The 144,179-nt window shown below is 36.0% G+C and overlaps 8 protein-coding genes, 1 long non-coding RNA gene and 4 pseudogenes across 11 annotated transcripts in view; 6 read left to right on the top strand and 7 right to left on the bottom strand.

Moving 5' to 3' along the window:
- The window catches only part of LOC137708407 (delta(7)-sterol-C5(6)-desaturase), a 3,679-nt gene extending 789 nt beyond the window's left edge, over positions 1–2,890 (bottom strand). The window contains exons 1-2 of one of the 2 annotated variants that reach the window (XM_068447475.2): positions 2,427–2,890; positions 1,252–1,557 (exon numbers count right to left, since the gene is read on the bottom strand). In XM_068447475.2, coding sequence (XP_068303576.2) covers positions 1,252–1,557; positions 2,427–2,646 — 526 coding nt within the window. In that variant the 5' untranslated portion in view covers positions 2,647–2,890. Of the gene's footprint in view, positions 1–1,251; positions 1,558–2,408 lie in introns of both variants that reach the window. The other variant, XM_088689898.1, reaches the window with a different exon arrangement.
- Positions 2,891–7,735: 4,845 nt separating this feature from the next.
- Positions 7,736–12,030, bottom strand: LOC137749318 (glycosyltransferase BC10). Its single transcript, XM_068489410.2, has 2 exons — positions 9,296–12,030; positions 7,736–8,435 (listed from the first exon to the last, which is right to left on the bottom strand). Exons 1-2 carry the CDS (start codon positions 9,884–9,886, stop codon positions 7,791–7,793), a joined length of 1,236 nt encoding a protein of 411 aa, XP_068345511.2. The 5' UTR covers positions 9,887–12,030; the 3' UTR covers positions 7,736–7,790.
- Positions 12,031–36,605: 24,575 nt separating this feature from the next.
- On the bottom strand, positions 36,606–37,382 carry LOC148689685 (uncharacterized; annotated as a pseudogene).
- A 16,916-nt stretch (positions 37,383–54,298) lies between these two features.
- On the bottom strand, positions 54,299–60,501 carry LOC137709524 (plastidic glucose transporter 4). The gene is made up of 14 exons (XM_068448610.2): positions 60,290–60,501; positions 59,729–60,005; positions 58,933–59,047; positions 58,636–58,703; positions 58,153–58,285; positions 57,969–58,068; positions 57,764–57,876; positions 56,950–57,043; positions 56,664–56,817; positions 56,440–56,586; positions 56,279–56,352; positions 55,505–55,593; positions 55,293–55,407; positions 54,299–54,720 (listed from the first exon to the last, which is right to left on the bottom strand). Exons 2-14 carry the CDS (start codon positions 59,997–59,999, stop codon positions 54,538–54,540), a joined length of 1,656 nt encoding a protein of 551 aa, XP_068304711.2. The 5' UTR covers positions 60,000–60,005; positions 60,290–60,501; the 3' UTR covers positions 54,299–54,537.
- Positions 60,502–74,995: 14,494 nt separating this feature from the next.
- LOC137709340 (tryptophan synthase alpha chain pseudogene) lies at positions 74,996–76,274 on the top strand (annotated as a pseudogene).
- A 3,398-nt stretch (positions 76,275–79,672) lies between these two features.
- On the top strand, positions 79,673–81,177 carry LOC137708881 (tryptophan synthase alpha chain pseudogene; annotated as a pseudogene).
- Positions 81,178–83,742: 2,565 nt separating this feature from the next.
- On the top strand, positions 83,743–88,039 carry LOC137707942 (chloroplastic group IIB intron splicing facilitator CRS2-B, chloroplastic). Its single transcript, XM_068446886.2, has 9 exons — positions 83,743–83,910; positions 84,210–84,426; positions 84,515–84,599; positions 84,689–84,756; positions 85,534–85,584; positions 85,700–85,773; positions 87,377–87,435; positions 87,544–87,620; positions 87,833–88,039. Exons 2-9 carry the CDS (start codon positions 84,214–84,216, stop codon positions 87,947–87,949), a joined length of 744 nt encoding a protein of 247 aa, XP_068302987.2. The 5' UTR covers positions 83,743–83,910; positions 84,210–84,213; the 3' UTR covers positions 87,950–88,039.
- Positions 88,040–89,192: 1,153 nt separating this feature from the next.
- LOC137749157 (homeobox Hox-B3-like protein) lies at positions 89,193–90,277 on the top strand. The gene has a single exon (XM_068489271.2). It carries the CDS (start codon positions 89,422–89,424, stop codon positions 90,100–90,102), a length of 681 nt encoding a protein of 226 aa, XP_068345372.2. The 5' UTR covers positions 89,193–89,421; the 3' UTR covers positions 90,103–90,277.
- Positions 90,278–90,642: 365 nt separating this feature from the next.
- LOC137708056 (uncharacterized) lies at positions 90,643–96,707 on the bottom strand. The gene is made up of 5 exons (XM_068447036.2): positions 95,675–96,707; positions 95,494–95,558; positions 93,600–95,381; positions 91,684–91,795; positions 90,643–91,505 (listed from the first exon to the last, which is right to left on the bottom strand). Exons 1-5 carry the CDS (start codon positions 95,829–95,831, stop codon positions 90,781–90,783), a joined length of 2,841 nt encoding a protein of 946 aa, XP_068303137.2. The 5' UTR covers positions 95,832–96,707; the 3' UTR covers positions 90,643–90,780.
- A 3,229-nt stretch (positions 96,708–99,936) lies between these two features.
- Positions 99,937–101,637, bottom strand: LOC137708620 (uncharacterized). The gene has a single exon (XM_068447739.2). It carries the CDS (start codon positions 101,216–101,218, stop codon positions 100,421–100,423), a length of 798 nt encoding a protein of 265 aa, XP_068303840.2. The 5' UTR covers positions 101,219–101,637; the 3' UTR covers positions 99,937–100,420.
- Positions 101,638–110,759: 9,122 nt separating this feature from the next.
- On the bottom strand, positions 110,760–119,128 carry LOC148689684 (uncharacterized; annotated as a pseudogene). Its single transcript, XR_015958830.1, has 6 exons — positions 118,774–119,128; positions 118,079–118,195; positions 111,943–112,039; positions 111,751–111,832; positions 111,238–111,443; positions 110,760–110,989 (listed from the first exon to the last, which is right to left on the bottom strand). The product of XR_015958830.1 is annotated as an uncharacterized LOC148689684 (transcript).
- Positions 119,129–122,653: 3,525 nt separating this feature from the next.
- Positions 122,654–126,971, top strand: LOC137707786 (uncharacterized). Its single transcript, XM_088688794.1, has 9 exons — positions 122,654–122,743; positions 124,407–124,491; positions 125,002–125,123; positions 125,591–125,615; positions 125,707–125,790; positions 125,910–125,939; positions 126,050–126,155; positions 126,291–126,355; positions 126,687–126,971. Exons 3-8 carry the CDS (start codon positions 125,025–125,027, stop codon positions 126,352–126,354), a joined length of 408 nt encoding a protein of 135 aa, XP_088544920.1. The 5' UTR covers positions 122,654–122,743; positions 124,407–124,491; positions 125,002–125,024; the 3' UTR covers position 126,355; positions 126,687–126,971.
- A 10,761-nt stretch (positions 126,972–137,732) lies between these two features.
- Positions 137,733–140,070, top strand: LOC148689683 (uncharacterized). Its single transcript, XR_015958732.1, has 2 exons — positions 137,733–138,284; positions 138,885–140,070. It is a non-coding gene; the product is annotated as an uncharacterized LOC148689683 (long non-coding RNA).
- The last annotated feature ends 4,109 nt before the right edge of the window (positions 140,071–144,179 follow it).

Here is a 144,179-nt window from a genome sequence, read left to right as displayed (position 1 = left end):
AAAACAAAATAGGAATTGTTCAAGTGACATTGATTTCCATTAAAAAACAAAAAAAAAAAAAAACTTAAAATGGCCTTTTTACTTATGGAAAACAGATAACATGTCATAAACAAAAGTTGATAAGATGTCAATCTCAAGCAGAATGCAGAACTCTTAAACTAAGCACTACTGATCAACAGAGACCGCCAGACTCAAATCCACATGAAGATAAAAGAAAAAGGTACATAACCAATTTCCGAGGAATGTTTTATTTTTCCGGACAGGGATTCTGATGAACTGAAACACACAATAAGTGGCATGAAACTACCATTCAGTCCATGAACATTACGCACAAAATAATCCTCACTGGGACTCTAAAGCCTATACCATACCAAATCTACTGGGTGATAACAAGGTTGAATTATTAGTCAACCAATGATCCTGGGGAAAAACTTGAGGACATTAAAGTTCTTTTATCAAGTCCTAGGTGGGGAGGGAGAATTTGCAGAACGAATGAAAAATAGTACATCATTAGCTTGTTAAGGTGAAAGTCACAGAAAAACAAGAAAGCTGAAAGTGCATGTGCATTCCATGTATTTTTCGTGCTTCTTACTGATCCAGAAAGCAATTGAGACTTGTAAAGTTGGTTTCCAGATATACACTGAGAGTGGCAACGCGAGTTAGAGCCAAAATCGCCATATGAAAGAGATTAACAGTCTTATGTTACGGAAAAGAAAAGTAAAAAAGAAAAAGAAATATTTTTTTTTAAAAGAGAAACTTTCTTCCAAAATGGCTTCTTGCACTCAACACTCAAAATTTAAGTTACTAAGCAAAAACCAAAACTGTACAGAATATGAATGGAACTTTGATAAACAAGGAAGGATAAACAATCGTGGAATTCCTAGAGTTTATCTATCGCATCAAGTCCTTGAAAGTCACTTTCTACGACAAAATAGACTACAGTGGAACTCAATTGGCAGGATAAAACAAACTTAAAATACAATGATAATAACAAGCAAGATATCTGGTGTTCGAGCAAGAAATACGCTGGGAAGAAAAGGGGGAAGCGTGAGGGCGAGACAGAGGAGAAAGAGTTCAGTAAACAATGTCACAGAAATATGTATCCTCATCAAGTGCACCAAACGCAGATTTTACATACTCTGTAACACTATCAAACATGACAGATATATATGTGCCCATGCATCCAAATCCGATAAGATGTAAAAACATTCAAATGGCCTTAAAGTATGAAAGTTTAGTTTGATAGCTTACCAGCAAACGGAGAGAGGGTGTTCTGCTTATTGTAGATGTGATGGGTTGCATGAAGATATTTATACAGAGGTTTTATGTCATGCAACTCTCTGTGCATCCAGTATATTCCGAACTCCACGAATACAAGATAAATTGCTAAATACAAGAGGTAAGCAGGCCAACCGACATCACTTATTCTTGCAAAGCACTTTGCCCAGCCATTTTCAACCATGTACTCAGAAACAGTTGGAAGAGCACAGTACCAAGGCATGGCCTTCATGGCAACATATATTTGCAAAAGCATGGCTTTATTCGAGGGAACGGCATCTGCAATGAGGGAACAGATAAAGAAAGAAAGTAAATTGTATTCAGCCTAAAGGTAGTTGTCAATACGGACGAAATTTTACGGTCAATTAACAAAACATCATAGGATCCACAACCTACAAGCTACAACCTTGTGACCTTATGTATGCTGAATCTTACCTACAAGCTATAAGCTTGTAACCTTATGTATGCTGAATCTTTGTAAAAAATTTAATCACTAATCAATATGAAAGAGAAAGTTGAGATACAGATCCATCAATGTACATAAAAAAACAACTCGAATAACCACAGTTTATCTTATTTTCCCGAGATTAAAATAAACTACTCATAGAAAACACAATTGAAGAAAGAGAGCAATGAAGAAATTAAATCAAAACCAACAAACAAATAAAGAGACTCAACAGTTTTGAACCAAGCAAAACCAATCTGCTAAATAGAGAAATCACTAAAACTCTCCTCAATCCGTACTTTAAAAATAACAAGAGTAATTAGATAGGAATTCTAAGAAATCACATAACTACTCAAAAACAATGTGATGGTCTTTAATTATGCTTTACTTTTCAGAGGCAATATTCTAATTAATCTAATATGAGATTTGAACTTATGTACAAAGAGCGAGGAAGCACATTCTTCTAGCCAACTATAATACATCTGTTTGTTTTTTTCGGTGTTCCATAATTTCCATTATCCATGAGAGGAGAGATGTTCACAATCAATAACCAACAGTACCTACCAAATCACAGACTCACACATATTTCATCCCACAACCAAACCACCAATTTTATTTTATTTTATTTTATTAAAAAAACATAACGAAAAGTAAAAGTCAAACCACTAAAAAGGAAGAGAGAGACCATTGGACATTGGTGTACCTTTGGGGATGTAAGTGTTGCGTTTCAAGTAATAAATGTAGAGGCACCAGAGGAAGCCGGAGACGAGGTAGAGCAAGGTCCCGCCGACGTAGTTGCGCAGCCACGTCTGGAAGAAGTGGGGGAGTGGGTCCCACACTCTATTGGGCACGAGGCTGCCGAGTACAATGCGGTTATAGAACGTCGTCTCGTCCAGGAACGGGTTCAGGTAGGACTCCTCCATCGGCGCGACACGATTCTTCCGGCGAGGGGCCGCCGCCAGAGATTTGAGCAGCGAATAAAAAGGTAGGAGAGAGAGAGAGAGGGGCAGAGAGACAGAGGCAGGTAGGCTGCGCTGGATGCGAACGACTGATGCTGAGATTCGTTTGTCTGTTTTGTTATGCTGTGCTGTGTTGTGTTTTTTTTTCAAGTTGGGAGTACGTGGACGACGTAATTTAAGCTTTTAGTCGTATGCTATCGATTGATATGCTGAAGGGCCGGACCATCATGCTTCATGTAGCCCTACCTCCACCACCGCTTGGAGAAATTTTTCATTGTGACGTGAATGTGGATGATATACTACATGTTTTTATGTAAGTGGTGAGAAATTTTATTTTTTAAGTTATTAATTTTTTACCACACAAATTTCACCTTTTGTATAGTGACAAGTAATATGCCACCTCGTGTGCCGGTCACATTGAAATTCTCTCCACCTCTTGCAAGTTGGAAATTACAATGCAATCCTTTTAAAAAAATCAATTCAACGATATATTTATGCTAAGGCTTTTTCACAGTGGGCTGAAAGATTAAGTGTGACACCTATAATGTAAGAATCGAACTTTTAAGTGGGGCAAGGAATCTGAGTGTTATGATTATGATTCTTAATTTTGAGTTCAATGCTCATAAGTGTGATTCATATACAACTAATGACAAAAGAGAGAAAAAAGATAACCATTCCCAAAATAGAGAAAAAGAAAAAATAGACAGGTGTAACATTTAATTTACAAAACTCACTCCTATCAAACTTACAATACTTTGGCAACAATAGTGTCATGGTGCTTGATTTTTATATATGGACATCAGATTCACCTAAACCAACGGGGAACACCTATAATGAGCTTGCCACAATAAGTTGGTATCGAACTCTCTATCAACGAGATTTGAACATAAGACCACAATTTACAAGTAAAAAGAAATACAACTAGACTATAGGGTTAAGTGATGATACATTTTCTTAAAAAACTAAAAAGTTCATTTGTTGCAAGTGATGAATTGCCATTGTGAATATGATCTTCCTTTTTAACCCATTGTATTCTCAGTTCAATGATTCTCCTATTCTCCTGATCTAATTTAGGATAGTAATATCATCTGTCACAAGAAATAAATAAAAATCCATTTGTTTGAATATGCCACGAACATGTTTAATTTGAGTTTAAACACCAAATATCTAGAAATTTTTTATCTAATTAATACATATAAATAGCATAAGCTTCAAATTGGGCACACTTAGAGCAATGGGCATTAAGTTAAACAAATATCAAAATTGTAATTTTATTGTGTGAATTAAGACACGTGGCGCTACAAGAATTTGAGGATGCACCAACTAAAAGTTTAGCAATGGTTGTTTTTATTCATAGAATGGGACAATGGGTGCCAACTGATATTTATTTATTTATTTTTGCTCTCTTTTACTTTTGAATTGGTACCTAATGCATTTAGGTATTTAAAACGAAAGAAAATGTGAAATTTTGTGGTGAGTTTTTAAATTTAGTCATTAAATTAGGCACATTACGAGTAAATAAATACATAAACTATACTTGTTGAATTTTCATAATTCTTTGATTCGATGCATATATATGGTGGTTAATTGTTTACAATTACACATAAATAAAGTTTACTTTATACATAGCAATTTTAATGATTCATACAATAATTCAATCCGAATGGCTCAACAATGTATTTACTTAATTGGTCAAATTTTATCACAAACTAATATTACAGTTTAGTAGTATTCTTCTTCAATTATAAGTGAAATGTCTCAAATTTAACACACATGAATAACAATGATGTATTATATTTGTGTTGATTTTGATAGTCCTATCTCTTTTTTCAAAGTACGACACCGTTCTTAATAAACTTTTATCCAAATGCATACATGCATAATTTTAATCATCGGTAGGAGAAAAATTGTTGTCACGATATATATGCCTGCTTAAGCCAGGCACATGCAAGTAGCAAAATCTGTGGGTAAGAGAATCTTGCTCTATAGTGTTAACGTGAAATTTGCAATCCCATAGATTTCACATACCGCTAGTTTTTGCTAGGATTTTTTTAGGAACGTCCAAGTACTTATTGATTAGCAGAAGCAGAATTACGTACGAAGACTGAAGAGGGCACTCCATAACATGCATGGTGCTAATTACAATTAGTATCTAATCATCGTCAATGAGAGTGTCCATTCAAAAGAGATTGCACAAGATATAAGCAAATCTAGCTGATCATCTATGTACCCACAACACTATTTGTCTCACAGCCTGTAATGCTTTGGATGATAACTCTTAAGCATTTGTATCTTGAACATCCATAATCCCCATACCTCCCAACTACTTTTGGTGTAGATTACATGTATACATGTGGACCACCTTGATCAGGTGTACGGTAGTAGTGCTGAGCACTTGTAAACTTTACTATCAAGTCTTGAGCAGTGCTACACTTACCATTAAAATAGAAAATTGAATGAAATCATTTTATAAAATAATGATATAGTTAATTACAAAAAGATCTAGGGCTGATGAGTTGATCTACATAACTTGAAAAGTAAATAGGCTAAAAATGTAAACAGCGCAATAAAGACTAGCAAGATTCAGGTCATGAAGGGGAAAATAATACTATAGGAGTCCACTGAGTTCACTGGTATCAGACTGGACTGAACAAGAAACATATGCCTCAGAGAGAAATTCAAGGATGATTGGAATTGTACGTCAACTAAATCATAGCATAGTGAGACAAAGTTGTAAGAGTTTTAGATCTCAACGATAGTAGGTAGTGTTTGCTTCAAAGGAAAACTAATTTGCAATTGTAGCTGAAGAGCTAGAGGTTTTGCTGAAGAGCAATTTGGGTAGTGTTGAAAAGCAATTGAGTTGATTGAAGAATCACTTGAGGTTTCTATAATACTAGAGATTGAATTTTGACGAAGGTCCTGAGCTTGAAGGCCTTTGGTTCTATTTATAGGTAGTGAAGAAGGAGCAACCTCAAACTTAATGTTGAATTGGAACATGGGTAGATCGGTTATTTGATGCTGATAATAACTACAATTCTTGGTTGTTGGCCTTCAGCAGTGCCGTGTGGCACTTTGCACGGTTGCTTCAGTGACATCAACTTATTGGATGACGTGTTCCTCAATATTTAAGGATGCGAGAAATTTCTGGATCAAGTCGTCTGCGTGGCAAACGCGCTTTGGGTAGGATCGATTCCAAGCCCTCAGATGATTGTGGAGTAGTGAGTTGGTCGTCCGAACCCTAAGATAGGATTCCGGATTGGGTCTTGAAGTTGGTGGACCGATATCATGCGACTTTAAATAAATAAAAATATATATTGGTTCGATAGCAGATCTTGTTTTTATATATAGTCCAAAGAAGATGAAAGTCATATTGAGTATTCTTCGTTGATATACCCAAGTCTTTGTTTTACCACGTACTAAATTCTTGCAGGTTGTAACTATTGTTAAATTAATGCAGGACAAGCTTTTGAATTCACGCATCTTTTGCGAATTACAAAGATATAGACAAGTTGGGATTGTTCGACTTTCTCCATCGACTCTGTTGCACTTGTTAGATTTTACGTAAAGGTATACGACCGAAATGCACGATGACCTCATGGGTTGTCGACCAGTGGATCCCTCCGAAGGACGTCATCCATTACGATTAATTGGACCACAGCACAGCACTCATAACGTACAACAGCATAATTATGCATGTCACACTCGGCCTTAATTTGGTCCCCATTTGAAGACAGGAGATAGACGATATATGCAGTAGCAGAACCCCATTTGCTTCTTTATCAGCAGTAACCTAGCTCGCTCGCTCAGGTGGAATGAGAGCGAGAACCGCCAATCTTATGATTCCTATCGTGCTAGCTAGCATATTACCGTGCATGCTAGTAATCTATTTATACACTTGGGGTCCCGACACGTAGACTCAAATGAATTTAAAATTTCCTCTACGCCAAAATTACTGCATGCTTTGAAACATTGGATGGATCTGAAGGGAAATCTTCTGTGAATCTTGGTTGGAGCAGCCCTAATTCTACTAATAAATAAGTGTAGTGCCGTTCACATACATCTCTTTACTTCTCACATACCTTTATTAATTTTTGTCCATTGATTTTCTTCAATTCATTCGATCTAACGGCCAGAAATTGAGAGGGGTGTGTGATAAGGAAAAATGAGTTTATAGATAAAACCAGCTATAAATAAATGATTAGGGGTATTTATTATAGGTAGATAAAGTATAGATTTTATCACAAAAGATCTCTATACAATCAGGACTGGAAATACTTATTAGAGTAATGTTACATTAACATATATATATGTATCATCTTTCTAATAGAGATAAGACTTACATGTTATGAAGACTCATGCAACTCCTATATTGTAGACATAAACCGATCCATTATTTTCCAACGATCATGATCTGGTCTGCTTCTACGGAAGTTGATACACGAGATGTTAATGGGAGGATCTTGCTGAGTAAACTTCTGGGCAAACATTTGTTTGATAATCACTCTATAGGCAAGTTTGGTCACAGTGTGGTCGATCTCGTGGTTCACAATAATCTTAAAGGTCAACCGATTGGGTTTTTTAATCTACTCGTTTATTTTATTTATATATTTATTTTTATTTATGGCCAAAATTTGACAAGTAAACAAAAATCACTGGATAATATAAACATCAAATTATAGAATAAAAAACCAGCTCAAAGAAGCGCAAGGCCCAACAATAATAGGGCCTAAAAAGGAGCAAGAGTTAACGTTAAAGAAGTGGACCCATGCAATACTTAAAATGGGGAAACAATTAAACTGCAAAATACCCTCCAACATTTAATTAGTAAAAGGCTTCCAATTGCCCCATTGTCATTAAATTTGAAAGAATTTCATTCAAATTTCCATTAAGTGATATCATGTGTGAGGCATAGTGACATACTTTCGAGTAAAAAAACCCCAAACTATCACACGGATGTCAATTACCCTCTCATCCAAACTATTTAGATGAAATTCTCTCGAATCTTATTGTTTCTTGAGTCGAATTCTGGGTTTATTCTTAAAACTGTGTCCACAGGCCTCTCACGTGAACCACTTAACTACACCATACATGAAATATTATACAACAAATTATGGATCAAAACCAAGTAGCAAAGGGGCAACCCGCAACAAGGGCTCCAATGCGTCAGGTAAGAATTTTCTAGCAAACAAGAAACACACTGAAGTTGTATTGCCATTGTACGTGCATTCTGATCCGAACCGAATCCAATTAAGAAACTCATCCGTAATATCCATCCATCCAAATTTTCCAGGATGAGGACCACCCCTTGACCAATCCACCCAGGTGACGCTCCTATTTGAATTCAGCTCAGTGTACATCAAGCTCACAAGTGTTGGAATATAGTGCTCATCAATGTAACAGGGAGGGTTGCAGTACTGTTGAAAGATCGGATAATATTTCCGATCTGAAACGATGTGGACGGCAAGCTCACGGTGCACTTCAAACCACTGAGACCCCTTTCTCCAATCTGTGATGTTTATCATGGGGTACATTTGAGGGTTGTATCGGCCACGGCCTGGCTTCCTCGGGTCATCGAATGAGTTCAGGAAGCTTAGGTTTGAGTTGATGAGGTAGTGATATGCTGTTGTGAAGTTGAATAGAGGAATGCAGGATTCAGAAAGCAACACAAATCTTTGATTGGAGATGTCAAGAAGTGCATTTGCCAGGAGTCGTCTCTCGGCATCTAGCATTGATGATGTCCCCCAATAGACTGGCTGCAACCGAATGAATAGTATTGGTTTCAAATATAGCAAAGATTGTTTAATTGCTTTCTTCTTCATTTTGGTCATACTTAAAAATACAGAAACTCTTATCCATGAGCTTATTATCTCCAACAAATTGGGGTTTAATGTTCACCACAACAGTCTAGAATGTATGAGTTCAGTGGTCCATTACGAATTAGCGTGTTTGGGTTAATTGTAATTTTAACAATAGATATAATACGACTTGAAACTTGCATGAAGTTAGCAGATTTGAGTTGATTTTTGCTTCACATAAAGACAAACATGACACAACCCAGACTCTAACAAATTGGTTATGCTAGGAAAGCTGAAGCTTAGGGCCGGTCTAGTAACGTTTTACAAAACAATTTTTAAAGATCTATTGTATTATGATATGCAAAATATCTAATAATTTAATCCGAGAATATTTTTTTAAAAAGAAAACATTGAAAATGTATTTGAAATGTGGTTGTAATATAAACTACTGTCAAACACGAGCATGACATATTGACAGGAATTACTATCCTAGGACTTTCTTAAGGCTCAGCCTTCAAGCTATTGGATATATGAATGCTAAAGTTGAAACCAATATCAATGTTGGATAAATGATCAGTAGTAAGCCCCACACTAATTGATTTCCTAAGAGATGTGTACATATTAACTTGATCAATCACGTTTAAATACTTCTTATAGAAGTGAACCTCTACCATACGGTCTAATGCTTTTCATCTCCAATTGTAGGTGGAGATTTTTATGTTCGACTTACAGAAATAGTGAATACGATATCAAATTAGTGCTAACCTATTTTGGACTTAGCTCAACTCCCATCCACAAAAATAATGAAAGGAACTAACCTGGCTATGAATTCTTCTACCATGGAACACAGACTCTTCAGGCACCGATTCATTGAAATCGGGGTGTGCGTGCACATAGATGGAGTATAGTCCTTCGTGTCCCTCGAAAAACTTCTCCCACAAGGGAGACAAAGGCAAAGGTCCCTTTGTCAAGAACATGAAAGCCACTTTCGGAACAAGCTTGTAAGGCAAATCTTGAATTCGAGGAACCATCAATGCCCTCGAAAACAACTCCTTGTCACTCATGTTGTGTACAAGGAATTTTTGTTCTGTGAGTGAAACACTGTTAGATGTCCCATTTTTGGAGAAAGATAGTATGAGAAATGGCGGCAGTGTGGGAAGCGGATTTGGTGATGGGGGTGGCGACGATTGAGCTTGAAGTGATGATGGTTGTAAAGGAAAAATATTGTTAATGGAATTTAGGGAGGCTTGAAAAGTAGTGAATGAGAAGCTCTGGAAATATAAGGTAATTATGATACCTAGTGACAAACCTATACCAAAGAAAAAGAAATGAAGGACATGGTTTAGCTGGATTAGGGTTCGAAAGGGCCGGAAAATTGATTGAATTTGGAATTGCTCATGGCTCGTCATTGCCACTGGCCAGATCGGAAAGAAAGATATCGAGGAAGGAGTTTCCTAGCTGGCTAGCTCATCAAACTGCTAATACTAAAGTCAAGCTGAAAGCTCTTGCAAATATAGGCTTCTCTGTGGAGAAGGTATTTAGCATGTTCTTTGTGGACTTTCTCCATCGTGCTTCAAGGTTAAGCAGGAGATTAATGGTAATTTAGCTGTAAGTAATCAGGAAAGGGCCTTTTGGAGTTTGCAATCAGTTGGAGCATTAGTTGTCCAAGAACTTGAAGCAAATTGTTTAAGCTGATGAGGGTTGACAAACCATTCCTTCAATACCACACAAAATAATCAAAAAATAAAAAATAAAAAAGCTAACCCCATTTTTAATTTTTGACAATTACCAAAAATTAAGCGGGTTGTCATAGATTAACAGGGGAAATGAAAACTTAGGCAAATGTTAATCTCTTTGCATGTTGAATGGTCAAACACGTGGATTGGAATTGGCAAATCACAAATGAGTGTGGTCGTAGTCCAACAAGTCACCATAAATATTGACAATCGCCAAACAATGACAAATGCAGCATCCATAAAGCACTGCTAAAATTATGGCAATTAAGTAGCCTCTTTTCTCTCTTTCTTTTGAATGACCAGTTTTTAAGTTCTCGATCTTAATTCTCATTCTACAAAAGTAGGGTTTGGTCATCGTTTAATAGCCCACTATCAAATATTGAATTAGGTACTACCTGTTTACTTTGACTAATATGCATACATGATTAATTATACTAATTTTATCTAAACTATGAAGATGAGAGAGAGTTCGAACCCGATACACAGTAGGTTGTAGAGAAAAGTCTTATCCATTAGGGTAATTCACCAATTATATATGCACAGTTTGCTTGAAGCACAAAGTTACAAGTTATTTCAATTATTAAAACATCTTTTCTAGGGTAGTATACTACTGTACTATCTTCCACATCACTTAATCCCACATGTTTATGATTCTTGTCAAGCTGTTAATGCAAATTTTTGTAAACTAAAGACTAATAGGGTAATTGGCAGCTGCTGAAAGTTTGGTTGATTAAAGTATCTTGGCACAGTTTCTCTAGTCATTTTCAGTGGCATAATTAGTTCTCATTCTTGGAATGATATGCACAAATGTGGAAAGAAACAATGGCAAGGATTGGTATTTAAGAAAGCACGATTTACATATATAATTGTTAAGTTTAAGTATAGCCAGCTCTGATACCATATTAAAATTTAAGCATTTAATCTAAAAACAAATGACAATTAGGAGGAAGAGAGAAGATTATTTAAACAACCTAGGCAGAACTTTCTAAGCCCACTAGAAATTTCCCGCCAAACCACAAATCCTGCTACTCCTTGCTTCTCCAGGGAGGGAATCAACCCCACTGACTCAATCCAAGTACCGTTTCCATATCTACTTCATTAGTATCGGCAGCGGCCGGTGGCAGGGGTCCAACAGGCACATCTTGAGCAGCACCAACATTCACCCCAACAACAATTTGATCAGGTGACTCAGTGAAACTCGGCTCCTTGGCCTCCACCCCTCTTGGGCCTCCTCCTTGTCTTCCTTTCCTCGTCCCTTGTCTTTTCCTCCTCCACCTTATCTTCCTTTACCTCCTCCTCCTTCATTTGAAGCTCGCTTGCCACTCGCCTTGTAAAAATTCCATGGCCACTATGGAGTCCGTCAGTATTCATCATTATCCCTCTTTTTGAGCTTTTTTTTATTTCCTCCTTTGCTTGATGAGCTGACTATCTGCTTCTTCATGTTCTTTGTTTGAGAGAGTGAGTCTGGATGAGCTTGCTGGGTATGTAGTAGCAGCTATAGAGAGAAGAAGATAGCTTAATTTGAGCTTCTTTGAGCACAAAAGGGAGTGAAAGTGATTGCTCTCTTATATACACGACTCGCCTTGTTAAAACTCCATGGCCACTATGGAAACCATCGGCATTCATCATCATCCTTCTTTCTGAGATATTTTTGTTTCCGGCCTTGCTTGAAGCTCTCTTGCCATTCCTCTTCATGAGCTGCCTGATCTTCCTCTTTGCACTTCCTCCTTGCCCAAATGTGTTTCTCTTTGTTGACTGAGCTAACCCGTAATGAATTTGCGACAAAACAATGAAGCACATGCATAATCAAAGTATTTATTCGCAGACCAAAAAAACAAAACACATATAACTTGACGAGATATCTTGGTCATACCGGTAAATCATCGATTCGATAGAAGATGAATGGCCTCTTCCTTAATATGCACATCATATGAAATAAAGCGTCATCTTGATAATCAAAATGTCTTACTGGAATTTTCTGCAACCAAAAAACAAAAAAAGAAAAAAAAACAGATAGATAAACTATATACATATCTATAGTCTAGATACAGTAGCCTAATTAATGTATTTAGAGGTTGAAACATGGCGATCCCTTCCGTTATGGAAACATAATGAATATCCGCTATGAGATATATGTTCCACATCATATTCATAAATTTGATAAAATTAGCTAGGTACGAAATTTATTATGTTGGTCTCGCGTTGAGCTTGGTTTTTTGTTTCATTTTTGGATTCTTGACCTTTTTTCCCAAAACAATAATAATTTAAGGATATTAGTACTATTAAGAAATCTACTTAATTGTAAAAAGAAAAAAAGTTTCATAAAACATTCAACTTACCTACAAATATCATGAGCAACAAACTAAATCCGACCACAGATCAAGGGTGAAAGATTTGAGAGATAAGTGGCTTTCAAAGAGTAAGCTTTTCCAGATGTGAAGGGCATGAGGTGAGACCGTCAGACTAGGACCTAGTTTGGTATTGTTGCGAGAGATAAAATTAGATGCGAGGTAAAGCTGTTGAGGCAAAATAACCACAAGTCAACAGTGAAAGATCTGAGGTGATGAGTGAGAAAAGGAATGAAAAGGAATGGTATTAGGAAGTGGCGAGCTTTGCTAGAAATCTTAAGTGGCGGAAATGAAGAGGATGGAGTTAGACTAAGAGGAATAAGGCCTTTACATATGCATATTGTGTACTCTTCGGTTTTCTAAATGCGTTCTTTTTCATGTGAAGTATCAGTGACGAAACAATTCACGAGAAGATACTTTAGTTTTATTTATCATACCGTATCCAAATCTTCGTGTGATGACTGCGCCCTAAATTTCGTATGGTGATGTCAATATATGTACGTTGCTACTAGCTATGAGATTCTGAATATTATTTATCGCACTCAATGCGACCTATACGACCACTTCCATTTCTAGCAAATTATTGTTAAAGTGGTTAGTGTTAGAGTATAAGGTTGATTAGATTGTGACAAGTGTCAATTGTAAAAGAGTGCCATGTGTCAGTTTGTTATTGAGGTCTTGATGTCAAATGGTAGTTATACTATTAGGTATTTATGTTGTAGAAAAACCAGTATTCATTTAATGAAAAACAGAAATTGACAAGTTGACTACTTTCTCTCTCTATTTTTCTTGTGTATTCTTTCTCTCTCTAAGATCTCTTAGCTGTGTTGATATGGTATCTTCGCTGACTATGGTTCACACCGTCGGTTGATGATCATTTGCCCCCGTTCATTCATCCATTCTTTGATAACTGTTGTCATTGTTGCTGATTCAACTCGGTCGTGGTCGTCTTGAAGGTTTGATTTTTCAGTTGTCGAAGACTCGCAGCTTGTCAATCTATGGTGAAACCCTAGAAATTTGGGGATTTTTGCAGCTAGTTGTTGTGATTGTTGTTCTGGCTGCTCGCGATATTGAGGTGATATCTCTCATTCTTTGATTTTACAGAAGTTGTTGTTTCTTGTTCATCTGCTGTCTAAAATCTTCGTATTTGGAAATCGTTGCTGTATATAATCTTCGTATTTGGAGTGTTTCTTTTTTGTGAATTATTGTCAAGATTCTTCAAGATTTGTGTTCGATTGTTTGGAAATGGTTACTCCTAATCAATTGGCTCTCACTCAGTCACTGATTTCTTCCCTAATTCCTAGTGTAGGAAACACTGTCACTGTGAAACTTGATGATTCTAACTATGTGACTTGGAATTTCCAAATGGAATTACTATTGGATGGAAATGGAATTCTAGGCTTTCTTGATGGTTCAATTCATTGTCCAGCAAGATTTGATGATTTTGATTCGGACCATGAAGCTATTGATGATCCACCTACTTTGTTTGATGCTTATAAAGTGTGGAAGATTCTTGATAAAGCTTTGATGACTCTCATCACTGCTACTCTGTCTACTGCTGCTTTGTCATGTGTGATTGGTTGTAAAAGTTCTAAGGAAATGTGGACTAATCTTCGGGAAACGTTTGCGAATGTCACTAGAACTAGTATTGTACAAATGAAGATTGATCTTTAAAACATTAAGAAGGGTTCTGAATCAATTGATGGCTATCTTCAACGAATTAAGGATGCTAGAGATCAATTAGCTACTGTTGGAGTACTTATTTCTGATGAAGATATTACAATTGTTGCTTTAAGGGGTCTTCTTCCTGAGTTTAATACAATTAAGGCTGTCATTCGTGGACGTGAAAATTTGGTGTCCTTGAAAGAACTACGATCACAATTAAGGGCTGAGGAAGCTACATTGGAGGAAGTTCATAAGTCAGTCCCTGTCATGTTTGCTATGCTTACTCATACTTCTGGAACTGTTTATGAAGCTGGTGGTTCATTTGGAACAAAAACATTCAATTTAGGACAAAATCTTGGTGGGTTTTTCTGGAGATCAAACAGGTTCCATGATGACTCATTTTCAGTCCATTTCTTAGTTTCAACAATTCCCCTTACCCTCTCAGTTTCAACAATTACCATTTCCTGGACACTTTGTTTTTGTGTCTCAAACTAGTTCGGGCACATAAAACAATTTCAGGGGGAACAATTCCAAACCAAAGGGTAAAGGCAAAAAGTTCGTTTCTGGTGGAAATCAATAGTGCCCGCAACCTGCTTTTGGTAATAATTCCTATTCACAACAAAATCAAGCTATGTTTCAACAACCAGGGTAGCAATTGCAGGGAAATCAGGGAAACCAATCACTCCAAATTTGTCAAATCTATGATAGGAAAGGTTATTCAGCAATAAATTGTTTTCAACATGGCTGTCAAATCGGTCATAAAGTGGGACACACTGCTGCCACTTGTTTTGATAGAAACAATTCTTCTTCTCATGGTCAAGTCTACCATCCTTCACAGAACTATCCATCAATCTCTCAGAGTTATAAACAGTATCCTTAACAGTTTTAGGTTCCTCATCCTTCTGTGTATCAGAATGGTCAGAACTCAAGCATGCCTTTCATGTTATATCCATCAGGTCCTATGATGAACTCTAATACATATTATGCACCTGCTATGCCTACTCAATCCCACACACCAATTGCTATGAATGCTCGTACTCATGCCACTCCATCTGCACCTCAATAAGAATATTGGCTTGTTGACTCTGGAGCAACAAATTACATGACATCGGATTTGTCTAATCTTCACATGACAAATCACATGCTGGTGGTGAAGGTTTGAACATTGCTCATATTGGCAACTTTCAACTTTCCACTAAAACTCATAATTTTTTTATTAAATTATGTTCTTCATGTACCTCAATTGTCACAACACTTATTATCTATGCATCAATTGTGCAAAGACAATAATTGCAGATGTATTGTTGATGAGTTCTCTATATGTATACAGGACAAGGTCACCTAGAGAACACTATTCCAAGGACTGAGTAATAATGATGTCTATCCACTTCCTATGATTAAGCAACCAAAAGTCTTTCCAGCAGCATATCTTGGTAAAAAGGTTTCTTCTACCCTGTGGCATTGTCGTTTAGGTCACCCTACCAATCTACTTGTCAAAGCAGCTCTTATAAATCTTCCATTGATTTCAGTTGTAATTCTCATTCTCAGATTCGTAATTCCTATTTACATGGAAAGTTTACCAAACTTCCATTTCCTACATATGCATCAAAGTCTGTCATTCCCTTTAAGGTTATACATACAAATGTATGGGGTCCTGCTGCTTGTTTGTCAATAGAGGGCTATAGGTACTATGTGTCATTTATCGATGAATGTACTAGATATACTTGGATTTTTCCAATCTTTAATAAAGCTGCTGTATTTGGTATCTTTGTTCAGTTTCAAGCCTTTATTTCTAATTCTTTTGCTGCCCAAGTTAAAATTTTGCAAAGTGATGGTGGTGGAGAGTATATCAGCAATTCTTTTCAAACTTTTCTTAGGGACAAAGGCATTTTACATCAGAAATCCTACCTTTATACCCTTAAGCAAAATGGGTTAGCTGAAAGAAAAAATCAACACGTTGTTGAAACAGCTATAACTTTACTCCACCAAGTCTCTTTGCCATCCAAATTTTGGTACCATGCTTGTGCAACTGCCACCTATCTTATCAATAGGATGCCTACCCCTACCTTGAAGATGAAGTCTCCTTTTGAAGCTTTATATCACTCTCCACCTCGACTAGATCACTTAAAGGTTTTTGGCTGTGCATGCTACCCCTCTCTGAAACCCTATAGAACCAATAAGCTTGAACCTAAGACTACTATATGTATTTTCTTGGGCTATGAAGCTCAATACAAGGGATATATTTGTTATTCTGTCAAAGATAACAAATTGATTGTGTCTAGGCATGTATTGTTTGATGAAACACAATTTCCTAATCTACAAATAATCACTCATATTATGTCTTCATTATCCATCTCTTCAACTTCCACACCTACTGTTATTCATCAAAATACTTATATGCATACTCTTATCATACCTATTCTTGTACCACATGCGTGTGTACCCCCTTCCAATGCTTATATCCCTAGTGTTACTTAATCCTTCTCTCTCAGAAATGGTGATCTTGCTGCAGCTTCCAAATTTATCTAGTGGCAAACTGCCATGAAGGAAGAAATGGATGCTTTGTTACAACAGAAAACTTGGAAATGTTCCACTTCCTCCAAGTAAAAATTTGGTTGGCTGTAAATGGATTTATAAAATCAAAAGGAATCCAGATGGTTCAATTGCAAGACACAAGGCTCGGTTAGTGGCAAAGGGATTTTCTCAGGAAGTTGGTTTGGATTATTATGAAACTTTCAGTCTCGTGGTCAAGCTAACCACTGTACGATTAATGTTGTCTTTAACAGCAACTTATGGTTGGGAACTCAAGCAATTAGATGTCAAGAATGCGTTTTTACATGGTTTTCTTGAAGAGGAAGTTTACGTGGCACAACCTCAGGGCTTTATTGATAAGAATCATCCTACCTATGTCTGTAAGCTCAAGAGGTCCTTGTATGGGCTAAAGCAAGCTCCCCGAGCATGGAATGATAGGTTCACCACCTTCTTACTCTCCTTGGGGTTTAAATCATCCTATGCCGATTCGTCCTTACTTGTTAAACATGATGGCAAACATATTGTTGTGCTGTTGTTATATGTGGATGATATCATTCTCACTGGAGATAGTTCAACTTGTGTTTAATCTGTGATAGCTCAGTTGACAACTGAGTTTGCTATGAAGGATTTAGGTGTTCTTCATTATTTCCTTGGTTTACAAATTGACTATCAAGCTTAGGGGCTGTTTGTGCATCAATCTAAGTATTTTCAAGATTTACTGCATAAAACAGACATGATGCAATGTAAGCCATGTATAACTTCATGTCATCCAAATCAAAAGCTACTAAATCATGGCAGTCCGTGTTATTCAGATCCCACCACTTATAGAAGTATTGTAGGGGGCATTACAATACTTAACGTTGACTCGGCCAGACATTGCTTATTCTGTGAATCAGGTGTGTCAATTCATGCATTCACCTTTGGAATCTCACTATGTTGTTGTCAAGAGGATTTTGAGATATCTTCGAAGCACCTTAGGATGGGGTCTGTGTTTTCGACTTGGCTCATTAGGACTGAAAGCATACACAGATGCTGATTGGGCAGGTGATCCCAATGATCGAAGGTCTATTACAGGTTTTGTTGTCTTTCTTGGCTCTAATCCTATCTCTTGGAGCTCTAAAAAACAGCACACTGTTAGTAGATCATCCACAGAGGCCGAGTACAGGGCAATGGCAACGACTACTGCAGAAATTGTGTGGCTGCAACAACTATTAAAAGATATGCACATTGACAATCCTTCTCCTCCTTTACTGCATTGTGATAATCTATCTGCCATGGAATTAGCAACAAACCCTATTTTGCACTCAAAAGCTAAACATATTGAAGTTGATTGTCACTTTGTACGGGAACGTGTTCAACAAGGCACCATTTCTCTCCAATTTGTTGCTTCTGCGGATCAGCATGCAGACATATTCACTAAAGGCTTATGTTTTCCTTTGTTTACATCTCATTGTTCCAATCTTATGCTTGCTTGTTCTCGGCATAAGATTGACGCATAAGATTGAGGGGGAATGTTAGAGTATAAGGTTGATTAGATTGTGACAAGTGTCAATTGTAAAAGAGTGCCATGTGTCAGTTTGTTATTGAGGTCTTGATGTAAGATGGTAGTTATACTGTGAGGTATTTATGTTGTAGAAAAACCAGTATTCATTTAATGAAAAACAAAAATTGACAAGTCGACTACTTTCTTTCTCTATTTTTCTTGTGTATTCTTTCTCTCTCTAATATCTCTTAGCTGTGTTGATAGTTAGGGTTTCTTTAATTCAGTAATGCAAAAAAAGGTAACTAAAAACAAGATATGGCTAGAAATGAGATAGTATAGTATTTGGAGGCATGGATTAAGTGATTTGTGTGCCGATCGGGTTGCCAAAATTACCCGTTTTGCAGCATTGTTATGGGTTTACATGAGCTTGTTGGCCCTCTTGATGGTATCAGTAATCATCTAAAGGAACCACCGGTAGGAGGCGAGAAATATTTTCAATTTTTCAAGTTCATGGAAACCTCATTAAGAAATAAATAAATTTATGTACTTAAACTTGATGTCTAAAATTTAACTAGTTCTGTATAAAGTTTGGTGCTAACAAAAAATATGAGATTTTCTTAAAAATTGAATAATTATTAAGTAATCGTGTGCATTAAATTAAAAATAAAATAAAAACCATTCCATCACACATTATATATTGAAATGGTGTATTTTGGTTTGGTCTACTATGGTGAATCTATGATATCCAATGTCTTTATTCAATGTTATGACCATGTGTAATTAAGTAGATGCAATGAGCATAGCTAACTTATCGTTAATTAACGTAGCTCACTTGCAAATCGTTGTATAGAATTGTAACTTGCAATGCACGTAAGTTTTGGTTTCGTGGTAAGGTTTTTTCAAATTTGAGTGTTGGTGAATACCAGATGTATTCGGGATTACTTAAGGAAAATTGTACAGAAAGAGGATTTACGAAACCTCATCATGTTGATTAATTATGTTTCAAAGCTTTTTTGATTATTCGATGATTTAGGTATCAGTAAATCTACACCTATTGGCCGAGTATTATCATTTTCTTGTTGATAAACACCAGCATATATAGGAGGAGGATGCAAAAATCACAATAAGAAAATTACTGAAACAAGTAATTGACTAATAAAAAGACATTTGCAGCAAGCTAATAACTCTAAAACATTAATAATTAACCATCAGCACAACATATAATAGGCTGTTTAGGGGACGAATTACTACAAATTCCAAAGGCTTCCATCCCATGCATTATTTTGCCCTAGATCATCTCTCCCCCCCCCCCCCCCCCCCCCAACATCACTATTACACACAGAAGGAAAAGATAGATTGTCAAAACAATCACCGCAGGGATTCCCAAGCCCACTAGAAAAGTCCCTGTTAAAACACAAATCCTGCTCCTCCTTGCTTCTCCAGGGGGGGTCCACCCCCACCGACTCAAATTAAGGGCATGGCTGTCCCACATCAATGGGGGAAGTCAACAATGATGACTTATAATTACCCTACTCTAACTAATACTAAAGTTTTTTGTGATAAAACCTCACACCTAACTGATTGGACAGATAGTAATAATAAGTTGAGGATTTTATCGGTGTCGTCTAAAATTTCAATATGGTATCAGAGCCAACAATTACTCCATCACCTCCTAAAAGGACTGAAAACAAGTCTCGACTCCATTAGGGTCGACCTCTAGCTTTCAACTCCCAGGACCAAAAGAATCTGATCCTGGAAGAACAGAAAACAAGTCTCGCCTCCATTAGAGTCGACCTCTGACTTTCAACTCCCAGAAGGATCTGGACTCTATTAGAGCTGACCTCCTCTGACTTTCAACTCCCAGAAGGATATGGTCTCCATTAGAGCCGACCTCTAAATATGGTCCCACATGCACGTCTTGAGCAGTAGCAGCATTCACCCCATCAACATTTTGATCAGGTGACTCTGTGACACTCGGCTCCTTGGCCTCCACCCCTTCCTGGGCATCCTCCACCACTTTATCTTCCCTCACCTCCTCGTCCTTCATTTGAAGCTCTTTTTCCATTTGCCTGGTCAAAACTCCATGCCCACTATGGAGTCCGTCGGCATTCATCATCTTTCTTTCTTTGTTTTTTTTGTTTCCTCCCTTTCTCGATGAGCTGATCACTCTCTGTTTCGTTATTTTCTTTGCTTGAGAGAGAGAGAGAGAGAGAGTCTGGATGAGCTTGCTGGTATGTAGTAGTAGCTATAGAGAAGAAGATAGCTTACTTTGAGCACAGAAAGGATTGAAGTTGATCTCTTATATACACAACTCACTTAGCTATTAGGGTTTTGATGAAATAAGAGAGATTTCTTCCTGGGTTTCTAGAGTCACTCTTTACTCGAGAAAATTATATCTTTACCCAAACATATCGCGATACTTTATATTTTGTATGTAGCAGTTTAATTGCTTAAGTTCTTAAATTCAATTTCCTACGAATCAATACTATTATCTCGAGATATAACGTGATAAAAATGGTGGACATGCAGCCAAGCCACGCGGACTTTCTCCATGCAGAAAATTACAGTTTCTTTTCTGTACATTTCGGTTTCCTTGGATTGTGGTGAGTGCCTTTGATGTTCACGTTTTTACCCCACTTTTTCTTGTCTATTTTTCGCATCTGTGCGCGTTTTGCATGCAGCCACACTGTAATTGCGTTTCAATGGCAGTTTCATTGTGTATTTAATTGCATAGGAGTTAAAGAAAAGTAATGTTCTCATCTACTTCCGCCAATCCATTTGATTTTTAGCTTTTTCTTTTTTACTTGCATATCTGGAGGATGAATTCAAAAGCAGACAGAAATTTCTGTTTCACATTCAATGGAAAACAGGCTCTCAACTAAATAGATTTATAAAGTGACTTTGTTGGCAATATAAATTTTCAATTAGAGTGTTGGATACCTATATTCTAATAAAAGTAAAATTTAACACTTACTGCAAAGAGTAACTTGCATGGAATGAGTTTATTGTCACAATTTCATATAAGTCATTCTTTTGACTATGGTTCCCAAGTCCTAGTCATGGAGGCCTCAAGGCCTAGTCCTGGGGTCAAGGTCGCAAATTTGAACTAGCAAGTCTTGATCCAATTTTATTATTATTATTTTTTTTACTTAATTACTTAGTTTTTTATTGTCTTAGTACGACACAATATATCTGTTTTATGTATAAAAAGATGTAAATTTGATGAAACATTCATAATATAAAAAATATTCCTCTCTTCTTGCTCCTTTTAAAAGAATAAAATAAGCGTAAATTATTAAAAGAATCAAAAGAAAACAACTCCGCATAGGAGTTGCTAACCATTTTTCAAATAAAATTTAAAATCAGAAACTGGAAATTAAGTTTTGTAACAAATAAAATTAAAAATATCTAAAAATAATAAAAAGTAAAGTACAATTCGCTCACATGTGTTAGTGTGTGACAAGATGCTAATTTACTAGATTACAACCTAAAAAAGCTACGAGTGACGAATAATATTAACAAGAATGTAGTGTTAAGTAACTTTATTTCTTCATTTATTTGTTTATTTTTGGGTTGATTTTGCTTATTTAGATTTTTTTTTAAACCCTACATAAAATTATTCTACCCTGCACACGAGAGATATTTTGGTGTACTCTTAACACAAGACGGCAGCCCATAATAAAAGTGGAGAGATAATGAAAAACATACCATAAAAATGGGACATATCAATCATGTTGTCTACTTGTATTACAACATATGATGTACTAACTTATGTTCCAACTACACATAAAAATTTAACCCATCATACATTACCCTAAAGTGGTGATGATGCTCACCACCCTATTAATTACTCTAAAGTGGTGGTAATGCTCACCATCCAATTAATTACCATTTGTTTAGTAATTAAATGAAACTCATTTTATGGTAATCGATAGGGTGGTGAGCATCACCATCACTTTAGGGTGGTGATGAAGTCTGAAGTTGACGTGGATTAGATAGTTTTAGCTACTTCCCCTGAAAACTCGACTTTAAGCTCACGTTGTTCCTTGTTACTCAAAAGTTACCTCTTTACTCCCTGAAACTCATAATTCACTCTACTTTGCCCCTAAAACTCGATTTTGATTCCATTTTTTCCTCTGAAACTTGAAAGTCGTCTCTATAAAACTCTAAATTCGCTCCACATTCCCTTAATTAGATCTTTATATTTCTTATGTGGGTTTGAATTGGGTGCCCCAGGCTAATATCAATTTTTTTTTTCCATCTCTTCAATTTCTTTTAAACTTAATACTCTTTAATTGTTGAATGTTAACACATAATGAAATAATCAAATTTATTGCATGTGACATAGTCTTATTGGGTGTTGGGTCCCACATGTTTCAGGAGATGACCTATAAGTTTTAGGGAGAATAGAGAGTCCACAAGTGAAAGTGGAACGAAAATGGTGACTTTTAAATTATATGAAGCAAAGTGAGATCAAAATGAAATTTCAGATAGCGTAGCTAAAAATAAGCCAATTGAAAATGTTGAATGAAAAAATTGATGCAGACTTGCATACTTGTCCAGTTTAAAGGTGGCAGGAGGTAGAATTATTTGGAAAAAAAAAAACTTATCCCTCATCATCCAATAGTAGAGAGCTTTATATATAGAGACAAAAACTTTCACGATATTTCAAGGAACTCCACTAGTTTTTAAACATGTCATAAAAAGATAAAAAAAAATAAAAACAACTAAAGCCCAGTCCAAAACATGGAACAAATATTTTAAAAGACCAACCATACCCCTAAGGCTTTAGGAACCCAACCCTCACAGCTCCAAAGAAAATTAATATGTGCCATAAACTCTGCTCATCCTTGAATATTTATGCATAATCAATTCTGAAACTATATGTAGAATCGGTTTGTATCATTTATTACTAGAATCAGTTTAACCCATCATCAATCATTTTTGCAAAATTAGTTGAATCCATCTTCGACAATTTATGCAGAATCAATCCAACACATCTTTGATCATTTTTGCAGAATCAGTTCAACCAATGACCACTTTTGCAGAATCAGTTCAACCCGTCGTCGACCATTTTTGTAGAATCAGTTTAACCTGTCATCGACCATTTTTGCATAATTAGTTCAACCCGTCCTCAACTATTTTTGTAGAATCAATTCATCACATTGTTGACCATTTTTGCAAAATCAGTTCATCTCGTCCTCGACCATTTTTACAGAATCAATTCATCCTGTCCTCGACCATTTTGATAATACACAAGAAAAAAAATAACAAAAAATCAATATTATCTTGAAAAGTAGTAAAAACTAAAAAAATATATACATATATCAACCATTTTGATCACAATTGTCAACCACCGAGGAATCAAATTATCAAAAAAGTTTCTTTTAAATTGTGACTATAAAGCCATACCATTTATTGGATCTCTCAACAATGCATATTGGCTGAATAGTGACCCAAACGAAGAGAAATTATTCTAGGTTCCGGGGTCATTAGGTGACATGGGGTCCACCAACATAACTTAACACCTGTTCATTTTTAACACCAGCCCACCGCTTAAAGAAATAGTAATTCAAAATAACATTTTGGGGTTTGCCCTCCACTAGTCTCTCCTTCTTCGGGAAATTGAAAGAACAAAAAAAAATTTTGCATTTACATTATTCAAATCTATTTGATTTCGAAATTATGTTGTCTCTTTCAAGTCATATTTCAGTTGGGCATGACTAGAGAAAAGAAGCACAAGGTACCAAATCCATATTTCAATATGAAGACTAGAGTTTCGGGTGGGTGTTCATGGCAGGAGGCCATGATATGGTTGTTGGGTGGAGGGCATCAATATCAAATGGGTGATCTTGGGAGTAGCAGTGGAGGATGTTTGGATGCAAGTGGTGGTGATTTTTACCCTTTTAGTTTCCTGTATAAGGGAGAGAGGAAGGAGAGATAGTGGGATGAACCCCAATATGTTTTATTTTACAATTTTTTAAACGGTGGGTTGTGTAAAAAATGAACAGTGTCATGTTATAGATGGTGGAATTCCAGGTCAACTAATGAGCCGGGTGAATTGGAACCAATATTTCTTAAAAGAAGAGAGAGAAGGGAGCAATAAATGAAGATATAAAAGTGTGAAAAAGACTTTTCTACTATAAAAGATAATTTGGTAACTTACACTCTAGAGAAGAAAAAAAGGAAATGATGTCATATTTCACATGTATTAAATTTTGTTTCTCCTTATAATGTTTAAAAAGTGTTGTCTCAAGATATAATTAAATATTAAAAATATACTTTATGTCTAATTTTTCATTTCTATATACCAACTTATTTCAATGAGAGTCTTTAAATAGGGAGACATATATATGCACGAGTGGAAAAAGAAAAGGCAACTTTTTTTGTTTCTACTTTTATTTATGTAGTTAATTATATGAATTTAAGAATCCATGAGCATTAAGTTTGAGACTTTTGTCCATGTATATGGAGAGATTTTCCGTTGTAGTGGGTTTACGGTCTGGTATAATAAGTGTAATAATACAATTAGTTGGACATTTGGAAGAAAAAAAAATTCTAACAAATTGTATTATAGACACTTTGTTTATTGGATTGTGTTTCCAGCAAACTGAAAAAATTCTCATATATGAGGTAACCTCAAACCGGATATGGTGTGTAATTAATAGAGAATCCACTTCGACGAGCATTCTTGGTTTTCCATTAAGAGAAAATCCGATGTTGTGTGTTGTATTGAATAGCCAGACTCATACACGTCCATTGAATCCATTATTGTTCCAAAAACACTGACATAAGGCAATGCAACGTCTTTACCCTTTTGCAAAAGAAGAAATTAAAGCTCTAGATATTGAAATAAAAATTGTATCCAGAAATGTTTATTCTGTTTAATTGAATAATTAATTAAAAAAAAAAAACCTTTGGATTCTGTTTAATTGAATTACTCGAACAATTCAGATTTGAAAATGTGATCTGGTATGCTAAACTAGCTCTTAAATTAGCAGTATATTTTAAAAGGTGATAAGTTCAAAACCTTCAATCATTGACGAAGAAAAACTTTTATAAAAAATTTTATTTTAACCCATATAATCGTACTCTTCACCAAATCTAAACTTTAAATGTCAATTACCTTGTTTGTTTTAATTACAATCAAGTTTAATATGAAATTAACTCTAAAGACTGAAATTTATTAACAAACCCACATATAATAGTCAAACCCTTAACATTATCCAATCTTTCTCGGTAGCTAATGTCAAACCATAGTCGAGCTTTGTAATTCAAATTCAACTATGCAGCAGTTGTTGTATAGGTTGTATAGTTTATTCTTTGTATTTCAAATGTTCACGTGTAAAATGAGATTTGATCCCTCAAACTTATGTAATATGGTTGTAGAGTGAGATTGTAATTTTTTTAAAGAAAACATAATATTTAAACATTTCAAGGAAGAAAGGAGAACAGACTACTTTTCTATTAATATGTTATGCAATTTTTCTATTAAATAATCAAAATCATAATTTTCTACCAACAAAAGAAAGATTTCTCATACACAATACTGCCGAATGACACATATATAATACCAGTAGTTTATGCTCTGCACAAGAGTAGATGCTCCGTAACACGAGGATTTTCGGCACTCCGCTTTCTCCCATGCCACCTATTTTGCTGAGAAATAAACTTCTTTGTGCAATTTTTTAGGAAGCATTGTCGAAAATTTTGAGTAGAATTATCATTCTACATTGTCCCATATCGGTCACTATCAAAAAGTTTTTTCATTTTATAAGGTTTTGTCGGTCACTATCAAAAAGTTTTTTCATTTTATAAGGTTTTGTCTGTATTAGAAAATTATTGAAGTGATGACTTTGAAGAATAAAATTGGATTCTTGAGTTTTAGGCTTTGGAGTGTGCTAATTAATTGATAATTAATATCAAAAGATGGGTCTTGGGCTCGGGCTCTATAAATTAAATTCATTAAATAATTATTTTTAATTAATTTTGGATTTAATTAATTAATTTTTAATTTAACAGACTCATCTTTTCAGATAAAGTCTAAAACGATGAAAGAATGCCAAAGAGCAAAGTACCCCTCTGAGAAGATGTCTCCCAAAAGACGCATCCCGTATTCATACATGTTGCAAACAAGCATAAATCAATTATATATACATCCATCTGTATGGCAACACAGAAAAAATAAATTCTCCTTTTATAATCCAAAACCTTTTTACTAAGAGAACCACAAAGATATTCGCCAGAAGTCTAGTTTTCCAGTGCTGGAATCTCAATTTATATCATTGAATCTTGGTGAAGTAGATGTCCATCGAACTACAAGCACAGAGTAGGGAGGAAAGTCTATTTCAAGGACATTGCAATACACTAGCCTCGATCTTCTATTTATCTGTTTAATATTATTTCGTTTTGTTCATACTCTGTCAAAATATTTATTCGCATATATAAATTTATCATAAATTGTTGATAATTCTCCAACAAGCACTATATCCATATCCATATTTGCTCTAGAGCATGACTGTGATTAGAGTCTCAAAATTTAATGTAAGAGCCTAATAGATCGAGCAAATAGTGATTCTGTTCGGGCAAAGATTTCTCTAGAGAAGGTCTCTGGGCATTAGAACAGCTCCCAAGGGATTGGCACTTTGACGTTCGGTAGTTGGGCTCTTGCTTGTTGCTGCAATAAGAGCTTGAAGTTAGTTTTGAAAGGTGCCTTTGTGGGGCCTTAGGTATAGGCCTTGAGGCTCACAATCAAAACTAACTAAATGCTTAGGCGTGCCACTGCTATTTCAGTATAGCAGATGTAGAACGAGTGTGTTTTGAGTGGTTACTTGCGCCCCAAGTTACTTAAACTTCTTGTTATCAAAGGATTGTCGCAGATGGGTTAAGTCTGCATTAATAGCACGTTTACTAACCCATAATCAGAATGAGAATAAGGAATTCGATTCCGATTACGGATTATAACTGTGTTTACTAAAATTGGGAGGAATCAAAAGTGTGTGGGGCCCACACAAAAAATGGAATCCAATTCCTAAAATTGGAGGATTTGGATTCCCAACATATACAAGGTATTTGGATTTCGGATTGCCCAAGCAATCGGAATGTTAAATTTTTTTTCCCTTTATGCCCTCACTTACTTTCATTATTTCCAAGATTATCCTTTTAACCCTAGACTTATTTTTCTGAAAATGCTTCTAACAATTTCTTTCCATGTCCTTCTAGCTCATTAAGCATAATTCTATGCTCATTCACATTATGCACAACTCCATACATATGCCGAAGAGAAAAAACTACAACTTGAGCGAGAAAATTTAGATATTAAAGTCAATACTTAAATTTATAAAAAAATAAACAAAATCATTTTAGTATGCCTATGAAATAAAAAAGCAATTTAATTTTTTCTTACTATTATAAACTATATCAAATTTTATTAAAAAAAAAGTACATAAAATGTTTGATTTGAGACAAGGACATTTTAGTAATCATACTGGTTTATATTCCGATTTTGCTGAATTAGTAAACAACTTTATGAAATTGTATTCCGATTTCGACCAGTTTTAGTAAACAACTTCAACAAGAATCTAATTATGATTCCACCTCATTTCAATTCCTCCTCAATCCAATTCCTCCTCAATTCAATTCCTTTCAATTTGATTACGGATTAGTAAACGTGCTATAAGTTCTTTTTCTTGCCTTGTGACCAAAGACTTTTAATTCATGATCTTGTATGTTCGAATGGAGGGAGTCTAGAGCCTTTTAAATCATTTGCTTGATTCCGAGTTGCTCTTTAATTAAACAGATCTATTAGGTTAACCATATCTAGATGTAAATGGGACTCTTAAATAGGAAACAAATGGGAATAACCTGAAATACATGCTGAAAAGTACATTTAGACGATAGATCTATTAAGCTAAAGTACAAACAAAGAGACTCGGGTAAGATTTCACCTTGGCGGGTAAGGTTGAACCTCTTGCAGCCACTTCTCTTTGAGTTTACAGGGGTTGTATGCAGAAAGGGATGGATGGTAAACAGGTTTTACACGAGGGAATCAATACTACAAACACTAGGGAAGGTAGCAAAACTTTTACACTGGACAAAAGATAGCTTTTCTAAGGAAACTATTACTAAAAGGACTGAATTAGGGTTGATTTCAGCTTTTTGGAAGCAAAATCTAACTAGAGAGCAGACTTTGTATGTTTGTTTGTTTGATTGATTGAGCGCCCTTATTTTAGATGCTTGCCTCCCCTTTTATATGCAGTTTGGCCTGACTGCCTTTAGCTCTGCTTTTGCCTAAAAGCTCTTTGAGGGTAGTGAGTCATCATCTTTTTACTTGTAGTGCCACTAGGGAGTGCTTTTTAGCTGATAGTAGGTTGGCCTCCATCACTTGTCACTTTTTTTTGTTATAGACACATGGCTTGTGTCTTGGCTGAGAAGGCTTTAGTTTTTTTTGGACTCAATGCTGAGCTTCGGGCAAGTGTTCATTTAATTTGGCATCTTTGGGCCTTCCTTCATTCAAGCCCAATATTCAAATATTAACCTAAACAAATTCTGACTAGTCTTCCTTTGAATTTCTAACATGTAACCTAATCGAAGAAATAACATACAAAATATATATCACCTTAGTTTTTGTGTGCTTATGTAGGAGGTGTGGATGGTAATTTACAAAAAAAAATTGACATAAAATCCAATGAGGAGGTAAGGTTTGTTGAGCGAAACATAACTTTTCATTAATTTCAGAGAAAATGGATGTATTAGAGAAAATGTATGCTTCATATGAGTATGCGAAAATTGAAAGGGTGTATGAGAGATAAAAAAAATGGGCGTGTGAATACAGTGGTGAAGCTAGGATTTACCCCGAGGGGAGGGACGAAATTCAAAAGAGTGCAAGGTTCAATCGAAGTGGTTTTATATTTTAGAGTGCAAAGTTTTGAGTCAATATTCATAGTAGAAAATAGCCTCTCCACCAATGCGGTTGTAAGTGGTAATATCAAAGCCAATGTAATAAGCTTAATTTGGCTAGTCAGGCAGCGGACTGGGGCCTAGTAGCTAGGCACCTAGGCGAGATCTAGGCAAGAGCCTAGATGGATTTAAATATCGTAAAATAAGCATTAAACAATATTTACATTATTTTTTAAAAAAGTACTACAAAATTTATAAATAATGTGAGAGTTTAAGATAAATACAGTAGAGGTCTTAAAAGGAAAAAAAAAAAAAAAAGACAATACTTGAGTACTCACCATTTAGTACCAATTTTACTCACTAGACTTTGTGGCCCAATAAAATTACGATAGTTGTCATTCTTAACTCTCTAACCAAACAACAACAGATCTACTATTCTAGCAACCAAACACTTTAGATATCACCCTCAATACCTCTTCTCTGTCGCCCACCCCCCCCCCCCCCCCCCGACTACACCCCGCCCAATCCATTCCTTTTCCGGTGATCCCAATGCCAATAACCTCCACCATCTCCACTAGAATCAGAATCAGGAGATCGAGAATGTCGTCGCTGGAAACAGAGGCATCCAACAATCATCATCGAAGTAAGCCACCACCAATGAGCTCTTCATTCTGCTGCTCAACTTGTCCATGGTCAATAATTTGGGATTTTTTTTATTTTATAGTTTTAATCATTCTTATCCTATGTCAATTGATGTTATTGCCTATCAAGTTTCGCACATGAATCAAACTGTGTGTTTGTATAAGATATGAACTATGATGAACATCAAATTTATGGCGGAGATGAATCTGTGTAGCGAGTTTTTTGTTGGCTTTAATTTTCTTCAGTTGTCACCGTTTGGTATAGGGAATATTAAAACTGAAAAGCCTTCATCTTCTTCACAAGTTCCGCCGCTGGTCAAAGTTCAAAAAACACTTGTTTGCAATTATCTTAGAATGAGCCAATATCCTAAATCGACTAGAAGCAAAAGAGGAATGAAACTCTCAGATACCATAAGTACCTAATGATAGTTCAGCTACAACTAAATTTATTAGGGTTAAAAGTTTTTCTTTCTCTTTACCTCTATGAGTAAAGTTTTGACTTAGGCATCATAAAGTGGTTTTGCACGCCCTTCACATAGGCATGGTTTGGTATAGAAACCAATATCTTCTTAAGTAAGAAACAAAGTTTAGAGAGAAAAGGAGAAGTGTAGAGAGAGATTGAATTGTCAGAAAAATTTTTCTCATTACTTGATAATGTTATTACAATATAGAGTATATATACCCCTTGGCTTTGTACAACAATGCCTTTACTAACCATTACTAATTACATGTTATACCACAACTATTCTCAACTAACAATTTACTGTTATAACAAACCAACAGCTTTTAATGATGAGGCATTACCTCAATACACCCCCTTAAGCTAATATTGAACTCAACAAGAGCTCCAATTGGAAGCTTGGACTTCAAGTAACAAAACCTGTTTTTGGAAAGAGACTTAGTGTAAATATCAACCAACTGATCTTCACTACAAACAAACTGAATATTGATGAGATTTGCAAGAACCAACTATCAGATATAGTGATAATCTATTTCAATATGTTTAGTTCATGCATGAAAAATAGGATTTGAAGCTAGAAAGATAGCTGATATATTATCACACCATAAATTGGGAATAGAACAAAGAGAGAAACCAATATCAACAACTGTGTGTTCCAAGGACTGATACTCAGCTTCTGTGGATGATTGAGCTACAGTAGCTTATTTCTTTGCACTCCAGCTAATTAAGTTTGAACCAAGAAAAACACTATAACCACTAGTGGATCTACGATCGAACGTGCAACCTACCCAATTTGCATCCGAGTATACAGTGAGATGAAGATGACCTTTCTTAAACCAAATTCCTTGAGAAATTGAACCTTTCAAATATTGAATAACTCTTTTAGCAGCTTGCATATGTTGTTTTCTAGGAGCATGCATAAATTGGAAAATTCAATTCACTACAAAATAAAGATCAGGTCTTGTCCAAGTTAAATATTGGAGATCACCAACAATGGATGTGCAATCAGTGGGATTAGATAGACAATGACCACTGTGATTAAGCTTGGTGGAACTGAGAGGAGTGCAACAAGGCTAAGAACCTTCCATATTTGTCTTTTTAAGAAGATCAAGAAGATACTTGCTTTGGTGAAGAAAGAACCCTTAGGTGTTCTTTGAACTTCTAGCCCCAAAAAATAATGTAAAGGCCCCAAATCTTTAACTGGAAAGATAACACTTAATTTTTTAATAGAAGATTGACATAACGCAGTATTGGGCCTTGTAACAAGAATATCATCTACATATACCATCACTATTACCAAGGTAGGTCATTTGAAGACAAATAAAGAGGCATCTGAAAAGGATTGAACAAAACCAAAAGTATATAAGAACTAAAAAAAACTTGTCAAACCAAGCCCTTGGTGCCTATTTTAGGCCATAAAGGGACTTTCTCAATTTGCAAACATGATGAGGCATTAAGGGATCAATAAAACATGCAGGTTGTTCCATATACACATCTTCTTTTAAATCACCATGAAGAAAAGCATTGGTTATATCCAACTGATTTAAGAGACAATTGAATTGGACTGCAAGAGATAGAAGAACTCTTATGGTTACTGATTTAGCTACATGACTAAATGTATCTTGATAGTCAATACTAGTCAATTGATCAAATCCCTTTGCCACAAGAGGGCTTTATATATGTCTATAGTGCCATCAGGTTTCTTTTTAATTCGAAACACTCACTTACATCCAACAACATTCTAAGAATTTAAGGCAGGGACTAAGGGCCATGTACCAGTGGATTGCAATGCATTAAATTCTTCTTGCATTGCAAATCTCCAGTAAGCATATTTGGATACCTACAAGTATGTATTGGGAACATACTCAAGATCAATGGGAATAAGATGTTTGGCTGCTGAATATGCCTTAGGCTTGAATATTCCAGCTTTTGATCTAGTGACCATAGGGTGAGTATTGACAGCATTAACAATTAGAGTAGAGACAGATGAACTAGTAATAGAGTCACTTTGAACATTGTGATTATCTGCGGTAGATGTAGGAGATACACCGTGAGATCCAATGTGAGAATTGGATAATAGATCAAATGCAGGACCATCTTGAGTAGCTGAATGATTAGTAGATGTAGGCAAAGAGAATTGCAAATCAACCAATGGTGAGCTAGCAAAATATTGGGAACTAATGATAGCTTGGTGGACTTGTGAAATTGATAGGTGCCTTCATCATAGATGACATGTCGAGATATATAAATCCTACCAGTAGTTGGATTAAGACATATGTAGCCTTTATGTTGTAAACTGTAACCAAGAAGCACACAAGGTTCACTTTTTGGACCCAATTTGGAATGAACATAAGGCTTAAGCCAGGGAGATCAGCTGCAACAAAAAACTTTAAGTCTTAAATAATTACAAGGCTTGTTAAAAAGTAACTCTTATAGAGACTTTGATAACCCATAAATCTACAATCTGTTGATCAAATATAAACTATGGAGAATGCTTCCACCCGATAGAGATGAGGAACCTTGTAAGCAACAAGTAGAGTTCTTGCAGTTTCGACAAGAGTCTATGCTTTCTCTTAGCACATCCATTTTTTTCAGGCGTATGGGGACAACTTAACTGATAAAGAATGCAATGAGTACTGAGCAAAAAGTTAAAAGCATTGGAAGTTAATTCACCCCCTGAATCTGTATGCAAAATCTTTATTTTATTACCAAGAGAGTTTTCTACATAAGACTTGAATACAACAAAAGTATGAAAAGCTTCATACTTAGCTTTTAAAGGAAATAGCCAATTATACTTGATGTGGTCATCAACAAGTAACATGTAATACTAAAAACCACTAAGTGAAATACTTGAGGCAAAACCCCACAAGTCACAATGAAGCAACTCTAAACATTGAGTTGATGAAGAACTAGTAACATGAAAAGGGAGTTTGATAATTGCCACGAGAGTAATTGCCTCGATTGTTGTCTTGATAGTTATTACGAGTAAAATTCCCTCGATTGTTCCCTTTGTTGGTGTTGTAACTGCGATTGTTGTTATAACCTCGATTAGAATTATGCCGGAATGAATTTTGTAGGGGCTGCTGTTGAACAAAAAATACATGTAGATAAATGGGGAGAAGAGGTGCCTGAGACTGCACAAAGAAAGCCCGAAAGGACTCAATGATGGTGGATGACATAGGTTGCTTTCTGCAAGCCATAAAGATCTCCTTTGTAAGTAATAGGCCATGAAGTTCATCAAGAGAGTTAGATGAGAGATGAAGCCTAATCAAGTCAATGAAAGACTCAAATTCATTAGGTAATCCATGAAGAGACACTGCAATTAAATCACAATCATGAACTGCAGAGCCAATAGTTATAAGAGAATCGGAAATTTTTTTGATTTATTGTAGATACTCCTAGATCAATTGAGAGCTTTTTTGGACTAATTGAAGATGAGATCGTAATTGATGAATATGAGCATTAGATACACCACCAAATCATTGCTCAAGTTTGATCCAGAAATCGCATGATGATGAAACACCAACAATGAAAGGAATAATTTCCTCAGATAGCATAGAATTCAACCAAATGAGAAGGTTTTGATCCTTTTCGTACCACAATTTGAAGACAGGGTTGAGAGAACAATCATGCAAGAGCGATAACAAACATGATTCAATGCCGTTAATGATGCTGATGAGCTTGTACCAGTGGAGGATCGATGTAAACAAGGCACGCCATGGAAGGTAGTTCGATCGGGACCATGCTACCTATATTCTGAATCGTCAAAGAGGAATACGAATTCGATGCTGAAGAAATTCCAGAAATTCCAAAGAAATTAGGGTTTGGCAATGTCGGTTCGATCGGAGAAGGCGACTCCGAGGGTGATGCCATGATCGATAGAGATCAAATCAGAACACAAACCAGAGACTGAATTTACAAATCAGAAGAGAAAATCAACGAACATTCATCGATTGAACAACGAAAGAGGATAAATCGCCGTGAGGCAGAGAGGCGTGATACCATATAGAAACCAATATCTTCTTGAGTAAGAAATAGAGTATAGAGAGAGAATGAGAAATGTAGAGAGAGATTGAATTGTCAGAAAAATGTTCTCAATACTTGATAATGTTTTACAATAGAGAGTACATATAGCCCTTGGCTTTGTACAACAATGCCCTTAACTAACTATGACTAATCACATGTTATACCACAAATAATCTCAACTAATAATTTACTGTTATAACAAACTAACAACTTTTGATGATGAGGCATTACCTCAAATTTGGCACAAAAATAAAGCATCAGTTAACTGAAAGTAACATAACCTCTTGAAAATAATTGGTTGGATGGGAACTTTAACTCCTCATACAATTCTACTATGTACGTGAAGAAAGTTGAGGTTCCATCATATAACTAATTGATAATATAAAAAGTATTCATTTTACTTATAAGCACGTGCAAGGTCTCCGATGCAGGATTCATACTCTCAACAATACAGAGGTTGCAGAGAAAGTAACATATACCTTTAATACTAAATTAAGTTAATTAAGAGAAACATATTCATTATTTGTGGATGACTCTAAGATAAAGTGACTTTCATCATCTCTAATATATGTGTGTGCGTGCTTGCATCTGTTGGTTTATTTCCCGGAGGTAAATTAACCAATTCCCATGTATTATTTTGCATTATGGATTCCATTTCACTTTGAATAACTTCTTTCCAATAAGGTGCTTCAGAGGATTCTAATGCAGTGTTATAAGTTTCAGGCTCATCTTTGGTTAAATAAGTGAGGAAACTAGGACCAAAATCTTTTGCAAATTTTGCTCTTTTACTCTTTTGTGGTTCCAAATCTTGAATTTGGACTCTAGAAGTTGAAGCATGATTATCGTCATTATTTTTCGTAGTATCATCATGTACTCTTTTATTCAAAACATATGACCTATCTTTATAAGGAAAATTTTCCTCAAAGAACTCGACTTCCGCAGATTCAAGTATTGTATTTACATGAATGCCTGCAATTTCAAATTTATGAACCAAAAATATGTATGCTGAACTATTATTAGCATGACCAATAAATATGCAATCCACCGTTTTTGGTCCAAGTTTTTGTCTCTTCGGAAGAGGCACGTGAACTTTTGCAAGACAACCCCACACTTTCAAAGTTTTATATGTAGGTCCTACCTTTCCAGATTTCATAAGGAGATTGATTAGTCTTCTTAAGTGGAATTCGGTTCAATATCGTGTTGGCAGCAAGGAGTGCCTCACCCCATAAATTATGTGGTGCACCAGAACTGTTTAACATGGAATTAATCATATCTTTCAATGTTCGATTTTTTCATTTAGCTATTCCGTTTTGTTGAGGAGTATATGGTGCTGTTGTTTGATGTATTATTCCATGTTTTGAACAAAATTCTACAGTCATTAGATTCATATTCACCACCTCTATCCGACCTTAAGACTTTTATTCTTTTGTCTAGTTGATTTTCGACTTCAGCTTTAAATGTTTTAAACATGTTTTAAGATTCATCTTTGTTATGAATCAAATAGACATAACAATACTTGCTGCAATCATCAATGAAAGAAATATAGTAGTTCTTTCCTCCACGAGTTGATGTGGACTTGAAATCACAAAGATCACTATGGATTAAACCAAGTACTTCATTGGATTTTTCCACTAATTTATATGAATGTCTTGCATATTTGGATTTTGTGCATATCTCACATTTAGATACTTTGTTCATGGAACATTTCGGCAATAGGCCTAAGTTAACCATTCTTTGAAGAGAACAAAAATTAACATGTCGTAAACTTGTATGCCATAATGTAGAGGACTCAATCAAGTAAGTAGAAGAAACACTAGGTTTGTTATTATTATTAATAGCATCAGCAGAAAGTACATTCAATTTAAAAAGCCCCTCAACCAGGTAGCCCTCTTCCACATACACCCTACCCTTGGTGATCACAAACTTATTAGATTCAAAGACTAATTTGAAACCTTTGTTACTCAGAAGCAATTTAGAAATCAAATTCTTGCGAATATCAGGAACATGTAGAACATTGGTGAGTGAAAGCTCTTTTCCAGAAGTGAGTTTAAGCGTCAATTTTCCCTTCCCTACAATGGCAGATGCAGTTGCATTTCCCATGTACAAATTTTCTCCACCATCAATTGATTAGTAAGAAACAAATAAATTCCAATTAGCACAAACATGTCGTGTTGCTTTTGTATCAACCCACCAGTCATTGGAATTAGTCAATAAATTGACCTCAAGATGCAACAGCGACAAACTTGTCTTCTGCAATGTTTGCTTGATTGGAATTCTCAGTATTCTAATCCTTCTTGTGGCAACAATCATTTGCCCTATGACCTATCTTTCCACAAACTCAACAACCTCCTTTGATTTTCTTGAAGGTTTTCCCTTTTGCAACAGTTAGTGATTTATTTGCAGCATCATTGCCTTTGTTTTTCTGATGGTGTTTTACCTTGTGTGAGTCTCCTCTTTCCATAATATTGGCTTTTGCTTCTAGCGATGAGGCATCATACTTCTCATTTTTGCGATGATCATCTTCCACACGCAGTTTAAGAGTCAATTGATCCATGATTTTGTCTTCATTTAGATGCTTCAGATAAATCTTAAAGTCTTTCCAATTCAAAAGCTGTTTCTCTATAATAGAGTCAACCACAAAGCCTTCTTTCAGACCAAGATTCTTTTTATCTAACTCATGAACAATCACTTAGAGTTTTTCAACTTGCTTTACAACAGACTTGGTGTCACTCATCTTGTAATTCAAAAGTTTTCCGATCACAAACTTCTTGGAACTACCCACTTCAGACTTATATTTTTTGTCCAAAGACTCCCACAGATCTTTAGCCATCTTATTTGATGAATAAACATCATACAAAGAGTCATCTAAAACATTCAAAATGTAGTTCCTGCATATAAATTCATTGTGAGTCCAGGCTTTTATAACATGCATAATTTCAACAGGAATATCTCCCTCTTCTGGTGCTTCAAGAGCCTCAGAAGTAATGACGTGACTCAAGTTCAAAGTTGTCAAGCAGAACAACATCTTCTATTGTCAACGTTTAAAATCAACTCCCTTGAATTTCTCAAGTTTCTCAACGTGTGGCTTGATGACACCAACATTTGATTGATCCATGGAATAAAATTTCTCTCTTAGATTATTAAAACCAATCAAATGTTAATTATACAATATATAATAATTTGCACATTTTATGTCGAGTTACAATTTCACTATAGATACAATATACCAGAATATGAACAATTAATAAAATTGCATATAAAATCACTGACTTGTTTATGGAAAATAGAGGCTTGTAGTAGCAATCTTGTAAGACAGAACTTCGTCCCTACATAGGTGCAGTAGTTCAACGAACATCTATCTTTCAGGATACAACTATCTAACCCAAGTTCTCGCACTCAAACTTGGATTCTCGGCGAATTTACTATGTGTTTCTCTATGAAGGATTAAAGAGCAATGGAATTGCATATACTTTTCTGATATCACAGCCATATATATAATGGCGTTTTTTAACAGTTATGGCTGTTCATTCTTATCCTTTCAAAAAAGATGTAACTTTTTTTGTAAATAGTCTTACCCTTTCGGAAAAACTGAATCTTGAAATCAAAAACGTAAAAATTGTACTGCTGTTTTTCATCCATCCAAGCCTTCCAAGTCCAAGGCCTACGGTCTATTACTTTGGCCCAATTCATTTCAAACAATAAGTGAGTTAACTCACTTATAAAGGGGAAATAGAAAAGGTGTATGGGCGATGTGGGACAAAGTCCCTCACAAGTTCCAACACTAAGAAGATGGGAGAGAGTTTGAACCCGATAAGCAATGGGTTGTCTCTCAAGTCTTATCCATCAACGTAATTCACCAATTGCATATGCATTGTTTGCTTGAAGCACAAGGTTACAAGTTTTTTCAATTAATAAAACATATCTTCTAGGGTAGTATACTACTGTATTGTCTTCCGTATTACTTAATCCCACATGGTTATGGTTCTTGTCAAGCTGTTAATGCAAATTTTTGTAAACTAAAGACTAATAGGGTAATGGGCTGCTCAAAGTTTGGTTGATTAAAGTATCTTGGCACAGTTTCTCTAGTCATTTTCAGTGGCATAATTAGTTCTCATTCTTGGAACACAAATGTGGAAAGAAACAATGGTAAGGATTGGTATTTACGAAAGCACGATTTACATATATAATTGTTAAACTTAAGTATAGCCTGCTCTGATACCATATTAAAATTTAAGCATTTAATCTAAAAACAAATGACAATTAGGAGGAAGAGAGAAGATTATTTAAACCACCTAGGCAGAACTTTCTAAGCCCACTAGAAATTTCCCGCCAAACCACAAATCCTGCTCCTCCTTTCTTCTCCAGGGAATCAACCCCACTGACTCAATCCAAGTACTGTTTCCATATCTACTTCATTAGTATCGGCAGCGGCCGGTGGCAGGGGTCCAACAGGCACATCTTGAGCAGCACCAACATTCACCCCAACAACAATTAATTTGATCAGGTGACTCAGTGAAACTCGGCTCCTTGGCCTCCACCCCCTCTTGGGCCTCCTCCTTGTCTTCTTTTCCTCTTCCCTTGTCTTTTCCTCCTCCACCTTATCTTCCTTTACCTCCTCCTCCTTCATTTGAAGCTCTCTTGCCACTCGCCTTGTAAAATTTCCATGGCCACAATGGAGTCCGTCAGTATTCATCATCATCCCTCTTTTTGAGCTTTTTTTTGTTTCCTCCTTTGCTTGATGAGCTGACTATCTGCTTCTTCATTTTCTTTGTTTGAGAGAGTGAGTCTGGATGAGCTTGCTGGGTATGTAGTAGCAGCTATAGAGAGAAGAAGATAGCTTAATTTGAGCTTCTTTGAGCACAAAAGGGAGTGAAAGTGATTGCTCTCTTATATACACTACTCGCCTTGTCAAAACTCCATGGCCACTATGGAAACCATCAGCATTCATCATCATCCTTCTTTCTGAGCTATTTTTGTTTCCGGCCTTGCTTGAAGCTCTCTTGCCATTCGTCTTCATGAGATGCCTGATCATGCATAATCAAAGTATTTATTCGCAGACCAATAAAAAACACGTATAACTTAAAGAGATATCTTGGTTATACCATACAATTAAGTAATCTGGTAAATCATCGATTCGATAGAAATGAATGCCATCATTCTTAATATGCATATCATTTGAAATAAAGCTTCATCCCGATAATCAAAAGGTCTTACTGGAATTTTCTGCAACAAAAACAAAAATAAATAGATAAATAAACTATAAGTAGATACAGTAGCCCAATTAATGTATTTAGAGGGTGAAACATGACCATCCTTTCCGTTATGGACACATAATGAATATCCTCTATGAGATATATGTTCCACATCATATTCATAAATTTGATAAAATTAGCTGGGTACGAAATTTATTATGTTGGTCTCGCGTTGAGCTTGGTTCTTTGTTTCACTTTTGGATTCTTGACCTTTTTTGCCAAAAACAATAATAATTTGAGGACGTCAGTACTATTAAGAAACTCTACTTAATTGTAATAAGAAAAAAAGTTTCATAAAACATTCATCTTACCTACAAATATCACGAGCAACAAACTAAATCCGACCACAGATCAAGGGTGATTTGAGAGATAAGTGACTTTCAAAGAGTAAGCTTTTCAAGATGTGAAGGCTCAAGATGTGAAGGGCTTGAGGTGAGACCGGCCGTCAGACTAAGACACAGTTTGTATTGTTGCAAGAGATAATTTTAGATGCGAGGTAAAGCTGTTGTGAGGCAAAATAACCACAAGTCAACAGTGAAAGATCTGAGGTGATGAGTGAGAAAAGGAATGAAAAAGATTGGTATTAGGAAGTGGCGAGCTTTGCTAGAAATATTCAGTGGCGGAAATGAAGAGGATGGTGCTAGACTAAGAGGAATGAGGCCTTTATATATGCATATTATGCACTCTTTGGTTTTGTAAAGACGTTCTTTTTCACGTGAAGTATCAGTGACGAAACAATTCACGATAAGATATTTAGTTTTATTTATCATACCGTGCTCAAATCTTCGCGTGGTGACCATACCCTAAATTTCACGCAGTGATGTCAATATATGTATGTAGCTACTAGCTATGAGATTGTGAATATTATTTATCACACTCAATGCGACCTATATGACAACTTCCATTTCTAGCAAATTATTGTTAAAGTGGTCAAGGCTTCTTTAATTCAATAATGCAAAAAAAGGTAACTAAAAGCAAGATAAGGCTAGAAATGAGATAGTACAGTATTTGGAGGCATGGATTAAGTGATCTGTGTGCTGATCGTGTTGCCAAAATTACCTGTTTTGAAGCATTGTTATGGGTTTACTTGAGCTTGTTGGCCTTCTTGATGGTATCAGTAATCAAGATATGGCTAGAAATTAGAAAGTACAGTATCTGGAGGCATGGATGAAGTGATTTGTGTGCTGATTAGGTTGCCAAAATTACCTGTTTTGCAGTGATAGGATTTTTAGTACTTGTGTAAATAGGGTTAAAATCACTGGAAATACTTGCAAGAATACAAGGTAATTGTAATATAAATGATCATGCAAGGTCGTTGTCCCCAAGGATTGTTTGACTAATTTGTAATTAAATCAACTCTTAATTAACTATTAAAACAGATTTTTATCAAAGATTTGAGATTTATGAATTTGAAAAGATTAAATTAACAATAAAAGAAATATAACAATTTGAAAATAATGGCAGCAAGTAAGAAAAACGTCTTTAAAATTAACAATTTAGAGAAATCTAGGGTTTAGCCGTCACCGTCATAATCCTATGCAAAGCTATCAATTACGTATGAATTTCCATATATATGCTTTGATGGTTAGGTTTTCCTAATGCATATTTACCTTGTGATGTTCAAGCAAAAACGTATATCTAACATGCAATCTGTCTGTGATGTTCAGATCAAATATAAACATGCAAAACTCATTAAGTTTCGTGAAAACCCTCTGAAAAACCATGCAACCCTTAAGAGCGTGATGTTCGCCTTAAGTGAACTTACAATTACTAATCACAAGAAACCCTCCTCAATTTCAGAGTGATGTTCCAACAGAAATTGCATCAAATTACTTGTCTAAATACCTTAATAGTGATCAATCATTAAAATATATAGATAGTTTTAATCGCAATGATTAATAATTCAAAGCAAGTGTGCATCCATTCATAAGCAAATTAATAAAATCACATATTCATGCTAAGGCTTATGGCCTAACCCTAGCAAAGAAATTAGTTACGCATATTCATAATAAAAATCAAAGAAAATATTATTAAGAAGAAAAAGAATGAAAACACCTTAAATTAGAAAATCTCCAAGAACCCTAACAAAGTGTGAAGTTGAATAATAATCAACCCCTCTTTTAACTAGAACTGGTCAAACCCTTTTGATCTCCCCCTAAAGCTAGCGCACAAACCCTAACAACAAAGTGTTTCATTCCCACTAAGAAACTAAATAATAATAAAATAAAATAGAAAATAAAGTCCTAATTAAACTAGGAAAATCTGCCAAATACTTGTCCAGCCACGTTTTAGCCTCAGATACCCTCCAAATCCGGCCCATAATAGCTTGTTTTGAAGATTGAACACATCTCCAGAAAGCTATGAACTGTGACATCCCACATCGCCCATGGGGTGATCCTTAAATGTATATTCTCATCCTTACCTAGCACGAGGCCTTTTGGGAGCTCACTGGCTTCGGGTTCCGTAGGAACTCCGAAGTTAAGCGAGAAGGGGGCTAAAGCAATCTCATGATGGGTGACCCACTGGGAAGTTGCTCGTGAGTTCCCAAAAACAAAACCGTGAGGGAATGGTAAGCCCAAAGCGGACAATATCGTGCTACGGTGGTGGAGCGGGCCCGGGAAGTGATCCGCCCCGGGCCGGGATGTGACAATTTGGTATCAAAGCCTAACCCTGGCCGTGGTGTGCCGACGAGGACGTCGGGCCCCTAAGGGGGGTGGATTGTGACATCCCACATCGCCCAGGGGGTGATCCTTAAATGTATATTCTCATCCTTACCTAGCACGAGGCCTTTTGGGAGCTCACTGGCTTCGGGTTCCGTAGGAACTCCGAAGTTAAGCGAGAAGGGGGCTAGAGCAATCCCATGATGGGTGACCCACTGGGAAGTTGCTCGTGAGTTCCCAAAAACAAAACCGTGAGGGAATGGTAAGCCCAAAGCGGACAATATCGTGCTACGATGGTGGAGCGGGTCCGGAAAGTGATCCGCTCCGGGCCGGGATGTGACAATGAACCGAGGTCACCTTGGGCTCCAAAAACACAATTCAAGCCCAAAACGTCACTATTCCAACACCGCGCACTACTCCTTTATTTTATTGCCAGAAAATCGCCGCTTGGTGGAAAAATCTGATATCTTGATACGACCAAGCCAAGTGACTCACGAACATCCTCTAACTGGAATTACTCCAAAATTCGTCCATTTGGTCTTGTTTTGCTCCAGAGGAAGTCGAAAAATACAATTCAAAGTATCAAAATTCTTCCAAAATATTAACCAAAATATACTAAGAATAGAGTTAAATATATAATATAAAATCTACTCATCATGCAACATTGTTATGGGTTTACATGAGCTTGTTGGCCCATAATCATCTAAAGGAACCACCGGTAGGAGACGAGAAATATTTTCAATTGCCAAGTTCATGGAAACCTCATTCAAAAATAATAAATTTCTATACTTAAACTTGATGTCTAAAATGTAACTAGTTCTGTATAAAGTCTGGAGCTAACAAAATTATGAGAAATTCTTAAAAATTGAATAATTATTAAGTAATAGTGTACATTAAAATTAAAAAGAAAAATAAAAACCATTCCATCACACATTATAAATATTAAAATGGCGTATTTTGGTTTGGTCTACTATGGTGAATCTATGATATCCAAAGTCTTTATTAAATGTTGTGACCATGTGTAATTAAGTAGATGCAATGAGCATAGCTAACTTAGCGTTAATTAACGTAGCTCACTTGCAAATCGTTGTATAGAAATGTAACTTGCAACGTACGTAAGTTTTGGTTTCGTGGTAAGGTTTTTTCAAATTTGAGTGTTGGCGAATACCAGATGTATTCGGGAATACTTAAGGAAAATTGTACAGAAAGAGGATTTAAGAAGCCTCATCTTGTTGATTAATTATGTTTCAAAGCTTTTTTTTATTATCCGATGATTTAGTATCAGTAAATCTACACCTATTGGCCGAGTATTATCATTTTCTTGTTGATAAACACCAGCATATATAGGAGGAGGATGCAAAAATCACAATAAGAAAATTACTGAAACAAGTAATTGACTAATAAAAAGACATTTGCAGCAAGCTAATAACTCTAAAACATTAATAATTAACCATCAGCACAACATATAATAGACTGTTTAGTAGACGAATTATCTCCAAATTCCAAAGGCTTCCGTCCCATGCATTATTTTGTCCTAGATCATCCCCTGCAACATCACTATTTTATACAGAAGTAAAAGATAGATCGTCAAAACAATCACCGTAGGGATTCCCAAGCCCACTAGAAAAGTCCCCGTAAACCCAAATCCTGCTCCTCCTTGCTTCTCCAGGGAGTCCACCCCCACTGACTCAAATTAAGTGTTAGCTATCCCACATCGGTGGGGGAAGTCAACAATGACTTTCAATATAATTACTCTACTTTAACTAATAATGAAATTTTTTGTGGTAAAATCTCACACATGACGGATTAGACAGATAGTAATTACCAAGTTGAGGAATGTATCAGTGTTGTCTAAAATTCCAACATGATATCAGAGCGCACGATTACTCCATCACCTCTTGAAAGGACTAAAAACAAGTCTTGACTCCATTAGAGTCGACCACTGACTTTCAACACCATCACCTCCTGGAAGGACTGAAAACAAGTCTCGACTCCATTAGAGTCGACCTCTGACTTTCAACTCCGAGAAGGATCTAGACTCCATTAGAGTCGACCTTTGACTTTCAACTCCATCACCTCCTGGAAGGACTGAAAACAAGTCTCGATTCCATTAGAGTCGATCTCTGAGTTTCAACTCCCAAAAGAATTTGGACTCTGTTTGAGCTGACCTTTAAATGAGGTTCCACATGAGAGGGCCTCCGGGCCCATCGATTTAAAATGGGTTTTTGAATTTTAATCCTTCAAAAAGATTAAAATTAAAAAATAAAAAATAAATAAAAAAAACCTAGTGTTAGATTGATTATTGATTTTAGACCCTTAATATGTACTTAATTCAAATACATATTATATTTTTGTTTTTATATTTAATAGAATTTTTGTTGTGAAAGTTTTTATATTTAATAGATAACTTATTTAATGTTATTACATTAAATTTTAAATTTATTATTATACAATTTTATTTAACTTTCTCCAATTAATGTACCTAAACATCCATATCATAATATATTTTACTAAATTAGTGTACCGAAATACCCGTACCTAAATATATTATAGTGAATTAGTGGCAGATAAGAAAATATGTAAAAACATAAGTGTACCAAAATTCCATACCTAACTATATGATACTAAACTAGTGTACCGAAATGTCGGTACCTAAATATATTATACTAAACTAGTGTACCGAAATGTCCATGCCTAAACATATTATACTAACCCATTGTATCGAAATGTTCGTACCTAAATATATTTTTATGAATTAGTGACAGATAAGAAAATATGCAAAAACATAAGTGTACCGAAAAATCTTTACAAAAATATTTTCTTATATAAGATGCCTACCATAATGAGAATTAAAATTTATAATATTTTCATAAAATTTAAATTCATAAAATTATAAATAAAAAAAGAAACATTGAATACATATGCTGATATTAAATAGAGTATAGGGACTAAAATTAATTTTTAATTTTGTATAAGACATTTTTCTAAACTTCATCTTATTTAGGGATTAAAAGCTAGTTTTCTATTTAAAATTCCAACATTAAGTACCGATGCCATATCTTCATTAGTATCGGCAGCCGGCGGTGACTGTGGTCCCACATGCACGTCTTGGCCAGTGACAGCATTCACCCAATCAACATTTTGATCAGGTTACTCAGTGACACTCGGCTCCTTGGCCTCCACCCCTTCCTGGGCCTCCTCCTTTTTTTCTTCCTCTTCCTCGTCCTTTTTCTTCACCAACTCCTCCTTCATTTGAAGCTCTCTTGCCATTTACCTGGTCAAAACTCCGTACCCAACATGGAATCTGTCGGCATTCATCATCTTTCTTTCTTTGTTTTTGTTTTTTTTTTTTTTTTTTTTGTTTCCTCCCTTGCTCGATGAGCTCATTGTCTGCTTCGTCATTTTCTTTTCTTGAGAGAGAGAGTCTGGATGAGCTTGCTGGTATGTAGTAGTAGCTATAGAGACGAAGATAGCTTACTTTGAGCACAGAAGGGATTGAAGTTGCTCTCTTATATACACAACTCACTTAGCTATTAGGGTTTTGATGAAATAAGAGAGATATTTCTTCTTGGTTTCTAGAGTCACCAGGGCCGGTCCTGAGACTTTTGAGGCCTAGGACGACCCAAAAAATGTACCCTAACTTCATATAAAAAAAAATTTATTTATTTTCACACATAAGACTTCGATAAAATTATACTTAGAAAAGCACTACAAACTCAATAATTTAGACATGGAAAAAACTAAATTATTTTGTATTGAGAGAAGAGCACCAAAAAACCCCAGGCTTACAAGTAGATAGATGATGAGTGACACACCCCAACCCGGAATGTCCACCTGCATTTCGAATCGAGCTGTGTTGGCCGACACCAGAAGAGTGACAAAGCCATAAAGTGTAGTGATGTGGAAAATGTGAATAAATTTAAACTTGAAAGTGCCTAAATATAAGAGTGCGGATGTGAGCAGAAATGAATCCATTTCACACATGATGTCAGAGCATAAGTAAAGTACAGTAAAGATAAAGAGGAATTATATCATCAATAGTATTGACATAACAATATTTTGCTAGAAATCCTCGTCAACACGAAAACTTTGCCACTAACACCTTGAGGGACAAAAAATAAGGGTGAGTGGGCCTCAAAAAAATAAAGCTTTGTAAAAACCTTTAAAACATAATAACCCCTCGCCGTAAAACAAGTATAGTTTCCAAAATAGATATACTATGTATAATATGAAAATACTTACCGTAACCTGCAATACCTCAAAAATATAAAACATCACAAAATTCGTAAATAAGCATATAGCTTCCAGCAATATCTCACAGAAATAAACATATCACATCAAGTGCTCATTGACATATGTTGACACATAAGTTCATGTAGATGTATTCTGACATGAACAGGACTGGGTGTAATAATGATTTACTCTCTAGTACTACAATCACATGAAGACTAGCACTATGCGCATCACATACAAGTCCTAATTGCCTATAACAATCTAGGACAAAACTGGCGCCTACAATGGATCCAAATTGAGCGTCTGATGCGATGTGAACATACACGTGAAAGACTGGCCATACCCCGGGCAAGTACTAACACCAGTGCAGCACACGATGAGCAGATAACGTAAATATGATCATGCCATAGTAAATCGATAATTCGATGATTCTAATCAATGCAATGCTATTCATAACCTTAAATACTGTTAAAGCATTCATACTAATACACATACCTATGCATCCCGTAGGACGTAGTATAATTGCATGAATTTCGTCAATACGATAATTTTATATACGTTACCCTAATCTAGGTGTAACGTAGAAAATTCTTTATCAAATGTATAAATGGAAACTAACAAATATATATATGTTATATAAAAGAAAGGACCCACTCACAGGTACTTGCGATGTAACATCCATTCGAGCTGGGAAAGCCGGAGTATCCGATAGTAATCGCACCTAAGTATAATATTGGGACCCATTAGTAAAACTCAACTAAGAAAAACACCTACAACTCACGGATGGCTTGCCGAAAATTGGGAAGTTCTTCCCTGACGTGGTTCCTACATCCAAACACTACCAAACCGTCTCAAAAACATCATAATCATAGTCCTAAGCATGATCTACAAATTTATAGGAAGGTTTCCGGCCTTACCTTTGTCGGAGGCGGCGAGAACTCGCCGAATCAATGATGGTACTGTGCAGAGAGGAGACGACGGGTCTCGGCCTAGGTTAGGTTCGTGATGAAGAGGTTCCGTGGGTGGTGTTCGCCAGAACTGCGAGTGGTGGTGGTGATGTGGTCTGCTATCAGCGAAGGAGAGAGATTAAGAGAGAGAGTGAAGAGCGAGAGAGAGACCGGAAAGAGAGAGAGAGAGAGAGAGAGAGAGAGAGAGAGAGAGAGAGAGAGAAAGCTGAGAGGGAATTCGGATGTGTAGGGAAAAGAGTGTCACGTGGAAGTGAGTGAGTGGGTGAGTATGGCGTGTGGGCCCCACAGCCACAAATATCTCATTAGAAAATATTATAAAATAATATAAAAATAATTAATTTTTTTTTGTTTTTTTACAAAGATAATTTTCCACATTCGTAGTTCCGTAAAATTTTCATCATAGTTTTGAATTCAATTCCATTTATGCCTACGCGTTCATACCGTCAAGTACTTCGAGAACACAGTAAAATAGTAACTCGTACACACCACAAAAAGACGGTCAATGAAAGTCAACAATCTCGCCTCTAAGGGCATTTCATCAATTCACTCTTTTAAAATTATTAAACCTGTAAAATTAAGGACGGATTGTCACAATTAGTTTTGTTTCCCTTCTATCTAAACTTTTAAAGTGTTTTTATATAACTCGTGCGGTGTTTTTTCTTATTTACTAACCTTGTCAAAATGGGACTAAAAAAATAATCATATTTTCAAATCTTTAGTTGATATATATAGACAATGAATGAGACATGCATCCATTAATTTCTTGACGGCTAATGCTAGGGATACCAAAAATTTTAAACCAAAATTTGTAAATTGTAGGATGTGATTGTTGATGGATTATTACTTAAATGTTGATTAACGTATTTATTTCTTATTAGTGACACGTCATGTGTTGCAAATTTTGTCTAAAAATTTGGTCTACTACGCATTACTTTTTAGGAATACTAATTAAAAGAGCTTAAAAACTTTGAGTTTTAACGATAAGGACAAAATAAAGGGTAAAGTGAATAGTACCATAATTGACTTTTTAGTATAAAAAATGTGATTTTTCATTAAAGTGAACAATACCGGAAGCCTTTCGTTAAAGTTCCCTTACTTTTTTTGTTAAAGGTTAGACTTAAATTGGAATGAATGTCTAAAAATTGCAATCCACATAGCTACTAGCTAGCAATTAAAAAGAAATTAACAACCAAACAGAAATTGGTAAAAATTGGAAAGAATTTAAAAAAAAGCACATAGCATTTTAAACTTAAAACCTTTTGCTACTTTTAAACAATAGAAATCATTGCTTCTGATTAAACTTCTTGATCATTTAACCAAAATTTTAAAAATTTATACTCTTACGAAAAGAAATTCCAAAATTTTAAAAATTTATACCCTTATGAAAAGAAATTCATAAAAAAAAAAAATGAAAAATGAAAAAACACACATAAAATTTTGAACCCAGAACCTCCTTGTTCATTTTAAACATCATGAACCACCATTTCTAGTTAAACTACTTAATCATTTGACCAAATTTTATAAATTTATACCCTTATAAAAAATTCATAAAAATTAGAAAGTGAATAAACATATAGCGATTTGAACCCTAGACCTTCTTGTTAATTTTAAACAAAATAAACCACTAGGTCTAGTTAAACTTCTTGACTATTTAACCAAATTTTATAAATTTATACTCTTATGAAATTATATATGAATATAACACCTGAAATAATTTGGTGCCTCTGATTTTTTTGGATCCCGGATGATCGCTCAGCTCGCATTGGACCTGGACTGGCCCTGAGAGTCACTCTTTACTCAAGAAAATGATATCGTTACCCAAACTTATCGCGATACTTTATATTTTGTATGTAGCAGTTTAATTGCTTAAGTTCTTAAATTCAATTTCCTACGAATCAATAGTATTATCTCGAGATATAACGTGATAAAAATGGTGGACATGCAGCCAAGCCACGCGGACTTTCTCCATGCAGAAAATTACAGTTTCTTTTATGTACATTTCGGTTTCTTTGGATTGTGGTGAGTGCCTTTAATGTTCACGTTTTTCCCCCACTTTTTCTTGTCTTTTTTTCGCATCTGTGCGCGTTTTGCATGCAGCCACACTGTAATTAAGTTTCAATGGCAGTTTCATTGTGTATTTAATTGCATAGGAGTTAAAGAAAAGTAACGTTCTTATCTTCTTCCTCCAATCCATTTGATTTTTGGCTTTTTCTTCTTTACTTAAATATCTGGAGGATGAATTCAAAAGCAGACAGAAATGTCTGTTTCACGTTCAATGGAAAACAGGCTCTCAACTAAATGGATTTATAAAGTGACTTTGTTGGCAATATAAATTTTAAATTGGAGTGTTGGATACCTATATTCTAATAAACGTAAAATTTATCGCCCACTGTGAAGAGTAACTTGTATGAAATAAATTTATTGTCACAATTTTATATAAGTCATTCTTTTGACTATGGCTCCCAAGTCCTAGTCAGACCATCTCCAATGGTTGGGCTAAAAACCAAATTTTTTAGCCCGGAAAATTTAGCTTTTAGCCTAGAAACAGCTTTTCTGCTCCAACCGTTCTAGCCTAAAATTTTAGCCCGGGATTATTAAAGAATGAACTTAGGCTATTTTTTTTGTTAAATTAAATTTAAAAAAAATAAATAAATATGTAGATTATTGTAAATTAATTTTATGAACATTTTAATCAAAAAAAATTTAAATTCCGATAAATATTAGGTGGAGTCCACTCCAATTTCTGGGCTAAATTTTGGGGGGAATTTGGCATTGGTTTAGCATTTAGCATTTAGCCCAAAATTTCCCCTTGGGTTGGAGTGGGTTTGGGGGGAAAATTTGGGGGGTAATTTGGCTTTTAGCCCACCATTGGAGTTGGTCTCATGGAGGCCTCAGGGCCTATTCCTAGGGTCAAGGTCGCAAATTTGAACCAGCAAGTCTTGATCTTTTTTTTTTTTTTAGGAAAACTAATGAAAATAGTTTGAAAAATTTTAGTTTTAATAAAAAATCACGTTATAAATTTTGTTTAATGATTAGTACAAGACCCATATTAAAGTAGTTCAACTAAAAATAGTCCAATTAAAAATAGCCCAACTATAATAAATTATGATTTGTTGATTTTACCCCTAACTTTTTTAAGTTGAGTTGTAGATTTTCATCATTAATGGAGTTCATCGTTGTTTTGCAAACCTTCTTCTTTTTCTTTGAAACAAAAATATAGATCCTCATGCTATTTAATTTTTATTTTGTATTATTTTGTTGAAATGTGATCGTCGTTATATCGTCAATGGAGTTCATCGTTTGTTTCTTCATAAAATAAATTTGAGATCTGCATGTTATTCAATAATAACGACAAGTCACTGTTTCTGAATTGTAAAAAAAACTATTTCTTGATTTTAAGTAACACTATTTCTGGAATCTAAGTCACTGTTTCTGGATCTAAATGAAATAGACACATTGTTTCTTAAATGTAAGCTAGAAAAGAAATAGTGAAATTCACTGTATTTGGATTTAAAGCAAAATAAGTACCATGTGATTCAAAGAAACAATCAAAGGTTAAAACATAGGCTGTTTCTGGAACTAAGTCACTATTTCTAGAATCTAAGTCATTGTTTCTAAAATTTAAGTCACTGTTTCTGAATTTTGGTTCTTTTCTTTCCAGATACAGTATTTGTTTGTGCACAGACAAAACAAACACTATATCTGATATTTTTTTCCCCCCATAAACAGTGTTATGTTTTGGGTTATCCAGAAACAGTTTTATGTTTTGGTTCTTTTTTTTTCCAGACACTTTTTTGTTGGTTTCTACCATTAAACTTCTTTGAACTTGTTTCAGCAGCTTTGTTCCGATGAATGCTTCCTTTTTCAACTTTGATTTGGTTGTTTTTGAAATGGGGGAATTCGATTTGATAGGAAGACATGGAGTTATTATAAGGGTTTCGTGCTGGGTTGAGGTTGGTGAAAAGTCAAGACAATATCAAATCATTTAGGGGTATTTACAGAAGTGTAGATTTGTAGTGGGTTGGGCTTGTAAGTTTGACCTGTGGACAATAGTTTTGGATGGTTTTTTATTAAACTTTGAGCCTTTTTGGTTAAATAACATTTTGTGATGGTTTTTTGTTAAATATTTGTTGGTCCAAGCCCTTTTCATTAAAGCCCCTTTTTTTTTCTTTTTTTTGACAAAACGATGTCGAATTAAATTATGACATCCCACATCGCCCAGGGGAGTGATCCTTATATGTATATTCTCATCTCTATCTAGCACAAGGCCTTTTGGGAGCTCACTGGCTTCGGGTTCCATGGGAACTCCGAAGTTAAGCGAGTAGCGCGCGAGAGTATTCCCAGGATGGGTGACCCATCGGGAAGTTCTCGTGTGAATTCCCAGAAACAAAACCGTGAGGGTGTGCTGGGGGCCCAAAGCGGACAATATCGTGCTACGGTAGAGTCGAGCCCGGGAAGTGGTCCCGCCCGGGCTGGGATGTGACAAAATACTTTTTTTTTTATTGTCTTAATACGATATAATATATCTGTTTTATGTATAAAGGATGTAAATTTGAAACATTCATAATATAAAAAATATTCCTCTCTTCTTGCTCCTTTTAAAATGAATAAAATAAGAGTAAATTATTAAAAGAATCAAAAGAAAACAACCTCACATAGGAGTTGCTAACTATTTTTCAAATAAAATTTAAAATCAGAAACTGTAAATCTTTTGTAACAAATAAAATTAAAAATATCTTAAAATAACAATGATTAAACTAAAAAAAGTAAAGTACAACACGCTCACACGTGTTAGCGCGTGACAAGATGCCAATTTACGTAAAAAGTGAGAAAAAATTTGTACCGAACTCATAATTAACTAGATTACAATCTAAAAATGCTACAAGTGAAGAATAATATTAACAAGAATGTAGTATTAAGTGACTTTATTTCTTCATTTATTTACTTTTTTTTGGTTGATTTTTTTTTTTTTAGATTTTTTTTAAACCCTACATAAAGATACTCCACCCTGCACATGAGAGATATTTTGGTGTACTCGTAACACAAGACAGCAACCACATGCCATAATAGAAGTGGAGAGATATTGAAAAACATACCATAAAAATGGGACATATCAATCTTGTTGTCTACTTGTATTACAACATATGATGTACTAACTCATGTTCCAACTACACATAAAAATTTAACCCATCATATATTACCCTAAAGTGGTGATGATTCTCACCACCCTATTAATTACTCTAAAGTGGTGGTAATTCTCACCATCCAATTAATTACCATTTGTATAGTAATTAAATGAAACTCATTTTATGGTAATCGATAGGGTGGCGAGTATCACCATCATGTTAAGGTGGTTATGAAGTCTAAAGTTGACGTGGATTGATAGTTTTAGCTACTTCTACTAGAACTCGATTTTAGTCTTACTTTGCTCCTTGTAACTCAAAAGTTACCTCTTTACTCCCTAAAACTCATAGTTTGCTCCACTTTGCTCCAGAAACTCGATTTTGATTCCATTTTTCCTCTGAAACTTGAAAGTTGTCTCTATAAAACTCTAAATTCGCTCCACATTCCCTTAATTAGATCTTTTAATTTCTCGTGTTGGTTTGATTTGCGTGCCCCAGGCTAAATCAAATTATTTTTTCCATCTCTTCAATTTCTTTTAAACTTAATACTCTTTGATTGTTGAATGTTAACACATAATGAATTAATCAAATTTATTGCACATGTGACATAGTCTTATTAGGTGTTGGGTCCCATATGTTTCAGGAGGTGACCTATAAGTTTTAGGGAAAAGAGAGAGTCAACAAGTTAAAGTGGAACGAAAATTGTGATTTTTGAATTGGGAAATTTGGAAAAATAACCAAAATTTAATATGAAAGTACTAATATACCCATAAAGTTCTCCAATGAACTCCACTTCTTTCTCCTCCATAGTCCACCATAGATCTCTTCGACTCTTCCTTCTCTAATTTGGTACTTCTATTCTGCTTATACAATCAAACCCAAAAAAATTGACATTTTGTTATTTGCTTTTGGAGCCACAAGTCTGGACATACACGTGGAAGGAAATGCAGCAACATAAATTGATTTGGGAATGGTTTTCTTTGCGTCTGGTTCCGTTTTCTTTCTGGTTTTTCTCTACACTGCCGTAAATATCCAAACTTCTTCCACCTTCAGATAATCCCTTACCAAGTAAATATGCCCTGAGCAAAAGCTACATTTAGGACAGAATTGTAGACTTGACTTTTGGGTTTCATTTGAATTCCTAGAGATTGCCAGCAAATCTATGCTAATGAGGCAATTTGTCCTCGGTGAACAAGATATGAAGAAACAGAGTTTTATTTTTCAGCAGAAATGAAGCTTAGGATGCCACACTCAGTGAAAAAGCTAGGTTTAAGGGTGTATTAGTAAGTTTCCATCAAGTTTTGGTTATAATTATCAAAAATTTAAAAAGATGGTCATTATTCTAATGAGGTCCAAATTTTGATTATTTTTCCAAAATTTTCTTTTGAATTATATGAAGCAAAGTGAGATCAAAATGTCATTTCAAATAGCGTAGCTAATAATAATCAAATTTAAAATGTTGAATTAAAATTGTTTCAAAAAAATGTTGAATGAAAAAATTGATGCAAACTTGCATACTTGTCCAGTTTATAGGTGGGAGGTAGAATTATTCTGTAAAAAAAAAAAAAAAAAAAAAGAAAGAAAAAAGCCTTATCCCTCATCGTCCAATAGTAAGAAATCTCATCCAGTACCAGGACAGGTATTTCTATTAGATGTTCAACCAGAAACCGCGTTTCAATCTGTCATCTGCTAAACAGCGTAAACCTTTTCATTCATCTTGTATCGGTACCTCCCACCGTTTTACGGCACTGTACTCTGAGTCATTCGATCTGAGAAATTACAAAGAGTTCCAAAATTCATGGTAGAAACTAGAATATTATTTGCATCGCCAAGGTGGTAGTGTGTTACAGTAATGGAAATCCATAGACACCATTTTATGTGGTTACAATCAAGGTTCGATCTCTAAATACAAGTCCTGAAGAGGTGGGAATGAACTAGTCCGCATAGCAGGAAAAGGAGGTGATGCTGTCAGTGCTTAAGGCCAAAATCCGAAGCTGCTGGAGATTTTTGCTCGTAGTTTGAATCATATCGTAATCAAGTGACAACACTAAGAGCACGCTCTATTTCCTCCAACGAACGACCTTTCGTTTCAACAACATTACCAGCTATGTACAAGACAGCCAGAAGGCAGACGCCAGCGAATCCAAAATACACTGTGCCGATCCCGAACTTAGTTACAAGGCTCAAGAAGTAGAGGCCTATGACGAAGTTTGAAATCTGATGAAACATATAAACATTCAGTTAACATATGAGACGAGAGGTGAATCAATGAAGAATAAAAAACACATCCAACATATTCTTGTGCAAACAAAATAATTAATGCGAGCATAATATCAGTTTCTTCATTCATTTTCATTCCGCAGAAACACGTAAAGGTTTACGTAGTTAAACAGACATACAGATATGTATCTATACACAGATAGGCACGGATATATACATATCCAAATGCAGGTTTGAGACAATAACACGGTCATTTAAAAGTGAAATCAATATCCTTTTGCAATCAAGTTCGTTTGGTTTGGACAATTTAATCGTCCAACAAACTTGTCTTGCTTCCTCCATCTAAAATATAAATAAAAGACATGCTGAGGTAATTAATCGAAAATCTTAGTCAATACAAACTGATTGGTTGGACAAGACATTAACTATTACCAATAAGCTGTTGAAATAAACAAACAAATAAGAGTTTCCTAATACCAGTGTAAACACGAAAATCCCTGCAGACAATGAAACAAGAAAACGTATACAAAATAGTATCAAGTAAAATTTCAGTGTCTACAACCACTTACCCAGTGCATGCCCAGTGACAAAGAAACTGCTTTTGCTCTGATTCTTGAAGCAAAAATCTCTGGTAGAAGAAGAGCAGGCACAGGGCCGGCGCCAAGTGAAAAGGACAATACATAGCTGGTAATATAAAATGAAAACCGTTATTAGATAGGAAATTAAACTTTAAACGAGAAGAGTACGGGGATCTATCTTTTAATGTAAGCCTCTAACTTACAGAACAGTTCCAGCGACAGAAAGGGGGGCAGAAAATGGAGCAAGGGCTTTCCATGTAAAGGACAGTGAAAGCAGCAACATCGAAGCAGCCTTAACGAATAAACAAGGAGAGTGTTATCGGTATACATAAGAAAGAGAGAGGAACAAAAAACATAAACCATTCATCACAATTCAATTAAAGCAGCACAGTCAAAGTTTTTCTGAATATGTTGGACCATGAAAATTATTTATAACAAACAACACCTACTGACGAAGCCACTTAAGTTAATTACATAAGAGGAAAAATCGTGTGTCCCATTTTTCCATGAGTTTTCCAAGTAAATAAAATTTCAAGGCCTCATGACCTATAACAGTGATCTAATTGCTATGTATGCAGACAATGAACCTGAAACTGAAGTGCACACGTGTAGTGCACTTGGGTTAGTGCAGATTGCAGACGAAATATCTATAATCATTAGGCACGAATCACTCCTGAAAAATGTTGCGTTAATGTGATCTAATTGTGATCCTTCTACCCATCCGAACAAAGGACCCTCCAAGAACCTGATAAATTCATGGCTTCTACTGCAGCCGCTAGTCTCAAACTACTATAATGGTCATTAATTGCAATCCCTCTACTTATCTGAATAAAGGACCCTTCAAGCCCCTGTTAAATTCATGGATTCTCCTGCAGCCACTAGTTTCAAATTGCTAAAATGGTCTGGGTGGCCAACCCACAATGAATTATTCATTCACGTCAAATAAAGATATAGATTGATAGTGAAAATAACCCTACCATTCCACCGAAGCTTGTGAGTAGAAGACTTTTCCTTCCCTGTTTGTCCATCAACGAGGATGCAACAGCTGTGCCTGGAATGAGACCATTCTTGGTTATAGAACGCATAAAAAATAAAAAATAATTCCAAACTTCAAGAATAAAGATAGTAAGAGCCAAACCCAAGACATTTGCTAATCCAACCAGAGCACTTGCTGCAACATCAGATGTAATGCCAGCACTGCGGAAGACAGAAGTAGAATAATAGACCACAGCATTTATCCCAGCCATCTGTTGTAACAAGAAAAGTGCTGCACCCACACTAACGACTGCATAAAGACATATGTTAGCTAAGAAAACGAACACAGCACATCTCAAGCATGACTCCTGTGAAATTTAGGCAAACCTTTCCAATAGCGGCTACTAAACAAATCAAACCAGCCCGCTTCAGGTTCAGCAGAACCTGAAGTTGCTGATCTCAAGTCATGCATAACCTCGGTAACTCTTTCTTTTCCGAATAGTGTTTTTATAGCCTTTTCAGCTTCAGAAATTTTTCCTTGCTGCGAAAAAAGGATTGGTTTAGCATTTTCATTGAAAATAATCATGAAATAAATTCAAATCAAACTAACAGTTAAAGAGAACACAATGAAAAAGCAGATATAACATCTGTGCTGATGTTTGATCTTGAAAACCTGAAAAAGCCATCTTGGACTTTCTGGTGAAACAGCCATTCCTAATGCCAATAGAACAGATGGTACTACTGCAATACCAAACATCGTCCTCCACCTGAAAAAATAAATAATAGAGTAAAATTGTGTGAGAGAGAGAGAGAGAGAGAGCAGACATTTAAAGATCAAAAAGACATACTACTGCTACCATCTAAGAACAGTACTACCAAAGTTCATAAACAGGGTTTTATACATTCACTTTTCGCCGGTTGAAAGCACAATGAATTAGTGATTTGTGAAAATACTCGTCCTCAGCCAGGAGAGTATCCTTCTGAGGTTACAATATTCTGGAACTTGAGTATAGTAACTAAGATTGTGTCCTTAGAAAATTGATGGATCAATCTAGCTAGGAGGTTAAATTAGCCCCAGAAACATAAGATCAAAGTTATCAACCAAGTTAAAAATAAATAAATAAAAAATAAAAATCCAATGCATTCTATTTTTATTTTTGCCCATTTGAACAAGAAGAATTTTCTATTCATCTACTGGTTTCTGGCTTCAGGAAAGAGGCTCTTTACCAGAAAAATCTATGTAAACTTCATTTATAACAGAGGATAAGCATCAAAACCAGATCCTAATTAGCCAAGTTATTACCTATGATTTGTACTTCCTCTCTTTCTTGATATGTCAAATGTCGGAAATGAAGTGACGTTTAAGAATACATGTGATTTAGCGTGAACATGCATGCGCGCACATACACAGCACATTCACACATGTCTTTGCCCGCACGTAAACAAAATCATTTGTATAGAAAAGAAAAGGTGCGATGATGAAATACCATAAGGGATTTGCTGCTAATGGTAATCCAGCCACCAGTGCTGCAAGAATCCCAATACATATAAAAAGCTGGTTTACAGATCCAAGGGCACCGCGAATTTCAGTTGGAGAGATCTGATGATTAGAAAATAGGGCTGGTAAGTGGTACATTCAAAATGCCAAATGCCAACAAATTGAGGATGGAAATATATAAACATACATAGTACCTCAGATATATAAAGTGGGACAATAGCGGAAGTGACGCCGATTCCAATGCCAGCAAGTAAGCGGCCAACTATCATCGTTTGCACACTCTGAGCTGTGGCACTGAAACATTTAAGAAGACTATTCATTAGTTTCTTATATTCATATCACTGACCATAACCTCATACTTGTTGGAAATAGACAGACCACAAAAATGCTCCAACTGCTAGCGGAATTGCATTTATTTGAAAAGTCTTAGTTCTGCCAAACTTGTCAGCCAACGATCCACCGGTAAATGATCCAACTGTGGCACCTGCTAGAAGTGTGCTAACCACCCACCCTGCAAAAGAGACATTATAGTGTTGTAACAATTAACTATTAAATCTTAAGAGAAAGTAGTATAAGCAAAACAAACCCAATATCTATAGTGCGCTGACTTAAGTTATCGCACTGAGTCTTTAGCATAACCTAACACAATTCATTTTTATTTATTTATTTTTACAAAATGATGGGAGTACTAGACAATATATTCCTTTGTTAATTTGGAAATGTAGTCCTCAAGCAATAGGAAAATGGTGCAAATTTGTTTCTGACACACTAAAATAAGATGAGAAACAAGAAAACAAAAACGAACAGTTACTTGATTCAAGCTTTTATTCACAGATATAAACGACCAAATAGTGGACTTGCCTTGCAATACCGCATTTTCCGCAATACCAAGATCCTTCGATAGGTACTCAAGAGCACCGTTTACCACCCTGCAGAAAATACAGACAGATGCGACAGTAAGCCTCCGACACAATTAAGTTATATGCTCAACTACCGTCAAAAGAGAAATAACAAGATCTCATGGCTTGCACACATACCCTGTGATCAACTGAAACATAATATCTTTCCTTGATACAACCTAAATGACTCAGTAAGAATAGAGAAGTCCAAAAAAAAATTATGAGGAACAGGTCTATTAGTAATTAAGTTAAACTGTACCCCAGGTGATAGCCAAACAAAATGGCTCCAAGACAAGCAACACCAACATACGGCAATACTGTTCCAGAGGACTTCCCCTGAGGCTTGGAGGGAATAAGATTCTCAACATCCCCATCTGCATTTTATAATTCTATTAAGAATAATGTAAATCAAATTTCAGGAATAATGCTTTGGAGCCTCCTAAACAGACATGTGCTGAAGAAGCATCCAGATTGACTACAGAGTATACAGTTACATAGAGACAGTTTTATGATGTTGAAAATGAATTTTTCATGGAATGAACATAAGCAATTGAACTACAGATTTAGAACTCAGTTTTCCGATGAAACTCTGGTAGATTTCTCTGATGAAACTTTGGTAGACCAATCTCACGTAAATATATTAACCCAAGTGACCAAAATTGCCATAAAACAGCTGTTACAGCTACGCATCTATTTGTACAGGGCGTGACAGTTCTAATGAAAGAGACCCTCATCCTCCCAGTCAAACAATTTAATGAGGCTTACAAGCTCCCACTCCCATATTGGTTAAGCAAAAATCAATACAATGAGGCTACAGTTTGAGTAAACCAAGAAAGTTATATGCACTAGTAAGTAGTAAGCAGCTATTAATGACAAAGAGAAAAGGATACCAATTCGGAGATCACGACTGAAAATTAAATAAACTTGGGTAGATACTATCTTCCAACACAAATTTCACCAAATTATTAATCAAAAGCTAGCACATAAGCTAAAACGGTGAGATAAGACAAAAGAATGCACATAAAAGCGAAAACGAATAAGCATGATTGTCAAACCAGAAGCCTGAGCCTGGACTGATCTGGGTTTCAAAGTGGACATGGAAATCCCATCAGACCCCATTCTAAGACCGGCAAGCTTGGCCCCCATCGCCGGCGTTGTGGCACGGAGGCTCAATCCACCAGAGCAAGTTCTCCTCTCAGCAACCCACAGATTCCTGGACCCTGTACTTGCTCTATTTTTCAATTCTCCAAAACCCAATACCCTTCTTTGGTTTTGATCTTCAAACCCCAACTTCCCCTTTACTGAACCATAAGTTGACGCTTGCATTTTTACCTGGTAAATCGTGGGTGATTAATTACCCCATTTGCCAAAAAAAAGTCAAAGTTAATAAAAAGTTAAAAACCCATCAAACTTTTTACAGCATAACACTCAAAAACCAAATCAATTGCGATTTATAACCTATTAAAGTGCAGAAATTAACAAAATTTGGGCAATGGCATTGAAGAAATAGTAGAAACAGAGCATGAACAAAATCAAGAAATCGATCAGAAATTAACCAATTTTCATGACAATTGAATTGTACAAATGCCATTATTTGAATGATATGAATCAATTACCGGATTGAAATCGAGAGTATGAGAAGCAAAACCCAGAAAGCGATCGACCAATCTGTGATGTTCTGCTTTGGAATTGGGCTCTTAGTGAGAGAGAGAGTATTGAGAAGTCCGCAGAAAGCGAGTTGAAATAATGAGGTGGCACTATTTGCGTAGTTTGTCACCAAAAGTAACAAGCGGGTGAAGAATTCAACACCGTCACTCTAATATTCGTTATTCTTTTTGGTTTAAAATTAAATTTTATATATTTAGTAATACAATCTAATAATATTAATTTTATATATTTAATAATTTAAAATTAAATTTTATCGATAAATTTAGTATTAAATTACTTAACATAAATGTGTGATTTAATTTAAGAATTGTTTATCCTTTTTATTGCATCAAATTCAAATATGAATGATCATGTATTTTTTGATCACATGGTAATAAAGAGAGCACTTTTGCGACACTTTCTTATATTTTATTTTGTATGTATTAGCAATATAATTTATGAAGTTTTTCATTTGAGTAATAGTTTGTTGAAGAAATGAGTTTGATTTTATTATATTTTTTATTTGTTTTTGGATGATAGATACGTGGGATTTCGGATCAGATTTGGTTACGTTGGGGATGTCGTCGCGGGTTCCACGTGGGGACAGAAGAGCATGGCTTGCGTCATTCGTTTGAGTCCAAATCTGCTGTGCCTGAAAACATATCCCCAGCCTGTGACAAAGCTTCCAACTTTCGAAACGCAGTCCCACCTCTTATCCCCTCAATAACTCTGTTAACTTCAGAATTTAGAAAAACAAATACTTTTTTTAACCAATCACAATTTAAAATAAAAAAGCAATCATATCCAGTCTCTGGTAACTGAAGCGTGCCCCAACCACGCCAAACTCCATCAATAGCCCGCGGTGGCGATCTCTCTCCCTCCGTTGTTAAAATCTCTCACTCTCTCTCCCTCTATGTTTTTCTTTATCCAGCAGCAAATCAAAATCTACAAACATTGCAGAGTATAGCCTAGCCAAGAGGATGCAGATCTAGAGATTTATGAATTGTGTTTGTTCACCGTAAATTATGCGGTCAGAAATTATTTTAAATTTTTTTATTTAAAATTGAATATAAACAGTATCTGATAAAAACTGATCGCACGATATATGATAAATGGACACAATTCATGGATTTTCATAATCCTTAAAAAGGGGAGAGGATCCTGATGGTAGCCAAGCCTTATCAAAATCTACAAACATTGCAGAAGTGGCCTAGCCTAGCCTTGTTTGCTGATAGTACTACCAACTACCAAGTGTCCTTGTAGCTAGAATGCAAAAAAGACCAATCATGCATAATTCCAAATACTCTTCCTTAATTAAGATTCTAAAATAAAATAATTTAATTTAAAAAATTAAAATTACCTATCTACTGGACAATTTTTTCCTTAAAATTTTTTTTTTAAATAAGATAAAAATAAAAACAAAAAGAATAAAATTACAAATAAGAAATAACATATAAAAGAGCAAATTGTCACACGTTCACACGAACATGCGGCAAGAGGTTAGTGTAGAATAAGAAACCTAAGTCACTAGTTTGTCATTAGGCCTATGCACAGTTCAGTACAATTCGGTACAAAGGTGGTACCAAAATCAAACCCGTAGCAAAAATTTGGTTCGGTTCGGTATACCTGAGTTCACCAAACTAGTACCAAACCAAATAAGTTCAGCCTGGTCCAAAATACAGGTCCAATTCGGTTTTTGGCCTTTTAGGAACAAAGCCTTTTTTAAAGAAACTAGGCCTAATTAGCTTTGGACTTTAATTTGTTGCGTGTTTTATTTTGATGTAAATAGGTCATTTTCTTCACAACAAACATTAAAACATCTAATTTCATAACTCATAATTGCGTCAAAAACAAATTTGTTTTCAATCCAACAATGTCAAACATCAACAAATTCCATCCAACATCAAAGTTCAAGTAAATGCCTTATGGCATCAGTACAAACCCAAATGAAAAGGCAAAGTTCAACTAAATGCCTTATGTCATTAATACTGTTACAATCAAATGAAAAAGTAAGTTAAATTCATATAAAAGCAATTACCCCTTATGCTTGACACCCTTGGTGGTTGAAGGTTTGGGAGGCTTTGAAGGAGCCTTTGGTTTTTTTGAAGCTCGAGGAGGCCGGGTAAGAGCTTGTGAAGATGATGTTTGTTGTTCCGGATTAACAAAGAGAAAAGAGATGCTTGAACTCAACAACTCTACATAATACAAAAGTACGTACAACTTGTAAATTTACAAAAGAAGAAAATTAAAAAAAAAAAGTTTTATCACAAATGGTTCCTGAAATTGACTCATCCCATCAAGATGGACCTTGAAATTCAAAATTGATCAATGTAGTCCCTGAAAATGGACGTTGCAAATCAATTTGGTCATTCCATCACAATTTTGTCAAAAATTATATTATGTACTGATGTGGCACATAAGTGAGTCGCACAAGTCTAATTAAATATTATGATGTGGAAAAGAAAAAAAAAACAAAAGTTGGTTGTTAGTGAAGAACAAAGCAAGAAGCATCTGCGCTGCCCAGAACCCACCAAATCAAGTTAAGGGATTTTTCTTTTTTTCTATAGAACTCGTCACCTGTTTCCAATTTTCACAAGTCACAACGATCCAGTTGGGGACTTCATTTTTTAAATCCTAACACAATCTTCGATGAAAAAATTCTTTAATTTCAGAGGAAGAATATAGCTCTATTTTTTTATTGTGAAATTACTAAGAAGGAAGACCAAAGCTCTAGTTTTTCTTTTGTGAAACCCTAATCAGATTGCTACCCCTCCTTATTGGGTCCTTCCCCAACTCGTTGCTCCAAACCCACTCTCACGGATCTCATGCTTTTCCCTTTTGATGCAAGCCCCATACACCAACTTTGATTACTTGTTAATTTTGTCTGACGGTAGTGATATTTAGGTTTCGATTCCGCCCGAGAATAGATGAGAGAGAGAAATGAGTCACATGAGAGGCGAGGTGGGTTGGGATGCTGGGTTCAGATCTCTGACATTCATCATATTTCTTTGTTGTTGCTTGCTCTGGAAGCGGGTACGATGGTGCAAGCTTGATACAACGGGGTGGGATGGGGATTAGAAGAAAATTAAACTTCTTTGTTTTTATTTTTTATTTATTATTAGTTTCGATTTATATAAAATAATAATAATAAAAAACATTATTTAAATATTTTTAATTCACATAATAATATTAATTAGATTTGTGGGACCTAGTCATGTGCCAAATTAGCACATAACATAATTTTTTACGAAACGACCACATTGATTTAGGACACCCATTTTCAGGGACTCCATTGATTGATTTTCAATTTCAGGGATCATCTTGATGGGAAGAGTCAATTTTAGGGACCATTGTGATAAAAACCCTTTAAAAAATTATAATGAATAAGAAACTTACCCACTTCAATACATTCGTGGAACCCTAGGTGCTCAGACGAAAGTGCATCATTCTCTAAGGTGATTACATCAACACCCCTTAACCAATTTTGTATGCAAATTAATGCATCCAGTGATTTAGGAGTTAAAGTTGACAAAAAAACACTTTCCGATGCCACGGTATAGGCTTGAATACCAAGTATATGTTTTGCATTGGCCGCCAATATAGGATACTTACTACCATTAGCCTTCCATCACAAGAGACTTTTAAAAGCACCTTGTCGACCTTCTCCAAAGGATCCAACAAATATAAATCCACGTCATCTTCACCACTTGCTCATCATTCTCTTCCACAAAATCAATCCAATCATCTACACAATCATCTCCAAAGGATGGTGACAGGTGGTGACTACTAGTGAGAGATATTGGAGCGGCGTCGGCGGGTGGTTGAGACTTGAGTTTGGAAGAGAGGGTTCCAGAATGAGGGTCGTCAGTCGTGAGGTCTAAGGTGAGGTGGAGTCTGAGAGTGAGAAGGAAAGAGAGATCGAGTGGCTATTAGAGGGGGAATTCGAAGCCATGTGGCAGAGCCTATGTGAGCTCGAATAAGCCCTAAAGAAAACCCGCCATGTGGTAAATTATTTATATAAAAAAAATTAACGGTTCGATTTGGTACCAAACTTGGAACCAATAACAACCCTGTTATTAAAAAATTGGTTTAATTTATTTTTCTTGTACCAAAATGAGCAAAACAAAACCGAACCAGCCAAGTTTTTTTCGATTTGGTCAGGGTTTGGTTTTGGTCCTTAAGAATTTATGCCCACCTTTAGAACATCTCTAAAGGATATGTCAAATTTTAAACATCAAAATGATAGTTGATATCTTATGTGACAATTTGACATTTTGTACAATATTTTGCTCCACCCGATATGTTAAATAATGATGTCATTTAATAAATTTTGAGTGATACTAGACCTACCTCAGTGTCTTATTTTCACACACACATGATAATCACACCCAAGATAAAAAGTTAAAATAGTAAAATGTTATTTCTCCACCCACCATTATTCCCAAATTACCCCTAATATATTTGTTTTAAATAACTCCAATATATCTTTAAATAATTTAAAACATAAAAATGAAAGAAAATACAAGATTTGGACATTCACCATCTCCTTCAAACCACGCATGTCATTAAAAACATGGCATACCTTTCATAGTATCTCTTCCCACTAACCCCAAATTTGCCACTTCGATTTTTCTAGATCCCCACCCTCCATTTTCACTGAATTCCATATTCTACGGCCCAATATTCCCTACCCACCCAACCCCGCTCAACGCCGGAAACCCCAGTACTCACACCAATTGTAGCTTCGCAAAAACTCCGAATCACAAATCACTCTGCTTCTTTCTTTTTTGTCAAAGTTGCAGATCTCACCACCAAGTCTCCTTCTCCTATGTTGAAGTTTCTCGCCTCCGTCTAGCACACACCCATTCCTTCCTCCAACCTTTCTATCGATTGTAGCCCAAATCTTTCCCATCCTCTTTCTGACGCAGATATCACACCCCACGCACCATTATTGTTATTATTTTAAATTATTTTTTGTTTTTCAAAATTTTAGTAATTAATAAATAGGGGTTTTAAAGTCTTCTTATAAAAGGATAAATATGTTACTAACATTTTTATTAAATGGTGAGTGGGGAAATAAGACACTGGGGTGGTAATATCAGCACTCTAAATTTTTTTATCTTTTTGTAGAGTCCAATAATTAAGGCAACCAATCAAATATTTCAAAAACATAACAACATTTATCTATATATCTCTACTAATTAATAAAACACTTATTGTCAACCAAAACCCTATGAAACTAGCAGTTTAACCCTCTAATTAAAACAGAACATGAATAAGAAATATGAGGTAGAAATGTAATTTCACACAACCAAATTTTGCTGTTTTTTTTTTTCAAAGCACTACATGTAATCATAACATATCTCTAATTTAAAAAATAAAAAACTTCCCACTTCCACTCCCACATTCTCTATCACTCTCTTCCTGTCTCCATCTATTTCAAAAACAAAAATAAAAATATTTCTCACACATTTTGTGTGTGCCCATATGCTAGTACTATTATTAAGAAAACACTCCTTTCAACTTTTTCCCCTTTTTTCCTATTTTGCCCTCACTTTTGATACACACTATTAACAAAAGGAGGGCAAAATAGTAATTTTGTACATTTTGACAAAATAACAATCATATCCCTATTTTTCCTATTTGACCCTCACTTTTGATATACAATATTTACATAAGGAGGACAAAATAGTAATTATGTAATATTAAAAAAATATGCACTTATTAAGAGAAATTGTTCACACACACAAAGTGTGTGCTCTCTGCTAGTTATATATTATATTAATCTATTAAAAAATCATGTAATAAATTTGACATCTGTTGTCAAATTTGACAGCAAAACGCTTTACTTTCAAATGACTCAACGCCACATAAGAAATTGAAGGTTCGATTGGAGAGAGTTTGCTGCTATTTTTTACTGTTGTATGCCTACATGGCAATTTTAACATCTTAAAAATGCTTTTAGTTGTCATAGTTCAATTTCTCTCTCTATCTCTCTCTCTCTCTCTTTGTTATCTACGTCGCGCGCAATACGCCCATGGGCTGTGCGAAGAGGCCCAATGTCTAAAGACTCCGTGTTTCTGTTTTACTTGTCTTATCTTTTTGAAAAAGCTGGGCTTTTTTTTGTTTCAATTGTCCAAGCATGGATGCATGATAACTTGAAGATGCTATATTGCCATTCTTATCACCATGTTTTTATTTATTTTTTCTGTAAATAAGGGATGATAGTTGTGGAAGCGTTAGTGGAGTCTAATTTTTTTTTTTATCAAACGATAGATTTTGTTAAATTAAATGTTAGATTAGGCATCAACAAGATTTGAACCTACACCGTTATGCAAGAGCTAACGCAGATGGGTGGGGGAGATTAACTTGTGGTTGTGTTGACAACAATGAGAAGAAGAGAAAAAATTGGAAGAGAAAGAAGACAAGGATAAGATGATGAAAAGGGTTTCTTTTGTGCTTTTATTTATTTGTAATGATTTTTATATTTTAAGTAATTAAATACAAGTGTAAATTCTTTTTTTAAGGCTTGATGTGAAAGTGAAGTAAAATTTTAGAGAGTGTTGGTGTCTTTTCTCAAATGTAAAAAAGTTTTGTTAAAATGCGATAAATTTCAAGTGGTGTTTGTGAAATTAACTCCGTACTTTTCTCATGTATTAACCCGGTCTAGAATTTTCTTTTTTCTATTTTATTAAATTTCCTAACTTTAAGGGGAACTTGGAAATTTTTGCTAGAAAATAACTTCAATGGGTGGCTACTTGATCTGCAAATAGTTTTTACTTATAGTTGTTTTGTTTGCAGACCAGGTATCGTTGGAAACACCTCACGCTAAAAATCATTATTAAATAACTTATATATTCTAATATGAAATGACTATTAAGCCTCGTTAGGTTTTCAAGAAAACAAATAAAAATTGTAAATACACTCCAAACCACTTTCAACATGCATTCTAAGAATTATTTTTCTTCAAGCTCTCAAAGCCACTCACCTTTTATTGTAGAGCAAAATCCTAACCAATAAAAGTTATTTTTAACAAATAGAACATGAAATCAACAATTTAGAGAGGCTTAAGACTTGAATGTTTTTCATTCTTTTTTATTACCCATGCTTCATCTTTTATTTACTTATTTATTTATTTTTTGAACAAATGATAGTATTTATATTATGGGAAAAGGGGTGGGTTGGGGGGGGGGGTAAACTCAGCTTTACAATGAGCTAGCAATAATGAAGTTCAAATTCGCTTTTGACGAAAATTGAACCTAAGATCTCTCACTTACAAGTGAAGAAGAATACTACTAGACCGTAATACTAACTACTAAGTGACACCTATGCTTCGTCTTGACTACACCATTTAAGTTGGTTCCTTACCATACTAATGAGGATTTCTAGTTAGGCATTATCCAGATTTGCCTATTAAGATAATTTTAATTGAAAAAATGAGGATTTCGGGTTAGGCATTATCCAGATTTGTCTATTAGGATAATTTTAATTGAAAAAGTAACGTGGGGTGTGTTCAAAAATATGAAGGGCGTGTTTACCCAAAAAAGAAAAAAAAAAAATATATATATATATACACACACACACACACACACATATACACACACGAACATCATGAATAAAAAACCTTTTATTGGCCTATTAGTATTACAGTGTAATGATATTTTTCTTCACTTATAAGTGAGAGGTTTTAGAATTCACTTCCCTCTTAATTTCTCTCATTTCCCTCCCCCTCCTCTTTGAACAGTTACGATTAAGTCAAGTCAACATTTTACGTTGACTTCTATATAGAGAGAGAAAGTCCAAAAAAAAAAATTGTAAGAAGAAGAGAGAGAAGGGGATGAAATTAGGAGATGAGAGAATCCTAACAATAACATTACGGGGGAAGATTGAAACCACAAACTCGTATCGGAGATAACTTGTTAATGTGCCAGGAACACGGCTAGGTACACCAAGTGTAACAATACAAGTACTTGAAAATATTTTTTTTAAATATCTACCCATTATATTATTACACTTAATGTACTGAATCGTATTTTAGACACAAAAATCTCTGTCGTATCATCTTTTTTGGAAAAAGTTTGACTGTAGCAAAACTACAGCCAAAACTCCCTCAACTTTTATTAAACAACAAGCCCAAAATTACAAGCAAACCAAAGGCCCAACTTACAAATATACACAACAAAAAAGGACTGAAACCAACATAACAACAAAAAGAGGCCTCACAACAGTGAAGCCCAAAAAACACACAACAGCCAACCGAGAAGCTTCTACATAAACCTCCTCCACCGACAAAGATCCAAGCCAGCCTTTCAGCCTCCATCGAGTATCGTCGCGGCACCAAAGAGGGATTAGCCAACTACCAGTAACAAGCTCGTGGAAACCCATAAGCAACACTGTCGAAAACGACAGACAGCAAGGAGAACATGGTGGTGTGGGAAACACTCGAGTTAGGAAAAACACCCCAGCTCTACACACGAACTCAAAAGGAACTGTGGCTGAAGATCGGACTGAGGAAGAGATGGGGAGAGGTATACCGACGAGAGATGAAGAACAAGACAGGCCGAAAGGAAAAAAAGGAAGAAGCATCTGGATAAGTGAAAAGAAGAAGAACAAGAAAAAGAAGAACAGAAGAAAGAGGACACGACAGAGAAGAGGAAGAGAAGAAAACAGAAGAAGAAAGGGAAAAGTGGCAACCGACTCCAACCAAAGTCAGAGTCGGTGCCTGAGAAGGTGGGCAAGATGAAGGCCCTCACCAAAAGGAGGGAAGAAACTCTCACAGAAGGGGAGAAGGTCTCTCACGGAAGGAGAGAAGTGGTCCCTCTGTCGTATCGTCTTTTTTTGCCGGTCTCAGAGACCACAAACCCATTCAAGTTTGCATGTCCAAGTGTTTCACGTTTTTATTAAATAAAAACAAGCTTTCCATGTTTAGTCCCACGACTTTTCTACCCAACTTCGGGTTCATATATGTAGGTGGCTCGCATCGCATAGTTGTTGTAGAAAGCAACACAGACGTTTGACGAATCACACCAAATTAAAGCCTAAGTTTTCTTCATACATCAACATCCTCGAATAGATGGCTATTTTTCAGAAATCTTATACCACTACTGATGTCTTCAACTTAATTCCTCAAAACTCATTTCGTCTTCATCCTCGACTCAGATATGTGCCCTCTCAAACGAAAAAAATTTAAAAGCAACCCCACCCTTTCGACATGGACTTACAAGCAACTCCACCCGTTCTACCATGTCGAGTACCATGGGAAGGTGGAGGTTGGTTACTATTCGCTCTCAGTACTAATTTTTATGGCATGTACTATCCTTAATTAGTTTTTTTTTTTTTTTTTTCTAAGGCATTGAAATAATAAAATTTCACTTGTAAGTGAGAGATTTTAAATTCAAATTTTCAAAACGACAAAGTTCATAACCATTTTATTCTCTACCCCTTAATGTAAATATGTATTATATATAAAATAAAATAAGGATAATTTTTATTTAATAAAATAAAAGAGCTTTCAAAATCAATAGATAGACCGTCGACTATGATGGTTTCAGAGCCTTCAAAATCAATAAACAGAACCAGTACCATGATGGCTTTAGAGCCTTCAAAAGGGACAGACCCCGGCCCATGGTCGGCTTTAGAGGACTGAGGTCCTTGGTACTTGAATTGTCTAGACATCACTTAAAAGCTAGAAAGCAGTGAAAGCAATGGCATTAGGAGAAAGACTGAAACCACAAACTCGTATCCCCTTTCTTCTCACGCGGTGTGAGTCGTCTCAGAACGCTCATGTCCTTCCATGTCCAACTGTTTCACGTTTTTATTAAGACAAAGATGATTTCCATGTTTAGTCACCGACTTTTCTACCCAACTTCTGATTCACATAGGTATGCGGCTCACATCGAATACTACTTGTAGAGGCAATACAACGTATCCCACCAAATTAAAGCCCAAGTCTTCATCATACATTAATATACTCGAACCGATGGATATGTTTCAGAAATCATATACCACAACTGTTGTTTTCAACTTAATCCTCAAAACTCATTTCGTCTTCATCCGATAACTCATTTCGTCTTAATATGAGTCCAACTTTGTTTTAAATTTTGGGTTAGGTCCAGTAATTTATTATCCACTTAAGCTTATTTGTATTTTCTTGCCAAATTTACCCTCAAATTGACTTATTAAGTAATTACTGTTTTTTTTAATTTGTGATTAATGTTAATCTTATCCTTAATTATAGGATTAGGGATTGAAATCTCCTTTTTTCTTCTCATTTCCCCAACCATTAATTTCTCTTTTCTTGTTTTAATTCTCTTTTCTTGTTTCACCCTCACAATATCTTTCTCTTCCTGTGTTATTTTGCCGAGTAATCTTCTTCCATAATATTCCTCTTCTCCTCCTCTTCCATAAGAATGATCAATATACATTTGATTGGTTAAAAAAAAAAATTGCATTAGTGTTTTGGATCAATATACATTTGCTGGGGCTATGAGTAGAATTCCTGTCATTGAACTTTGATCCTCTATTCACTCAATCAGCCACTAAATTTCTCCTTTTGGACTTCTATGGGCTCATCATTGATTTTTTTGCTTTAGTCATTTGCACAGTATAAGTGGTGCGCAACCTTTACCTTTGGATGGTCCATCACTTCTTGGTGACTCATCCATATTTGGCAACTTCAGTGTAAAGAGCCAACAGCGTACCAATTATTTTGCGGTGTTGGTGACTTAAGACCCAACTTCAACAATAGTTGAAGATGACTACTTGAGAGCAATGCAAGGTAAACAATTAGGGAAAGGTCCCAGGCAGTCGGTTCCTGATTGGAAGTTTGATTTCAGGTTCTGACTGAATGCTTTCTTTCTCCTTGTCTTGCAGGTAAGAGCAAGAGCAAAGGAAAAGATGGGGAAATAACATAATATGAGATACTTTTGTTCTCGATCCTGATGATATAGGATGCTTTTGCTCTTGAAAGAAAAGTATAAGATTTTGATGCTGGTGTAAACCTTTTCAATCGAAAGGGGTTTCTTGCTGAGGAAATGAGTTTGAAATTTTAAGGGACTTGAAGAGGTATTCTTAAAGAGCAGGAATACTGAATATGTTGAGAGGTTTGGTTGCAAATGCATTCTCGGCAAAGAAGGAGAGTTAAGCGTTTTGGAGGTGTGCTTTGCCATAGAGGACGAAAGTCGACATATATAGGGATTTTCCAATAGTAGGTAGTGGTGCAGATGTGGCCTTGTCACCTACGCTTGTCGGCAACAGTGGTGTAGTTGAAATAGTGAACTTTACGCGTTTTAACTTTGCCAGAGATATTTTGACAAATTTGTCCTTGGTATCTAGAAATGAGATTGCGTCTGAGAAATGTTGACAAACTTTATTCAGAAAAATCCAGTTTTTGAAATTCGGAGAGCAGTATCTCTTCGATTTTTGAATAGGTGGCTGTATTGCCTCTCCTTTTATAGAGATATCAGTTGTATTCAAAATGCACGCTTTGAAGGGTTATTGCCTATGAAAATTGTCTCTGTTGTATTTCAAAGATCTCCCTTTATCAAACCTTTTTCTTTGATCATTTCTGGAATGGCTTGCCCATCTAACCATTGTTTAAATCTGAATCTCAGGATGAATAAAGGTGGGCCGCGTTAGGATAATATACGGCGCTCGTCCGTCTTATCGTCTAATGGTCCTTTTACGGTTAGGGACTCTATGATGAAGAATGACATAACGACTACAATGGTAGCTAGGAATCTTCTCACTCCTAGAGATAAAAGAACACTTTCAAAAAAGTCTGACGAATCAGTTGTTCAAGGCTCATTGGCTTTCAGTGTTCAATGTGCAGGTTCTGTATCCAACACGAGCCAATGTCTACTTGCTCGAACTCACCAAGTTGAATCATTAAAGGCTAAGGTGGCAAGTCTTACACAAGAAAATAGAGGGCTCAAGCACGAGAATAAACAGTTGCACAAACTTGCAAATATTTACTCGACGAGAATGAAAAGAAAGTTCGACCAGCTACTGGAATTCGAAAGTTGGATCCAAAGTGATCACCAGAGATTTGTGGCCAGATTCTAAAGGCAACTAGTGCCTTCCCATTCTGGTGTTTTGCCAAGTTCTGGGGCATCACATGATCAATCTCCAGTGCCTCCCCTTTCTGGAGTACTGTCAAGTAGTGAGGCTTCACATGAGCAACCTTTGTGAAAGCCCCCCATTTGTTTGTTTTTGTAATTGTAACTCATGTGTATGTAACCAAAAAAAAAAATCTCCCATTTGATTTTATACATGTGTGAAAGCTTCTACTTTAGCTTGTTATATATGGGAACCCATGGAAACTTCTGGTTCCATAATTAATGAATTAATGGGAAACGATGGAAACACCTAGTTCCATGAATATAATTCAATGAGCCTTTAAGTATAGATATTTTCTAATACCATATGCTTCCACATGAATCCTCGGGCATTATGAATTCATGAAAGTATCTCTTGTGTAAGATGTCGATGGTCACAAAATCAGAAGTTCACCATTTTCTTATTCCTAAAAGGAAGAAATTCAGGTATAATAGAAATTGTGATAATTAATTCATACCACATATAACATACGTCTACACAAAATGTTAGAACTTCAAGTTCTTAACATTATTCATATTTTGAACTTCAAGTCAAAACATTATTCATATATACTTGAAATTTATTCTCAAAATCGACATCATTAGAACCTTTAGGTTCATATTTTTGGAATTCATACCCATACTTAATTTGTACATGGACTAAGGAACTTATGGTCCTCATTTACACGAATCAAGGAACTTCTGGCCCTCATTTAATAGTTTGTGGACTGAGGCACTTGTGGCCATCATTTTAATTTAGTTGAGGAATTGCTGCTCTCTTAATTGATTCAAAATTTCAGGTTTTGATTTTGATTAAGGAACTTCGGATCCGATCTTTTTATATTATGATGATCAAGGAACTTCAGGTCTGATCTTTTTTTTTTAATGGTGGAACTTTAGGTCCTATCATTTTATATGATGAGGATCAAGAAACTTCAGGTTCTAACCTAATCAAGGAACTTCGGGTCCTTTTATATACTCATCATAAAATGTAGTATACTAAATAAATGAAAGCAATAGGCGTTAATTCCAGCCATGGTAAATAAATTGCTTTTAAGTAAATAAAGCTTGTGACAAGGGCTTTGATTGAGCACCATTTGCATAATTATCAAAACTTTAAAACAAAAGGTAATAATTCTACCCATTCTAAATAAACAGAACTTGTGAAAAGGGCTTTAAACTAGCACCTTTCATAAAACAAAAGTATCAAACCCTTTTAATAGAGAAGGGCATTGGCAGGTCCATTTTTAATATCATCATGTTTTTTTCTCCTTTTCACATGGTGCCAAAATACCTCACATGGTGCTAACATACCATTCCAAAGCCTTTGGCCCCATTTCACTTTTCTTTTATTTTTATTCTTTGTTTGCCACTTTCTTTTGTTTCATCCTCTTTATTTTATTTTCATTTCATAGTTTTAAGTCCTTTTTTTAGTTACCCAAGGAGTAATAGTAACCATAAGTCCCAATTGGTGTTTCTCCTCTAGTGAGTTTTGAAAAAATTGAAACGGTTCCCATAAAATTTGGAGTCAATAGTGGTGTCTGCAACTTATGAGAAGATCAAACCGTTAGATTTAGCTCAAACTTTAGTATGATATGGATAGGAGGATACCAAACAACTTTCATGAAGAAACAATTTCGATCTGAGCTACTGAAAAAGGAGTTTCGGTACTCATAAGACTGTCCAGTTTTCTACGGAATTGGAAATTAAGTTGGTGTTTTAGACATCTGCGACGATCGCATCGTTGGAATTTTCTGAAAATTTGATATGTTATAGGTACTGGATGGACGAACAACTTTTAAGAAGGAAGTATCTCAATCCAAGGTCAGATGGTTGGAGTTCAGAGGCTGTTTACATGGCTGCGAGATTTTCTGCCAATAATAATGATAATAGTTATATAACCAATTGTATATTTACTTTAAGAAAATTAGTCATACAGAGATATGAAAATGAAATGAAAAGATTTTCTTATCTGTGAGATTCCAGCATACAGATGTGAGAGGTAGGTAGTGCTTCACTAGATTTATGGCTGTGTGATTTCCACTAACACGAGAACTTCTCGTGCTGATAACGTGTTGTAAAGTCGATGGTATGTGTGCAGTGGAATATAAAAGTAAACGAAACATAATATTTACGAGGTTTGGCAAATGTGCCTACGTTCTCGGGGCACAATAGTACTTTATTTAATTATTTGAAATAATAGGAGTACAAAATAACTTTCACTATTTTCTCTTTTCTCTCTAGCCTAACTCACTTGTAATTTCTTCTGTATCTCTCTTATTTCCTCTTCTCTTCCCTTCCTCCATAACTCCTCTTTCTTTTCTCTATATATTTTTCTCTCATCTCTTTTTTCTTTTTACTCTTCTTCTTCCTTCCTCCGCATTCATCAGTTTTTTCATTGGATGAATAATAACAAACTATTCAAGTGGGGCCATCCACATATTATATTACAACATTTTCCACGTTTAATTGAATATCGATGACTATTCTACTTTCTCAACTTGTTTTCTCTGTTTTGGTGAAAGCTCCTCCCAACTTCTAGTTCCCGGGAAGAACTTATATATATTTTCACAACTCACAGTTCCTCCCACCAAAATATTCCACCAGTTTAAGGCAGCTCAATCATCATCGTACTACTTCAAGTGCTTCTACTTTCAATTCAAAGCATTTTTGAAAATTTTGTCAAACAACCATTTTTCACAACTCAAGTGCTTTTACATCATAAAAAAAAACATTTTCAGATTTTTAAAAAGTACATTCAAACGAACCTTAATAAAGCCAATGACTACTTTTCTCAAATATACTAGTACTACTGTTACTGGCTTTCAACTTAAGAATCCTCAAAACCCATTCCATCTCCATTCTCATTCTCAAACACGTACCCTCTCAACCCAAAAAAGACTGGTAACCCCAATGGCTGCTCTCAGCATTACCTCCCCTACCACCAACATCTCACACACATTTAGAAAACTCAAGGACCAAGGTAAAGTGGCATTTATCCCCTACATCACCGCCGGCGATCCTGATCTTTCAACCACGGCTCAAGCTTTGAAGATGCTCGATTCTTGCGGATCAGACTTGATCGAATTAGGCGTGCCATACTCAGATCCAATACTAGACGGTCCAGTTATTCAGGCTTCAGCCACACGTTCCTTGGCAAGGGGGACGAATTTCAACGCAATTATGTCAATGTTGAAGGAGGTGGTGCCACAATTGTCTTGTCCAATTGTTCTATTTTCGTACCTCAACCCGATTCTTAACCATGGTGTTGAAAAGTTCATGCACAACATTATGGACGTTGGGGTACATGGGCTTGTGGTTCCAGACGCTCCATTTGAAGTGACAAAAAGTTTGAGAATCGAAGCTGTGAAAAATAAGATAGAGTTGGCTCTACTAACTACACCAACTACTCCAACAGATCGAATGAAAAACATTGTTGAAGCTTCAGAAGGATTTGTATACCTTGTGAGCTCCGTGGGAGTTACCGGTGTACGTGAATCGGTGAATGAACAAGTACCAACCCTTTTAAGGGAAATTAGAGAGGCGACAAGCAAGCCTGTGGCAGTTGGCTTTGGGCTCTCAAAGCCTGAACATTTGAAGAAAGTAGCCGAGTGGGGAGCTGATGGTGTTATTGTTGGTAGTGCCATTGTGAAGGTGTTGGGTGAAGCAAAATCTCCCAAGGAAGGGTTGAAAGAACTTGAAACTTTCATCAAATCGTTTAAATCTGCATTATTGTAAAAAAGGAAAGAGTACTAGGGTGCATTGACCTTATCAACTGTGCTATTGTAGTGTACTGTGTGGGGTTAGTATTATTGTGTTGGAATAGATTTGGTATTTTAAGGATAAGAATTTTAGATGACCTTAGCCTTATCCCCTTCCCTTCTTTTTTTATTTATTTTTATTTTTATAGGCAACGCTTGACTTTTTTTTTTTTTTTTTTTTGGTTAAACCAGAAATTCATTATCAGAGCCACAAGCCGAACAGAGAACCAAGAAACGACAATCAAACTTACAAATAGATAATCAAGCGAGGAAAGGAAAAAGCACAAAACGCTGCCACCAGTGGTCTAAACGTCATTACTTCACTTGCAGAATACCTACAACTTGTGAGGGGCAAGGGAGCCCATCCTTGTTTAGGATTCTCACAAGTGAAGATGGGAGCCTATCGACCCATACTAAATTGCGCATCCTTGACATGTGATGCGACACAACAAAATTTACCGTTGCATTTGCCGATCTTGGAGCTCAATACTAGGTGCAAGCTTGGAAGGTCTTCTCTATCCCCGGCACATGGCTCAAAACGGGGAAAATCTCTCAATCACTACACTCCAAACAGTCATTCAAATATGTAATTACCTGCTTGGAATCAGATTCAATGACAATATGTAAAAAATTCCTTTGCTGAGCAATGAGACAACCCTACCCTCCCAGATCACCAGAGCCTCAGCCATAATCGCACTTGAGACAATGACCTTCACTCTTCTCACTTCTAGGCACCTATGACAAGCATCCGTAACAAAAATTCCCACTTGATTCCTAGAATCTCTTTTTTTTTTTTTCCAGTTTGCATCAACATTCACCTTGACCCATTCGTGGAGGGGAGGGGACCAAGGAAGATGCCTACGGGAAAAAGGTCGTTCCAGTGGCCTGGACCATGGGATTTCTCCTCTTAGCTTTCACAAAGAGCTCACTCGCATATGAGATTGCCTAAATAGTATGAGCAGGAGACGGATGGCTTTGGTTGAAGATGGCCTTGCATCTGGATTTCTAGATGTGCCAACAAGTGAATGCCACCATCGTGAGAATCCTCGATTTCCTACTTGTTACCAAAGTTCACCATATCCAACCTTCTCTACCATGCATCAAATGTAAAGATCGAAGCTCTGTCAATTTTGTAATTGAGAGGTCCCTCCAAACCAAAGCGCCTCAACCCAGGGACAAACCATATCCCAATATGATCAAGTATCTGCCTTTTTTATTCGTTGTCCAAATTAACCTGTCAGGACCCCTGGAATCTCCAATCTGGATCAATGAAATTGCTTTTCCTTTCTTCTTTCGAGATCGAGTTGGAGATAAAGTCTAGCTGCTAGCCTATGAATTCCGTATGGATAATAGAGTCCACCTCCTGATCCTTGTCTACTACCTCATCAATAATAGGGTTAGGGTGTCCATTTGTAATGCACGAGATCCACTTGTCCCTCCATACTTTTAACTAATGCCGACTAAGAATTTGCCAATGTGCACCTCTTAGAATCTGGTTTTTTCCCTCCAATAAACTAGACCAAACCCAAGAGGCTATCCCCTCTTTCTTGGCTTCTAGGAAAGGTACAAGAGGGAAGTAACTAGGAATGGCAATGGTTCGATTTGGGGACGGAAATGCTATATTCATCTCCATAACCACAAAAATTAACTATATCCATAACTGCCAATTAACCATAAGGTATTATCCATAACTATACCCACCGGGTAACGGATTTCCCACCGGGTAACGGATTTCCCATCGGTTAACGGTTATACCTATCTTCGTCAATACAAAAAATATATTCGTTCAATTGACGCATGATAATTTAATAAATATTAATTTCTTCATTACATATTGGATGTATAAAATGATTTAATGAATGGATATTGTGGAGCATAAAACTTAAAGCTAAACATTGATAATGTTGGCTAATCTTTAATATCTCCCACAAGTATCATTGGTCTGGATTCTCATAGATTTTGATTCATATCAAAACTTTTTAACTTGCCCACAAAATGCAACTTACACAGTGCAACTTTTGTATTCTCAAGGAAATGAATTCGGTGAATAATAAATAAATATATATATATATATAAATACTATTATATTATATATAATTTGGTTCAGATTCGGGACGGATGCAGATTGGGGACTAACCGAATATTATTAACGGTTTTTCTCCATATCCAAAATATACCCGAATTTTCATATCCAAATTCAATACATTCAGGTGGTTATCACGATTATCGATTTTAACAGTTAGAATTGTCATCCCTAGAAGTAACGCTCGTTCAAAACTTAGGCCCATAAGGAATTTGGCTCATGAATTTTGCTATAGTAATTTTGACACGGGTGAAGTTGCTCTTATAACCTAATAGCTGCTCATACCATTACCCCTACCATCAATCTCTCCTAGAGATTCACAAAAATCAATAAAAAAATATCACATTATCAAAAAAGAAAAATATTCTCTTGTGCTTTTACTCTCTCTTCAAATGGTGTGTGTCTGCCTCAGAAACTACAAACTCATAGTCTCATATCATCATTTTTCTACTTGCTTACCTTCTCTTTGGATGAAAGAAATAAGGACAAAAACAAAATTTAAAAGTTAACATCTAATTGCCTTGTTTGAATTCATGAAACATAGAAATATTGAACTTTTGTGTGAAAAAATTAGAAATTTTGACCTCCAACTTCCTAGTCTAAATTCATCTTCTAGGATTCCATGAGTGAGAGTTAAAAAAATAAAAAATAAAAAAATAAAAAATAAAAGAAAAGAAGCTCAACCATGAACGGCCACACTACCTTTTCCACTACCATTGGCGCCGCCATCACCACCCGCCATAGTCTAAACTAGTAGCGCAGTCCCAACCACCACGACTCACCATCGTCATCACCACTGTTGTGGCCACCACTAACCACCATCATGCATTTTAAAATCCTAAGAAATGCCCCTCTTTTTTTTGGGTTTCCAAAATAAAACAATTTATTTCTAGAGATAAAATAGTAATTAACAACATTTTGAATGAAAAACAATAATATCTAAAATAAGTAAAACTAAAAAAAAAAAAAGTAAAACATTAGAAAAGAGTCGATTACAATATGTGTAAGTGTGTGACAAGAAGCTAGTAAATAATAATGGCCCAAGTACTACCCTTCCCTCTTGCTATTGCAATGGATGGAAGTGCTCTTACGTACACCCATCACACTCATCATGCCGTGTTTAATATTTCCACGTCCTTCCCTCTTGCCGTTGCAATGGATGGAAGTGCTTTGACGTACACCCATCACACTCATCATGCCGTGTTTAATATTTCCACGTTATACATGCTATTCATGCTCTTACACTTATCATGGCCTCTTCAAATTTTCCACGTTATTCATACTATCTAATACTGTTCATACTATTCATGATATATTAACTTCTCACTCTCAAACACACTGTGTGTGGCATCCTATCTTTTCTAGAAGAAAGGACATTTCTCACGCTATGTTTATTAGAAATAAGTTTTCCACGTTTAATTGAATATCGATGACTATTCTACTTTCTCAACTTGTTTTCTCTGTTTTGGTGAAAGCTCCTCCCAACTTCTAGTTCCTGGGACGAACTTATATATATTTTCACAACTCACAGTTCCTCCCACCAAAATATTCCACCAGTTTAAGGCAGCTCAATCATCATCGTACTACTTCAAGTGCTTCTACTTTCAATTCAAAGCATTTTTGAAAATTTTGTCAAACAACCATTTTTCACAACCGAAGTGCTTTTATTTCATAAGAAAGCATTTTCAACTCTTTAAAAAGTTCATTCAAACGAACCCTAATAAGAATGGCTACTTTTCTCAGATATACTAATACTTCTGTTACTGGCTTTCAACTTAAGAATCCTCAAAACCCATTCTATCTCCATTCTCATTCTCAAACACGTACCCTCTCAATCCAAAAAAGACTTGTAACCCCAATGGCTGCTCTCAGCATTACCCCTACCACCAACATCTCACACACATTTAGAAAACTCAAGGACCAAGGTAAAGTGGCATTTATCCCCTACATCACCGCCGGCGATCCTGATCTTTCAACCACGGCTCAAGCTTTGAAGATGCTCGATTCTTGCGGATCAGACGTGATCGAATTAGGCGTGCCATTCTCGGATCCAATACAAGACGGTCCAGTTATTCAGGCTTCAGCCACACGTTCCTTGGCAAGGGGGACGAATTTCAACGCAATTATGTCAATGTTGAAGGAGGTGGTGCCACAATTGTCTTGTCCAATTGTTCTATTTTCTTACCTCAACCCGATTCTTAAGCATGGTGTTGAAAAGTTCATGCACAACATTATGGACGTTGGGGTACATGGGCTTGTGGTTCCAGACGCTCCATTTGAAGTGACAGAAAGTTTGAGACAAGAAGCTGTGAAAAATAAGATAGAGTTGGCTCTACTAACTACACCAACTACTCCAACGGATCGAATGAAAGACATTGTTGAAGCTTCAGAAGGGTTTGTATACCTTGTGAGCTCCGTGGGAGTTACCGGTGTACGTGAATCGGTGAATGAACAAGTTCCAACCCTTTTAAGGGAAATTAGAGAGGCGACAAGCAAGCCTGTGGCAGTTGGCTTTGGGCTATCAAAGCCTGAACACTTGAAGAAAGTAGCCGAGTGGGGAGCTGATGGTGTTATTGTTGGTAGTGCCATTGTGAAGGTGTTGGGTGAAGCTAAATGTCCCAAGGAAGGGTTAAAAGAACTCGAAACTTTCATCAAATCTTTGAAATCTGCATTATTGTAAAGAAAGAAACAGTACTAGGGGGCAGTGACCTTATTAATTGTTGTACTATTGTAATGTACCGTGTGGGGTTAATTTTATTGTGTTGGAATATATGGGGTATTTTATGTCTTAGGTTATTTTTTAGGATTAAGAATTTTAGATGACCCTTAGCCTCATCCCTCTCCCTTTTGTTTTGGTTTTTGGTTCTACATGTAGGGGTTTGTTTTGGCAGTTCAGATTTGTTGGTTCTTCTCTGGTATGACGATTTTGGTGCTGATTTTTGGTTGGGGGTTTTTCCTTGTTGCTTGTTAATTTGTGGTGCGATCCCTTCGTCGAATTCAATACAAAGTTGATTTTCTTCGGACGATTACCTGTGTGGTCGCTGGCGAGGTGATGGTACTGGCAGCGGTCAGCGTTTATGTCTGCCTTTTTGCTTAATGGGCTTTGGCTATCTTCACTTTATTGGACTTTTTTTTTCTTTTTGTTTTTTTTTTTTTTTTTTGTATTAGGTCTTTCTCGTACAATGAATTTGCATGTCCTTTTATCTTAGAAAAAAAAAAAAAAGAATTTATAACAAGGTGTATAATCTTTTCGAATTACGTATTATTTATAATTTTGTAATATATTAATTAATCTGTTTTACGTATTTTAATTTTTAAGATGGTATCAGAGCAAATTAAATCCTTCGAATTTAATCTGCTCTTGCTTGGTATCAATTTGTCCATCGGTTCTACGTCTCTTTGTCTGCTTTTCTATATTATAGATCCATGGGAATTGTTATTTAGGTTGAGACGCCTTAGTTGTCGTTGAAAACTAGGTTACAGAAAACGCTGAAAATCTGAAGCCGTAGTCCGCAGTCCTAAAGCCTGCAGTCCCGTGAAGTCTTAACCTGAAGACCAGGTATGACATGGGGCTGCTGATTACGTGCAACTCGGAAATCAAGGGGAAGAGGCACTGGTTGGTTTTGGGGCTCATATTGGCGACATGATAAGGATTGCTACTTTTGGGCATGTATGGTTGGAGCTTTTGAACTTTAATCCTTCAAGTAGATTAAAATTTAATAAAAATTGATGTTAGATTGAATATTGATTTTAGTCCTTTAATGTGTACTTAATTCAAATTCATATTATATTTTTTAAATTATTTAATAGATAACTTATTTAATGTTATTATTAATTTTATTTAACTTTCTCTAATTAGTGTACCTAAACGTATGTATCATAATATATTTTACTAAATTAGTGTACTAAAATGCCACTACCTAAATATATTGTAGTGAATTAGTGATACATAAGAAAATATGTAAAAACATAAGTGTACTAAAAATTTCGTACCTAACTATATAATACTAAACTAGTGTACCGAAATATCGGTACCTAAATATATTATACTAAACTAGTGTACCGACATGTCCATAACTAAACATGTTATATTAACCCAATGTACCGAAATGTTCGTAACTAAATATATTATAATGAATTAGTGGCAGATAAGAAAATATGCAAAAACATAAGTGTACCGAAAAATCTCTATGAAAATATTCTCTTATATAAGATGCTTACCATAATGAGAATTAAAATTTATAATATTTTCATAAAATTATAAATAAAAAGAGACATTGAATACATATGTTGGCATTAAATAAGTTTAGGAACTAAAATCAATTTTTAATCTTGTATAAGACATTTTTCTAAACTTCATCTTATTTAGGGATTAAAATTTAGTTTTCTATATATAGTATGTTATGTTGTTGCCCACCACAAAGTCACTAGAGTACTTGGACTGGTAGCCAAACCACTCAAGAAGTTTCTAACGTTGTGTGTATGGTAATACTTTTATTTGTTTGTGTTGTAGTTGGAATATGACAAACTTGTTCATTTAGGGACGCGGGGGATTCATATGTTTCTTTTCAAAGACCACAACATCAACATATGCATTTATTTTCATCTGGAATTTGAAGTTTGCATTGGCACTGGTATTGACCTGGGTATTGTAATCTTGCACTGGTACCAGTGGAATTTTGTATTAGCATTGAAAGTTATCATAAGTTTTCTTCTTGGCAAACTCATGTTGTTTATAATCATGAGTTTAACGGGGGTGTTGAAACAATGAACTCGTTAGCACTTTGGTTTATTATTGTGTTAGGGTATTTTTGACTTAGGGTTTTCTCATAGGGTAAAGATTTGGATTCCTTGCTTATTAGGGTTAGGATTAGTTCTTTATTATAAGATGTTAGTAACTCGGCTAGAATAAGTCTTGCAAGATTTAGTTTCTTCGAGTTTATGTAATATTTTGGCAACTAAGTATTAGAAGACTTTGGATGCGGTCCCTAGCTATCAATATTCTTTGACTGACCTTTTTAGTTTTCAGTTTTTAATCAAAGTCCTTGACAATAATGTAATAATGTATAGGTTATTATCTTTTTTAAACTAAAAATTGAAATTGAAATTGTTTGAAATTAGGTTTTTTTTTTTTTACACGGTTGTAACTTAACTATAATTTGCATCCAGTTCGTCGAGTTCAATCTAACGATTTATATTTAGATGTGAAAATAGAAACATCTTACAAAACTTGCTCAATTTGTATCTATGAGGCTTTCTCTAGTGCACAATAAGTTACACATATAAATAAGAGTCTATAGATAATTTAATCTAATAGAATATGACGGCTCTTGTTTTAGATGAATTTATTGTATTTACACCGTATAAGATCTGTCAAAACTACCAGAGTGAATTGGGCCAACCCATCAATGAGAAGGTGCATTGGGCCAACTGAAAGTGAAATTCTGGGGTTTTTGCTGGTATCCTTAAATCGGATAAATCTTAGATCTTTCTTATTAACTCTATCCTCTGAAACACCTCCCTCCGTCTGCAACTGCAAACCATAAACAACTTCCAAGCTCTCGTCGAGAAGCACCTCCTCTCTCTCTGTCCAACTTCCTCACATTCATATATCCCCCACTTCAAATTCAAGCTCCAAAATTTGCAGTCAGGTTCGTTTTGCTCTTCGATTTTTAATTCTTTCGTGATTTTTTTCCTTCTTTCTCCATATTCTGCTCTTACCAAGCTTGTCTTTTATTTTTTTTTTATATTTTGTGTGTATTTCTTTTCTGCTTAAGCTTATAGTTAGTGAAGAATATATTAATTAGAGGAAACAAGAACAAATAATCTCAGAATTTAGCCAACTGGGGTATTAAAAATGTTGAAACTTGGCCAGTTAATGAAGTGCTAAGTGGTTTTTGATTCAAATCCATTGCTAGCCATACTTCTAATTTGTGTTTTGGATGTTTAGGTCAATGTGGTATGCTGTCTGTGCCCCAAACTATTGCATATCGTATCCGAGAAGACCTTGCAGCCCTCCTTCTCTAAGGAAGTATTCGGTTTCCACAAGTTTTCGTGTGAAAGCTTCCTTACCGGATAATACCAATGGCGCTAAAGTGGAGTACACTCCTTGGCTGATTGTTGGATTGGGTAACCCTGGCAACAAGTACCATGGGACTAGGCACAATGTAATATTCCACCTTTATAAACTAGTTTAAGTGTTTCGGTTGAATTCTTTTTCATTACCCTTTTTTTCCTGTGGGTTTTGTACACCAGATTGGTTTCGAGATGATTGATGGTATTGCTAAAGCAGAAGGCATTGCGATGAATACAATACAGTCGAAGGCCTTGATTGGAATAGGTGGGTCTTCAGTAGTATTTTAAGTGTTTCGATTCCACATTTTCATGTGTTTTGGTGTTCATTTAGATTCTTCTCTGTGATCAGTACAGGCTCCATTGGAGAAGTACCAATTTTGTTGGTGAAGCCTCAAGCCTACATGAATTATAGCGGAGAATCGGTGTGTTCTCATCGTTTCTGTTTGCTTTTTTTGGTGTCAATTTTGGCTCACATAACTGTTATACACTCCACTACCCATAAATGTTCTATGATAACTTTGTATTACTTATAACCTAAACTCTGTGACGTCCCAACGAAAGTGACAGGATACTCTATACTGGACAGACCATTAGATTGAGAATCCATAATGTAAATTTCTGTTGCACCTAATGGAAGGGTTCAAGTAAACTTCAAAAGGAGCTTTCATTTAGTATAATTATTCCTATTTTCCTCAACACTGCAATCAGTTTTTGATGGAAGAAGAGCTGTGTTTCATGAAATACCGTCTTCCAGGAATATGTAAAAGTAATAATGATTAATTAGCTCCAGAGTGTGCTTTCTGCAATTGATTACAATCATTTACCATTCACTCACGTAGAGTTTAACCTGGCTGTGAACTAAGCAGTGGTGATTTCTATATCATTACATGTTTGAAAATTTCAAACCATATCTTTCATTGTGGTGTGTAATCAGATGATTGACATTTTCGAGCTCATGAAAGATTATAATACTGTGATCAATTTTGTTGGCAAAATGGGATAACGTGATGAAGCAATGTGCCATTTTCATTAATATTTTTCTTCATGTTCATGTTTATGGGTGCACTTTTGCCAAAATATCCATGAGCATCATAGTATGTATCTCCTTTTCTTTAGTTGAATGAGTAAATGCCAGTGTGATTAGAGCTACCTTACGATTGCATTTTTCCATCATTTATTCTCCTTTCATTATTCTTAAGGTTGGACCACTTGCGGCATATTATCAAGTACCCCTACGCCATATTTTACTGGTATGCATTTTTTTGTATCTTAATGTCGGCTTTACAAGATTAATAAATTCCTTTCTTTAATTTAGTTCATCAAGTTCAATGTCGCATTACATAAATGGGAGCCATGGACTTGTAGGTTTATGATGAGATGAGCTTACCAAATGGTGTTCTGAGGATTCAGCCAAAAGGTGGACATGGCTATCACAATGGGTATGTGTGAATATTAATTTTGAACAGAATTCATATGAAAATTTATCTATCACTTTCCTATGTTCTTGAATAAATATGTTTTCAAAATCAAGAATAAGTAGTTTGATTCTTTTATCTCTTAACGATGCATAATGTTAGTTTGTCCAACTAGTTTCTGACTTAGAATTGAAGATTCTATAACTGACCTACTAAATGAGGTGGATTCTATAGTAAATTATATTTTCTGTGGTATGTTCTAATTGATGTCTTTCACGAGAGGTGCTAAATTAACTGTGTTGACATTCCTAATGAACAAGTATTAAAGACATTTTCTCAATTTTTGCAATCTGTATCCTGTGAAGGTACGTTTGCACGGATGCTTTTTGTATAGTCCATTGTTAGTAAGTTTTCATGTACCATTGTGATTAAGTTCCATGCTTATTAAAAAGGATATGGAGCAGGAATCTTACTAGATTCAATTAGAGGTGTATTAGTGGTGATGTCATAAGAAGAAGTAAAGTAAGGGGTTTGAGGTTCTTAGTGTTGGCTGAATAGCAAGTGGATGAAGAAACACCCTGTTCGTGTCCTTTTATCTATAGATTCTGAACTAGAAATTAAATAAACATTATACTGATTCTAGAAAGGGATACTTCAGTCTCATATTTTAGCTACCCATACTTAATTTGACGGGTTTGACAGTTTGGCTACAGAAAACCGAGATTTTTTCTGTAGATTGTTTAGTTGTTTACCTTTAAGCCTTTATTTCCTTGCAAAATCAAAGGGTAACTATGCATCACTTTGTATTTTTTCGGTTACAACTATGCATCACTTTTCCTTGATGTGCTTAGAAAAAAAGAAAAAGCCAATCTGGCTCGGATGATTTAGTATAGAAGGAAGTAAAGACTATACATAGTCCTTCCGGGGTTGTTTGTTTGAAATCTTCTCAAAACAAATCTTTCCCTTTTCCATACAGTTAGAACTTTAAAAGTCCAAATGAATTTCAATTGCTCTTCTCAGAATCTTGTAGAAAAATGGAAGAGTCGGGGCGCACTCAAAGTTCTTGATATGTGTGCTACTGGGTTTTATGTGAATTTGTGGTTAGGTGAAGTTATAGACTGGAGGTTGTTTGATAATATTGGAAGTGACAACAGTAACATTTTATCTGTGTCTCAGAAAAATTGTGCTTAGCGTGGATCATTTGAAAGTCAAACTCTTCTCTAGCTTGTTAGCGTTGCATATTTTCCTGTCCTTGTTAAACCACTACTTTTTTTTATCTGCCAGATTTAGCCCAACTCGTACTGCCCCTAACCAAAATTACATTTTGTTCTTATTAGCTTTCTCTTGGTAAGCAAACGCAAAAAATATTAGCACTTCTGTTTCTTTTTTTTCTTCCTCCTTTTCTCTCTTATTTTCTCTGCTCTCTAGTTGAAAGCATACGGAAGGCAGGAAGGAAACAATATAATTATGAACAGCTTGAACTTAATTGTCTTGTGACACATTCTTTTAGAAATGCTGATCCACGTAACTCCATATCAGGCAATACAAAACTGATTAATAACGCTTCTGCTGAATCCCACTTCTCTCATGTTCCAAACTTTTTATAATTGCTTTCTCCTTGTTGCAGTGTAAAAAGTGTAATGGGCCATCTGGACGGTTGCCGTGAATTTCCTCGGCTGTGTATAGGTTTGTTTCTTCAGTGCTATTTTCAACCGATGGTTAGGTGTCGTAGTCCAAAAGGGTCTATACTTGCCTTAATTGGAAACTAAAAGAGGAGTATGAATTATGTTTCAGGTATTGGAAATCCACCTGGAACTATGGACATGAAAGCCTATCTTCTACAGAGATTCAGTACAGTCGAGAGACATCAGGTATAACGTCGTTTCTAAATAGTTCTTACTCATGGTATTAAGGAAATTCATTGATCACTTAAATGGTCAGAAAATATTTGCTTGCACGCACGCTCACCATGCACATTCAAATGTTCACGCATCTGCAATTTACGTTGTCTGTTCACTTCTATCAGTGTGAATTTCAACCTGTAATATCAATTCTGACCGATATCTGCTATATATGTGAACAGATTAATGCAGCACTGGATCAAGGGGTTGAAGCTGTAAGGACCCTGGTGCTGAATGGATTTGACCAGAGCATCACTAGTTTTAATTTGAGGCAGAAATACAAATATCACAAAGTGTAATTTGCACAAATCCTTTTGTGTGTCACATATTTCTTCTGAAACAGGTTTGTAATCTGCATAATATTAATGCCATGGCACCTTAGATTTTCACGACGTGTATTGATAGTTAAAAGCGACTCATCTTGCCTTCTTGACCGATGTTTTGAGTCCCTTTTTGCCCCCTCCGTCAAGTTTACCATCAGCTCCGTTAAGTACGCTGGCATGGTATAATTGGAATCAACACTTGAATTATTCGCATCTTTCCGTTAATTAATTTCCAGTTTCTCTGCCACCGGCCCGCCGCCATTCTCGGAAGGATAGTGTAAAAAACTGGAGTTCTTGCGACGGCACAGACAACACAGATATGGGCTGCTTGAGATATAGTTAATTTCAGGCATTAGCAGTCAGTCAGTAGTGAGGAGTTCCTCTGTTGAAGCCGAAAGGTTTCAATTTTGTTAATTTGACAGCCCCTAGGTTTGTGGTGGTTTTCAAAGCGGCCCACAAAGTTTTAATTTTTTTATATAGGTTTTAAAATTGTATTAATTATTTTTTTTCTAATAAATTATTTGAATATTCATTAAATAGATGATATGGTAAGCGTGACATTCAAAATTGATTTAACATGTAAGTCATATTTGCACCACATTAACAAAAAAAACTTATTAATTCAATGGGAAGGTGGGCATTCAAATAGACAAAAAGTATAAACTGATAAAATTTTAAAACATCATGGTGCTGTATAAAAAAATTAAAACCTCATAATCCATCTTAAAAATCACCTCAAGTAGACTAAAATACAATTAGCCCTTTTTTTTTTTTTTTTTTTTTTCAAACGATAGGTTTTGTTAAATTAATCACTGACAGAGTTCCAACTCACACCGTCATGTAGAAACTCGACTTCTTTTTACCACTATAATAAATGACCATTTGCTACAATTAGCCCTATGAATATCTCACATTCGCACTCAGCAAATCTCCGGCTCATTGTTTACAATATTTGACCAATGGAGGCATAACGGGCCTCCAAGTGGAAACCTTAAAAATCTCCGGCTTGTCTAAAGATCTAAAAAGTCTTTCCCCACGACAAAAAGAGAGAGAACTTTCTTGGAAAGTCATATCATCTTACGGCAATATATGACCAACAATAAAAAGATCAACGGCTCTGGAAAAACCATCACGGAAATTCAGTCAAATCAGACCGTCGATAGGGTATCCAAAGCGATTTTAAAATCCGAACGTTGGGAAGCAAGAAAAAGAGTAACCAAAAGGGAACACAGTCACCGTCTTTTCTGTCTTTCCATTTATCGACCGTTGCAAATCCAAAATTTTCAATTGCAAAGTAAGTAAAACCCAAATCACAAACTACAAATGCCATTATTGAATCACCAACAAAAACTCAAATCTCTCTCTCCGCACACCGATTGAGATTCTAGAAAGGGAAAGAAGACGAAAGAAGAAAACAAAACTTAGCTGGGACCTCCAATTCTTCAACAATGGCAGAGACTAACGGCTCTCTGCAGCAAACCAACCAACAAAACCCAGCTTTTCAATCTCTCTTCCAAGCCATCGACCCCATCTCTCTCATTCTTTCCCAGAACCCTACCCCAGATCAACATCCAGTCCCCCTGAGGTTCGCCACCGAGAGCTACCCCATGGAGAGAGGACCCAGATACACAGCCTACGCGGAGCTCAGAGAATCGCGCCTAAAGAGGAAGTACATGAGCCCAGAGGAGCTCGAAGAACCCGAATCGAAATCGACCCCATCGAAGAAACAAGTCAAGTTTCAGACCCATCTGACCAATTCGCGAAAAGGGTCTTCCGTTCTCGCTCAATCGGTGCCCGACTTCTCAGCCGTGTTGCGAAAAGAGAACCGCAAGCCGCCGTCGAGGCTTCCGTCGTTGCAGGAGATGACCCCGCCGGCGAAGAGTTCGGCGAAAGCGGCGAACGGCGTTTTGTCGAATTCGAGAGGGAGTAAGTCGGCGAGCGCGGGGGAGAAGAGGTACAACAATGGCGGAGGGGTCATGGCGAGGAAGAGCTACGCGAGTATGGAGGAGTTGAACGGGTTGTCGACCGCCGCCGTTAATGCTATTAGCGGCGAAAACAGGGGTGGAAGGAAGGCCAATGGCAATGGCAGAGCAATGCCAAAGACTGTTTTGGGAAACAGACAGTTCTGAAAGTTCGGTGCTTTTTGGGTTTTTTTGTCTCGATTCATTCTTTCATTGCTGAATATTTTGCTTGAGGTTTTATGACCTGGGAATTTGATTACCACTTAAAATTCTTATTTTTTTTTTTTTTTAATTTGTTTCGGAATGTAACTAGTAAATGATAAAGTTTGATGGATTGTTTCGACTTCTGGATTTATTTTTTCTTCCCTTAATTCTCTTTTAATATTTATCATCCGAAGGTTAAGAAAACCAAAAGAAAAGAGTGTGAGAACGTGAGTATGAAAACATCTTCTCTTCTCGTATTTAGCCAATTACAAACGATATATTGCACTAATCTATACTAGGGTGAGGGAAGAGAGTTCGAACCCGAAATGCAATAGGTTGAAGAGAGAAGCAGCAACTACCGGGACAACCCACCAGTTGCGCATATCATCAGTTGGAGTGCAAAAGGTTGCTTTAACTTTTATACAACTCAATTTTACTTGACACTCTCAAACGGGAAAAAAAAAAATTACCGTGAAATCTTCTTGCATATCCTGGTAACTGATCTTAAAGTTGAACTAAGCCTTCCATTGATTTGTACAAAAGAATACATTTGCTTGGTTTAACAGACAGAATTTAACATGTGACATGGCTGATCAAAGACCATACGAACTCAAAAAATGGTAGCTAGAGTTTACATGAATTTCAAAAGGAACCCAGCAGCTGGCACTCACAGAAGTCGATCACAACTTCATCAAGCAAACTTTGAAGAATGTCTCCGTCAATTTCAGAACCGATCTCAAAAGCTTCGGTATTAAAATCTGTCCACTTACCCAGGGAATGACTCATATCCCATTCTATCAACTCATCAGGAATCATTCCAGCCAAATCCGTCCACTTCTGAATCTCCTCCCGAACCTCTTGAATCATCAACTTCTGGTTCATGCCTACGGGGAGTTTTTTCCAAAATCTGAATCCGGAATTGCAGCACCAGCCATATTTTGAGTCCAAGTACTCTATGACAAAATCAAAAAGGAATTCACCAAGTTCTTTGATGTCCCCAAAACTACTGAACACGCAGAATTTTGTCATCATGGTGTCGGCAATAGTTTCCAGATCAAGAAGCAAGGGACTGATGAAAAGACCTTCCATTATGTTCCCCTTATTGTGCAGAGTCACATCTCCAAACAATAGTTCAGCATTCAATATAACTTCATTTGCATGGGTGAGCTTGCCTCCACTCAATCTTTCCCCACCAGCATCGATGCTATGCAATATCCTCAATACATTATTGAAAAGAGCACTTATTATCTCACCGCCAGTCTTATTTTTGTCCACTGAAGTGGCAGAGTCTACACTATCAGTATCATGACCCATTTGCAACTGATCATCAGAGTAATCCATTGAGTGAGGGTAGACGGACCTATTCCCTGTATCAGAAGCAATACAAAGATAAGAATCACATTCAGAGGATCTTACCGATACGAAAGAAAACAAAATCACAATTAGCTTTAGGGGGTTAGCCGAGTACTCTACCACCTCAGTTTAGAAAAGGAAATTATGTATCTGTTTTGCACAGCAGTTTCTACTATTACTCAAGTACTCTACCTGAGCTATCATCCAGACTACTAGAAGAAAATGAAGCTTCAAGAACAGACCCAGGGCTCAAATGATGACCATCATGAAAGATTCCAACCAATCTATCTGTCTTTCCACGAACCTGAGGAGGACCAATAGAAGCTAAATGAGTCAAGAAATGTGTACCGAATCACCTTTTAATCAAACAGAAGAAAAATCTGAAGTTGCGCACAATGCAGGCATATTAACAGAGATTGACAATAATTCCTACTTTCTCAAGAAGTTAACAGTGAGGATTAAATTAAAGGACAATATAAACAACTAATTTTGCATGACAAAGGCTATCGAGCGTTAACTACGATACTTCCACAGAAACTTAAGCAGTAAAAGTTGGAGGAGAAGCAAATACAAATTAAGAAGCATACAGCAAATGATTGATTAGAGATGTTAACTAGAGTACTACTGAGAATTTGCATCATCTAACATACTAATGTTAAATCCTAGCTAACCCCTTCTTCTTCCTGACCTCTCTTTCTTCCTTTTCTCCACTTTTTCTCCCTATTGGTTCGGCATCTCCTTCATATAATTTTTCCCTAATACATACACAAGAGATGGCAGCAAACATCCTACCAGCAACCAACTCATGAATGCAATTCCTTTGAAGTTTATAACTTTTTTCACTTGGTTAGAACTTATAGGTACCAAGAGAATAACTTTTGTGAATATAACCAAGGAGTTGCCCCTGGTTCATCAATGCAATATGAAATTCTTGTGGATAGTATTTACAAGCAAAGGGTGAGGAAAGTAAATCAATGGTTCAAGCAGCATGCTCTGTTGAAATAGTTTTCCAAATCTAGGACCTGATCTCAATTCAATAGCACATATTCCCAAGACCTGAATTCTTCTTCATTCCACTCATCATCTAAATTTCAAGTAAAATACATGGACAAGCTCCATACCATGTAGATGCCATAGTAACTACTGTTGCCAGACTGGAGTATGCATGCCCAAAGGACTGTGATTTGATAAGCAGAATCCACAGGCAAACTCCTCATAACTAAGAAAGAGTTGCCATTCTACTTCAAATTCCTGACACGTTCTTATAACCCAAACTAGCCTGGTTGAAGCACTAAAGCTCCAGAAAGTCTAATGAAATCCATCAGGAAACAATGATGTATCCATTGTAGTCATCCCAGTAAAGGAATTTTTCTGTTTGTGTCCATAAGAATAAGATACACAAAAAATCAACCAACTATATAAAACATGAATAAGTTCTTAAATTAAAAGAAAAACAAAAAAATTGGGACATTAGTTTTGGAACCCATGTACCATCCATTTATGATTACACGAACATCCAACCTCAATAGCAGGTGTGATAACTGTGTAGAAACTTCAATTTATACGAGAATATGAATATCTAAGCTTATCTGATGTAGGTCACCACTACTTATTAAGCAATACTTTCCATATCTATAATATAGCATCCAGGAAATCAAACTCAAAAGTGTTTCATGATGCATGGGACATGTATAAGGGATTAAACAGAGCTGCAATCTAAGATGACTAAAATATAAAACACTTTCCACCATGAAAAGCGCCCAACTATTATCCATAGGGAGATATTGCATGTAATGGCCAACTCTGATAAACAGTTATATAAGTCATACATCAGTTATATTAAGAATTGTAATCATACATCTAAAACGCAATTCTAAAAATGCATCATATTAGACAACTACTAGAATCGTAACATTATAAACAAGCCGCCAAACCAGTTACCAAATACAAAAGCCTTGAAATTTAGAAACATTGTTCTCTCAAAGTAGTCAAATATATTGTAACTGGTTCCCAAACTCAAATAGTTACACTTCCGGCATATTTTTTTTCTTAAACGGTATAGGTAATGCCAAGTCAATAAACACAGTTTAATAAACAAAGAGACTTACAGGTGATGCTATATCTGTATTGGCCATGTGTCCGTCATGAGAAAGAGAACGATCTGCAGACAATGCAGATATTAGCTCTTGGAGAATCATAGCAGTGGACCTCTTGGATGAAGCACCTGTTGCCATGTCATCATCTTCTTGACAAGCAAGCTCCCTCAGTTTTTGTTCCAGAAGGGCACCAATATCATCTCCACTCAATGGTAATGGTTCTTGGGGAGGTGACTTTATGTAATTGTCTGTGCTTGTACCTTGCATTCCTGTAGGGTTTCCAGTCTTCTTCCTGATAGGGGAATTAAATGTGAATGAAATAACATCAGTGTCCTTATTGCCATTTGCTTTGTTACCTTCTCTCCGACCGGCTAATTTATTCCTAGCAGAAGTGTGGTCCATCAAATGAGCACCATTTCCTAATCCTTTTCCAGTTGACTTATCAAACTGATAATTCTCCTGTCTTGTGGAAGTTGAACTAACAAAACCACTACTTTCAACTTGGCCACTATCATTGATCATCCTCCTTTTCCGTATTGTTGTCCTTAGCTGTGATGGGTAGTCATCTTTTCCAGGAAAAGTTTTCCTCTCTGTGTCTAACTTAGAATCGTTCACTTTGGTAGGCACCCTCGGTTGGGCACGACCACTCAGATTCCGGTTCAAAGCAACAAAGTCTTTGGTCCCTCTAACAGCATTTGCAGCAGATGAGGCTCTTCTGCCATCAAGACTATTTAGTTTGGATCTGGGTGGAATCCTTTCTCTTCCTAGTGACATTCGATGCTGCATCTGAGACCTATTCTTTGAGGTAATAGAAGATGCTTCTCCATTTTGAGGCTTGCATGGTTGACTTGACGACAACTGCCATGAAGCTAGACCTTCTGGTGGCAGAGACTTCCCTTCTGTTACAGGTTCACCAATGGATAGTATTTTCTTTTGACCACGAACTGATACAGGTTGGTTCCGAGTTCCCTGGAAAATTGCATCATTTTCTTGCCCAAAGGAAGATATGGATGACTTTGGCATTTGTTCTGCTACCAGCGAAGAGCTATTGACTAAGTTTGAAGCAAAGGATGGGAACGCAGGCTGTTGTTCCTCCACATTTGATGTTACGTCCACATCTACTATATTACCACAACTTTTGCAAGAAGTTTGGCCCATCATAGAGTTGACTGCACCACCATTATAACATGCTTGATTAGAAACCCCCAGTGATTGAACTGCTGTTCCATCTTCCACAACCTCATCCACTGGAGGATAATGAAAAGAACGCGAGTAAGTGAGAGCACCTTTTGCTCTATTCGTAGACTGAAGTCCAGGTTCCAAAATTCTAGTAGCAGCATCAATCAACCGAGAAGTTCGCGAAGAATTCTTCCCAGAGGAAATACTCGAACTCTTCAATGGAGAAGCAAGCTTTGGGTGATGCTTTCTCGAGCGCGACATAACACTCTTAATTTGAAGTGCCTCGGCTCCAAACCTAGTCACTGCCCTCTTCTCATGTGGTCCCATTTTCTGCAGCTTCTGAGGCCTCGATTCAGGCTTTGCATTTTCCGTCTCCAAATTCAATTCATCTCTATCATTACCACTACGGTTATTCACAAATGTCTCCTCTCCGCTGCTCTTAGCATTAGCAAAGGAAGCTTTCTTGGGCTTCTCGTGTGTGGCGGGCATGGATTCAAGTCCCATAAGCCTAGCAACCAAACTTGGAGCTCGCAATTCATGCTTGTGCTCAAAATCAAAGCTACGATTTACATTTTTCTTCGCATTTGGGAAACCCCCACGGTTTTCATCAGCAATCTATCATTCAAACACACATACCCAGCATGCCCAACAAAAGAAAGAGAATTAAAACAACCAAACCCATCAAAACAAAGAAATAATCTAAATTTAGAAGCAATAAGATGCATACCAAATGAAGCTTCGAAACCGGCATTTTCTCATCTCTAAACTTCTTGGAAACTTTGTTTGCTCGTGCTGATACATAAAATTAACACACAAAAATGTTGTCGAACTTTTTATATTTCGTTTTTTTTAATTAAATAGGAAATAAAGAGGAGAAATGTAGCTTTACGCGATGGAAAAAGACTAACATGGAGGAAGCAATTTCTTGGAGAAGAGCTTCTTCTTGGCGAACCTGCGGTTCCAGTCGAAGAGCTGGAAGAAAATGCCGACGCAACCACCCGGCCTATGCGTCTTCTTCTCTGCTATGGCCAAAGATGACGCCGTTGTCCCTGTAGAATCATTCATTTTTCTTCCCCGCCACCGATGAAAAACTTCAAAGCTCTTTTCTTTCAAAACCCAAAAACCTCACCTTCCACCCAAAAGGTTGAGACCTTTTGCAGCCAAAAACTCAAATAAATCTACCATACAAAAACCAAAATCCCATTTAAAAAAACCCCATTTCACCACTCACATTTCCTCCAAACCCAATTTTTGTTTCTGAAAATACCCAAAAACATACAAGAAAAACAAAGAAAACCCGCCGTCCGTACAATAATTACACTCCTTCAAGCGACTAAAGAACAAAACAGACGCACAGCAACAACTGTCCTGCAAGTGCAGAGCAACGAAAGCAACCTATCACCGTAAAACGACGAGGTCTAATGAAATATATCCCCTTTTCGCATGCAATGGACCGAGAAAAGTAGCAGCTGAGAGAGAGTCTGAAGCGATTCAGATTGACGTTAAGGATGACGACGATGGAATAACGACCATGAAAAGCGCCGATCGAGAAAAAAGGCAATGCGCAAACGACACGTCGTATGTCATCGCGAAGCCCTAGAGATCGAAACCAAGATGGAGAAGACTCCTCTCTGCCATTTTCGCAGTCTCGTCACTGCAAAAAGAGGCTTTGGCTTTTGTACAGTAGCGTGTACGTAGGATAAGAGAAGAGAAGACGACAACTGTACAGTATACAGTGTACACCCCAAGCGCACTGCAGAGTGCACCGGGGGCGGTGGTCAACATAACAGAGAGCGCGAAATGTAAAATATTGTTAAGTTTTTGGGGTTGTAATAAAATAATGGTATTGTTTGGGGGTTTGGTGGAATAGAATAGGGACAAAATTGGAAATAGAGTATTGGAGATTTCGTTGCGTCTACGTCTGTCTGCTATCTTGCACCCGTGTTTTCAACTTTTTAAAAAATCGATACTCTCTCTGCAAATGTTTACTCGCTGCCGGGAGAGATTCTCCCACTCTGTCCGCTCTAGATTCTCCGGCAGCTCAACTTTTTATCTTATCGTATTAATATTATAGAATATGAAAAATATTAAAGAGATTTTTTTAAAATGAAACTATTCATGCCTTCTTCACCGTTTTATGTTTTTGATATATTATTTTATAATGTTAGCATTGAAATTCTGCCAAAAATATGAAGATCAAAGAATCTATGAAGAATTCCGTTTTTAAAAGTGCCTTCTTAACAATATTAAAAAAATAAAATAACAGAAAATCTTTGAAAATTTTCACTTATTTCTCGTGTCAAAATACATAGTAGTTGATATTGGACTTATTGCGAGTAAACTATAACTTATTAAGTATCAAACAAGTTAAATACCCACAATAGCCCAACTGATAAGCCTATTACCATGCCTACCCTAACACATTTCTCGTGTATGTTCTCTCCCCCTCCCTTTGCCCTTTCTTCTCTCTTATTTTCTTCTTCTCTGCGTGTTTATCTATCTCTTATTCGTGCCGCTAATCTCTTCCCATTCCTCTTTCTCTCGCCCACCATTCAACAGAAGCATCATCGTGATCATCAGCAAAGAGATTAATAGTCAAAACTCCTCAACCCTTCTTAAGTTCTCAATTTTTACTCTCTACATCCCAATCTTATTTCTTGCGGTCACAAACTTTCTAGGTGTGAGGACTCAAATTTTCTTGAATATGTAGTTGAAATATGTGTTTGGTGTTGAAAGTAGAAGGTTCAAATTTTCTTAATTCTTGTTAGAACCATAAAATAGCATGAACCAAATCAAAATCAACATTAATCAAATCATACAATTTTAATAATAAATTTAAGTAAAATCGAATCAAATAAAATCATTGATATTTTTCAATTCTAATTCCGGTTTGAGGGCGGAATTGGATCACACCCACCCCTAGCTTCGACTTCCCTCTTGTGCAAGGAATTGAACTATTGAAGGACTATTGGCATTCTAAAAGGACAAGCGCTTCAACAAAGAAAAGAAAAGAAAAAAGAACACTTGCAAAAAACAACAATAAAAACAACCCATCCCTATATTTTCTTAAGGATCGACCGACCGTGACAACTTCATGCCTAAGAAGAAATACTTTAGCAATGAGTTGGGTGACTTTGCGATGACCTTCTAGACCCATGCCATTAATATAATATATGGATGTTGTGTGACCCAATAGATGAGCCTGAAGAGAGCCCACTAAAGAATGAGAAGATAAAGACCTTTAGAGTTTAGACCTACAAATCAGCCCAAGGAACTCAATAGACAGAGCACTACTGCAGCAACGAAGAAGACTACTAATATTGAACGACAGCTCTTGACCTTAGATTGTCTATTGATAAGTAGAGACGAGAGTATAAACTAAAGTATTTTCCAACCACTCAAGACAGTTGGCGAGCCTGATTACTTTCTGGCATGGAGTTTGAAGGACAGGTATGCCCATACGTAAATTTTTCTCAAACTTAGCGCTCGCTAAAATGCTATCCAACCAGTCGTGGATGAGAATTGCACTTAGTACGTGTAGATTTAGGAAAACTTCCTCTCCTCTTATCAAATGGACAGTGAAGAAGTAACTTATGGGTCGTGCTTACTTATTCGGGTCATTAAACGATGAGGCAATGATAGAATGAAGGGTTCAAGACTTTTGGAACTCACTCATGACCTATATAAAAGGGTTGAGTACCCCTTATAAGTAGTTGAATTCAAGAGAAAAAAATTACATAGCGTTGTTGTAAAGTGCTCTTGTAATCCACATCGAATGTATAGCATATTGCTACAGTTGCGTAGCCCAATTTTAGAGTGAACCGCTCAAGTTGCTTTGTCCATAATCTAGCTTTACATCTCAAACCCACCAAAAATTGAACACATTGATTTTTGTTGACCTCCCAATTTTTTTGCGTTGATAATGCTCACCACAAATCTTCTACATTTAAAGCCCTTCCATCACCATGATCAACAACTAAACCGCAACCAAAATATCTTACAAAGCCTTATCTCATAATCAAGCCTAACCGAACGTCATTTATCTCATGTCTAAACTTGTGGATCTTTAGCTACCACATCTCAAACTCTCATGCTAAGAATTTTTCACCACTCATCTTCAACCATTTCCAGAGCTATTGAAAGCACTCCAGGAAGCCAAATACGAGCAGCCGGAAGAATAACAGTGTATTCATAAGGCTCATTTCTCCTTCAAGATATTTTGGGCCTACTTCTCACTCACTCATCAGATTCGAAGAATACGAAGACTTTATTCCCTCGTTTTACAGCAATCCAACAATAAACGAGCTTAGTCATGCATTCGAACAAATAAGCCCCAAACAAAAATTTGCTTTAGTTTGAAAATAAAAAAGCTCTTCGCAATCTTTTCATCACTCTCTCTTCATCTGCAATAGGTGCTTTATTCAAATCAAGTTTTAACGAAACACTCAGGTACTGTTTACTTTTAACGAAAAACTACATTTTTACCTTTTTCTGATACTATTCACAACACCTTTATTTGTCATTTTTCATTAAAACAGAAGTTTTTTTAGATTTTTCATTAGTTTTCCTTTATTCAAATGCATAGCATGTGTAAGTGTTTTACTAAAAAACCAATAAGAAACCTTGCATGAGTTTATTAAAAGTTATACTCTTCTATTGCCAATTGATTTTGTGATCGAATCTTCCTTCATATATTGTAACAAATTAATCAACAAAGTTATCCGATTATATCAGACTTATCATGATTTATGTTCCCGATCACTTGGAATAATTATTGCACAAACTAATGAGAACCCAATTCATATAATGCATCTTGTACATGCACGAAAAAAGTTGAGGTTCCTCCATAAAACCAACTGACTATATGGCAAGTAGTCTAATTACTTATAGGCATATGCAAGGTCCATTCTTTCCCCGATGTGAAATTGATATAATCAACACGCCCCTTCACATGTGGCGAATTTTCAAGTCTTGCACGAGGATAACACAAATTGGATAACGTGAAGCACGTGGGATTGTTGTGCTTCACACTTGAAACAACTTGTTCTGATACTATAAAAAGTTGAATTTCTACTATAAAACTAACTCCCAATATAGAGAGTAGTCGAATTACTCATAAGTACATACTAGATCCATTTTTTCTCTTACGTGAAATTGATACTCTCAATAGTACACACAAATGTAAAATTCATTAAAATAAAAATGAACAAGCTAAAATAATGAAACACCAAACTCAAGTTCAAAGAAAATGTCAACGACTCCTCAAATACATAGATCAGACCTCTCTGAATTCTAACTTTTCACTAATACAGGTTCAGAGAAAAATTAAAAATACAAACCATACACATAAATCTATATGTGAGAACGAAGACCAAATAATGCAAGAAAAAAGTAAAAGAGCATGTGGAATAACCCAGAAAAACTATGGTTACCTTGTCTTTTAGCACTCCAAGCATGTGGCTTGAATTATGCAGATGCCCTTTGGTATGTCCCCTCTCGTCATGCACCTCTTTATCTCTTTGTCTTCAACCTTCAAAACCCCGGCGTACAGATGATGTCCAAACAAATTTACAAATCACATAAAAAGAATACCAAGAAACTAAATTAGACAATAAAAAAAAAGAAGTCAATCACTCAATCCCATAAGCATATCATCATTTCTTCTTGGTCTTATCCTTGCCATTGGAAAAGATTGATCCAAAACCCAACATATTAGCTGCAGGAACATTTAGGACAGGACTAACTGGAGCAGCATTGCCCCCATATGATCCATATTGACCCTTTTTCAATGGAGGCTTTTGGTAATTGCTCATTGAAGCAGCAGAATATTGTGAGGAGGAGGAGGAGGGCTTTTTGGATGCAGATTTATTGGAATTCTGCTTCTGATTCTGACCCTCTTTTGAAAACAGCGATCGCTTCGCACTTGATGATGATGAAGAACCGGTTGAATTGCTTCTTGACAAAAGCGGCAAAGGACATAAGGTTCTGCCATATCCACTTCCACAGCTGCTACTCCTCTTGAAACTCCAGAAAGACTTTGAGTTCTGCTTCTCATCACCTTCACTACTACTACTCGTCGTGTTCTTGCTCTCTTTCGCCGTAGTTATTTTTGTGTCACGTTGGTTAGTAGTCGGCGCTGTTGGCAATGGAGGCATGATTTGGTTCAACTGCTTTGGCTGATGGGAAGACTTTTTCTTGATCTCAGTCGGGATCATTTTCCCATCGGAGAAAAGTTCATCAGCGGAGGAGGACTCCTGCTCGAAGCTCTCACGGACGCAGAAGTCGAACTCCATGCTCGAGTTCATAATTCTTGAGGATGAAGAATTGGATCTGAGAGGGTGGGTTTGCTGTTCCATAGATGCAACATCAGATTGGCAGAGATCATAGGAGAATGAAATCCTTGGACTCATGACGCCCATACTGCTAGGGTTATCTGAACACAGCTCTACCATTTTCCCTTAAGATTAAAATTGAATTTAAAGAAAAGCCGAAGCCAGAAAATACTCAGACTACTGAAGAAGTTGGGATTAGAAAAAACCAAGAAAACATGTCGCGTTAAAACTTAAACATGGACAAGTCCAAGTCTAGATTTTATAGAACAGGGAATTCATATCCACACACAAAGATAAGTGGTGAACTTAAGATTGTTTTTTTGTTGTTGATGGAACCAATGAAGAAGATGGAGTTGATTTGGACAACAGTGAAGAGAGAACTGAATGACCAAGTCGTTGAGAGTTTTGCAGTGTGTTGAGAGTTTTAGAGGGAGATAAAAGCAAGCAACCAAGGCAGGCAGGCAGGCAGGTCTCGGTGGAAGTAGTTGAGGGAGTGAAATTATTCTGCTGCTGTCTTCAAACAGGTAGGCCATGTTTTTAGCGACGTGGGAAAAGGGGTTCTAGCAAATTGTATGCTTGCCTAATTTTTCTCTTTTTCATTTTCAATTGTTTCTTAACAAAAAAAAAAAAGAAGTCTTTCTTTGTTTCTTTTTCCAAATCTTAATTGATGAAATAATCATTTTTAAGATTGATATTAGAATGATATGTCGTCAAAACTAAATTTTGATCAGTTCAATAATTGAAATTTAATAGACAATCATTTTAGTCATTCTATTTTTTATAGTAATTTGGGCAAAATTTTGAAGGTCTATGTTTTAATCATCATGTTTCAGAAACCACTTTCAGCAGGGGGACAGTGAGCGTAAGTTATCAATTGAGGGATCACAAATGATTACTTTTTTTTTTTTTTTGGACAAACAATATATTTCTACACTAAAGGAAGGGTGAGAGAACGGGCTAAACCTCATAATGAGTCAGTCATAATAATGTGGTTCAAATCCATTTTTGGCAAGAATCAACCTATGACCTCTCACTTACAAGTAAAAAGGAATACTACTAAACTGTTATATTTAAGTATAGAATAGTAAAGAATAGAATGAAAGGATAAATGAAATATAACCATAAAAGTTGTTTAAATAGTGACACAACCTTATAACAACAAAAAGAATTAAAACAGGAGAGTATGAAAATACACAAAATATTTAAAATATGTTTTTGACCCAAAAACGATCTCAAACACTTGAAATCCATCTTAGGTCATAGTAAAGCAACGAGTTTCGTTCTCTTTACGGAAAGATATCCTCGACAGAAAGTGAACTGCAAAAACTCCGAAAACATTATTTATGCCGGAATTTGTCAATCTGAGCTACACTTCTAGTACTCCTACATCAAATACGTTAGTAAAATATAAGACGCAAAAAACATCGTTTACGCAAAGATGTGCACAATGCATACGCTGAAAAAAGTTCTTATTTATCTGTATAATTAAAAAATATATGAAAAACAAAAGGGCAAAAATACTTGACAAGAACATGTATATATGTGTATAATACTTGAACTTACTATCACTAACTAGAAGTCTAGAATGAGTATGTACATTCCAAAGCATTGTAATTTGTAAAGGTTTTCCGTGATATTAAGCTTATGTACGCATGCACGTAAAGTTCAAGAGGAGGTATAACCAAAAGCAATTTTTTATGGGTATGCAGGGCATCTAACTTCTACTTTCCCTTATGCTATCACGATAGGAAATCGACTTGTGACCCTAATCTAAATCAGCAAAGATGATAATTGGATTTGTCACATGCAATTATATTCCAATCATGCATGTGGCTTACGGCCTAAATTAATTCTTCATTACTTTCCCTTTTAACGTATTTTGAGAAAGCAACCAACACTACAATATATTTGAGCCTTCAAGTTCTTTCATAATGCTTTTTTTTTTTTTGGGTCAACTTCTGAAGACACATAACCAACCATTATCCGCTGTACAGAAACTAAAACTATGTTCGTGTACATTGTCTAAAAGCAGGTCGTTTGACAAGGTTTGAATTCGGTCTCAACTTGTTTTTGTCCGAATTATTGTGTTTACTATAGTCTTGATCTTGCGCTTGACAGATGTAACATTGGTTGCACATGCACATGGACGAATCTTATTAAGGGCCAGAGAGGGCACGTGCCCTCCCTGAAGTTTGTGGCATGGGAAAAAAAGGCAGTCTTGATAAGAATTTGGGCTCTGCTTAAACAGTAAATTTATGTCGCTTGATATGACATTAAATCGGACTACAACGAATAATAATCAACTCACCACCACAACCAACTCTATCACTTGCTTTCGTCAAAATCAGTAGGCAGATATAACACAAAAAATATTAGTTGCATAGTTGGTTATGGTAGCTCACGGCGAAGAAGAAGAAACATGAGACAAGTCCATATGTTTCAAGAGAAACCACTCCGTTTTTAAATTTAGAGTGAGTTTTTTTTCCTTAGAATGATAAAAAGCCCATTAACCCTCTCTTCTCTCATACGACTTACAAATTTTACCTCCCATCCCTATACATATATGATTTATTTCTTAGTTCACTATAACAATATTGACCTAAGATATGGTTAAACTAGAACAAAGGGTGAGAATGTACGCTAAGCACACAATATGTATGGATTTGATCATTTGACTCCACAAATAATGTTGCGTGCACTGTTTTTGGAATTCCACGAGAACTTATATTATTTACCACTACTTAATTATGCCCCCGATTCAAATCATAAGACTGCGTTATAATTACAAATAAAGTGCACTTTATAGACCCAACGATTCAAATCATAAGACTGCGTTATAATGTAAACTCAAACAAGTCGTTAGCGCTATATTCATTTATATATGAATTTGTTAGCTCTTGGGCACATAAATAATAAATGATTCTACGCCCAATACATTGCGTAATTTGCTTGTGTTTTGGTGCCTATATCATTGCATTCGTGTTCAACAAGGATGTCGTATCTTAAAATTTATATTTAAAAAACAATTGAATGATAGAATGAAATAAATGTCTTCCTCTTTAACTTACTACTTTTTGAATTTAAACTTCTTTTATATAAAGTAATAATATCGTTTGTAATCAAAGAGTGACCGAGCTTCATACACAAAAGATTACATTCCAAGAACCAAAATCGCAAATAGGCCGATATTCATTACAGCTGTACAGCACTATAAACCAATGAGCCTTTTTTTTTTTTTTTTTTTTTTTTGGTGGAACGCAGCTGTGCAAGGAACCCTTAACTTGTAGGGCAGCCCAAAGAGGACGGTGACAAGAACCCTTAGGTAGGGTATACAATGCAAATTATTGTTGCATTTTTGGGTTGCGATGTAATTTGCTGCTTCTTTTAGCGTTTGCTCACATGACAAGTGGCTAAAACTGGTAATTAAAGCAAAGATAAACAAATAATTAAAGCCAATTTCTCACTTGTTACCAAGAAAAGGCATTTTCCTCCGCTTCTTTTTTTCTTGATGTTTCTTGGTTGAATAACAAAACCACTGAAAAGTATGCAACTGGTGGTTGAGCAATTCACTTCACTGACCCTACCTTTGCTGCTGGACCATGAACCGACAAAGAAATGATAAGAATTCGGATTTGTGTTTCTTTTTTATGCACGGAAGTATATTGTTTGTATCAGAGTTTTGATCGTTAATTAGGAAAAAAAAAAAAAATTTGACATTCTCATTATTCAATGCATATCATACACCGGAACATGATGAAATTTTGTTTATTTGTTTACATGTTCTTATTTCGTACAAAGAGGGAAGATTGTGGAAACTTTTTTCCTATGTAATGGAAGATTATAACGTTGTAATCATCGAGGTTATATGCTTAACAGTGAGGATTGTTCCTGAACTAAACCCGATTTGTGTTTTGGTCTTGGGTATTAAAAATAGGTCTGGTGGTCAATCTAAGTTATAATTTTGGTGCTCTCCGTTTGTTCTACTAAATTTTTCGACAAAAATGATCACGTGACATGCATGTGATATACTTTTATGGGGTAGAGAGGAATTTTAACTGACATAACAACCCACCCCTACTCAGCACCTCCTGTACTGCACTCTTCATTTCTCTGTGAAAACTTCTGTGTTAACAGTCACGGAATTTGAATAGTTCTATCCATTCCCTCCATCTCATCCTGGAAGACACACATAACGGGTCACAAGTTCTTCGATTGCTTTTTGAATTCGAGAAATCTCTAAACAGAGGTGCACATGGAAAAGCTCAGACTAGCTAACAATACAATCACAAAAGCACATACACAAGAAAACACACAACGTGATCTTTCTTTTGTCTGAGTATATAATCTAAGACATTCAAAATCATAAGTTAACATCAATGCAATGCAGTGCATGGTTATCTAGCAATTCGTTCAATTCATATTTTGTGTTTGTCTCTGTGTATGATTGAATCATAGTCTTCTTTTCATTCTATTTCCTTGTTCTCCTCTGCAAATTTCTTTTCTTCTTGGTGGAACAGTTGTATGTGTTCCGAGAACCTGTAACAACAAAAGGGCAATCTAAAGAAGCCAAGATTCAGTCATCGAAGTGTTGATAAATACTAATTGTAGTTTGTTTGGTTAGTCAGTAACTTGTTAGTTTTGTTAAGGGCATAAATGTAATATGTCAGAATGCCCACAGCTATATATAACAAACTCTGTGTAATTATTCAGTGTGTTGAATAACAAGAAATCATTCCCTTTCTATATGGTATCACGCCCTTTTCACCTCACGGTTTTCTCTCTCTCGATCCTCTTCGCTTCCAATTTCTGACTTTTCTTCTCAATCCCTGCTGCGATTCTTCTCTACTCATCTTCGATCTTGTTGATTGGTGTATTTCTCTCTGCAATCAGAAATGGCGTCACCGTCAGAATCGTCTTCTCCCATTGAGTCGGTGCAAGCTGCAAACCCTAATTTCTCCAGTTCTGCGCCGCCTTCGAATTCGTATGCCTCTCTTACCATACAAAACATTGGAAGTATGGTGCCAATCAAACTCAAACGCTCCAATTATCTTCCATGGCGTGCATTATTTGCCCCAATTCTGCGTAGGTATAAGCTTCTGAGTATTATCGATGGTACTGAGGTTTGTCCCTCCCCTCTTCTTCCTGATCGTTCTATTAATCCAGTCTTTGAAATTTGGTATGCGAAAGATCAGAATCTTCTCATTTGGTTGAATTCTACTTTGTCTGAAGAAGTGATTCCTTTCACTGTTGGTGTCTCATCGTCTCGGGATCTCTGGCTTAAACTTGAGCAGCGTTTTGGAGGTGTCTCTGATGCTCACATTCATCAGTTACGATCGCGTCTTCAGTCTATTCAGAAAGGTTCACAGTCAATTTCTGATTATCTTCAATAGATCAAGGAAATTTCTGATACCTTGATGGCAACTGGTGCTCCCGTCACCAATCATGATCTAATTACAGCTACACTGGCTGGCTTACCTGATGAGTTTGAATCTTTTACTGATTCACTTCTTCTTCGTCTGTCCACCACTACCCTGGATGAATTGCATGGCTTATTACTCACCAAAGAACTCTCCATATCTCGAAGGAAGAAAGCTATTTCATCTAGCCTCACAGAGCCTTTCCATGCATTTGTTGCTCAATCGCAGCCTTCTCTCTTGCCTCCCCACCACCACATCAAGCGTTTGCTGTTCAACCTCAACCTTTTCATGGAAATTATCTTGGAAATCATCGTGGCAATTATAGAGGCCCTGCTCGTGGCCATCGTGGCAACTTTAAAGGCAATAATTTTCGTGCCAATACTTTTCGTGGTGGCCACTCTCAAGGCTCTAGTGCTCTCAATTGTCAAATATGTGGATCACACAGTCATGAAGCTATTGACTGTTTTGATCGCATGAATCCGGATATTTTTGGCAAAGTTCCTCCAGCCAAACTTGCTGCTATGTGTGCACATTTTTCCTCAAAGTCTGCTCCTTCTTGGCTTATTGATTCGGGTGCAACTTCACACATTACCAATGACATTTCTAACCTTTCATCTCCTGCTCTTTATCGTGGTGAAGACAAGGTCTATATTGGTGATGGTAAAGGTTTGAAAATTAACAACATTGGCTCCTCTTTTTTGCACACTCCATCTGCTATTTTTAAGCTGCAAAATGTTCTTCATGTACCACAAATGCAGCACAATTTACTTTCTGCATATCAATTTCTCAAAGATAATTACTGTTCTTTGACACTTAATTCTGATGGATCCTTTGTAAAGGATCGTTCTACGGGGAAGACGCTTTTGCGGGGACCGGTTAAGGATGGTTTTTATCCCCTGCAATGTTCATCTCCCTTACCTCCATGCTCTGCTGCTCCAACTACTACCTTAATCAGTCTCCAAGCACCGGTTTCAGTATGGCACAGTCGTCTTAGCCATCCTTCTTCATCCGTATTCAAGCGTGTTCTGTCAACGAATAAAATTTCTATTACTGGAAGACCTTCAATGGACTTTTTTTGTTCCAACTGTGCTCTTGCCAAAAGTCATAAGCAATCTTTCAGTTCTACTAGTTCTCATTCTTCTTCAAGTTTAGAACTTTTACATTGTGATCTTTGGGGCCCTGCTCCTGTTATGTCAGCAAGTGGTTATCGGTACTATCTGTTACTTGTGGATGACTATAGTAAATACAGTTGGTTCTTTCCATTAAAGTCCAAGTCTAAAGTGTATTCTGTAATAGTTGAGTTCAAGAGTTATGTAGAAAATCTTCTTGGTAATAAAATCAAAGTTCTTCGTTCTGATTCAGGGGGTGAATTTACTAGTACTGCACTACAGAATTTTCTCCACACTCATGGTATTATTCATCAATTTAGTTGTCCACACACACCTAAACAGAATGGTTGTGCTGAACGGAAACATCGTCATCTTGTAGAGACAGCTCGTACCTTTTTGGTTGCTTCTAATGTACCTCATGTTTTCTGGGTATAAGCCTTTTCCACTGCTATATACTTGATTAATCGACTTCCAATTTCTGGCATATTGCAATCTCCATGGGCGTTATTATTTCATATTTTACCTGATTACAGTCGCCTCAAAGTATTTGGTTGCAGTTGTTTTCCATGGCTTAAGCCTTACACAACCTCCAAACTGGACAGTAAAAGTAAATACTGTGTGTTCTTGGGGTACAGTCTTCAACATAAGGGATACCAATGCTTAGATCCTTTAACGCAACGGGTCTATATATCTCGCCATGTTGTTTTTGATGAATCAACATTTCCATTTCAGCATTCTCAACCATTGTCCAAGTGTGATTCTCGGATAAATGCAGCCTTTCCAATTGTTCCCTCCATGGATTTGTAGTTTACTATTCCTAATAGTACATCCCCTCATCTTTCTGCACCTGTCTCATCAGTTAATCATGGTGTGTCCTCTGCTGACTTGCACACTCATAATGCTCCTACTCCGCATGTTCTCAATCCTTCTTCACATGTTGCTCCTGTTCATCCACGTACTGCCACTACTGACACACATGCTGCTACTACTGATCATTCACCTATTGCACCTATTGACTCACATGCCACTACTGTTGACTCACATGCCCCTACTGTTGACTCACATGCTGCTCCGGTTCCTCATGTTTCTGCTACTGTGCACAATAGTCATCCTATGACTACACGGTCAAAAGCAGGAATTTTCAAACTCAAAGCATTCTCGGCAACCAACCATCCTCTTCCCTCTTCCATTGAGTTCGTCCCCAATACTTATTTGCAGGCTTCTAAGCATGCTCATTGGAGAATTGCCATGCAAGAAGAGTTTAATGTTTTGCAATCTACAGGCACTTGGGTTCTTGTCCCTTTTTCTCCTCTTCAGAATGTTGTTGGTTGTAGATGGGTTTTCCGGATTAAGAAACATCCTGATGGTTCTATTGATCGATACAAGGCTCGGCTTGTTGCCAAAGGTTTTCACCAACAAGAGGGCATTGACTATAAGGAAACTTTCAGCCCTGTAGCCAAGCCTGTTTCCATTCATATACTATTGTCTCTTGCTGCTCAATTTAATTGGTTTTTAAACCAGTTAGATATTAGTAATGCTTTCTTACATGGGGATTTACAAGAAGATGTTTTTATGCAACATCCTTCTGTGTTCAGTGATCCCTCATTTCCCAATCATGTTTGCAAGCTTCAAAAATCCCTCTATGGTCTTAAACAAGCTCCCAGGGCTTGGTTTGACAAATTATTTCAAGTGTTGCGCTCCTTTGGTTTTGAGCAGTCCTCTTCAGATGCTTCTCTGTTTATTTTACAAGCTCCAACCTTGGTTATCATTCTTGTATATGTTGACGATATCTTAGTCACTGGCCCCAATGCTAATCTTTGTCAACATTTTATCAACAAACTGAGCATTGTCTTTCCAGTTAAAGATCTGGGCTCCTTACACTATTTTTTGGGTCTTGAAGTGCACAGATCTTCTGAGGGTATATTTTTACATCAAGGAAAATATTTACTTGATCTCCTTCAAAAGACCAACATGGATGGCGCCAAACCCTGTTCCACTCCCTTAGGGACGACCAAACTTGATCATACAGGTTTACTTTTGTCTAATCCCACAGAGTATCGATCCTTAGTGGGTGCCTTGCAATATCTCACCTGGACACGACCAGACATATCCTTTGCAGTGAATCAAGTATGTCAATTCATGCATGCTCCACGAGATTCTCATCTTCAAGCTGCTAAAAGAATTCTCAGGTTTTTGAAAGGTACTATTACCCATGGATTATGGTTTAAACCAGGAAATCTTCATCTTACAGCATATTCAGATGCTGATTGGGCAGGGTGTACCTTTGACAGAAGGTCCACCAGTGGCTACTGCGTCTTTTTTTGTTCTAATTTGATCAGTTGGAGTGCCAAGAAACAGTCAACAGTTGCACGCTCATCTACTGAAGCTGAGTACTTGTCTTTAGATCACACATCGGCAGAAATCACATGGATCTGTAAAGTTTTCAGAGATATTGGTTTTTCACTACCTCAGATTCCTCATCTTTGGTGTGATAATATCTCTGCAATCTCTTTAGCTTCTAATCCTATTTTCCATGCCCGAACTAAACATATTGAAATTGACTATCATTACATCCGTGAACTTGTTCTTGCTCATCTTATCAAGCTTCAGTATGTTTGTAGTCAAGATCAATTGGCCGACATTCATACCAAATCTCTGTCCCGGCAGCAATTTCTCTATCTTCAATCCAAGCTGTCTCTTGGTCCTTTTGATGCTTCCAAGTTCAGCTTGAGGGGGTGTAAAGAAGCCAAGATTCAATCATCGAAGTGTTGATAAATACTAATTGTAGTTTGTTTGGTTAGTCTGTAACTTGTTAGTTTTGTTAAGGGCATAAATGTAATATGTCAGAATGCCCACAGCTATATATAACAAACTATGTGTAATTATTCAGTGTGTTGAATAACAAGAAATCATTCCCTTTCTATACAATCAACTGCTTATGACTTCACATTGCAATTCATTAGGTTATAGCCAAGAACAATGGTAGAAACAACCAAAGCAACCACACTACCCGACGCAACACAATACTGAAGAACCATGTATGAACTTTTTATAAGAAGATAACAAAACAAAGAAAGAAAAAAAAATCGAAAAACTGTTTGGTATTGACAAAATTCTACCTATACAGTTTCAGTCATTTCTTGCTCAATGTACCTAATAGAGTAAATTGGAGCGTCTCATTCCTCAAATACCAAAAGTTAGAATCACTATGTCACATACATTAAGAAAGGTCGACTGGGGAAATCTAATGAATCTTGTTTCTTACATCTTCATATGTCAACTCTACAAGGACGACACAACCTTCACCTCAAGCCATCTATCGAGTCAATACTCTTCAATGTGTTATGGTTGTGTGCCTCCTTGAACTAGAAATGAAAAAAGAAGCTAAAGGTCAGGATAATAACAGACTACTCGAAGAGTTATCAAGTAATTTGGAATGCTGCTCTTGCAAATTTGGATCCACATCTAACCGATCATTGCAGTATTTCTTGCGATGAAATGCAAACATTTGGAATCAGAAACAATTGAATCCCGAAACGGAAACATAAAAGTTTTCAGGACGACACAAAACTGTAAACAAAGACCAATAATCAACATGCATTTGACTCAATACCTTAATCTAATAACAAAAACTACTTTGCCTTCAAGTTGGTTCAGAATCACGTTTGTCCAAAAATGCCTGGGCTAGATTGCTGAAACTAACATTTATTGCTTCAGCTGCAGCATATCTCTTCATGACATCAACCACCTCTAGCTTTACGATCTCCTTCTTGTTAGATGCGTTGGGTAGATAAATAGGGACCCAATTGCATAATTCACCTAAAATATAATTCAATTTTCAAATATAATGTATCAAAAACTGAGTTTCCTTACAAAGCATCAATAACCATGTTCATCGACCAAGGGATTAGTGGCGTATAATAGCTTGACCATCACAGATTATTTTAAACCAGTACAATATAGAAAAAAAAATGTTATATTGGCATAATTCGATGTGCCTCCTTTTCTATAAGAAGCGATAAGCTCAAACTTATTTGTGTTAGTGACTCCTGTTCTATAAGACTTCATCAGCTCCAACTTTCAAATCACATTCCCACAAACACACAAATTTCAAGCTCCTACTTACAGTGTTTCGGACTGGACTTGATAAATATTGAATACAAGAGGGATTCCTCCGCACCAAGCAATAATTGCAGCATTTGCCGGATCTGCATCTGAAAAAATTTAGTTACAGTTAGTACACAACTCATTCACACTAGCGATAGTCGCTTACTAAATGGTTGCCGGATCACCATAGGGATTAGATAGGTAGACTTACCAGCACAGGAATTGCATATCCCTCCTACGCCAAATTCCACCAGCTTCTCATTTGGTTCAGTTATGCAGTCCACAAAAAGTTCCAACACACTGAGTTGCTTGTAATTATAAAATTCTTTTCGTCAAAGGAAACATTTAAATTGACTTTTAACTTTTACAGACAAATCTATTCAACATCAAACCAGTAACAAAAATAAAAATAATATCCAAATAATATTTTTATACCTCTCCCAAAAAGGCATAGTTGTAAGGATCATAAGCAAAGTAGGCCAAATTAGCAACAATTTTCTCTCATGCCTCTGCAAAGAATGGAAGAGATGATAGTTGACAGTTGATTAAATGACGATGAGATGATTCCATTGTCATTGACTCATTAGAAGAATTCTATAATCTAGCCTTGTACTCTGTCTAATACTAACAAATTACCGACACTCAACGGAAACAAAGAAAAAAGAAGGAAGAAGAAATCAAAATAATCAGACAGAACAGAAGCATACAATCTGAAGCAACAAAATTGTTGAATAAGTGGCCAAGTGGCCATACTTTAGAATAAACAAATGCAAAGGTGGCAAACACCTTTCCTTGTTTTGGGGAGGAAAAAAGGGAAGGCTGGTTTTGTTGTTGTCAGAGATTTCGGCTTTTGGCTCCCACACTTGTTGCCTTTGGTGAATATAGATACCGAGGGAGAAAAGAGAGAGCACCAGAAAAGAGAGTTTTTTTCTGATTGCAAAGAGCAGAGAGCAGCAGAGAACAAGGGGTGCCGCATCCCCCATTTGAAAAGAGCTCCTCTCTTTGGTTAGTAATCATCTACCAAAGTAGTTGTTGTTGTAATAGCTTTGAGCTAGATGTATAGAGAAGAAATTATTCTTTATATTTCCTTCTCTATTTGTTTCTTTGGTGTGTGAGAGTTATTGGGTGTATTGGTTTTTTGGGTTGTGAGATTGCCAACACTTTGTAAATTCCCATTTGGTTGATAGTGGATTATTGGGTGAGCTCCTACTGCTCCGAGGACGTACTCCAGTTACACTGACTGTGGAGGAATCTCGTTAAAATCTTTGTGTCTTTTATATTTTGTTCTTGCATTTTCATTTGATAAAATTTCCTGTGGGTTAGCTTGAGTTGGTTCCATTTAGTTTGGTGTTATCCTAGCACAACAATTGGTATCAGAGCACTGGTTGCTCTTGGGTACTGTCTAATTGCCAAAAATGTCAGACGGGCAAGATGAGAATCCTTTTGGAAGCAGCTCCGGATTTGCAAGAACTACGGTGCAAAATGCAAAGTTCGAAGTTGAAAAGTTTGATGGCACAAACAACTTTGGGATGTGGCAATGTGAGGTCAAAGATGTGTTGGCTCAACAAGATCTACTTGCCGCTTTGGGAGAGAAGCCGGAAGCTATGTCGAAGCCGGAATGGGAGAAATTAAATTTGTGGGCTTGCTCTTCAATTCGGTTGTGCCTTGCAAAAACTCAGAAGTATTTTGTGATGCGGGAGTCATTGGCAAGTGTGTTGTGGCAAAAATTGGAAGACAAGTATATGACCAAGAGTGCAGAGAACCGGCTACACTTGAAGAAAAAGCTCTACCGCTTCCAATACAAAGAAGGTACAAAAATGATTAGACACCTTGATGCTTTTAATAAGTTGATTGCCGACTTGTTAAATTTAGATGAGGATATTAATGATGAAGATAAGGCCTTAATATTGTTGAATTCCTTGCCGAACTCTTATGAGCATTTTGTTACCACTATTATAAATGGTAAAGAAACTGTGAAATTTGAACATGTGTCAAATGCCTTGATGAATTATGAAATGAGGCATAGAGATAAAAATCATGATAGTACCTCGGAAGCTTTATTTGTTAGAGGTAGATCATCGGAGAGAAGATCATCTTCTAGTAGGAAAAAATCACAGTCTCGACCTAGAGGAAACTCTAAAGGTAGAAAACCTTTGGAAAGGGATGAATGTGCCTTTTGTCGTAATAAGGGTCATTGGAAGAAAGATTGTCCTAAATTGAAGACCAAAGGTAAAGAAAGTTCTGAAGCTAATGTTGCTGAAGTTGAAATAAATTTTCCTGATTTTGCTTTAACCACTTCCTCATCATTTGATTGTGCTACTAAGTGGGTGTTGGATACGGGTTGTACTCATCATATGACTCCTCACAAGGATTGGTTTTCAAGCTTGAAAGAGTTTGATGGCGGTGTTGTGTTCATGGGAGATGACAATCCTTGCACAACAAAAGGGATTGGTACAGTTCGTTTAAAGTTGCATGATGGCATGGTTAAAGAGTTGACAGGTGTTCTGTATGTACCGAATTTGAAGAAAAATCTTATTTCTTTGGGAACTTTGGAAGCCAAGGGCTTCAGGTTTCATTCAGATGGGCAGACATTGAAGGTGACTTATGGTGCACTTGTTGTGATGAAAGTTCCTCGATGTGGCCATTTGTATTTATTGCAAGGAAGCACTGTGACAGGTGAAGTATCTGTAGTCTCAGAAAATATGGGCACATCCGATTCTGATACTACTAGATTGTGGCATATGAGATTAGGCCATGCCGGTGAGAAAGCTCTACAAGGGCTTGTGAAACAAGGTCTTCTAAAAGGTGCCACGACTTGTAAGCTTGATTTTTGTGAGCATTGTGTATTGGGGAAGCAAACTAGAGTGAAGTTTGGTACTGCTGTACATCAGACGAAGGGCATTCTTGATTATGTGCATTCGGATGTTTGGGGTCCTACAAAGACTCCCTCTTTGAGTGGTAGACATTGGTTCGTGACCTTTGTTGATGATTATTCAAGAAGGTCTTGGGTCTACACTATGAAGCACAAGAGTGAGGTGTTGAGCATTTTCTTGGGTTGGAAGAAAATGGTTGAGAACCAGACTGGGAGAAAGATTAAGATTTTGAGATCGGATAATGGTGGTGAATACACATCCGACCCTTTCTTTAAAGTTTGCAAAGAGGAAGGGATTGTGAGACATTTTAGTGTCCGGGGAACTCCACAACAAAATGGAGTTGCAGAAAGATTGAATCGAACCTTGCTTGAGAAGGTTAGATGCATGTTGTCTCAGTCGGGTTTGAGCAAGTCGTTTTGGGTAGAGGCAGTTACTTATGCATGTCACATCATCAACCGATTACCCTCAGCTGCTGTTCAGGGTAAGACGCCAATGGAGGTATGGACTGGAAAACCTTCTAATGATTATGATTATATTCGTATTTTTGGTTCACCTGCTTATTTTCATGTAACTGAAAATAAACTTGATCCTAGAGCCAAAAAGGCTATCTTTCTTGGTTTTAGTAGTGGTGTCAAAGGTTACAGGTTATGGTGCCCGGAGATGAAGAAACTTGTAATCAGCAGAGATGTGACATTTGATGAAGAAAATATGTTCAGAGACTCTAAAAAGAATGTGAAAGATGTCCAACAGGTGCAGCTTGAGAAAGTTGCCTCTAGTACTTCAAATCCTATTTCCGCTGATGTCGAAGCCACTACAAGTGAAGAAGTGGGAGACCATGAGGATGTTGAAGAAGTTGAACTTGAAGATTCTATTCAAGTTGAAGAGCAAGTTTCACCTTAAGAGTCTATTGCCAAGAACAGAGGAAAAAGACAAATTACCAAGCCAGCTCGGTATAGTGACTATGTTGCTTTTGCTCTTCCTATTATCACTGATGAGATTCCATCCAATTTTGAGGAAGCCATTGAGAGTGAGGAAAAGGAGAAGTGGTGCAATGCCATGGGTGATGAGATGAATTCTCTCTTGAAGAACAAGACTTGGGAGTTAGCTAAATTGCCTAAGGGTAAGAAAGCTATTGGTTGCAAATGGGTGTATGCCAAGAAGGAAGATGCTGATGAGAAAAGTAATGTGAGATTCAAAGCAAGATTAGTTGCTAAAGGGTATGCACAAAAGGAGGGCATTGACTACAACGAAATATTTTCTCCAGTTGTGAAGCACTCCTCAATTCGTATTATGTTAGCTCTTGTTGCACAATATGATCTTGAGCTTGTGCAACTCGATGTGAAAACGGCTTTCCTACATGGTGATTTGAATGAAGAGATCTATATGTGTCAACCGGATGGGTATAAAGTGAAAGGGAAAGAGAATTTGTTTTGCAAGTTGAAGAAATCACTTTATGGCTTGAAGCAATCTCCAAGACAATGGTATTTGAGGTTTGATAAATTTATGAGAGGCCAAAATTATTCTAGAAGTCAATATGATCATTGTGTGTACTTCAAGAAGTTGCAAGATGGGTCTTTCATTTATTTGTTGATATATGTTGATGATATGTTGATTGCCTCAAATAATGTCGAAGAGATTGATAAATTGAAGAATCAAATGAAGAATGAGTTTGAGATGAAGGATCTTGGTGAAGCAAAGAAGATCCTTGGCATGGAGATCACTAGAGACAGAGAGAAGGGTTTGGTTTGTTTTAATCAAAGACAATACCTTGAGAAGTTGATTCGGAAGTTTGGAGTTCATGATTCAACTAAACCGGTTAGTACCCCTTTGGCTCCTCATTTTAAATTGAGTTCTCTACAATGTCCTAAAACTGATCAAGAGAAGCTACAAATGAAAAATATACCATATGCAAATTTGGTTGGTAGTTTGATGTATGCAATGGTATGCTCTAGACCGGATATTGCTCATGCAGTTGGCATGGTGAGTCGATATATGCATAATCCTGGTAAAGAGCATTGGAATGCAGCTAAGTGGATATTGAGGTATCTCCATGGTACTCGAGATGTTGGTTTATGTTTTGAGAGGGATGACTCTGGTATTGGTCATTTTGCTGTTGGTTATGTTGATTCAGATTATGCAGGTGATCTGGATGGAAGGAAGTCTACTACAGGCTATGTATTTACTATGGCTAAAGGGCCAGTTTGTTGGAGGTCCATTTTGCAGTCGTCTGTTGCTTTGTCTACTACAGAGGCTGAATATATGGCAGTTGCTGAAGCTATAAAGGAGGCCATTTGGATACATGGGCTGATTAGAGATTTGGGGGTTGATTAGAAGCAGGTGGAGGTGCATTGTGATAGTCAGAGTGCCATTTATTTGGCTAAGTATCAGGTTCATCATGCGAGGACCAAGCACATAGATGTGCGTTATCACTTTGTTCGTGAAGTTGTTGGTGAAGGAGAAATCATTCTCCAGAAGATTCCAACTAAAGACAACCCCGCTGATATGTTGACTAAGGTTGTTGGTGTAGCCAAGTTTGTTCATTGCTTGAACTTGGCTCACATTTTGCCTATATAAAGAAGGCGTTGAGCAGTAGGAGTTTTGGAGCATTTGGCTCGGCATTAGTTGTTCTCTTGCTAGTGATTGGGAGTGATGTTGTGTGTTAATTGTGTTGTTTGGCTTATCATGGCGTTTTTCGAAACTTGGCCAAGGTGGAGATTGTTGAATAAGTGGCCAAGTGGCCATACTTTAGAATAAACAAATTCAAAGGTGGCAAACACCTTTCCTTGTTTTGGGGAGGAAAAAAGGGAAGGCTGGTTTTGTTGTTGGCAGAGATTTCGGCTTTTGGCTCCCACACTTGTTGCCTTTGGTGAATATAGATACCGAGGGAGAAAAGAGAGAGCACCAGAAAAGAGAGAGTTTTTTTTCTGATTGCAAAGAGCAGAGAGCAGCAGAGAACAAGGGGTGCCGCATCCCCCATTTGAAAAGAGCTCATCTCTTTGGTTAGTAATCATCTACCAAAGTAGTTGTTGTTGTAATAGCTTTGAGCTAGATGTATAGAGAAGAAATTATTCTTTATATTTCCTTCTCTATTTGTTTCTTTGGTGTGTGAGAGCTATTGGATGTATTGGGTTTTTGGGTTGTGAGATTGCCAACACTTTGTAAACTCCCATTTGGTTGATAGTGGATTATTGGGTGAGCTCCTACTGCTCCGAGGACGTACTCCAGTTACACTGACTGTGGAGGAACCTCGTTAAAATCTTTGTATCTTTTATATTTTGTTCTTGCATTTTCATTTGATAAAATTTCCTGTGGGTTAGCTTGAGTTGGTTCCATTTAGTTTGGTGCTACTTGTAATTATAAAATTCTTTTCGTCAAAGAAAACATTTAAATTGACTTTTAACTTTTACAGACAAATCTATTCAACATCAAACCAGTAACAAAAATAAAAATAATATCCAAATAATATTTTTATACCTCTCCCAAAAAGGCATAGTTGTAAGGATCATAAGCAAAGTTGGCCAAATTAGCAACAATTTTCTCTCATGCCTCTGCAAAGAATGGAAGAGATGATAGTTGACAGTTGATTAAATGACGATGAGATGATTCCATTGTCATTGACTCATTAGAAGAATTCTATAATCTAGCCTTGTACTCTGTCTAATACTAACAAATTACCGACACTCAACGGAAACAAAGAAAAAAGAAGGAAGAAGAAATCAAAATAATCAGACAGAACAGAAGCATACAATCTGAAGCAACAAAATTCCGTCTCGCAACTGCTTCCTAACTATGAATGATACAAATAAAGACAGTGGAAACCTCAACTGGCAAACCCAAACATAAATTTCCGTACCAACAACGAAACTCGTAATGCTAATGTTATCACTTATACTCATGAGGATCCACAAACATCGGAGAGGAAGCACATTAATTACCGTGGAAGAAAGAAAGCGTGGCACAACGACTCAAGACAACCTAAAGAACAAAACAACTACCAATGCATCTAAACTACAGAGCTTAAAAACCATGAATACAAAGCAGCTAGGCGTAGGCGTACCTTCATCAATAGTTGTATTCCGATCGAGTCATCAACTCCTGGAACAAAAAGGAATGCAGACAGACCTTATGATATATAATTTGATGGGAATATTAGTGGTGTTGTGTTGTATCTGAAGGTATCGCAGCCTTGGAGTTCCAGATCTTCCAGTTCGCTCTTCGTGCCTCCGATCATTCATAAACATTATAACCCGTCTTTGTTTGTGCCGTGGGACTGGGATTATACAGTGTCTGTGTTTTTCAAAGCAAACAAGAACCTTGCAACACTGTCACTGAGCAGTGAGTCCAGCTTCCTTCCTCCTGCCTTACCCACGTTAATCTCCCCTCGTCGATCTTCCCACGCCCATCTACCCAACCTTGGGCGGGAAATTTGGAAAAGAACTAAATTATGCCTCATAGCCACCATTTTAATTTTATGATAATTATAACCAAAATTTTAATGTAAAAATACTAATATACCCTTAATTTTAGGGTATCACAAAAACCAAAACATAACTTTTAATAGATGGAAAGAGTTTTCCGTATTCCCACATTAATGTATGTAACCTTTAAACCATCTTTAGATATCTGCAACCTTTAACTGCACATTTTGATCTCTGCAACCTTTAAACCAAAATGAAAGCATGAATTAAAAAAAAATAAATAAATAAATGAAAAACAAAAGCCCCTCTAAGTAATATATCTTTGAACACTACTGCATGAATAACTACAAAACACAAACCTTGGAAAGTCGTATGTTAAACCAGCAAACATATCATATAAACTCTTTGTATCTTTTGTTCTTAACTCGAATGATATAAAAGCCAATAAAGTAATAAATTCCAAAGAAAAACATTCACTATCATGCGCTGGAATGGAGCCCACTTGGATTCTTGCAAGTTTGGCAAATGTGGCATGTTCCACCACATCGACTACATTTCTTCACCATCCTTTCCTCCCCCTGAGATGGGATTTTGTTCGTCTTGCATCTTCCAAATATAGCTTGTCTAATTGTGGGTGACACACTCTGTTTTGCACATTTTCAAGCACACTCCATTCACTATTGTTTCCAACAGGCCAAATGGGCTTCGCATTCGCTAGCACAATTGCATTGATTGTGTAGAATTGGGAGCACATATTGTATAATGATGTGATGCAAATTCGACATGCAATAGTTGCATGGACACATGCAAGATGATCAAGATCAAACCTTCAGCATGTGCATGTCTTCGCATTTAGGTCAATTATATGATATAAGTCCCCCTCACGTACTTGCAATGCATAGTGATTAATGGAAGATACATGCATAATGGTTCAACCATGTGAAAACAGGGAACGTTAAACATATATATGTGGCACTATGTAACAATTTGAGATACAAAAGTTAGGAACTAAGAGTTGTTCCAAACCATTGAAACATGACAGTTTAATCATTGGAAGTATTAACAATTCTATACACCCTCTATGATGAACCAGGTTCACAGAATATAGTACAATTTATGTTATGTCATTGTCCTCTTCAAATCCCACATATATTATGTACCTTTCATATCAATTACTGAGATCAATATGTATATCAATTATCAAAAGTAGACAAAGTCTTCAAGATTAAATTGGTAGGCATCTTGGTACTTCCAATAAGGTTCTAAAATTGATGGGTGGTTGAACAATGAAGGCACAGCCCAAGGTAAACGCACGGCTGCTGTATCCTTTTGGAGATTGAAATTGTACCATATATAGGTTGTGTTTTGGTTATTGTAATAAATCATAATATTAAGAGTATATTAGTACTTTTACATCAAGTTTTGATTATAATTATTATAAATTAAAATGATTGCTATAATTCTATATGGAGTCTAAAATCTGATTATTTTTTTAAATTTTCCTTTTTTTTTTTTTATAAGGTTCAAAAAATTATTTGGTTTGAAATTTAAAATGGTTGTAAAATCTATAACAATTCAATCTCATAAGGGGGCATTTAAAGTACCCCATCTTATCGACAATGTAGGTTTTTTGTCATGTTATTGGCCCTTTCAACCCTTTCATGAGATTTGGTCTTTCTTTACTCAATTGTGTTCGATCTTTCTATCTACTTGCATCCTTCATGCGTGTGTGCAAGAGACAACTCTCTCTAAACGACAATATCATTAGCTGGTGAAATTGGGTTGACACAATAACCTAACACGTTTGAGTAAAGAAAGACCAAAGTCAGTCTGACCTTGTCTTGTCTTCCCTCCAAAGGAAACTAGAAAAATAAGAAATGAAATGAAATTGTTACAACATTAAACAATAAAAATGCTTTTACAAAACAATGACACTCACCTAAAGTTCTCATTTTGAGGACTTGTGAGGTTCTTCTTCAGATGAGTCTTTAGATTAATTCAACGGTAAATAAATTTATAAGCATAAATTACCCTATTGTATCTTATTGGAGTACCAATAATAATCTTCTTTATTTATATATTATTTTAAAGAAGGGTTCACACGTTCAACCTCTTCTAATCGGCAAACAACAAACTTGTCTTCCATGGCTCATGCGTTCAAGAAGAACGGTTCTCCATCTCTCTAAGATTTTCTATTTTTTTGGCGTATACAAAACATGACATGTTTTTGTTTGGACACCATCGACGATTAAAAATAAGAGGGATGGTAAAAAAAAATTCGGTAGCCATCTTTGAATTCTTGAATTTTTTAAAGCAGTTTCTAAAATCCAGCAATCCCAATCTTTTTAGTGTGAAACGGTGAATTAAGTTAGTAAGCCTAGATCCCGTTAGATTGATCTAAAAGTTCAAAAACTGCTGTAAACGCGCTACTACCATTACGTTCTTTCAATGAGAAAATACCAACCGTATCTATTTAAATATTTGACCAATATAAGAAAGAAACAAAGAAACAAAGTGAAGAGACAAAAGAACAACCACTTTTCTGTGCCTTTCCTGCTCTCTCTCTGTCTCTCAGATTTCTTGGATTTGAAGAATACCGAATTGGGAGCTGAAGAGCTGTTGCAAGCATGATCAGGTCGTCTTCCTGGCGACTATTGGAGTCTTCACAGTTGTGATCCTCGCGGTATGCCTCCCTTTATTTTTTCATTCACATAAACTGTTTTTTTCCCCGGGAAATTAAACTGTAAATTGTAGAAAGAAAGCTTAAGAGTAGTCTTTCCGGTGTGTTGGTTATGGTTTCTTGAACTTGAAACTTAAGGAGGTTTATGGTCCACTTGTTGACCAGATAATTGAATTGGGATCCTAAAAATGAAAAACATAAGGCCCAACGTAGTATCGTTCGTTTGATTTTTTTTTTCTTAACATTTGTGTTGGTTTATATTCAGTTTCTTGTTGATTTTAGTGGTTTGGACTAACAAGGTTGATTTCTGAAACCCCGTTTTTAGTTTCCACTGGTATTTTCTTGGTTAATGATTGTTGTGGGGAAGTTATGCTAACCAGCTTAATAATGCATGATGTTATGTGGTGGATAGAATATCGGAATGGGGTTAGAACTTGACAGTAGCTTCCAAATTAAGATTTTTCATAAGATTTGTTCTTTTCTTTTCCCTCCAAACCAAATGTCACTTTGGAAATGATATTTTTGCGGTATTTTTTTCTTTAAATGGTTATCAAACAAGAGTATGTATATGATATTAGAATCAATGTGTGCATGAGGGATTATCAATCAGGGAAAGATGAAAGAATGCGACCAAGATGGTTTGGCCATGTGTAACTAGGGACTCCGTCAATAAGACCATTGCCAATGCACCTAGAGGATTTGGGAACGTTCATAGTGCTGTTTCAGGTTGTGCGAGGAGATTTGATGAGAATGGAAGGATATGAATATAGCAGAGTAACTTAGAATTTATTTGGCTAATCTTACATGATTTGTAGAGGGCCATGTTTATTTGGCTAAATATCTTGCGTTATTTTTTACTTTATTTTTAATCAATCTCCTTATTGGTTTAGCACTTACATGATCCAGTTAGACTTTTGATCTACAAGTTTTTTCGTACTGTTATAGCTTTGGAGGACAATACTACTCACGCCTTTTAAGCTCATCACGGTCTTCCTGCACGAAGCAAGCCATGCAATTGCTTGCATACTCACGTGCGGCAAGGTAAGAAGAAGCTGTTTAATGTTTTCTATTCTTTTTGCTTCTTAAATGATGTGGTCAGATCCAAAGAGAAAAGAATAACTGCTTTCTTATACAAATCTCTATTTTTGACAGCTCCAGTTCTCCCAAAAAATTTCTTTCTTGGTGATAGTCTGTACACAGGTTCACAAAAAAATAGAAATGTAATTTGTTCACTTGTTAACATCTTCAAGCTAGGTAATAAGGATCTTTAACTAACACAGTATCCTAGTCAAGGATCCAAGGGAAATCATTTTTGGTGTTCACTTGAGGAGTCCATTAGAACGAAAGTCTCAGTGTCACTTTAGATCTTTGAGTGGAACTAATCTTCTGTATGATGCTACTTTGTAGAGAAGCAATGTACCAGGCCTTCTGTTGTCTGATTGAATGACTGGTGGTTCAACGTACCAGGCCTTCTGTTATTTAGTGCGCTTTTCACTGAATTTCTTTATTGCTACGCTAGGTTTTAAATTTCTGATGTGGAATTATCTACACCATATAACAATTTGAAGTACTTTGATTAAGGTATCCTTGTGTAAATATTCTACACCAACGCATTTTCTTGTTCTGTGTATTTTAGTGTGCCCTGTTTTGTCCTTGGGTTGAATTCGCTCATAGGAAGCTAATCCAAGATGTGTGTAGAACTATGATAACAAAGCCTTGATTAGGGAACTGGCCAAAAGAAAGGTATAGTTTGAAAACATTAGGCCAACGAACGAGTTTGGTGATTAGGCTTTAACAGAGCTTCTCAGCTAAAACTGTATTCGAAGATATCATTTCACACAATCCCTTTCAAGTTCAAAGCTTTCGTTGTCTTCAAGCTTGCAAAGTTCTCAGTCATTCGCTGTTACTAGAGCTCTTACACTTATCTTGATCTTCACAAATACTGTTTTAGAGTTACTAGGTTATTCAAACTAAGTATTAATTAAGGTTGGCACCATAGGCAAACCCCCAGTCTTCCTTAATTGGTTCTTGTTTAAAAATATCTTCGCGTTATTTTTCTTGGTCTGTTATTTTCAAAGTCGCTTGCTTGTTGAGTAAGAAGAGTTCACCTCTCATGTTTCATGAGTTTGAGTTTAAACACCTGATCGTGATACACTTTCTGATTCATCAAGTGCTTAATTCATCATGGGATTGAAAAGATCCTTAGCTGAAAAACTTCTTCCTTGCTTCTCTTAAAATATTCTCTTTAGAAGGTTGATCAATGACTCGCATTTTACTTTTCTAAAAAGCTTGTCAGCAGACTGAAGCTTGTTCTGCTTTCACCCATTCTGGAATGTTGCATATATTCAATAGGATCCATTCTCGCAATTACTATTGTCACTAATATTTATTTTAACTCTCATCATCATAGTTATTGATTATTATTATTATTTATACGCTTGTTTTATCAATTTCTTTTAAATGTTTCCTGTATATCTCCTATTCCTTTGCAACTCATAGGTTTTATACTTGTTCAAACTTACAATAGTTGAAGCTTTCTGGTGGTGCATGTTAAGCACAGCGTACGAAGTGTTTCTATTTGAAGGCTGATATACACTACAACACGTTGCAAACTTGCTATCACGTACCACTACATTAAATGTCCTTAGCTTCTAGGGCTGTTGCATATCACTGATGGATTTTATTGTTTGAATCAATTTTGTAGGTGGAGGGTATCCAGGTTCACGCAGATGAGGGTGGGGTGACACAAACGCGTGGTGGTATATATTGGTTGATCTTGCCTGCAGGATGTACTACACCTTTGTCCCTAAACTTTATTTTTCATTGCAATGTATCCTTATTTTTGTACTTTACGAGACATTAATTATGGGCTTAAACTTTGAGGTGCAGTTTTTGAAGTTGTAAGCATGAATACGAGTGTCTTACTGGATTTGAGCATACATAGTTCCTCATATTAAGTTTCTTGCTTTCTCACACTTGCATTTGTATTTCAGAAACTATTTTCCATCCTCAGTTTGTTATGCTTCATCTTCAATTTATGATTGTCTAAGATGTGTCTCAGTTCATGAAACGAGCGGATTGTGTGTGCTGGCACTGAACTTGGCATCTGATGCTAAAGTAGGACCGTTTCTCATGGTTTCATATTTCATGCATTCCGGTGTTATATGCAAACCATGTTGGCTTCCAAAATATCTATTTTTCTTACGGTCATTTAAAATTGGCTTTTGTGTTAAACTAAATAGTCATGACTTGTATCCAGATCTTGGTTCTCATGGTTTCCTATTTCTTTCTGCATCCAGATCTAGGTTCATCATTTTGGGGAATGGCTTTAATACTCGCATCCACAAATCTCCTAACTGCTCGAATTGCTGCTGGTTGTTTTGGCGTTGCCCTGCTAGTTGTGCTTTTTGTGGCAAAAAATGTAAGGAAGCGCAGTAAACATTGTTGAATAAGAAGAGTATCCAAGATAACTCTAATGATCCCAAGAAGAAGAAAATAGAGCACACTCTTAAAGAAAGCTCACAAAACAAACTAATTAGCAAAGCTTTTCTTATTTAGCTCTAGGCTTTGTTTTTCCTTGGATGATATACAATGCTTGAGGACTTAGGTATTTATAGCAAACCAAATGAAAGCTACACCACACACTTACTTCACCTACAACATCCACCTACTTCACCTACAACATCCACCTACTTCACCAACCTCACACACTTACTTCACCTACAACATTGCCTAACTTTCCACTCAACCATACCTAATTTTGACATTGATTCTTAACAAACATATGCAGACAATAATGTTTCTCCATTCTCATATTTTTGTGTTAGAACTTTTCAGGATCTTAATTTCTTCACTCTTGCGTTCTAAAAATTCTAATGTTTTATACAGTGGACACTTCGAGGACTTTGTATTGGTGAGTATCTTCACATGCGTGCAATACGTCTTAGTTTTATATTATTCACATACTTCCATACATTACTGATCCTTACTGACGAGTCTTTCAGGATTTATTGTATTCCTTGCTATAATATGGGTTCTGCAAGAATTTACGGAAGTCCGTGTTCTCCGCTACGTTATTCTCTTCATTGGTACATTCTTATTTCAACTCTCTACTTTCTGAGATGAAGCTCTTAGTTCTGCATTGCTATATCTCTTGTGTGCAAACTGCGAAATGAAAAGTTTCTTATATTTTGCTTTAAAATTGCAGGTGTGATGAACAGTTTGTTTTCAGTTTATGGTAATTCTCAGTAATTCTTGTTAATATATATATATATATATATATATATATATATATATTCTGAACATGTGAATCACAGATTTTATATCGCGTGACTGTAATTGTCGCAGATATATATGATGATTTAATATCTAGAAGAGTCAACTCTAGTGACGCTGAGAAGTTTGCAGAAGTTTGCCCCTGCCCCTGTAATGGGGTTGGATGGGGAGTGATTTGGTAAGTCTTATGAGCATACTGATGATTAAAACTTGAAATTCCTTATTTAAGATTTTAAATGTAATAGTAAAAAACGTAATTGTACTGATGATTAAAACTTGACGTTTTTCGTAACATAATAATTTTTATGCGCAGGGGATTGATATCGTTTATATTTCTTTCTGCATCGGTGTATTTAGGGCTTGTCATTTTATCATGAGGTACAATCTTCTTCACAGAATTTATTTTACATGTGTATATTTAGTGACATTTATTTGTTTATCTTGTAAGCAAAGGTACAAAGTCATTAGTTAGAATTACACAGAAACAAATCATAAATTAACAAAGACGTTACTTTTTCTTTTAGATTATGCATATAAAAGAAGTTGTTTGTGGAAAGCTGCATATGTCCTTTGATCAACATCTTGAAATGTGACGTTTTTAACGAAAGGTTAGATGACATGTTCGTAGTGGGGTAAACATGTTCGTAGATGAATTGTAACGAAAGGATAGATGTTTCTATAACATCTCTACTGCTCTTACTGTTTTCAGGTCCAAGAGATTTTCTATCAGTCTTCCCATATCGGCGCGGAGCCAGCTCTGAGTTATTTTTTTATACTCATTGATGAGTAGTTAGTTTTATAGCATTTTAGCCACACTTGATTCTTTCAACCCTTTTATTCTGGGTTACAGACTGTGATTGTGAAATTTGTACTGGACTGGTGTATTACACTCATAACAAAGGCTTAGAAATGTGATTTAAACAATTTATTCACATACTGTTTGTTATGAGATCATGGAGTAATAAAATTGACACCAATAATGCTATTTGTGCAATATTTACTATGTTAAGAAAGATTGTTAAACTGATCACATGCGGATGATCAATGGGTACCCATTTAGTTAAATGCAGGTCTATTTAAGTGTAGATATGCTTTAATTATAGTGGTGAATGGAGATGTTTGTGCTTGTGTTGGTAATAAGAGTGATATATGGAGGAAAATGATCATCGCTGGATCATTTTCTTAGGGATCCTAGGGATTCCGTGATCGTGACCGTTCATCATATATCGTGTGATCAATTTTGGTTAGGTACTATTTATATTTAATTTTACATTTTGAAATGATTTCTGATCACATGATGTATGATGAATGGTTACTATCATAGGATCCCTAGGAAAACAATCCAGCAAGGATCTTTTTCCATATATGGAGTATACATGGGCACCCGCTGACTGTAATCCATCATTTCACCCATATAGACCCGTCATTTTTTTATCAAGAAAATTAATAAAAATGGCTTGAAAACTTTGAGTTTTAATGATAAGGACAAAATAAAGGGTAAAGTGAATAGTATCAGGATTGACTTTTTAGTGTAAAAATGTTGTTTTTCGTTAAAATGAACAATACTATGAGCTTTTCGTTAAAACTTCATTTTTTTATATTGGATTGCTCAGTACTTATGATTTTTTTTAAAAATTTATTAACAATAGTGGTAACCACTTTTTTTATTACGGTTGATCTGTGAGACTAAATCCCTTTGTCCAAGTACTGGTGAATGACATTAATTCAACAAATTACAGCTGAACATATCTAATCAGCTGGGCCATTTGATGTCTAATCCGCTACCAAAGTTTGCAATACTAAATTGGCCTTTCCAAAGTTTGCAATCTTTTTGAGTAGTCTGAGATGCTCTCTGCTATATGGTGTGGTTGAATCTGCAAGTGGGAGCATAATTAAGTAAATGCTTCATACAAAATTGGCTTTATGACCACTAGCAAGTTGACTTTGTAGCCAACGTGTTTTAAACCACTAGAAAGTTGGCTTTTAAAGAAATGTTGGGGAAAAGAGTGAGGCTAAGTCGAGGCTAAGTCGAGATTCACACTAATTTAAAAGTTAGAAACATGGCAAGCCAAGAAAATTGGAAGGCAAACAAACAAAAACCACCTGCGGAGGGAGTCATGTCACACCAATGTTGAGGAAGGCAAGCTCATCTTACCGGAACAATTGCGTACCAATTAATCTTGGAGGAATAAAGTCATCCGAAACGGAAACAAGCTAGAACACTAGAAGAATCATTTTTCAACCGAAGTGTATACTAGTAAAAAAAACACTTTGCGCGACGTCGGTACTTTCGTCGTGCAAAGTAAAAAATCGTTGCCTAAGGGTTTGCGCGACGCAACCTTCGTCGCGCGTTAATCGTCGCGCAAAGTCTGAGACGCTAGGGTTTGCGCGACGGCCCACGGGGCGTGCGTCGCGCAAAGTGGGTTTGCGCGACGGCCACGTCGTGCGTCGCGCAAACTCACTTTGCGCGACGCACTTCGTTGGTCGTCGCGCAAACCTACTTTGCGTGACTAACGGAGTGCGTCGCGCAAACCCACTTTGCACTACCCACTTTGTGCGTCACGCAAACCCACTTTGCGCAACTCAGGGCCTACGTCATGCAAAGTTGCCTTGCGTGACGCGACCTACGTCGCGCAAACCCCTTTTTTTTTTCTTTTTTTTTTTTATGTTTTATTCAAAACTAATTTTTTTAAAAAAAATTTTGATAAATATATTACAATTAAATTCTAAAGAATAATTGATTAACCAAGCAAAAGTATTTAATTATAAAATATATAAAAATGTATATACAAGATGTCCAAACAAAAAAGAAAAAACTACAAGTGAACTAGGTATAAAACATCAAGCTACTGAGTATCGGGAGGGTGAGGTGGCTCTGAGGTCGAAGGTGGATCAAGATGAGGTACTGGTAGCGAGACTTGTAGGCCGGCCGTCTGTATGGCTCGTACAAGGTCTCTCACCGTCTCAACATAGGTCCTCACCTCCTCGTTCTTGAATCAATGGAGCACTCACGGGTGGAGCAGTAGATGCTGATAATGCGGGAGGCGCATTGGTCACACTCCGACGACGAGTGATCAACTGTGACTTCTATACACTTTTTGAACCATAAAAATATAACATTAGAAACTAATCCTTTCTTGCATTTGAAACTAATCACCACTTGGACTAATAAAAGTGAATACATTCTTGTAGCATGAAGTAAAGACACAAGAAAACCAAATGTACAGAAACACATGTTGGACTTCATCACTTTGAAGTTCACGTATGAGAGCTATATCAAGTCATCTAAATGGCGTTTAATCCAGAACTTATGAATGAAATTATTCAACTCTCTTCATACTTAATCATGTCCTCCTTACACCTCCCCACTAGATAGAGAATGGAAAAACATGTGTTCACCCCCCCCCCCCCCCCAAAAAAAAAACCCAAAAGGAAAAAAAAAAAAAACCATCCTGATTCCACTAAACTTTTTCAAACAATTTATTCTCAATAATGTTCAAATTAATATAAATTACCTTATTTTCCCCAAATAAAAGTAGAAACCACCATTACTTTCAATCTCAATGGCGTTTAATCAACTAAACTAACCTTATTTCCCCAAATGAAGGTAGAAAGCACCATTAGTTTCGATGAACACAATATACAACTATGCACATCAATGATTTCAGTTTAAATGTACAAACGGTTATGAAGAGAAAACACACATGATAGTTCGACATTTTAAAAGTTTCAAGCTTTTACTTCTACGCAACATGGGTTAACCAACTTACAGAACACATAACACCATCAACACCATCAACAAGCCCCAATCTTGTCACAACTACATAAATACAGAACAAATTACAAAACATTGGAGAAAATTTTGACCATGAGGCTTATTATGATATGGCTACGTTATTAGCCATATTTCCTTATAAATGTTATTGACTTTATATAACTGACCAAAACTTAATAAATTAGGTCACCCTGTGCATGTATGTGGATACTCCATTTATATAGGAAAAGCCAGGGTATCACATGGCTGGTCTTAGTTGGATTTTAGAACATTGTTAGAAACTTTTCAGCCCTGAACCAAAAGTTTATACATTTTAGTTCTTAAAATTTTCCAAATAAATCATTAAAGGAATCAAAATGTTGTATGAGGTCGCCTCTAATTTTTCCAAATAATTAGTCTTTTTTCTGAAATTATGAAGATAAAAAGCAAGAAAGTATGCAAAATCCTGATCGAAAACAGTGAGATTTCTATACCACAGACACAGAACACTTAATAAGGTAAAAACCATCAAGGAAAAATACCAGTGAAGTTGTTGCTGCTTATGCAGTCAAGGTATCGTCTGAAAAAGAAAAAGAAAACGGATGGCAAGCAATTCCAAAACCAAAGGGACACTCGTCAAAACCAAGCTATCTGTCAAAGTATCGTCTGAAAAAGTAGCGTGCTTCTCCAGTGCACAAAATTTAAATTTTCTTCCCATAATTTAAACTATAAACATCATCTTGATCTTTGGTTCTATGAAAGTGAAACAGAATATGATAAAACTATAAACATGTACCTAATGAAGCTATATCCATGTACTTGTCATTGAAGGCATTTTAAGTTCATCAGCCGCCGGCCTGTTAAAAAGGTCCTTAATTAACACGGCATATGCATCCTTAATTAAAATCAGATTAATAAAAGCCAATTTCATGTTCATACACAAAACACACATACATCAACAAAATACTCAGAAATCAACTTGCAATTTGAGCCTAAACCCTAAATAACAAAAACCCATTGAAAATCAGAAACCCTTACCTTGATTTTGGGACTTGATTCGCGTCGGCTTCGAGATTTGCGTGAAGGTCTGTCGTTTGGGTTCAAGTTTTGTTAAGAGGAAAGACAGGTTTGGGTTCAAGATTGTGAAGAGGAAAGATTTGGGGTTCAAGATTTGTGAAGAGGAGAGAAGGAGATCTGGGGTCTACGGGAAAAGAAAGGGGACGGGATTTTGGGTTCAAGATTTGTGAAGAGGAAAGAGGGAGATAAAGAGGGATGGTTCAAGATTTCTGGGTTATGTTCGAATAGAAGGAGGAGGGTTCAGTTGGGAGGAGAGAAGGAGATCTGGGGTCTACGGGAAAAGAAAGGGGACAGGATTCTGGGTTCAAGATTTGTGAAGAGGAAAGAGGGAGATAAAGAGGGATGGTTCAAGATTTCTGGGTTATGTTCGAATAGAAGGAGGAGGGTTCAGTTGGGTTAGGTTTGAATAGAAGGAGGAGAGGGAGATAAAGAAGGGCTGTCATTTGGGTTCGAATTGAGGGAGATAAAGAGGGCAAAGTGGAAAATTTTGGAAAAATTGAAAAAAAGCGCCTATTTTTCACTATTATACCGCCAAAATTATCACACCTTGCGCGACGTAGGTGTTTAATTCGACGTCGCGCAAAGTTGTTTTGCACGACGATCATACTAAGGCGTCACGCAAAGTATTTAATTGGAAAAAAAAAGTATTATGAAAATTACCAAAAATGTGACTTTCCTCCTTTCAAATTCAAATTTTTTTAAACATAAACCCCACAATAATATATTTTTCAAACAAAAACCCACAATAATTTTTTTTTTCATATATATCAGTCAATCTCTTAAGTATTATAAGTACGAAATAAATAAATAAATTAAAATCTACTTAGTAAATATATATACGGTTGAACTTCATAAGAAAAGCATCGTATGCAACTAGTTTCAAAGATCCAACCGTCAAACTTGTTTCTATATGCTTCGAGATCGCATCAGCCAAAAATCGCAAAAAACAAACATGCAGAGATCAAGTAACGGGACAAAACTTTTTGACGATTATAAACGAAAAAGCACGATTTAACGGTTATTTTAACTCCAATTTTGATGATTTTTTACAGCTACACTCCTTGATCCTATATGAATACAATAAACAAATTTGATCGTCAATTTAAAATGTTTACACAAGTGGATACCACAAAATCTTATGTTATACTTGATGAAAGTATAAATAAACTCCAAATGTTAGTGAATCTAATGTTTTGATGTGATACGCATTGTACGAAACTAGTTTTAACGATCCAACCGTCAAAGTTGTTTGTATATGCTTCGAGATCGTGTACACCAAAAATTGCAAAAAACAAACATTCAGAGATCAAGTAACGAGACAAAACTTTTCGACGGTTATAAATGAAAAATCACGATTTAACGGTTATTTTAACTTTGCTTTTGATGATTTTTTACAGCTACACTCATTGACCTTATATAAATACAATGAATGAATTCGATCTTCAATTTAAAATATTTACACTAGTGGATACCACAAAATCTTATGTTATACTTGATGAAAGTATAAATAAACTCTCAAGTGTTAGTGAATCTATCGTTTTGATGGGATATGCAGCTTAGAAACTAATTTCAACGATCCAACCGTCAAACTTGTTTATATATGCTTCAAGATCGCATACGCCAAAAATTGCAAAAAACAAACATTCTGAGATCAAGTAATAAGACAAAACTTTTCGACGGTTATAAACGAAAAATCACGATTTAACGGTTATTTTAACTCCGATTTTGATGATTTTTTACAGCTACACTCCTTGACCCTAAACAAATACAATGAATGAATTCGATCTTCTATTTAAAATATTTACACTAGTAGATACCACAAAATCTTATGTTATACTTGATGAAAGTGTAAATAAACTCTTAAGTGTTAGTGAATCTATCGTTTTGATGTGATACACATCCTACGAAACTAATTTCAACGATCCAACCGTCAAACTTGTTTATATATGCTTCGAGATCGCATACGCCAAAAATTGCAAAAAACAAACATTCAGAGATCAAGTAACGAGACAAATATATGAACGTATACATAAATTAACAAATTGGAAATGGAAGTTTAAAAGATGAGTTAGTGTTTATATGTATCTCAACTCTCAATCATGAGGAAGTAGAACTATGTGCCTTATGGTTGCATAGTATTTCGAACAACCTACTGCTCTATATTTGAGACTACTTTAGACCAGAGCACCAAATAATAATTATGCTCAGGAATGGGAAAATGATGAATGTGTGTTTGACCTCTTTTATGACACCAGAATTGCAGAAGAATTACAGTACCAATAATCATCCAGTAAATGGTTTACCTCCAGAGTTCGAATCTTTGTTGCCACTTCAAAGTAGCATTCGAAAAAACTGCTTGTAACAATTAGCCACTAAATGGCCTTCTCTCCACACTGCCCTGAAAATGACATATACAAGACACTTGTGTAAAATTTAATTGTTCTTATGTACTGCAGAAACATGACATTATCAAAAAAATATTAGACCCCATGGAAATGTGATAGAATCAAGGCCATATGTTATTGGTGCACCGAAGGTGTTTGAACTACCATACGTCTCGGGTTTACAATTGAGTATTATATGATTAGTTTGAAAATTTTCTAATTTATTCAGTTTATAATTGGCCATAAATAAATAAGAGTTTATAATGTGCGTAGAAATCACTTTCCAAAAATATAACGTATGCATAAGATTCTTGTAGCGCCTTTGGTTGCTAGAGTTCAAACTTCTCCAGTCGTCATATGTATTTGTCCAATGTTCAATCCGGGTTAAGCAATTATATTTGCATTCAAATTTAAATTCGTTGGTTTTGTCCAATCAACTCTCATATCTTTTCCCACCACAACACTAACACTTGCAAATAGCAACATATATAGCAAAAATCAACAACAATGTTAGCTAGGTGATAATGTTTTAGCTCAACTTTCTGTATGTAAGCTAAAGAAGCTTCTAAGCCACACACGATTGATAATATATAATGTTACATGTTTCCTCCTTAAATTCATTTTTTCAGCATTTTTATTTAATATAAGAACACAATATTTGTATTAAGTTCATAGTTTTTATATGCATCAAATGAATGTCTATCTCATATACTATGACTACTTTCTGGTAGATAATTTCCTTAATTTTTGGTATTAATAGCATGGAAAGGATCCTAGAAATACTCATATGCTAAGAGCACTAGTAGAAACAAGGTTAGTAACACAATATTTTTCAAAGCACATTTACTAGTTAAAGTATTGTTGGAACTACCTGGTGTATAGAGAAAAAGAAAATCAACAAGATAGTTATCTCCCTTGATTTTACAATTTCAATTTCGTAAATGAATCACATGAAGGATCTACATATTATTAATTCAGTTTACATCATGTTTAAGAGCAAGGGAAGGATTGCAATCGAAAAAACATAAAGAATTAATATCAATTCAAACCTGATATGGTAGACGATTTTGAAGAGAGAGATGGAAGACGGAGGTAGCTGCTGCAACTGGGTTTGCAGTTTTTGCCTCCCAAACTAATCAAATTAAATAAAAAAAGTCGTTGACTTTGCGCGACGCAGGTGGGCATGCGTCGCGCAAAGATGTTTTGCGCGACGCAGGTGGTCATACGTCGCGCAAAACATCTTTGCGCGACGCATGCCCACCTGCGTCGCGCAAAGTCAATGAAAGAAGCGGTAAATCCTTTTTCGTTTGGCGCCAAAAGTTTGGCGACGAATGACGGCGTCGCGCAAAACTGCTTTGCGCGACGTATGTTCACCTATGTCGCGCAAAGGCGTTTTGAGCAACGCTTTCTTCGTCGCGCAAAGTGCCGTCGCGCAAAGTCCGTTTGCGCGACGTTTTGTGTTATACGTCGCGCAAACGGACTTTGCGCGACAAAATTTTCTCCGTCGCGCAAGATTTCGTCGCGCAAACATGTTTTTCTACTTTATATGCCACCATGAACATAATGATATAACTAGAGATATTACATATGTCTCCTTATATGTAAAGAGAAATTGCTTGCATGATACATTGACGTTATTTTACCTTATCTTAATCAAAACTATTGATTCTCTTAAATTATCTAAAAATCATTTAGAAAAATTCAGTGAACTTGAAGACTTTTAATCATCCATATAAATCAAACAAACTAACAATACAAATTATCATAAAAGTAATACTTTTTATCATAACTGTCAATTTTTTGATACCATAAATCATCTCTAGAAATCAATTATTTCATTTTTCAAACGTTATGAGCACAATGTATTCCAAATTGTTATATATATATCAAATCTCTATATGGATCCACACTTTATGGATTACAGTCACATGCTGCTCTACAACTGGCCTGCATATGGAATTAGAAGCTGCAAAAGGTAAACTAATTTCATATCCAATCAAAACTTTGTACTTTACGAGATTTAGTGCATTCGATAATCTTCTCTTCACCAGTCGAATGAATACCATTTGGATATAAAGGGGGTGGGACAGCATAGGACCCTTGTGGATATATCGGGTGTTTCGGATTGGATTCGATAATTCATTATATTCAAGCTGTGATGAAGAAGAAATGAAAATAATTGTGTAGCTACATTAAGGAAACTTATTTATTCCGATAACTCATTAGATTCGACTAGTTTCTTTCATCTCTAATGCCCTTCCAATCATCCACCTATATTTCTGCAAATTTTAAGGATTCATGTTTTTATCTATTTATTGTTTTCATCCGTATCCTATCAGGTAAAGCATGACTTACAGTTTTTAGATAGCAAGTTTTACTGCGGCATGTGCATCCTTGCCATGTTTTTACTGCAGCAGGTGCATGTTGGCCACTGGGCTTTCTCACTTCACTACTTCTTGTAGTTCTGCAAAAGTAATAATGGGAAGACTAAATTTGTAGATTAAATTTTAAAAATTAAAGGACATGAAAGTTAATGATTGATTTATTACTTAAACGTTGATAAATGTGTTCATTCCTATTGGTAATACATCATTTAATTTGCAAATTTAGTATCTCTAACATTACCTTTTCTACAAACTTGATCAAGTTGCATCCATAAATCGTGACAAAAAGTAAAAGATCTAAGAAAAAAATCTTCACCTTTAAGTTTAACTTTGGTAAATAAAGCTTCGGCTCTTCACCTTAACTTTCTTTGCAATAAAATACAAGAGATTATATTTATGTATCACAATTGTATCACCCAATACTTCAAAATTATATGCATTAACTAAACTAAAAAGAATTTATTTTTTTTGAAATGTCATATATTAGCTTACACCTTTTTGAAATGTCAAATAAACTTGGATATTTTTCAATTTGTCATATAAACTAAAATTTTAAGCAATTTGTCATATCAACTTTTAGAAATCATTAATTTGTTATCTCATTCTAACTCCGTTAAATTTTTCATTCAGAATAAGTTATATGCCTTATGTTCAAGGTTATTTCGGATGTTTGACCTCCTTTTCATTTCATTTCATTCCTCGCCATGAGCAGTAACTATATAAAAATGACAAGTTTGATATTACAACTATTTTAGAGGACAACTACACTTCAAGAACATGTGCATATGTTTTGAGGACTATACTGTTTGAGAGAAATTCAAGTAGGATTACGTCATGTCCTTATAGTAAGTTTCATTGTACGTGTTCTAATATATCAAACATAGCTGGGTTAATTATGCGCACATCCCCCGAGGTTTCTCAGGTTTTCATAGAACCCCTTCAGATTTTGAAAGTAACACGAACACCTCTGATGGTTTCTCAAATGTTATGCTGGATATAAATTTAGATTTATATTTACATATTTCGTCGAAGATGAATAACTTGTATTTTGCCATTGGAGAATTTTTCAGCAAAAGAAAAGATAGCAAAGGCAGTTTGCATCTCTTATTGGTGAACGCCCTTAAGTGGATGAGAAAGCCACAATGCTCTCTTTTATTGTGTCTTTCAAGTATCTAAAATTTGAAAATATAAGTTCTTGAATAATTAAACGGTGGTACTATCCACATACCCACTTTTAACTTTCATACACACTTTTTGTTAATTTTGTCCTTGAGTCTTGTTCAATTCATTCATTCCGATAGAAAATTTGAGAAGGGTGTATGAAAAGTAAAAAGAAGTGTGGATAGCACCACCCTAATTATATTGGTGCATTTTGCTCACCACTCTTAAGTGGTGGTAATACTCACCACCTTACTTATTACCATTGAATGAGTTTAATTAAATTTTGAGATTTATTTCACGAGTAATGTTATTCATACCATGTTTTTGTACCACATTTTCATACCACCTTAGGTGACATTTGATGTGGACAACCACATCATTTGAATTGATCAGATTTTTAAATTTAGTTCATTATTTAATAAACTAATAATTAAGAAAAACTAGTTAATTAAATGATGATTGTGGTATACGACGAGGAGTCTTTCTCCTTCCTTTCCTTGGGTTTTGCAAATTTTTCAAATGATGTGGATGTTCACATCAAATGCCACCTAAGATGGTATAGAAATGTGATATAAAAACATAGTATGAATAACATTACTCTTATTTCACCACCTCAATTGATCCACATGAAAAATGTAAACAGTAAACATTTCCTATGTGTGCGTGTGTAATGAAAAAATAAATCAAATAAAATTACCTTGACCCTTGGAGAGGGAATAAGTCGATCTTTATTCTCCAAACACAGAACTTTGGCGACACTAATTAAAAAGAAGTCGGTATCCATGATCTGTCACAAAGTCAAAGGTTTAAATTTGTTTGCACGTTTTCTTTTATATTTGGTTTAGGGTTTACACAGATACCTAGCTATAAATTAATATTCGTTAAAGATCGGATTCGTTTATCAGCTTTTATATTTTCGAAAGCAACTTCAAACTTCTCAGTATTCTATATAAACCCATGCAGTGAAGGTTGGTGTCAACTGGAAATTAGTCAAGTTTGATGAGATTGAGTTTTGGAGAAGGTTTCAATTCCCCTCAAGGGCTTCCAACATTCCATATATATCAGTACTATGATCGATCGACGTCGAGTACGTATGGGAATGTTGGTTGCCGGAGGGAACTTTGAAGCATTGCTTCTCCGCTTTTGCTGCTGACTCAGTGACTCTCTTCGTTTTCCAGTACAAACTCTAAACCCTAATAGACTTATTTCATAGACTTAGTTCATAATTACGTGTGATTTTTTTTTGTAATGAGTTCAATTTGCCCCTCTTTATATATAGTTTTTCTCTGCTGTTTTTCTCTCCCTCTAATTATAGTGGGAAGATTTGGGGGATTGGGTGGTCAATTTGGTGGTGGAGTCTGGAGCAGGTAAAAGACTGAAGTTGAAAGATATTACCACCAAGAAGGATCAAATGGTTTAGCTAGATCTTACACAGCCTTACAACAATTTTCTTATACGTTTTGACAAAATTAAGGTTGTATTTAGGACAGTGTGTGTGCAGAAGATTGCTCGACTTTGAAGGTCTGCTCGACTCCTGACTACTTCAGGTTAGTTATCAGTTTCGGATGCCATTAATAAATATATTTTCCCTTTTATTATTTCATTCCCAATTACACAATATATAGAATACATCAGTACGTACAAAGTTTAATTACAATTAAACGACCTGCAAAGCACAGCAAGACATGTCCAACACCATGCACTTTTATTCTTGACGCAATTTAGGAGATTATGGAGAGATTTGTGAAGTCGAGAGAATCTCGATAACAATACTAACACTTAATAAAGCTAATAACATCAAAATCTTCATGCTTGTGTGTATATCGATTTAAATAAACAAGGGTTTTCGGTTGTAGTTTTGACTCTGTCATGATATGTATTTCATACCTTATAGTTCTTAATTATTATCTTGAATCTGTCATGGTTTTTCGAGAAGAATGGTTTTGAACTGAAACATTCATTTAGAAAACACTTTTTTTCTTTTTTCTTGTTTTGATTTCAAAAGTTAATATCAAATCAACCATTCACATACATTGTATGAGTGGATTTAATATTGGTTTCTTCAAGATTGAATGTGTCTTGAAGAAATTAATTTTAATCTAAATCTATATAGTTGCATTTCATTATCATTCATTGTTTATATGAAGAATCTCAGTGCCGCATGATGAGTTTGAGTTGATAAATTGTTGAGCTTGTGATGAATGAACTGAGTTTTGATGAGAAGAAATCGCAGGTTGCACAGAGGTAATCAATTTGCTACTTAGATGGATCAAGGTAATTGAGCTTGATTGAGAAGTCCTCTATTGAATGTTTAATTTGTCTTAGTGGATTAATTGTCTATTTATATATGAAGGACCTATGGTTTTTACCCTTGTACTAAAAACTAATCACATGTCCTGTGTTGGATGTGTGTCCTAAAACTAATTACAGGGATCACAAACCACTAATTATAAGATTAATCAAATATAAATATAAGAAAGAGACTTGTTTCGTATATTCTGCACCATAGTTAACAGGCTTCTTATGTGTATTGCTTGGATCATTGAGTTGCTCATTAAGACGTGTAAATGTACAATGAGGTATCTCTAACTTTCAATAAGAAAATCAAATACTCTACGACAGTGATTTGGAAATGTTGGAGAAAATTTTGCAGAATGTGGGTTATATATGGTTATATGAAAAATGAAAAATGAGTTAATTACATATACACTCCTTAAGATTTCTCGGGTTTTCAGAAAACCCTATCATGTTTTGAAAGTAACACAAACAACCCCTGACGTTTCAAAATCATTTCACAAACCCCCTCCATGACAAGAAAACCCAACCAGATCGATGTGAAATAAGTGGTGAAAAAAAAAACTAAAAATCCCTTATGGCGTTAAAATAGTGTTTGACTACAAGTTTGGTTAGCCCTATGACTATCATATCAGACCAAAAAAAACAAAACAAAACCATTAATATCAAGCATATAAGGTTTTGTCGTAAATTTTTTTTCCTTTACCTTCTTGTGTTAAAATCAACAATCGCCAAAAAAACTGAAGAATTCTACGAGCAAACAATGTGGTATCAATCTCTTCTTCTATTCTTGTTTTTTTTGCTTATGCTGTAGAAAGAACGGATGAAGATCATGAGAACTCAAATACTGCTCAACAAAGTACAAATTGCAGTTACAGAACAAAACATAGATTGCTTGGTTCTACTTGTACGATGCGCAAGGCCATAGTTGTATGTAGAAGATAGTGACTCAAAGACTTGTATCCTCCAATTTCCTTTTAATTAGTACATATATAAAAGTAAATCAGCATTTACTTTTTAGTTTTTACAAATACAAAACCTCATGTTCATGCTTCGTGGACACTGCCCATATGATTTTCCGAATGTTCTGCGGAAAATTTAAATGAATTGCACAAAGTGATCAGCTTCGTAGCTAGTTAAATTATGGTTATCCTTTACCTAGGAAAAATGACCAGAGGCCAGAACGGAATCATCTTCCCAGTTAAAAATAAGTAAACAATTAAACTAGTTTTATATTTTTTTCGATTGTATTTGAAAATAACCTGCTCTTATTCTATGTCATAGAAAAATTCTCATGTATAAAACCAAAAAAACCCAGAAATCCAAGTTTTGGAAAAGCGATGGAACTTGTGATACAACCCAGAAACCTAGAAGAACATATCAATATAGTTTTAAGTGATTTTGAGTCATAAAAACACTTTTTTTTAATTGCTTCTTCAAGAGCATAAAAAGTTTAATAAGTACTTTCAGCAAAAACGCATTTACTACAAATGTTTTTTTGTAAAAAAAGTCAATTTCAAACTGGAGAGATTTTAGAAACCATATCTTTGGAGTCAATTTCAAAATGGATGACAAGGCTTCAATTTTTTTTCACAATGAACCATGAGGTTTTACACTCGTATTAGTTTATGTCTTTGTCAATTTGATTTGTTTTGAGTTCGTTTCTTCTTTGATATACCCTTGTATGTGTCATTAGAATAAGGAACTCATAGCCACTCTTTTTTCCCCACAAGGGTGTCCATTAATCATGCGTTGTAAAGGCCAAAACCTAATACACCTTAATTGTTAAGAGTGCTTATAAAGTGGTGTATGGGTTGAATTTTCTTTATGTTCGTCAGGGCCTATCTCTTCTATATGGGGAGCAATCTGGCATGTGAATGTTCTGATGTCGTTGAGTTCTTAGAGCATCTCCAAGGGAGATGCCAAAATGTACACATCAGTTATAACAGTAAAAAAAAAAGACCACACTAATATTCTCCAGTCGAAGTGTCAAATCCTATGTGGCAATGACAATGATTGGCAACGAAAGAGGTTGCTGTCAAATTTGACACCAACTTCAAATATTTTTTAATTAATTATTAAATGTATTTTATTAATTTTTAATTAGTTTAATCATTTATTATAATTAATGCTGAGTTGACCGATGCAATTATTCTACTTTTTTCTTCTTTTCAATCAAGGAAGGTAAACAGATTACTGATTAAACTTTAAATGCCCTTTATTAAATTTTAATTAGTTTAATAATTTATTTTATAAAATAATAATTTAATTTGACATAACGGTTGGAGAACAAGACTTTAAAAAATGTCAAGGTACCACATAAGCTGTCAAAATTTAAATTTTATGCTCAAACTTTGGCATCTCCTTTGAAAATGGTCTTAGCAGCAAGAGGACCACGTTGTATCAAGTTGGTCAAGGCAGTTGGTTGCTTAAGGGCGGATTCCTCTCCTTTCATTCCTGCTGTTGAGGATGTTAAAATTGATTTCTACTAATTTTGCAACTCACAGATTGACCAAAAGCGTTCTTGGTGAAAATGTTTTTGGAACCAATCTGTAGTAAAAATATAAGTGAATCTTGAAAAAGCATTTAAATGCTTCTTACAAGAAGCACATAACTGGTGTTTTTTAAAGAAAACAATTCAAGTACTTTTGGAACAAAAAATCTTTTTTCATAAAACGATTTCAGTCATTTAAAGAATAAACTTTCAAACCAGCCCTATAAAGTTCCAATTTTTCGTAAATCAATACTTAATGTTCCCAAACAACAAGTCAACAACCCTTTGACTATAAGTCAACAATTTTAGTTAAAATGGGCATTGGATTGTTAGATGTAATGGTAAAAAACGTAGTTGTACTGATGATTAAAACTTGACATTTTTTGTAACATAATAATCTTTCTATGCAAGGGATTGATATCGTTTATATTTCTTTTTGCATCGATGTATCTAGGGCTTGTCATTTTATCTTGAGGTACAATCTTCTTCATGGAATTTATTTTACATGTGCATATTTGGTGAGATTTATTTGTTTATCTTGTAAGTGAAAGTACAAAGTCATTAGTTAGAATTACACTGAAACGAATTATAAATTAACAAAGACATTACTTTTTCTTCTAGATTATGCATGTAAAAGAAGTTGTTTGTGGAAAGCTGCATATGTCCTTTGATTAACATCTTGAAATGTGACATTTTTAACGAAAGGTTAGATGACATGTTCGTAGGGGTTAAACATGTTCGTAGATGAATTGTAACGAAAGGTTGGATGTTTTTATAACATCTCTACTGCTCTGCTCTACTTTTTTCAGGTCCAAGAGATTTTTTATCAGTCTTCCCTATCGGCACGGAGAGTCAGCTCTCACTTATTTTTTTACACAATCCATTGATGAGTAGTTAGTTTCATAGCATTAGCCACACTTGATTCTTTCAACCCTTTTATTCTGGGTTATACACACTGTGATGGTAGTTGTAAAGTTTGTACTGGACTGGTGTATTACACTCATAACAAAGGCTTAGAAATGTGATTTAAACAATTTATTCACATGCAGTTTGTTATGAGATCATGGAGTAATAAAATTGACACCAATAATGCTATTTGTGCAATATTTACTATGTTCAGAAAGATTGTTAAACTGATCATATGCGGATAATCAATGGGTACCCATTTAGTTAAATGCAGGTCTATTTTAGTGTAGATATGCTTTAATTATAGTTGTGAGTGGTGATGTTTGTGCTTGTGATGGTGATAAGGGTGATATATGGAGTATCATGGGCACCCATTGACCATCCATAAGATTCCATCATTTAACCCATATAGATCCGTCATGTTTTATAATAGTTTGTTCAGTACTTATGATTTTTTCATAAATTTGCTAACAATAGTGATAACCAACTCTTTTATACAAATAAATCTTAAATTACGGTTGATTTGCCGGACTGAATCCCTTGATCCAAGTACTGGTGAATGACATTAATTAAACAAATTAAAGCTGAACATGTCTAATCAGTTGGGCCATTTGATGTCTAATCAGCTCCCAAAAGTTTGCAATCTTATACTGGTCATCCCTTACATTCTTTTTGAGTAGTCTGAGATGCTCTCCGCTATAAGAGCAAGCCCAGCGTTGGGTTTTGCTCGGGGGACAGGGGATAAACCAAGGGCCCGAGGGCCAGGGGATCAGGTCCAGCATAGCCCAGCCCGATGGAAGGGGGAGGCCCGAGCTCCGGGCCCGTGGGGGATTGCCAGCCCGAGAGCCCGATGTGGGGGTGGCGTCAGCGCAATATTTAAATTTTTTTGTGTCAGGCGCGTGCACCCCACCCGCGCGTGAGGGCGCGTCGCCGACACAAAAATCAGAAGAAAAAAAAAATTCTGTCAATTACCGTTGGGAAGCCACGTGGCTTCCCACAGTGCGTTAGATCTCAACGGTCACTTTATTTAGACCGTTCGATCTCAACGGTAAAAAAAAAAAAAAGTCAGATTTAATATCCACCATTCGATCTGAGATCAACGGTGGATATTAAAATGCTTTATAAATAAAAAAATAAAAGAAAAAATAGTTTTAAAAATCTGAAAAGTTACCGTTGTGACACGTGGCACAATCTGGAGTGTTGGAATTCAAATTTTTTTATATCCAACAGCAGAGATTAATTAATTGAATAAAAATTTTAAAAAAATTCAAAAAAATTAAAAAAAAAATCTGAAAAATCTGAAAAAAATTGTAAAAAAAATTGTTTTTACTTTTCTATAAATACCTTCTCATTATCATCTACCTTACACAACAATTTCATATTTTCTCAACTACTTTCAATCACATTCCTTTCTTTGTCTCAAAGTTTGAATCCTTTTTTTTCAACAAAATGACCACTGGTGCAGGTACGAATTAGTCGCTTATTGAAGATGTTGCGTTGTGTACTAGCTGGGTTGAAGTTACTCATAGTTCGCTTACGGGTAATGAGATGCAGTTGCGAGAAATGTGGAGTCTTATTTATACCAATTTTCTTGAGAAAATTGGTGGGAAAAGAACCAAAGAATCGATGTCCAGTCGTTGGAAATTACTTAGCCAATCGTTTAATACGTGGAGAGACGCCTTGGCACAAGCTAGTAGTAATATTCGAAGTGGAGAAAATTACTCGGATCAGGTAACAATATATTATT

The sequence above is a fragment of the Pyrus communis genome, chromosome 17 (genome assembly GCF_041283825.1).
Source record: "Pyrus communis isolate YQ-2024b chromosome 17, ASM4128382v1, whole genome shotgun sequence".
Classification (NCBI taxonomy): domain Eukaryota; kingdom Viridiplantae; phylum Streptophyta; class Magnoliopsida; order Rosales; family Rosaceae; genus Pyrus; species Pyrus communis.
Note: the sequence above shows the minus strand (reverse complement) of the source record. Positions and strands in the feature narration are given on the sequence as shown.

Bases quoted from the DNA above. Each gene is read 5' to 3' on its own strand.
- LOC137749157 (XM_068489271.2), top strand. From the start codon at position 89,422: ATGGCAGAGACTAACGGCTCTCTGCAGCAAACCAACCAACAAAACCCA.
- LOC137749318 (XM_068489410.2), bottom strand. From the start codon at position 9,886: ATGACGAGCCATGAGCAATTCCAAATTCAATCAATTTTCCGGCCCTTT. The intron at 8,436-9,295 runs GTTAGTTCCTTT...ATTCGGTTGCAG, and splicing joins GTAGAAGAATTCATAGCCAG to CCAGTCTATTGGGGGACATC.
- LOC137708620 (XM_068447739.2), bottom strand. From the start codon at position 101,218: ATGGTAGAGCTGTGTTCAGATAACCCTAGCAGTATGGGCGTCATGAGT.
- LOC137708056 (XM_068447036.2), bottom strand. From the start codon at position 95,831: ATGAATGATTCTACAGGGACAACGGCGTCATCTTTGGCCATAGCAGAG. The intron at 95,559-95,674 runs GTTAGTCTTTTT...TTTATGTATCAG, and splicing joins CAAGAAATTGCTTCCTCCAT to CACGAGCAAACAAAGTTTCC. The intron at 91,796-93,599 runs GTAAGTCTCTTT...GGTCCTCCTCAG, and splicing joins ATACAGATATAGCATCACCT to GTTCGTGGAAAGACAGATAG.
- LOC137709524 (XM_068448610.2), bottom strand. From the start codon at position 59,999: ATGCAAGCGTCAACTTATGGTTCAGTAAAGGGGAAGTTGGGGTTTGAA. The intron at 58,286-58,635 runs GCAAGTCCACTA...TCTCTTTTGCAG, and splicing joins GGAAAATGCGGTATTGCAAG to GGTGGGTGGTTAGCACACTT. The intron at 54,721-55,292 runs GTAAGTGGTTGT...ATGTTTCATCAG, and splicing joins TGTCACTGGGCATGCACTGG to ATTTCAAACTTCGTCATAGG.
- LOC137707942 (XM_068446886.2), top strand. From the start codon at position 84,214: ATGTGGTATGCTGTCTGTGCCCCAAACTATTGCATATCGTATCCGAGA. The intron at 84,427-84,514 runs GTAATATTCCAC...TTTGTACACCAG, and splicing joins ACCATGGGACTAGGCACAAT to ATTGGTTTCGAGATGATTGA. The intron at 84,757-85,533 runs GTGTGTTCTCAT...ATTATTCTTAAG, and splicing joins TGAATTATAGCGGAGAATCG to GTTGGACCACTTGCGGCATA.
- LOC137707786 (XM_088688794.1), top strand. From the start codon at position 125,025: ATGGCTTTAATACTCGCATCCACAAATCTCCTAACTGCTCGAATTGCT. The intron at 125,124-125,590 runs GTAAGGAAGCGC...TGTTTTATACAG, and splicing joins TGCTTTTTGTGGCAAAAAAT to TGGACACTTCGAGGACTTTG. The intron at 125,616-125,706 runs GTGAGTATCTTC...CGAGTCTTTCAG, and splicing joins ACTTCGAGGACTTTGTATTG to GATTTATTGTATTCCTTGCT.